At 43.1% G+C, this 144,179-nt stretch overlaps 3 protein-coding genes across 3 annotated transcripts in view; 1 reads left to right on the forward strand and 2 right to left on the reverse strand.

The window, feature by feature from the left end:
• Positions 1-17,373: 17,373 nt before the first annotated feature.
• Positions 17,374-113,047, reverse strand: SENP7 (SUMO specific peptidase 7; the record flags this gene model as incomplete). The annotated part of the gene is made up of 23 exons (XM_082248099.1): positions 17,374-17,660; positions 24,157-24,307; positions 27,684-27,752; positions 28,032-28,069; positions 31,916-31,956; positions 36,421-36,611; positions 44,706-44,798; positions 49,856-49,981; positions 55,572-55,688; positions 63,645-63,769; positions 67,149-67,369; positions 72,390-72,569; positions 76,811-76,844; positions 79,530-79,655; positions 87,463-87,587; positions 88,877-89,225; positions 91,874-92,001; positions 94,374-94,462; positions 96,250-96,420; positions 96,815-96,900; positions 100,785-100,892; positions 111,552-111,640; positions 113,029-113,047. 23 exons carry the CDS (start codon positions 113,045-113,047, stop codon positions 17,529-17,531), a joined length of 2,808 nt encoding a protein of 935 aa, XP_082104225.1. The 3' UTR covers positions 17,374-17,528.
• A 9,924-nt stretch (positions 113,048-122,971) lies between these two features.
• On the forward strand, positions 122,972-125,991 carry LOC309547388 (putative protein ARB2BP). Its single transcript, XM_082247231.1, has 2 exons — positions 122,972-122,987; positions 124,867-125,991. The coding sequence occupies exon 2, from the start codon at positions 124,870-124,872 to the stop codon at positions 125,944-125,946; it is 1,077 nt and encodes a 358-aa protein (XP_082103357.1). The 5' UTR covers positions 122,972-122,987; positions 124,867-124,869; the 3' UTR covers positions 125,947-125,991.
• A 7,175-nt stretch (positions 125,992-133,166) lies between these two features.
• Positions 133,167-144,179, reverse strand: part of TXNL4B (thioredoxin like 4B) — an 11,819-nt gene continuing 806 nt past the window's right edge. Inside the window, exons 2-4 of the mRNA XM_082244354.1 lie at positions 141,127-141,292; positions 140,152-140,303; positions 133,167-133,334 (exon numbers count right to left, since the gene is read on the reverse strand). Of these exons, the coding sequence (XP_082100480.1) occupies positions 133,169-133,334; positions 140,152-140,303; positions 141,127-141,258 (450 nt within the window). The 5' untranslated portion in view covers positions 141,259-141,292 and the 3' untranslated portion in view covers positions 133,167-133,168. The remainder of the gene's footprint in view (positions 133,335-140,151; positions 140,304-141,126; positions 141,293-144,179) is intronic.

Here is a 144,179-nt window from a genome sequence, read left to right on the forward strand (position 1 = left end):
CCTATACTGGCCGACACTTACTTCTGTATCCTGTGAATGCCTAATGTACCTCCAGCCACCAAATACTATGTTCTTAGCTGTCAAGTAAACCCACGTGGGCTAATTTTTGGGGCCAATACTGGCCGACACTTACTTCTGTATCCTGTGAATGCCTACTGTACCTTCAGCCACAGAATACAATGTTCTTAGCTATCAGGTAAACCCATGTGGGCTAATTTATGGGGCCTATACTGGCCGACACTTCCTTCTGTATCCTGTGAATGCCTAATGTACCTCCAGCCACCAAATACTACGTTCTTAGCTGTCAAGTAAACCCATGTGGGCTAATTTTTGGGGCCTATACTGGCCGACACTTACTTCTGTATCCTGTGAATGCCTAATGTACCTTCAGCCACAGAATACTACGTTCTTAGCTTTCAGGTAAACCCATGTGGGCCAATTTTTGGGGCCAATACTGGCCGAAACTTAATTCTGTATCCTGTGAATGCCTAATGTACCTTCAGCCACAGAATACAACATTCTTAGCTGTCAGGTAAACCCACGAGGGCTAATTTTTGGGGCCAATACTGGCCGACACTTACTTCTGTATCCTGTGAATGCCTAATGTACCTTCAGTCACAGAATACAACGTTCTTAGCTGTCAGGTAAACGCATGTGAGCTAATTTTTGGGGCCTGAAATGGCCGACACTTACTAATTTATCCTGTGAATTCCTAATTTTTCAGACTATAATTGAAAATCAATGGGTCTGTAAAGGTTCCGCCAAATTGTGGAATGGATGCGGACCCATTTTACAGATGTGTGAATGGAACCTATATGTTATTGACATGTATTTACCGGCTGCTGTCAGTTCTGGCTGATTTATGAAAAATAAAAACTGAAAATTGTTATCAAATACTTACCGTAATTTTCCTTTCCTGATGGACTCCATGGCAGCATACGTTTGGGTAGGCCCCGCCTCCTCTCCTACCCTATAGGACCCCACTCCCATAAATCTTTGCTCCCTTTCAGCATCAGTGTTCTGTAACTAGCCTACTCAGGAATGGGGAGGGGACTCCTGCTGCCATGGAGTACATTCAGGAAAGGAAAATTACGGTAAGTATTTGGTAACAATTTTCCATTTTCCTGACAGACTCCATGGGAAGATGCTGAACAAAAAGCTTTAATTGGTGCCGTCAACTGACAGCACTTGAACACCGAAATTAACAGAGGATAGTGCAGCTGGTTCAACACAATAATGAGAAAGGAATGTGTTGATAGACGACCAGGAAGCTGCCCTGCAAATCACATCAGGAGCGACATGCCTAGAGACTGCCCATGACGTGGAAATGCTTTGAGTCTAATGCACCGTAACCGCCTCTGGAGGAGCCAAGCCCTTCGCTCTATAGGCCCATTGAATGGCCTGGACAATCCAAGCAGCTACCGCTCTGGAAGAAGCACGCATTCCTCTTTTCTTCCCTTGAAGAAGGACGAAGAGAAAATCCGACTGACAGAAGGACGATGTGGTCGTCAGATATCGTTTTAAGGTGTTGCCGACATCCAGGGGATGGACCGGAGACCCTTCATCAGTCCTGAAGGTGGGAAAGACTATATCTGTATTTTCGTGGAAGACGGAGGTCACCTTGGGATTTGACCCCAGCATAGGAATTAGAACCACTCTGTCATGGAAGAAGGTTAAGGAGGGCTCTTTCGATCCAAGGTTATGAATCTGGGAGACTCTCTTAGAGGAGGCAATAGCTACCAAAAATGCTGTCTTTAGAGTAAGCTCTTTGACTGAAAGAGAAGCCATATCCACAGATGAGAAGAAGTCCAAGACTAGAGGGAGCTCCCATTTGGGGAATCATGGTCTCCTCTGGGGCCGAAGCCTAACTGCGCCCTTGAAGAATTGCTGGACTAGCTGATGTTTTGCCCATGATACTCCCGTAAATGCCGAGATGACCGAGAATTGTACCCGGAGCGAGCTGACCGACAGGGAGTGATCTAGGCCGGACTGCAAGAAACTCAGTACCTCCTGAACCGTAGGTGCATTCACTGAGCCGGATCCAGGAGCTTGAAGACTTACAAATTTTGACCAAAACCTTTCATAGACCCTATTGGTGCTATTTCTTCTGGCAATTATAAGTGTAGGTATTACTTCCACTGGGCATCCGAGGGCCTCCAACCTCCCCCTCTCAAGAACCAAGCCTTGAGGTGCAGACGTGCAGGACATGGATGCAGTGTAGGGCCTTGAGACAGCAGGTCCGGCCTGAGGGGCAGAGAGATTGGATCCTGGAAGCTGAGGAGAGACAACAGGGGAGACCAGGGTCTGTTGGACCAAAAAGGAATTACTGCCAGGATTTCCACCGCCTCCATCCTCAGTCTCCGTAGGAACTGGAGGATTATTGGTACTGGCGGGAAAGCGTAAGCTGTTTGGAATTTCCAGCTGTGTGTAAGGGCATCTATTCCAAACGCCTGAGGATCCCGAAACCTCGCATAATATTTCTGGAGTTTCTTGTTGCAGGGGGCCGCGAAGAGGTCTACCTCCGGATACAACCCCAGGGACAGGATCCAGTCGAACACTTCTTGATGGAGAGACCACTCGTTGTCGAGCTTGTACCTGGAGAGGAAATCCGCTTCCCCATTCAGTATTCCTGGAAAAAAAGCTGCCGAGAGATTGGCCAGGTGTTCCTGAGCCCAGGACATGATCGGCTCCGTCTCTTGGAGCAGTGACAGGCTGCGGGTCTCACCCTGTCTCTTCACATACGCCACCGCTGTTGTATTGTACAATCTGAGCATTACTGAGGCTCCTTGGATCAGGTGGTGGAAGGCTTGAAGGACTCTGAAGGCAGCCCTCAGCTCCAGGATATTGGACACTACTCCGTGTGCAGGAAATTCTCATCTGCCTTGTGCCACTTCTGACAGGCAGTGGGCTCCCCAACCGGTACTGATGGCGTCCGAGGTTACCATGATCCACGTGACTGGAGTTATGGAATGGCAATTCACGAGATTCTCCCGTCGTAGCCACCAGGGAAGGCACCTCTTCATGGATGAGGTTAGACAGGTGTTTTGGGACATGCTCTCTGATGTCCACTGTTGGAGAAAACCCCTCTGGAAAGGCCTCAACTTCCACAAGGCCCATTTTACCATGGGGGCCGTGGCCACCAGGGTCCCTACTATCCTCAAACACTGCCGAGCAGTGAGACGGGAGGAAGCAAGAGCGAGAGCCACTCTGTCTTGAATCACCGGAATTTTTTCCTCGGGCAGAGAGATGGTACATTTCACTGTGTCGAAAAGTGCCCCTAGGAACACAAGCGATTGTGTGGGTACCAGGTGACTCTTCTCGAAGTATCCACCCGAAATATTGGAGAGTTAAGATCACTTGCTGTAGATGTACAAGTAGTTGAGACCTGTCTTGAGACAGGAGGAGCAGGTTGTCTAGATAGTGGTGCAACCTGATGCCTCTGATCTTGATAAGGGCTACTACTGCCAATAAGGTTTTGGAAAACGTGCGAGGCGATGTTGAAAGCCCAAGGGGAGACAGGTGAACTGCATATGAGCACGTCCGATGGCAAAGCGGAGAAACCGCTGAAATTCATTCGCTACTGGAACGTGAAAATAAGCGTCCTTCGGATCTATGGACGCTAGCCAGTCTCCTGGTTGGACTGACTGCTGGATCGTGATCAAGGACTCCATCTTGAACTTTTCCCGGCGGATAGACTTGTTGAGGTATGTAAGGTCTATCATGGGTCTCCAGGTGCCATTTTTCTTTTGAACGAAGAAGAGGGGTGAATAGACTCCCTGACCTCTTTCCGCTTCTGGAACTGGAACTACAGCCTCCTGAACCACCAGGGTGTCTAGATAAGAGAGAAGAATCTTCTTTTTCTCTATTGAAGGGGGAAGAGACGTGGCGATGAACCTGGGCCTGGGAGTGCTGTAGAAAACCCAGGAGTGCCCTTGAGACACTAAGCTGAGGACCCAGGGATCTTGAATCGAGGCCACCTAAATATCCTGAAAATGGAGCAACCGGGCTCCTACTGGGGATGCCTGGGCGGGCCCAATCTCAAAAAGATTTGGTGGCCTCCCGGTCTCCAGACGAAGTCCCTTTGGAGCCCTTCTGGAAGGCGGATTGCCTTGACTTTCATCCTCTCCCGAAGCTCTTGCCTGGTCTGTAACTACGCACCTCCCTGGCGCGGCTTGTGTTCTGCTTCCTTGGAAAGGTGCGTTTCTGAGCACCTGTGCTTCTGTCCTGGGGGAGGAAACCAGACCTACCACCCGTGGCCCGAGTTATGGCTGCATCCAACTTGTTCCCAAAGAGGGAAGAATCCTCAAAGGAATCAGGCACCATGCCTGTTTAGACGCAACATCAGCCACCCAAGGCCTGAGCCAGAGGGCGCGTTTAGCAGTAACGGAGGATAACATGACCCGTGCCAATAGGCAGATGGTGTCTATAGACGCCTCCCCCATGAACCCCGCAGCCATCCTTAGCTCTTGAATCAGAGAGCTCCGTGCTGTTCCTTCTGAGACTCCTTTAAGAGTTTCATCAAGGCCATTGATCCAAACCTCCATGGCTTCTGACACTGTGGCCAGGGCTAAAGCTGGTTTGCAGGCCATGCCTGCTGTAAGATACGCCGCTTAAGGTCGGCATCAATTCTCCTCTCCAGAGGATCCTTGAAAGACACCGTATCTTCCATTGGAAGAGTAACGTGTTTCAAATGCCGCATTACCGCAGCGTTCACCAGGGGTGGAGACTCCAAGTGCTTCACTTCCTCCTGTTTGAACGAGTAAAGCTTTGCCATTTTTGTGATCATAGAGTTTTTTCTCTCGACCTTACTCAATTCCTCAGAGATTATATCTCCCAGCTCCCCTAGGAACGGAAAATTCAAGCGTTCCTTACATAATTGCTTGAAGAACTTCTTCTGCTTTGGGGGGGAGACTGCAGGATCCTCCCAATCAAGAGCTTCCCTTACCGCCCTTACCAATGGGGAGACAAGATTGAATTCAAACCCCAGACAGGACTCATCCGTATCAGACTCCGAAGGGAGGATGGAAGGGTGGCTGGGCTGGGAGGATTCAAAAGGGTCTTGACCCAGAGTGTCTCTTTCTGGCGAGCGAGACGGCCCTGCTGAAGTACTTGGGTGGTGGAGCTCGGTGAGAGAGTCCTTGAGGACTCTGCGCACTACGTCCTCTATGTGCTGGTCCGAATTTTCTCTTTCGCCTGTAGCTTGGGCATAGCATCGGTTACAGAGGGACGCACCGTCCGGAACCGGAATACCACAACCCCAGCACTTCTTTCCATGTGGACACTCTGAGCGGCCATGATGCTTAGTAGAGGAAGACTGGCCCTCACGTCCCTGACTATGGGGGGATCTGCGCCTGGACCTGGATGAGGAGTGCCGGTGTTGCAACTTTGAACGCCTGTCTTCACTGCGTGCATTGAGCTGCTGATCAGACCTGGAAGAGCTGGAGACAGACAGACAAGGCATAGAAAGAGACAATGGCGAAATATAGATCAAAAAGCCTCCCATCCCCCTCTCCGCCCAGCACATACCTGGTATGAGCAGGCTGCCCACTAGGGGGCGGAGACGACTCCATACTTTGGCAAAACAAAGGCAAGTCTCTTTCCTGACTGTATTAAAAAGGAAAAGTAATATTATAGCATAATACTGCCCACCAGTCCTGACAGGGGGGGGGGGGGCAGAGGGTAACAGGCATCCAGGACCCCTTACCTTAGTGCACAAACCGTGAGTCTGGGAGAGGCTATCTTCACCCCGACCTTCCCAACAGCTCCAGGCATTCTGGCTATTTAAATATGCCGCCCTGCGGCCGCTACGACGCATCGCGCATGCGCGAGTGACGTCACACGTCACTCCCGTGCACATGCCCCGAGTCTGATGCTCAGCGCATACTGTGCGGCCGGACCGGGAGCAGGAGACGCCATAGAGGTAAGGCAAAGACCGGAAGGAGTATAAAATCCACGTAGGGGGCACCCGAACTGAATTACAAACTCCCTGAGCACATCGGCAGATACCAGGAAGTAGATACAAGGGAAAAACTATTTAGACACATAAACTGACAACATTCAATAATGTAAAGGAAAAAACAGGTCCCATAACAGGGCTTACCACCCTGCCCGGAGCAGTGACGGGTCCAGGAGGCGCAACACCGGGCTATCTTCGGGCAATAGTAGGCCACCCGCTGCAGCTGGGCTCTCTCGGCCAGACCACAAAGCTCCTACAGAGGGTCTCTTCGATTGCCCCCTCCATACCCTGCTAAGAGCGGAGGCTCCATGCTGACCCAATCCTGCTTCCAGTATATAGGACCGCATCACCATATGCATGAGGAGGACAAAAAAGGAACACTGATGCTGAAAGGGAGCAAAGATTTATGGGAGTGGGGTCCTATAGGGTAGGAGGGGAGGCCTACCCGAACGTATGCTGCCATGGAGTCTGTCAGGAAAAAAACTTTTTTGCTGTAAAAAAAAAAAAAAAAAAAATGTTCCAATTGCAATAAATGGATTTTTGTAAAATCTTACCGTAAAATCCTTTTCTCTTAGCTCATCGACAGACGTAGTCCTCGGTGATACACCACCTTCGGGTTATGTTACCTCCGCAGGAGCAGGACTAGACAGGAAATTAAAAAGCTCTGGCCACACCCTAGGGGCAGTCCCAGAGGGTATATCCTCTCTCTCTCTGCCTCAGCAAATCAGTTATGTGAAAAAGCAGTGCTTAGAGAATTTAACCCAACCCAACTCCAAAACAGAGGGGCGGGGACTACGTCTGTCGATGAGCTAAGAGAAAAGGATTTTACGGTAAGATTTTACAAAAATCCATTTTTCTCTAGCGCTCATCGACAGACGTAGTCCTCGGTGATACACCACCTTCGGGACGTCCCAGAGCAGTATCACGACTGAGGGGTGGGAAAATGGAAATCAAATCCCAATCTAGAAGGCCCAACCGGTGCCAACTAGAAGTTTACAATGCTCATCCTTAATGATGAGACTCAACAAAAAAATTTTTCAAACAGAAAAAAACCCTCGAGGTAGACCACCGGTCTCCTCAAATTGCAGCCTGCAAAACCTTGCGGCCAAATGAGGCATCCGCCGATGCCGTCACATCAATTTTATAGAATTTAGTAAAGGTATGTACCGACGACCAAGTGGCCGCCTTACATACCTGGACCACTGACGCCTGATGGCGAAAGGCCCAGGAAGTACTGAGCGCTCGAGTGGAGTGCGCCCTAACAGGGAACGGAGGACTCTGACCCTTAATAGAATAAGCCTGTACCACCGTTTGTCTAATCCATTTGGCAATGGTCGCGGCATTTAGAAAAAAATTTCTTGCCAGGACCTAAGATCCCAGCAAGGTATCTAGGTCCTTACTCCTAACTAGACAGAAAATAACTGATTTGCTGAGGCAGAGAGAGAGAGGATATACCCTCTGGGACTGCCCCTAGGGTGTGGCCAGAGCTTTTTAATTTCCTGTCTAGTCCTGCTCCTGCGGAGGTAACATAACCCGAAGGTGGTGTATCACCGAGGACTACGTCTGTCGATGAGCGCTAGAGAAACTTCTGTTATGACATTGCCCATGTGCTGGGACTATTTGTGCACAGCTAGTATGTCTTTTGTGGCTGCAAATATGACCTAAAGGTTTTTAAAGTTTGCCTCCCAGTAAAGTCAATGGGGTCCGCCGCAAACTTGCGGTTCGCAGACTTTTGAGAAAATTTGCGGCTGACGTTCGCGAACCGCCCTGGCCGATGTTCGTCCATCACTACCTATCATCACATTGGGGTGTTGGTGAAAGGCCCGCCAGCCTACCTTGTACTGTTAGCAGTAGAAAAGCAACTGAGACCAGGACAATCATAGCACCAGATCCATATCCAGCCATAGCAATCTGATATTCTGTCACTTAAGACATACTGCACCATTAACAAATGAGGGTTGCGGTCAGGCTGCATCAATATTTCTTACCCCTTGGCTTGCTTCTACTCTACCATGCATTGAACTGAGCTGAACCTGTTGTCATCCTACTTCTCACAGGGTTGAAGCACTATCTTAAGTGCATCGCTGCTCATTCAATGGGCCCCAAAAGTAAGCTGGCAGAAAATTAACTGTAAAGACTGCCCCTATTATTCACCTTACAGGTTTCCCTTATACACCACTATTTTGTTCATATTGTTCAAACTTTACCACACTTACCCAGTCAGTTTTAGCCTAGCACCATCACCATTAGTGCACATCAGCAGCATAACCTTTCTATTGGTAGATCAATTCTCACCACTGCTCGTTGTTGCATTTAAATAGCATTGCTACTGTTTATGCTGGTCTGGGCAGACCATGCCTTATATTTAGCCCCCATGATTAGCCATCTTCTATGCTGAACTGTGCTACAATACTTGCCAACTTACTTGAATTTGCTTGGATTTTAGAGATTATTGGGTAATAATGCATTGAGTCTACCTTTGCTAACTGGTTTGGTTTCTGACTTAATATTGCACTGAAACTATAGTGTTTCATGGTGTTTGCTTGCCCTTAAGCCCCGTACACACGCACCAAGTGTTGGCCGTAAATTTTCGGCCAACATCCGATCGGCCGATTGTCAGCTTGTTAGTATGATGCTTCCGACAACCGACTGCGACTTTTCGGCTGAACAAAATCTGGTGTGCATGCTATAAAATTTTTGTTGGCCGTCACCAGAATGGCCGATTGTTCGTCAGTCAGTACAGATTTCGGCCAACAAAAGTCAGATGAGCAAGACTGGGCATGCTAAGAGAAGAAAAAACACAAAAAGTAAACCAGAACATGACATCACTTCTGCAGTTGGTTGTTGTTGGCCGACAAAATTCGTGTGCAGTCTAGAGCACATTTCAACCAACACAACAACACTGGACAAAAGACGGCCGATCGGTCGGCCAACAATCGGTGCGTGTGTACGAGGCTTTACACTCAATCTGGTTGATCAAAGAGGCTAAGGCCCTTGGAAAGGTCCAGGCAAAGAACTGAGGACCCATTTTAACCAGCAGCTTCTACAGGGGTAAGCACTACATTACTATTCTGTAACACCACATACAGCTAAAAGGAATCTTCCTAACGTAATTTATTGGACATGTGTTTTTCCTATATCACACTCAAAGTTACATTAAAAGGACCCTCTCTCCCTTCATCCCGATTGTAGCATTTTTTAAAAATGTTTTTTTTGCTTTGTTAAATGCTCTTCATCTCAGTGCTTATTTCCCCATGCGCTTTTCGGTGAATGAAAGTACCCTGGTTGGGTTCCAGGTATGTGGACAGTACAGTACTGATAGTATATCATAGTTCTGGTGCAGATGGTGCAGCAATCAGAATGTCCAGAATAGTTCCTGTTTTAAAAGAAGTAACCACAGATACCAATACCAATGGGCCCTTCACACAATTACACCAAATAATTGGGCCTTCTCCAACTAAAGACTAAAAACTGGGGACACTTCACTGAACACCAATGTAATAGCACACTCCTGCTCCTGAACACCACTAAAATTAAAGAATTTTTGCTAACCTACATTAACCACTTCAGTCCTGGAAGGTTTACCCCCCTTCACGACCAGGACATTTTTTGTGATATGGCACTGCGTTACTTGAACTGACAATTGCGCGGTCGTGCGACACTGTACACAAATAAAATCAATGTCCTTTTTTCCCACAAATAGAATTTTCTTTTGGTGGTATTTGATCAATTTTGCAGTTTTTATTATTTTTTTTTATAAACAAAAAAGACTGACAGTTTTGAAAAAAAAAAAAAAAATTTTTACTTACTGCTATAAAACATATCCAATAAAAAAAACTGTAAAAAATCTAATTTCTTCTTCAGTTTAGGCCAATATGAATTCTGCTACATGTTTTTGGTAAAAAAAAATCCTAATAAGCGTATATGGATTGGTTTGCACAAAAGTTATTGCGTCTTCAAACTATGGAATATTTTTATGGAATTTCTATATGTTTTTTGGCGGCGATCAGCGACTTTTAGCTGGACTGCGACATTGCGGCAGACAAAACGGACACTAAGTGACAATTTTTTGGGGACCAGTGACACCAACACAGTGATCAGTGCTAAATAATATACACTGTACCTTTACTCAGGGACAATCAAAGGGTTAAATGTGTCCCTAGGGACTGCTTTCTAACTAAGGGGGAGGTGCTTGTACTGTAAGAAAACAGGGATTAGCAGAAAAAAAAGACCTCTGTCTTCTTCTGTCACAGAACGGCGATCTGCCTTGTTTACATAGGCAGAATGCCCTTTTGTCTGCTTCGGGAATTGTCGGCGGGTCCGCCGGACCTGCTAATTGGCTCCCGCTGTGTCCAATCACAGCGTGCACGCCCCTGACCAGGAAGAGCAAAATCACATACAGGTACGTGATTTCGCACAGAGAGGCAGCCCAGCTGCAGTAAGTGTACATGGGGCAGTACAGAAGCAGCAGGGAAATCAATACTGGTCACAAATGTAACAAGGCAATTTACAGCAACCACCAATGTAACAGGATAATTCACAATGACCAACACTGTAATGGGGAAATATACCCTGACCACTAATGTAACATGGGATTACTCTTGACCACCAATTGAATGGGGCGTTTACACTGATCACCAAGGTAGCAGACCCCCAATGTAATTAAAGAGGAGTTCCACCCAAAAATGGAACTTCCGCTTTAGGTAGTCCTAACCCCCTGACATGCCACATTTGGCATGTCATTTTTTTTTGGGGGGGGAGCGAGCACCTAGTTTTGACAGGTACCCGCTCCCACTTCCGCTCGGAGCGCCCTGAGTGGAAGTTCTCTCCCCCTCCCTCCCTGCAATCTTCTGGGACATGTCAGAGGTCCCAGAAGATAGCCGGCCAATCAATATGCGCAGCGCAACTCGCACATGCGCAGTGAAGCTGCAAACTGTCACAGCCGGGTGCCCACACCGGTGATGCCGGCGCCGCCGGGACCAGAGGGAGAGGATGGAGGATTCGGGCGGCCGCATCGCTGGACCGTGGGACAGGTGAGTGTGTGTTTATTAAAAGTCAGCAGCTACACTTTTTGTAGCTGTTTGACTTTTAATAAAGATAGAAAAGGCTGGAACTCCGCTTTAAGATATTATACACTAACCTCCATTAGGATGGGGGCATTGGTGGACTGTTATCATGTGTCTGAGTGGCTTTGAACCTGGATCTTTTTGGTTCAGTTGCTGCAGCTCTATTCATTCTGCCACAGAAAGATCTGAGTCTCTGCAGCATGTACTCTTCTTAGTTCTTCACCCCTTTGGACTCTTTAGCTCCACCTGCCTTCCAGCTGCAGTCAATCTACAATCAGCTCAGCCTTTAAATAGCAGGACTTCCTGTGCTCTGTGCCTGTTTGTGTGTATTTGTGCCCCAGGTGGCTGCCTTCCTGTGTGAACTGCTGAATGGCTGGTTTTGAACTTCTGCCTGATTTATCGACTATTCTTCCGCCCGATGATTCTGCTTTCCTCTGCTAGACCGTGTATGACCTCTGCCTGCCCTTGACATTTCTTCCGGTTCCAGATTTTGTGCCTCTGCCAGAATTGTTGCTGACCCAGTCTGCCTGACTATGCTTATGCCTCAGCCCCATTTCTGAGTCTACCATACAACAGGTACCTTACAACTGTGTAAATACTCCGGTTTCATTGGTGGGCACTGTAAATGCCTCTGTTACATTGGTGGACAGTGTGCATACTCTCTCTGTTATAGGGCAAACTACAGTGTCAGGAAACTTTTATTAGGGAAGGAGTCTAAATTTGTTTGAATTTAAGGGGAGCTTTGCATGAGGGAGGGGGAATGACAGGGTCTGAATATGAGGGGGCTTAACATTACAGGGGTTAGTAATGACTGAATATAGGGGAGGCCTCACAATTAGATGGTATAATGGTGGCTTAATTATTTAAATGTTTAAAAAAAAAATTCCTTGAAGTAAGGCTTCTTTCCAACTGCAAAGGTTAAATGCTCATTTTGTCTGGGGGTAATAGAATAAGCAGCTATGCAAACATTTCTCTCACTCCCCCTGGCAACTGATGGGGGCCAGAACTGAAGAGAGTATTGTTGCACTATGGGTTATTCATTTTTCCTTTCCAGTTGGAAGATTCCCCTCTATTTCTGTTCTTGTGACAACCCAAAATTTGGGATTTTCTTTCACACTCAGTGACAACGATTAACAGTGCAAAACAAGAGGGTGAAATTGTGACACAAGCAGCAATAAAAACCTGACCATAGTCTATTTCCTTTCCACTCTACACACTAGGCGCTAAAAAATTTCTGTAAACACTCAATATGAGCGTGTTTTCCCTTTTGTGTGCCGGCTATTAGCTGGTTGTTAAGGACTGGGACAGCAAGCCGGCTGCCATGTCCTTAACAACTAATGACTCATCAGCAGAGTCCCCACTGACAGCTGAATGTAAACAAAAAAATTGCTGGCGTGGGTGTCCCCCCCTAATCCATACCAGGCCCTTCTGGTCTAATATAAATTTTAAAAGAAACCCCATGCCAAAATTTAAAAAATTATCTGAGAGGGTACCCCTCTAAATCCATACCAGACCCTGGTAGGCCAGAAAAGGTGGGGGGGGGGAACAAACAAGCATCCCCCGAACCATACCAGGCCACATGCCCTCACCATTGGGGGGGGGGGGTGCTTTGGGGTAGGGGGCCCCAAAGCACTTTGTACCCATGTTGATGAGGAAAAGGGCCTCTTTCCCACAATTTTGGCTCAGCCCACCCATGTTTAGGAGTATGGGGTACATAGTAACCCTACTCCTTCACCAAAAAAAATTGTAAAAACACAACCATTTTTTTAAAATTCTTTATTAAAAAAAAGTCTCTGGTTTAGGTCCAACATCAATCACAAACGCCGACCTGAGAAAAAAGGGAGGTCCTCACCCGACTATGGCTTCTGCCGAATGACCGCTCTGCCGCCTCCCGCTGCTAAATAACCTAAGGGATGGGGCTACCTGATAACGTCATCGGGTGACCGTTCCCCCTTGTGACAAACCCAGCATACACAGGTTGATGATGACAGAAGGGGGTGGTGGTTTTAAATTGTGGCTTGGGGTTCCCCTTAAAATCAGTACCAGATCCCAAGGGCCTTGTATTGATTGGGCGGGACCCCCATGCTGGGTTTTTTTTTCCAAAATATTTTATTGCTGGCCATTGTTTTGTTTACATTCAGCTGTCAGCAGGGGACCCCGTTGACAGCTGATAAGTCATCTGTTGTCAAGGACGAGGTGGCCAGCTCGCTCCTTAACCACTTATACTCTGCTTGTTAAGGACACCGGTGGGCCACCCGCTAGAAAAGAGCTTCTAGGAGTTGTCAGATTTTTATTTCTTTTTCTTGCTGGCAAATTGCTCCCCAAAACACACACAAAAAAAAACAAAAAAAAAAAAACCTTCTGCTCCTAGAAGCTGAAGCTCTAAAAAAAAAAAACTTCTAGCCTAAAATAGTGTGCATGGACACATAGGATAACATAAATTGTTTCTAGAGGCATAAAGCTAGGAGCATTTTTTAAGCTAGTGTGCATGGAGCCTCAAAAGCTGTTGCTAGGAGCGTTTTTTTTTTTTTTTTTTTAAACTAGTGAGCATGGAGTGTTAGTTATACTTATTCCAGTATTAAGTAAATATTTGTATCAATAGTAACAAATGCATACAATTATAAATGCATAAGAAACTAAAAAATAGCCCCCAAAAAATAATGAAAATTTGTCCCAAGAAAAGAGAACATTGTGAAAACAATCCTGGTGAACACCGTAAAAGTTTCTGCAGATATTGATTCAGAGAGTGCTCGTTTAAATACCTCTCATAGGCACCTTGAGCTGCAAACATTCTCACAGAAAGTAAATATACTTAGCGGTCTGAAGAGTGAGTGATCTGGCAATGCAAAGTGTGATCTTCTGACCAGTTTTGCTGGTAAGACCCTTTACATCAGAGGTGTCCTTCAGTATGAATTATTGTGGTTGACCTGGAAACTGTGCAGACTACGTGCAAAGCCTTCTGCACTACACTGGCAGGCGGGACATATAATGTATATCTTTGTTCTCGATGAACATCATCATATTCAAAATAATCAAGTTGCAACATTAATTTTTGCTTGCAGGTGTCATGCACAGTATCAGGCAAGTCGTAAAAAATCATATGCATTACAGGCTCAGTTTTTAATCTTTAATAATATCTTTTGTATTTTGTAAATATTTGCAGCTCTCATAATCTAACATTTACAGTATGTCACTTTCACTAATAGGTTTAGCTCATTCATGAGATGAAAATGGGTTTGGGTTTTGAGCTGTAGTAGCCACACAAGGAGGTATTATGTACTTTTCAGTATTAATAATGTGCATATATATTTATATTTTTATACTCATCAGGTACAGTTTTATACTCTAAATTTGTTACTTCTGATGTGTTTGTTCAAATTCACTATACTTCTCTTTTTTTTTTTTTTTCCCCATTATAATCATATAATTATAGAAAGAAGGGGGAGGTATATGGCGCTGCCTGTGTGAATCACTTACTAGTAGTCAGCATAAACCTAGATAAAGTGGCATAGTGCAATATCCTTAAAAATATATATAAAAAACATAGCTCCTTGGAAAATTGATAAAATGTGAAGGGTGATAGTGATATGGGAATAAATAATGATGTGCAGTACAAATAAGGTGCTAAAAGTGCTCAGTTTTCAATCCTGTGTCAAGACCTAGTATCCACAGTAACCATACTTAATGCGATACTCTAAATCGCTGTGAAAAAAGGTGCGATTATATAATGAATTTAATATTCTCATGTGAAACAAACCTATGGCTTTGTGCAGTGATGCAATATAATATAAAGAATAAATGTAAATGGTGTTGCTAGATATACAAGTATAAGATAAAACAACAAAAAGGAAAACAATATAAAATACAAAAGTGTATAAGTGAAAATCCTCTATAGATCCTACTCCTAGGTTGGACTAAGTAAAAAATCTCTAAGAGATACACAGTATAAAATCAGCAGGGAACCACATATATAAAACCTAGAAATTAGAGTAGCAGAAATTTGTTTAGAAATATCCCAAAAATATTATATTAAAAATATATAGTCCAAAAGAAACAGTCCAATCAATTTCTTTCAAGTATATCACAAACATTTTTTTTCAGTTTCTCATAAGGTGCAATGATGATGTAATATCCAAAATGGACTTCAGTGCAAGATGATGTAATTTCCAAAAGGCCTTGATATAATATTGACTCTTATGCTTTTCGGATCCCCCTTGGTCTCCCTGGACGGTCCTACAAGCTCTGGGTGCTGTCCTCTGGATGTCCTAGCTATAACCTGCCCGAGTCCAGTCTCTCTGCACCTTACATGTATATTCCACGGGTATCTTGCAGCTATCTCCTCAGGTATTCCCTCCTTCCAGTGCCTAGATATGGCACTTTATCTAGGTTTATGCTGACTACTAGTAAGTGATTCACAGGCAGCGCCATATACCTCCCCCTTCTTTCTATACTCTTTACTATACATCTTAGGATTATAGTTATAGAGGTAGGCTGCAGCCGGTTACATTTTGGTTCTACTATATATATTATATATATATTATATATCCTAAGCGCAGATTTTTTTTACATACTCGTATAATTATGTTTGGCATACTGCATGGGTCTTAGACATTGGGTGCAACAGGATTAGTGAACGCAATGTTAAATAGTTTGGTTGAAAAAAAGTAAATCCATATCCAGCAGCTGTAAGACTTTTACAGGCTGCCGGCAGCATGGTGCACCTGTACCTTCTACCCACACCTAAACGCCAGACTCTCATGCATCGGGGCTAAACATCCAGTGTGCATGAGGCCTCGGTGATGTGTGTAGGAACAAGGGTTTTCTGGTTATTGTGCTCTCTTGCTGACACTTGTCAGGAATGTGAGTGCAACATACATGGATCGAATTCCAAACAAATTTTCTTTTAAAAAAAGCATAATTAAGAATTTTCACTTGCATTTTGCACCAATAAAGGTCCATGAAGACCAGGATGAGCAAGTTTGGGGTGGAGGAACTTGGCTGTTCTGCACAGTCTTGACCTCAACCTGATAGAACACCTTTGGGATGAATTGGAGCAGAGATTACGAGCCAGGCCAGGACTGATGGTCTGGGGAGGCATATCCATGAAGGGACGCACAGACCTCTACAGGCTAGACAATGACTGCCATTAGGTATCGATATGAAATCCTTGGATCCACGGTCAGACCCTACGCTGATGCAGTGGGTCCTAGTTTCCTCCTGGTGCACGACAATGTCCGGCCTCATGTGGCGACAGTAAGCAGCCAGTTCTTGGAGGATAAAGAAATTGATACCATTGAATGGCCTCATGCTCGCCTGACCTAAATCCAATAGAACACCTCTAGGACATGGTTTCGGTCCATCTGATTATTATTATACAGGATTTATATAGTGCCAACAGTTTGCGTAGCTGCCGCCAGGTTGCACCTCAGTCTGTTCAGGAGCTCAGTGATGCCCTGATCCAGATCTGGGAGGAAATACCCCAGGACACCATCAGTCGTCTCATTAAGAGCATGCCCCCTATGTTGTCAGGCATGCATACAAGCACGTGGGGGCCATACAAACTACTGGAGTACCATTTTTGAGTTGCTGCAATGAAATTTTAGCAAAATGGACTAGCCTTCTGCATAACTTTTTTACTTTGATTTTCGGGGTGTCTTTAAATTCAGCCCTCTGTAGGTTGATTGATTTTCATTAAACGATGTGGCATCCTTTCGTTCTTAACACATTACCCAGTCCATATCAGTATAGATATTTTTCCCCATTGAGATCTGATGTGCTTTAACAGTGTTCCTTTAATTTTTTTATTATATATATATATATATATATATATATATATATATATATATATATATATTTATAAAAACACACTTCTCCAGGTATCAGTTGGGGAAACCCTTTATAAGTTTACAATTGCAATATTAATAAAACATACAAAAAAGTAAAAATGTATTCAGCTTACTTACAAACTAAATATCAATATTTACATTACATTTTAATTAATTTAAATATCTAGTTTAGAGTATAAATAATGGCAACATGTTTCAGAACGTCTTTGACCTTGCTCACAAGGGTGCCGTTTGCTGCACACTATAAACAACCGCTTTGTTTATGCATCTCTAACTAGCAGAGCCTGTGTGCAGGCAACTCATTCAAGTCTGTTAGGAGGATGCAGCAGATGCATGGGCATAGCAGCCTGTCCTAATGTGACAGGCGTACAGATGCATGGCCCAAATGCAGACGGTGTGCGTTCAAGGACACTAACTAACATCTGCACGCCTGTCACATTAAGACAAGTGGCTGAGTCCATGCAGCCACCGAATCTTATTAGATTTGAACGGACTGCATGTAATCAGCATCTGCCAGCGGTTAGGGACATGTAAACAAGTGGCCCATTAACAGTATACAGCATCAACAGCTGTGTGAATGAGACTTAGTATAGCCTTCATTTAGAAGAAACAGTCATTTATTTAAGTGAAATAATAGAACAAGGCTGTATGGAAGCTTAATTAACTCTTCTTTGTTTGCTCTACATGTAGCCGAAGAATTAAGTCTCTGATCTCTTCTCGCTTTTTTCTCACTGCGCAGGAGGGAAACCAGTTCTCCAAATGCAACGGAGACTCAAAGTTTTCGATTGGTTTCTACAAGACAATTTTGGTGAAAATGATAGTTAGAAATGCAGCATATTTACACCTATAAACATTAGAAATCTAAGAGTAAAAAAAAAAAAAAAAAGCATGAAATAAGCTCAGTTAAATTCACGTGATCTTTGCTATGTATCAAAATATTTCTAAATCTTAACTCATCCATCCAGTCATTTCTCCTATATGCATAATGAAGAGGGGATAATAACAGCACTGTGCAACAGTGCTGTCCCTCCATCTTCCACTCTGTGCAGTAAAAGTGATGGCCAAAGCCGGATATTATAGTGGAACTAAAGTTAAAAAAATAATTATGAACAGGCAGGCTCTTTATTCCAGAAGAGAAATGCAATGTCTCTTCTGCAATTAAATAAACTTACATTTTTGTTCGTAAACTTCCACAGAATCTACACTTAGCTGTGCATGTGGAGCGCAGTTTACATTTCGGACATAGTGCCAATGTGCTGGGAGGTGTGACATCATCCCATGCCATGAAGAAGCCAGGAAGAGGAGACGACGGGGGACCTTGTGGGTGTTGGTTAGTTGGTGCAGAACTAAGTATGCTTGCTCACTAGACCTGATACACTAAATGCCAAGGTGAGTGCCTGTGCAGCATACAGTGCCTGAAGCAACATTATAGGCCATCCCCATGGCATGGGGTCCAGGAAGGGCTCCCAAGATTTTAATGAGTTTGCACCTTTGAGGATGCACTGCCTTCATTGTAAGAGAATACAGAAAACTAGTTAAATGCTAAGTTCACCTTTAGTAACCTGCTCCACCTGTATTTAGGGTGTCACAATTTAAAAATCGTGCAGCTGTTCGGGGCTCCGTCCACACATCTGCATCATTTTACTTTCACAGGAATCTGTGAAAGAATGAACTGCAAGTCCTGTCTGAAACTGCATCACACAGCTTGTAATTCTTAATGAACAGTGAGGATTCTGGTAAGCGCTCTCATAGTTCACTAATACTTCAAACAGAAACCTTGTATACAGGTACGAGCAGACAGCTGCAGACAGGGGGGTAGATTTACTAAAACCGGCGCACTCAGAATTTGGTGCAGCTGTGCATGGTAGCCAATCAGCTTCTAACCTCAGCTTGTTTAATTAAGCTTTGGCAATAAAACCTGGAAGCAATTTCGTTTTTATGCGAAAGTGAGCCTGATTTTGCGCACTCCAGCTTTAATAAACCCCAGTGTCTGCAGGTGCCTGACATTGCACATGAGACCTGCTGATCAAGTGCAATGCTCTGCAGGCTCCTGAGAAAAAAAAATAAACCAAATACAATACAAATTGTGCATGGATCTATTTATTTTTTGAAGGTAAACTTATCCTTTCTCTGTAAGGGAGAAGCAGCTCATCACTTCAAAAGACTAAGGATTCATTGAGTAGGGTAGGGTTATAGCAGAGGCATCAAAGGGGCATGTCCTCAAAAGCTTTGCCAGTGTTCAACCACCTGAAGATACCAGTCTATAACCCAGGGCCGACGAATACGCAAAAAGAATATTCTCCTGCGCTCAAAAAAAAAAAAACGCTGTCAGGCTGCACTTGGCCACAGATCATCAATAACTCGAATCCTGGAAGGACTGTGCAGCCCCCCCCCTCCCAAGGGCTGGGGAACTCTAGAGAATGCACTACAAAAACAAGAACAGAGGGCACACCTGCCTTGTGCATTACCTTAATAACAAGTTTTATTAGAATAGTTGAATATATACTCATGAAAATAGCAAATAGTCAAGCTCATCAGTATCCAACAGTCGAACACATGGTCCACTAGCCAATTCACAACCATAAGAAAACTATAGCGATGGCTGAAGCATTTCGAGGGGAGATCCCCCTTCCACAGGGCTCTGATAAAATGTGTTATGGTAATGTGCAAAGTGGGTGCACCCTCTGTCCTTGTAGTCCTATGAATACTCAGTCTGTGTACTGTACGAATGAAATACACAACATTCTGAATGAATACCTACTTAATGACAGCTGTAGTCATGTTGGATAGTTTAAGCATCTCCACATTATTACTGGAATACTTTCTGAATTTGTTTTTAAATTATAATGTGAATTTAAAAGGTAAACGCTGATGTGAAATGGATACAAAAATAACTGGATTTTTGACTTACCGTAAAAAATGTTTCTCTTAGGTTGATTGACTGATGCAGTCTTCTGATGCATATCAGTAGGGTAATACCAACCCCTACAGGAGTAGAATTTCTGGCTAGGCCTATGGGCAGTCCCTGGGGGTATACCCTCTCTTCCTGCATAGGATGTCAGTTTTGTATCAAAGCAGTGTCAGAGAAAAACACAGCAACCCACTCAAAAAATAGAGGGGTGGGTACTGTGTCAGTCAATGAACCTAAGAGAAAAGGATTTTAGAGTAAGTCAAAAATCCAGTCTTCTCGATCGTTCATTGATGGACCCAGTCCTCTGAGGCATATCAGTAGGAACGTCCCAAGCAGTACCAAAATGAGGGGTGGGAACCAGAACAAAGAGAAAACAGTCCCCCAAGGCCAACCAGGCAACACAGGACACCTCAGAACAACCAGATGAGGTCCACCTGAAAACAAACACAAAAATACACCCTCAAGGAAGGCCAAGAGGCCCCCTAAACCGCAGCCTGCAAAACCTTGCGGCCAAAGGAGGCATGCGCAGATGCCATCACATCCACCTTATAAAATTTGGTAAAGGTGTGAACAGATGACCAGGTTGCTGCCCTGCACACCCGAAGCACAGACACCTGATGGCAAAAAGCTCAGGAAGCACCTGAGTAAAGTGCGCCTTGACAGGGAAGGGTGGAACCTGACCCCTAATGGAATAAGCCTGCACCACTGTCTGTCTGATCCATCTGAAAATAGTCGCAGCAGACGCAGGCAGCCCCTTCTTTGGGCCATCCGTGAGCACAAAGAGCGAGCCAGACAGTGTTAATTTCGTTGACTAAATTAACACAATTTTAGCTAAAATACGACTAAAATACGACTAAAACTAAAATGGCATTTTAGTCATAAGACGGGGCATCTGCGATAAGCCTGACCAGGTCGGCGTACCAGGCGCGACAAGGCCAGCCCGGAGCCACAAGAATGACCGGAATCCCTTCCGCCTCTATCCTGCGAAGACCAGTATATAGGGAGAAAAGGTTTCCCCGACTGAAGCATCAGGGACCGAAGCCACCAGACCAGGGACTCTCTGGTCCTGTGGCTTAACCGAATCCGAGAATTCGGGTGTTTGTTCCACTTGCGGAGAATTTCCCTTTGAAGACCCTCGTGTGGAACTGAGCAAAAGGGATCTCCTCGAAGGACACCATCGGTCCCAGTACTCTCCTACAGGTCCGAAGGGACGGCCGGTCGTTTGACATCCCGGACTCCCTGAGCCAAGTCCTGTTTAAGGCGTAGCCAGAAGTTTTCTGCCTAGTGTCCTACTCCTGTAGGGGGTGGTATTACCCTACTGATATGCATCAGAGGACTGCGTCCGTCAAAGAACGATAGAGAAAAATTGATTGACAAAGCAAGAAAAGAGGAAACGCGAATGAAAAAGGAGATTAGAGAAGTATGGATATGTAACATCCCTATGAAGGGAACAGTTAAAAAAAATCATTCGGCATAAAAAGTGAAAGGAGTAGGTTTTTTTTTTTTTTTTTTTTTTTTCTTAGGCTCGGGTCACACTATTGCGATGCGGGAAGGCTGCGAATTCGCAGCCTTTTCCCGCATCGCACACGCACCCCCGGCAGTTCACACTGCCATATGCGATACGCTGGGGGTGTCAATGTAATCTTAACGACACCCCCAGTTTGATCGCATATCGCAGTGCGATCGTGCAGTTCGCACAGGATGGGATCGCACAAGTGTGAACCGCTGTGCGATCCGATCCTGATGCGGCTGCAAAAATGCCTCCTGTGCGTGTTTGCACCGGGTGCGATGCGAATTTAGCCATACAAACTGTATGGCTAAACTCGCACCGCACAGCTGATCGCATGTAATGTCGGAGCAGTGCGCTCCGACATTACATGCGAACCCGGCACTCGCATTAGTGTGAACCGGGTCTTAATGCATTCTGTGCATTAAGATAAAAAACCTTCTGTGTGCAGCAGGCACCCCTTATACATACCCTGAGCCCCATCTCTGTCCAGCAATGTCCATGAGTCCCTCGGCCATCCAGGACTCTCCCCCCTGATTGGCTGAGAAACAGTAGTGGCGCCATTGGCTCCTGCGGCTGTCAATCAAAGTCAGATAGCCACTCAGGAGAGCGATGGATGGGGCCGAATGGCAGCTGTGTGTCTGAATAGACACATGGAGCTGCAGCTTGGCTCAGGTGCCCCCATAGGAATCTGCTTGCTGTGTGGGTACTCAAAAGGAGGGAGGGGCTAGGAGCAGCAAAGGAGGGCCGGAGAAGATGAGGATCTGGGCTGCCCTGTGTAAAACCACTGCACAGAACAGGCAAATATAACATATTTGTTATTTTTAACAAAAGAAAAATGACTTTACAATCACTTGAATCTTCTGGGTCACGAGTGGAAGATTTTTCCTTCTTCCACAGAGGAGAAAAGCAATGCAACTATCTGTATCAGCCAGACAGAAGTTGGGGCTTAGAGCGAGGGAGTGGAGAACTCAGCAGGAACCAGACTGCAGCATTCTTGGAAATGTCAAGAGATGTTTCATTTGTAATGCAGAGGTGGTCTTTGCTATGGTAGTAAGAGGCTCCTGAAATGGAGGTGTACATGGCTGCTTACACCAGACACTTTACTAAAATCAGCACATGTACCAACCAGTGTTGGGGTAGTTACTCAAAAAATGTAACTAGTTACTAGTTAGTTCTGTAAATTGTAACGAGATTACTTTACTAGTTACTGCATTTGAAAAGTAACTTCACTACTTATTATTTTACTTTCCCCTCTCTCAACCACTTGCCTACTGTGCACTTAAACACCCTTCCCATCCAGGCCAATTTTCAGCTTTCAGCGCTGTCACACTTTGACTGACAATTGCGCGGTCATGCTACACTGTACCCATTTGAAATTTTTATAATTTTTTTCACACAAATAGAGCTTTCTTTTGGTGGTATTTAATCATCTCTGGGTTTTTTATTTTTTACAAAAAAAAGAATAAAGACAGAAAATTTTGAAAAAAAAAAAAGTTTTTCTTATTTTCTGTGAGTAAATTTTGAAAATAAATTTTTCTCCTTCACTGAAGGGCGCTGAGAGGCGGCACTGATAGGCTGCACTGATGGGCACTGATAGGCTGCACTGATGGGCACTGATGAGGAGGTACTAATATGCCGCACTGAGAGGCGGCACTGCTGGGCACTGAGAGGCGGCACTGCTGGGCACTGAGAGGCGGCACTGGCGGGCGCTGAGAGGCGGCACTGATGGGCACTGGCGGATGGCACTGATGGACACTGACGGGTGGCACTGATGAGCACTGATGGGCAGCACCATCAGTGCCCACAATCAGTGCCCATAGTGCTGCCAGTCAGTGCTTATCAGTGCCTAGATGAGCAGGCACTGACTGGCAGCACTATGGGCACTGATTGTGGGCATTGATGGGGGACACTGATGGCGGGCACTGTGGGCACTGATGGGGGGGCACTGTGTATGTTTTTTACCTTTTAGTAATCAGGGCACTGGTGATCAGTGCCCTGATTACATGTCTCTTTGTCCCTGGCGCTGTGCAGCTCTCCCTCCTTCCTCACACTGCAGGCTCCGTGTGAGGAAGGAGCGCCGGCGATGAGAGATGATCTCATATGTTTACATATGAGATCATCTCTCATTGGATGATCCGATCACGTGGTGAATGGCCGCTGTGATTGGCCATTCACCACGATCTGTGATCGGCCGTGTCCAAGGGACACGGCCGACACAGATTCTCCCCGCTGCGCGCTCGCGGGAGCGCGCGGGGGGCGTGTCACTGGGAGGCCGTTTAAAAACGGCCTCCCGAAAATTCGAGTCCGCGCTGCAGCCGTATATAGGCTGTAGCGCGGATGGGAACTAGTTAATTGACCGTGTAGAAGAAGATACATGACACTCTTTCTGCATAGAGTTTATTGTATAAACACAGGCTTTGGGAAACATGAGAACAAAACCTGAAAAAAAGAGAATAAAATATAAAGTGCAACAAAGTCATAAACTTCATCCCTCTCTATTCTTCGAAATAACGATTGTATCGCGTGGCTTGGGTAACGCAGGAAAGCGCTTTCCTATAGCCTAGTAAAGTAGTGTAGTTACCAATATTAGTATTGTAACTAGTTACATTACTTAGTTACCAAAAAAAGTAATGTAGTTACTGAAATCAGTTACTTTGTAACTAGTTACCCCCAACACTGGTACCAACCTAGCATTGTAGAAACCTGGGTTGAAATAACAAGCACTTTCAGACAGGAAGAGGAGCACAATAATGAAAGAGAAACACATAAAAAAGAAGATCCCAAGGAGTAGGTAAAAGGTTGGCAAAATGGGGACAAGAAAAGGGACAGAGACAGATCTACATAGCTGTGACTCATTTTAAACCCACCTGAGAGAAGCTCTCTACATATTGCAAGAGGTACAAGCCACAGTCTGTGCTGTTATTCTGCTTTGGTACTTTAGGATAAAGTTCTCTCATAGAGGACCTGCTGAATTCCCTTTCCAATTTGTTTTTCACTTGACACTCCACCTTCAAATATCTATCCAAAAGGAAAAAATAAATGTATGAAGGCCATGAACAATAGTGTCATAAAAGCATACCATAGTATTTACCTATTCTTCTTGCATCTTAAAGAATAACCACTTTTGTCGAGGGGAAAAAAAAAAACAATCCTGTCTGGGTGGTTAATGTACATAGCAGGGATTTCAACAAACTTTGCCTAGCCCTACCTTTTTCAGCTCTGAAGAAAAAGCTGTTTTTCTGCAGAGTGAATCTGAATAGGAGTGACTTTTTCATTATTGTTCAGCTGATGCACTTGCAGTGTTCTAGTGGAGAAAATGCAGGGTTTGAATCCTTTTAGAAATGATTAACCTATGTTGCAGAGGATGCCTAAATTCTGATTTGTATCTGGGCCCTGGTTCACATCTACATAGTTTCCCTACAGTCACTTTGGCTCAGGGACAGAGGCCCATTCATTTGATGGGGCTGATGTACTCACTAACAATGCAGGGAAAATGTTCCTACACCTTTTCAGAAAATGCGGCTGCGGGGAAACGCATAATGCGGTGAAGTTCTTATTGTGGCAAATTGCGCTGCGGTTTCCAATGCATGGCGATACGTTTTTTCTGTGGCTGCGGGAAGGTGTCATTACACGTCTTCCTGCAGCCCAAACTAATGTGAACCTAGCCTTAGCTGCAGACTTCTGGAAAAATCAGTGAGCCCATATCATCAGCAAGAAATTACATTTTTGGGGGTGATCCGTACACCAATGGAGTACAGAAGACCTCCAGGTTGCCATATTACACTGAGTTTTTCTAAAAGTTACAGTGCTGTAAGTGAAAAGGAAAGGTAATTTTGAATAACATTCAACTACAATATGGCTTGTGAAGAAATTGTACATAGTAGATTATATTTTTTGTTAGTTATTTCTTTTCACAAAAGTGATTTCCTAAAGTAAATTATTTTTATCATAAAATAATTATCTACAGTATCTCCCAAAAGTGAGTACACGCCTCACATTTTTGTAAATAGTTTATTCTATCCTTTCATGTGACAACACTGAAGAAATGACACTTTGCTACAATGTAAAGTAGTGAGCGTACAGCTTGTATAACAGTGTAAATTCGCTGTCCCCTCAAAATAACTCAACACGCAGCCATTAATGTCTAAACCACTGGCAACAAAAGTGAGTACACCCCTAAGTGAAAATGTCATTATTTTGTTTGCCCACCAATATTTTCCAGCACTGCCTTAACCCTCTTGGGCATGGAGTTCACCATAGCTCCAAAGTCATCCTGGAAGAGGTTCCAGTGGCAGCCATCAAGGAGCTGGTGGATGTTGGAGACCTTGCGCTCCTCCACCTTCTGTTTGAGGATGCTCAATAGGGTTTAGGTCTGGAGACACGTTTGGACAGTCCAACATTACCCTCAGCTTCTTTAGCAAGACAGTGGTCATCTTGGAGGTGTGTTTGGGGCCATTCTCTTGGAATACTACCCTGCGGCCCAGTCTCCAAAGGGAAGGGATCATGCTCGGCTTCAGTATGCCACAGTACATGTTGGCATTCATGGTTCCCTCAATGAACTGTAGCTCCCCAGTGCTGGCAGCACTTATGCAGCCCCAGATTATGACACTCCCACCACCATGCTTGACTGTAGGCAAGACGCCCTTGTTTTTGTACTCCTCACCTGGTTGCCGCCACACACTTGACACCATCTGAACCAAATACGTTTATCTTGGTCTCATCAGACCACAGGACATGGTTCCAGTAATCCATGTCCTTAGTCTTCAGCAAACTGTTTGAGGGGCTTTCTTATACATCATCTTTAGAAGAGGCTTCCTTCTGGGACGACAGCTATGCAGACCAATTGATGCAGTGTGCAGCGTATGGTCTGAGCACTGACAGGCTGAAATCCCCCCCCCCCCCAACCATTCAACCTCTGCCGCAATCAAGTGTCTATTTCCCAAAGACAACCTCTGGATATGACTCTGAGCACGTACACTCAACCTCTTTGGTCGACCATAGCGAGGCCAGTTCTGAGTGGACAAAAAAGAGGGACAGCTGTATAGTACAGGCTGTGAAAGATGGGCAGTAAATTTACCCACGCAGTGGGTACGTCTACGACAGTGATCCATTCATGTGGATAGTCACTTTGCTTAGTTATATTGACTCTATCCATTGTGGATGTAGCCATCTATTCGGTACCATTATATGATCTTTTGGGAGCATTTACCCATACTCATTACTGGGTTCCAGCATTTAGGATTGAAGTAACTGCACTTAACATATGACTGGATCCATACACCCTGCTGAGTTCCAGGTAGATAATGTAGTTCCAACACACTGGATCACTATCTGGTTTGCTTTTAATATCGTCCATTTGTAGGTTTTGTTTTTGTCTAATTGTGGGAAGGTGTAGTAATTTTTCAAATCAATTATACTCCATATATTTTTAGAAATTTTTCAATAAACCTTTTGTACATTATACTGCGTGAGTAAATTTAATGCCTATCTTTCACAGCCTGTACTATGCAGTAGTCCCCCCTTTTTTTTTTTTTTTTTTTTTGTCTGTAATCTGTTACACATAATTGGTGAGGGTGTACTTTACCCTCCTTTACTAGGTGATTTTTACCTAATTCACCCCCCCCCTTATTTTACCACTGTTCTGAGGGGAACCTTTTCTGTAAAACCGCTGTATGGTCTTGGCCACCATGCTGAAGCTCTGTTTCATGGTCTTGGCAATCTTCATGTAGAGCAACAATTCTTTTTTTTTTTTCTAGCTCCTCAGAGTTCTTTGCCATGTGATGCCATGTTGAACTTCCAGTGACCAGTATGAGAGAGTGATAGCGATAACCTCAAATTTAACACACTTGTTTACCATTCACACCAGAGACCTTGTAACACTAACGATTCACATGACACCGGGGAGGGAAAATGGCTAATTGGGCCCAGTTTTGGTCATTTTAACTTAGGGGTGTACTCACTTTTGTTGCCAGCCATTTAGACATTAATGGCTGTGTGAGTTATTTTGAGGGGACAGCAAAGTATAATTTCTGTTAGTGTTGTCACATGAAAAGATATAAAATATTAACAAAAATGTGAGGGGGTCTACTCACTTTTGTGAGATAGTGTCTATGTGTGTGTGTGTATATGTATGTATGTTTCTATTAGTTTCAGACAAAAACTAATGGTAAAATTGTTCATCTGCTTCTGCTTTTTTTTTTTTTTTTTTTTGTCTTTAGGCTGTTCAGATCTCTCTAGCTTCAGTGGAAGAGTACCTTGCTTTTCCACACAAAAATTGAAAAAAAAAGCTCCTAACTCTGTCACACAAACAGTATACCGGTAGTTAAAAATATAAATATACCAGTATCTCAAATCTGCTTCAAGTAATTAGATGGTAGGAAGTAAAGCCACTTACTCTCTTAAAACTTGTACAGTACTCCTCACAGATCCAGTTGTCAAAGAATCAAAGATCAGAATGCATGGCCTGCATGTGGTAGGAAAAAAATACATCTGTATATGCTATACAAGCACAAGATGAGAGTATTCTACAATGTATCACAAGAGAACACATTCTGAAAAAATGTAAAACGAATATACTAATGAACTATTGAAATTTAAAAATCTGAAGATCAGAGATAGGATCTAATACATATGATCAAGTTTAGATAATTGATACCAATTTTAATTCTCATAAAACAAACGGTTAAATAATGAAAAGCTGCCATGAGCTATGTATAATGAAAAAGCAAAAATAGATTTTTACCTTTTGCACACTTTGCCAATGTGACTTTCTTTTGGTTTCTACAAAAACAAACAAAACAAAAGGTAAAGCCACGCTAAAAGAGTGCTGACTTTTTTTTAAAGGAGTAAAACCCTGGTTATAATATCAGTTAGTACAGTAACTGCATTTATTAAAATTGCAAAATATTTATATTTTATAACTTATTGTAATCTACTTTATTTAGATTACATATTAGGGTTTCTACTAGTCTATTACAATAAGGCTCAACTAATCCTCCATCACATATTCAACTCACTCAGCCCCTTGTCTGCCTGACATGCTTATTATAAGTCATGTCCAATGAAGCTTGTAAATAGTTGGACCAACCAGTGGGTTCAATTCAGACAATTTTTTTTGGAGACTAGCATGCATCTCAGGATGTGCCTGGCCTAAACTTTTTTTTTTTCTTACAGGTGGACAGCATGTAGGGGGACACTGAACATCTAAGCCATTAGTAGTGTGGGGACTAAAATTGTCTCTCAATGAATACAGTGGAGATCATATTGTCATGGGTTTACAATGGCGTCTTCGATGCTTAACCCACTAGTGCCTCTGGAGGACTTTTTTTTTTTTTCAGGGGACAGCGATTTACCCATGTATCAAGGAGTCTCTGTAGTCTCTTCTGTGCCCCATCCCAGAGGAAGCAACAAGAGAAACACATCGAGAGAGGCCTTGTGCATAGTGTATATACAGCTGTTCACAATCATTTTTAAATTTAAATGTGTGGCTAGAAGATGTTTAATTGTGGATGGGACAATAGAGGGAGCTAGAGTGGAATGTATACAGTACAAAATGTTTTTATACAGATACAACATTTTATAATTCAGTTTATTTTGGATTGATAAAATTGTGATTTTTCTATGAGTCTGTACAATATCTTTGACAACACCAGTAAAGTCCCTAAATGTTTCCTTTTTTTTGAAAAATAATTTTTTACACCTCAAGCAGCAAATTATGAAATATCAGCATGCAATAAAACTACAATCATGGAAGCCCTATCAGTCTGTTACATACAGTCATAGTTGGTCAGGCAAAAAAAAAAAAAAAAGATATATTGTGGGAGATTAGCTCACAGGGATCACCTTTTCCAGGAAAGTAAGGCCAGCATGCAGGTCATTTCTTTAAAGTCTGGTGGATTGCCAGCTTTATTTAGCAAAGGTTTGCAAATATGCAAAAACAACAAAACCGTAAAATAAATCCTTGCCGTCCGGTGTTCCGTGAGAATTACCTACCCGTGAGAAAAACCTACCCCTCGTCACTTCCGGTTCACGGCACTGTATGGAATGCAGCTGTTACATTAAAACAACTGTGCTGCAATACGAATCATCTCCGCTCCTGTGCCTGTCACGTCCCTGCTCTCGGCAAGTAAATATAAAAGCGGCGGCGGCTGTATGAAAAGATAAATCACGGAGACGCCAGCCGCTTTTATATTTACTTGCCGAGAGCAGGGAAGTGATAGCCACAGGAGCGGAGATGATTCGTATTGCAACCCCGCTGTTTTATTTAACCGCCGCGTGGGTAGGTTTTTATCACGGTACACCGTGCTATTTCCATACTAGTGCGCATGCGCACTAGTCTGCTCCTCTGTCGTCCCTTTAGGTATCCGGCCCTGTGAGCATGCGCACTGCTGCGCTGCTCAGCTGTTCCTGGCCGGAAGTGACGAGGGGTAGGTAATTCTCACGGGGTAGGTAATTCTCACGCTACACCGGCACTAAAATAAACAGCAGTTTATCACTATACAGTGTGGGGCTGGTCCCCATCACCCACAAAAACACATGGTAAAGCAAACCTTTTATTTTAAAGTCCAAACAGAGCTCCTCTCTCAGATTCCCTTCCGAGTCTCAGACCAGAGCATTCCTGTGCTCTCTTCCTGTTCATTTAAAGTCCACCTGAGCATTGACTCAGGTAACTTACAATCTCTGTACCAGAACCTAGCCTGTCACAGAGGCTGGAAAAACCCGGGCCAAATTCAGGTTCAGTTTCTCACTACAAAACGTATGCGAGGTGAAATATAGCAATTATCTACTACCTCACCTTGCATACCGTCACAATATATAATCTCTGCATATATATATATATATATATATATATATATAATAATGGAGTTCAAACAAAGGACAAAAATAAAAATATTTAAAAAAAAACTTGCATCCTCAGAACCCCAAGTGCTCATTCACATTTGTGCAGGTGTTAACAAATACGTTTTTATAAATTTAGGTACGCAGCAATAGGGCAGCTCATTCATTTTGAAGGGGTTGCCCCCACACCTCAAATCATGTACAAAAAGCATACACATTGCATGATGTGTGTTGTGGTGTATTATAGCACAATCACATTAGCTTCTACTGTATATGTGTGCTGGGGTGCTATTCTAAAAGAAAAGCAATGTACTTAAAGCCCCTGCGTTACAGCAACACAAATGTACGAAGCCAGCCGAAGTGGAACTCCAGGATGAAATTTTTTTTTTTTCACTTTTGATTGGGTCACCTAAGCCACTTGTAATGCTGGATATACTATATCTTGATGCCTGCAGGGATGCTAAAAATCTTAGCTATATTCATGCTAGACACTGCTGTCATCAAAGTATTCTGTGATTGTTTAAGGGGAGGTCCTTTCATTCATCTGCCCCTGCTCTATCCTTGTCCAATCACAGACTGTCTTGAAAGTTTTTTTGCTGGAATTCCCTTTTAAGAAAAAAAAATGCATAAAGCAAGGCTAATTTTGCAACAGGGAAACTGGCTAATCGGGCAATCTGATACTCAATGGATCAATGAAAACTGTTATTTTGTAGATTTATTTTATTACAAGCTACAGCACACTGTGAAATATAATTTTAAATATCAATGGCAATAAAGGTTTAACTAGCTCTATACTGTTAAAATCCATACATATCAGAAAATTATATTAAAACTATAAAATGTACAAAAACTAGTCTGTCTATTGCCCTGACAAATTCTAGAGCAGCAGAATAAACAGTGTAGCACACTATACAATTGTATTATATTCGACTTTTAATTGATATGAATATCGGCACCTTTAGCACATGAAAAGCTCAAGAAAAATGCATCCCTTTAAATTCTATGTATGTCTTCACACACCCGCTTCCGTTGTGGTGCTAAAATCTTGCTTGCTGTGTTTTTGGTCAGTAAAAAAAAAACCTCCCCATTTAACTACATTGAAAATGCAGCAATAATGCACCTGTGTTACGTTTGTTTTTTTTTTGAGTCACATGACCTATGAAAAACACATCATAGGCACAGTAAAATTGCGGCAAGATCAAAATCTCGGTAAAAGCCGCGTTTTTTTAGCATCATTATCAGCACCTTGTTTCTTTATTGGCAAAATGCAGAAAACGCCCTTTTCGGTCGCTGAAAATTTTGGTGCATCTCTACTGTACATCCCCCCCTACTAACAGTGGTGGTGTGTTAGGACAAATGGCAACTACAAACAAACGGTGTTGATCTCTTACTGCCTGTTGATAGCAAATGTAGATCACTGTTTAGTGTTTCTAAATAAGTCGTACTCTACAACTGTGTACCTGCATACAAGCAAGGTGGATGGAAGAATCCTAGGAACTAGGATTAACAATTGACTTCTGTCAAACAGGGAGGGCCATACACAGATCAAAATTTGTCCGGTCCCTGCGGAACCAGCTGAATTTCCATCCATCTGTGCCCAGGTTCAGTTCACACCACAGCAGTCTACAGTCATATACAGTACAATAAATTAGATCATATGTATATTGAATGTTAACAGGAATTAAAGTAAATATTTATGTAAAACTATCACATTTATACAGCATACACATAAATTACAAAGACTGTATGTATATTTTTTTACAAATAAACAAAAGCACTGCCACTTACTGGATATTTATGATTGGAGCCGAGTCCAGAACTACAAGAACCTGAAACCAAAATGTATAAGTTAAAAACAAAGACTCAACAAGTAGAGTCAAATTATATTGAAAATACTGTAAATGTAACAAGACTTTTAGCTCCTTAACCGCTTGCCGCCCGCCCGCCGTCATATGACGGCGGAGCGGTGCGACCATTATCCTGGGCCGCCGTCATATGACGGCGGCACTTTAAGCAGGGCAGGCGCGCGATCGCGTGCGCGCCGCCCTGCACTGCCGGTGTCGGGGTGTCCCCGGGACACCCCCCGTCACCGGCAGGGGGGAAACAGCCAATGGGCGTGGCTGTTTCCCACGTGATCGGCTGTGTTCCAATGACACAGCCGATCACAATGAAGGCGCCCACAAGATGACCACGCATGCGCGATCGGGAGCGCGCAGCGTGGTCATGTCGGTGGCACTGTGTTCCGTAGGAACACAGCTGTCACCGGCGGTAGTAAACAGTCACTGACAGTGACTGTTTACTATGTGATCGGCTGTGAATCCATTCACAGCCGATCACAAAATGTAAACAAAGAGCAGTAACTCACTGTTACTAGCTCTTCTCCCCTCATACAGTTTCCAGTATGAGGGGAGCAGAGCTAGAAATAGTGAGTTATTGCTCTGTACACATGTCACAAAGTAAAAATCACACTAATAAAGGTCCCCACACAGTCCTCAGCCCCCCCCCAATGTCACCTGTCACCCAACAGTCACCTCATCAGTGCCCAGAAATTGACACCCATAACGTTCACATGTGAGCGTAGCGATCGCAGGCAGAATCACTGCGATTCTACCCGCGATCCGGAAATCATTGCAAATCGCGGGACGCCTGTGCGTTGCCCCTGATTTGCAATAGCACCCCAAATGCTGTGCGATGTTGCCGCCATTTCCGCCTGCCGAATCGCGGTAACATCGCGCAAACATCGCATGACGCCCAAAAAAGGTACAAGAGTTTCTTTGGAGCGTCATGCGTTGTTTGCGCGATGTTACCGCGATTCGGCAGGCGGAAATCGCAGCAACATCGCACAGCGTTTGGGGTGCTATTGCAAATCACGGGCAACGCACAGGCGTCCAGCGATTTGCAATGATTTCTGGATCACGGGCAGAATCGCAGTGATTCTGCCCGCGATCGCTACGCTCACATGTGAACATAGCCTAAAGTTCACCGGTCACCAGAGACTACCATCAGTACCGCCGTGCACCATCGCCCGTCACCTGTCACCCATCAGTGACCATCGCCCGTCACCTGTCACCCCATCAATCACCGTCACCTGTCACCCCATCAGTCATCGTCACTTGACACCCCATCAATCATCGTCACATGTCACCCCGTCAGTGATTGTCATCTGTCACCCCATCAATCATCGTCACCTGTCACCCCATCAATCATCGTCACCTGTCACCTCATCAATCATCGTCACCTGTCACCTCATCAATCATCGTCACCTGTCACCCCATCAGTCATCGTCACCTGTCACCCCGTCAGTCATCGTCACCTGTTTGCCATATACATGCAATCACTTACTGACCGCCTAACGACTATATGCGTCGGCCATTAAAAGCTAAATACTGGGGTTATGGCAGCAGATAGCCCCCATAACCCCGGTATTTTTTGAAACGGGGGGCGGTCGGCTTTCAGAAAAGGGTGGTCCCAAAGGCGGATTCGCCGCGGAATTACCCTTACGGTGCAGGGGAAGAGGTGCCCCCTCCTGCCACGTCCCAGACGTTTTCCCAGCTTACCGGACCCGCCGGCAGCGGGGAAAACTATCCGGTCCCGGATCCTCAGAGACAGGAAGTCGAGTGAGGGCAAAATGGCCCTCATTCAACTCTATGGTCTTGGAGGACCGGAGCTACGTCAAAAGACGTTGCCTAGCAACCGGTTTAAAGGGCCGCTTTTTTTTTTTGCTTTTTTTTTTTCCTCTTTCAACAATTTTTTTTTTTTTTTTCTTTTTTAGTGTAGTTGTGAGGTGTGGGGTCTTTTTGACCCCAGATCTCACAATAAAGAGGACCTGTCATGCCTATTTCTATTACAAGGGATGTTTACATTCCTTGTAATAGGAATAAAAATGATCAAAACTTTTTTTTTTTAAACTGTGTAAAAATAAAAAAATAATAAATAAAATAAATAGGAAAAAAAAAAAAAAATTAAAGTGCCCTGTCCCCGTTAGCTCGCGCGCAGAAGCAAACGCATACGCAAGTCCCGCCCACATATGTAAACGGTGTTCAAACCATACATGTGAGGTATCGCCGCGATCGTTAGAGCGAGTGCAATAATTTGAGCCCTAGACCTCCTCTGTAACTCTAAGCTAGTAACCTGCAGAAATTTTTAAAATGTTGCCTATGGGGATTTTTAAGTACCAATGTTTGGCACCATTCTGTGAGCATGCGCAATTTTGAAGCATGACATGTTGGGTATCTAATTACTCGGCGTAACATTATCTTTCACATTATGGAAAAAAATTGGGCTAAATTTACTGTTTTCTTATTTTTTAGTTCAAAAAAGTGAATTTTTTTCAAAAAAATCACATTTGGAAGACTGCTGCGCAAATATGGTGTGATAAAAAATATTGCAACGATCTCCATTTTATTCTCTAGGGTTTCTGCTAAAAAAAAATATATAATGTTTGGGGGTTCAAAGTAGTTTTCTAGCAAAAAAAATGATTTTAGCTTGTAAACACCAAGTGTCAAAAATAGGCCCAGTCTTAAAGTGGATAAATGGACAACTTTGTGTAAAGCGCTACTTGGATGTGAGGCCTATGTATGTGGCCAGGCTGTGAAAAAGTGTTACACATGTGGTATCGCCATACTCAGGAGGAATAGCAGAATGTATTTTGGGGTGCAAGTTTTGCTATGTACATGCGATGTGTTAGAAATATTGCATAAATGGACAGCTTTGTGTAAAAAAAATGTGTTTTCATTTTCTTTCCACATTTTCCAAAAACTTGTGGAAAAAAATGACATATTCAAAAGACTCATTATGCCTCAAAAATTATACGTTGGGCTGTTTGCTTTCCAAAATTGGGTCATTTTATGGGGGTTTCCATTGTCCTGGTGCTCCAGGGCCTTAAAAAGTGCGATAGGTTGTCAGGAAATGATATGTGTAATTTGTGCTCCTAGAATGCCGGACGCTGCTACTTGGATGTTAGGCCTCTGTATGTGGCCAGGCTGTGAAAAAGTCTCACACATGTGGTATCGCCATACTCAGGAGGAGTAGTAGAATGTGTTTTGGGGTGTAGTTGCAAGTATACATGTGCTGTGTGAGAGAAATAACCTGTTAATACGGCAATTTGTAAAAAAAAAAAAAAATAAAAAAAATAAATCTTCATTTTGCAAAGCATTGTGGGAAAAAATTACAACTTCAAAAAACTCATCATGCCCCTTATTAAATGCCTTGGAATGTCTACTTTCCAAAAAGGGGTCATTTGGGGGGTATTTGTACTTTCCTGACCTTTTAGTGTCTCAAGAAATGAGATAGGCCTTCAGTACATCAGGTGTGATCAAGTGTGATCAATTTTCAATGATTCGCACCATAGCTTGTGGACTCTATAACTTTCACAAAGACCAAATAATATACACTTATTTGGGTTTTTTTTACCAAAGATAAGTAGCAGTATAAATTTTGGCCAAAATTTGTGAAGAAAAATTACTAATTTGCAAAATTTTATGACAGAAACAAAGAAAAATGCGTTTTTTCACGATATTTTCAGTCTTTTTTTATTTATAGCACAAAAAATAAAAAACCCAGTATTGATCAAATACCATCAAAAGAAAGCTCTATTTGTGTGAAAAAAGGACACAATTTTTGTATGGGTACAGTGTTGCATGACTGAGTAATTCTCAGTCAAAGTGTGAGAGCGCTGAAAGCTGAAAATCGTTCTGGGCAGGAAGGGGGTGAAAGTGCACTGTAGGCAAGTGGTTAAATATTCACATACCATCATCCAATTTGCACAGAAAGTATTTTGTGGTGCCAATTCAAAATATGCAAGCTACAGTTCTGGAATTCGGTTTAGGCTAAAGGTCCTGGAAGGGAGACTGCTGATCAAAATCTGCAATCTACAATGTATTAAAACCCTATCATTTTTAATTTGTGAATGCACAGCAGTCTAGAGATGTAACATTAAGTAACTGAAGGGTAAAGAGCAGCATGAGATGAGATCATAATATTCTGGGACCCACAGACCACTGTGAGGTATGTCGACTTGGGCCTCTTTCAGACGGAGCGGAATCCATCAAGCGGACCCGCCTGCTCAGTGGGGGATCTCTCTGCTGATGACAGGTCCTTGTTTTCTCTGCTATGTAGAGCGGACGCAGACCCACGCACAGCACATTGTTTTCTATGGGTCATCCGATCTGCCGGATGGGTGGGATTGGATGCTGGAGGGTGGCTGCGGACATCTACCACTCCATAGAGAACAATGAGTGGTCTGATTGCTCCACTGGTGTGAAAGGGGCCTAATGAGAGAAAAACATAATCACCTTCAGATCCACTGTTGCTGTCTTCTATAGCTTCCTCTGTCTTTGACAAGTGGTCATTGAAGACAATAACGGAACCAGTGCTAGAACGGTCTTTTGTTTTTGAATAAGGGACCACAACCTGTTCTTTCTTGTCCTCATACACAGCTTTTTCCAGCCAGGGGAAACAGATCACTGCAAGATACCAATGGGAGCTATAGGAAAAAGAAAACGTGTGTTGTTAGATTGTTTGTTTGTTTATGGAAATAGTATCAATGTAAAAAAAAAAAGGGTGTATGTTAATACACAGGAGGAGGACAAATCCATATTCAGGAAATAAATCTAAACATTATGAAATCAAGTAAAAGAGAACAAACTGGCCATAAAATATCAACATTTTGCAATTAGATATGATGGAGCAGACAGTTTAAGACAATATACAGTAGTAGTGATCTCGCTCTCTGCCAAGTATAAACTGTGGCAAATGACTGGAATGCCTGTTGTATATGGAAAAAAGACTCCTTTTAGTGGGTCCATGTCAGCTTTTCGGTTAGTGAAGCTGTAGACAGCAATACACTGTGGACTGGTTAGCTGTAAGGCCCTTGAACACAAGGTTAATAGGAATTAAACAGTACATGGCATGGGTAGGTGGGTAAGGGTTAGCAGTAAGGCAAACATTTTATTAAGGTTTCATTACCCTTTAAACTTATTAACTTACAGAGCTCAACAAAAGTGGTCTTCTGCTCCCCTTTTTGCTAGTCCCAACATACAATTATAGCAGTTGCAGGTGCCAGGCTCAAAATACCTGGCTAGCAATGTCAATGTTCTCCTTGCTTCATGGTAAGAACAGACTTTTTCACAACAGGTACAATCTGAGAAGCTGTAGAAGCTCCCAGGATTATTATTATGTTCCATAAAGTCTGACAAATGTCAAGAACTTTGTCATTACTGTTACTTCAGATCACACCAGCAATAAACAGTTTGCCTAAATATGAACTACCACCAAGAGAAGGGCAGATCCATGGCTGAATATCAAAGCTTGCTAATGTAAATAAGATGAGCATCTTCCAACACAGCTGAATCAGGTGACCATCTCATGTTTATAGCAGCAACACCCTTGCGATCCGATTCCAGGGCAGGACAAAAAAAGGGTCCTGCACGTTTTTGGTGTGGGTATAGTGCAAATTGAGCCATATAGAATGTTTGGCTCAATTTGCACTGCACTAAATTTGCATGTCATTTGTACAGGAATCTGGTGTGATTCCTGTACAAATGACATCCAATGTGGTAAGACCGCATGAGTGTGAACCTAGCTTAAAACATTCTTAGCTGGCTATTCAGTGAACACATTCAAATCATTAGATTAAAATAAAAAAAATGGGATTTTTGACTTCCCGTAAAATCCATTTCTCTGGTGTTCATTGACAGACACAGCGCCTCATCTTCTTGACTACGTGGGTTATACTGCCCCCTACAGGAGTAGGACACTAGGCTGAAAAGAACTTGACTACACCTATGGGGCAGTCCCAGGGTGTATACTCCCACTCACTGCTAAAAGGTACTCAGTTTTGTTACAAGCAGTGTCAGAAGAAAAAAAACAAACTCCATAGAGGGGTGGGTGCTGTGTCCGTCAATGAACATCAAATAAATGGATTTTACGGTAAGTCAAAAATCTAATTTTCCCTTTCATTCATGGACGGATCGTGCTCCTCATCTTCTTGACTATGCGGGACATCCCAAAGCAGTGTCAAACATAAGGGGTGGGAACAGCATAAAATACCTCCCAAGGCTAAAACATAGCCAACCAGGTAACATGGGGCTCAACCATAAAACAACTGGAGCTCACCTGAAAAAAATGAAAAACACCCTCAAAGATGACCAAGTCTGCTAAACAGCAGCTGGCAAAAAATTTTGCGGCCAAAAGGAAGCATCCGCAGATGCCAATACATCCACCTCTTAAAACTTTGAACTTGTGCACAGACGACCAGGTAGCCACCTTGCAAACCTGCATCACTGGCGCCTGATGACGGAAGGCCCAGGAGACATTAAGTGCCCGAGTAGAGTGCATCTTAACAGGGAAAGAAGGAACCTGACCCTTAATGGAATAAGCCTGAATTACTGTCTGTCTGATCCATCTGGAAATGGTCGCAGCAGAGGCAGTCAACCCTTTGCGAGGTCCATCCGTGAGAACAAATAGTGAGTCTGACTTCCTAAAAGACTCCGTAACTGCCAGGTACACCCTGATTGCCCGAACCAAATTCATGGAATGCAAGGCAATTTTTTAGGATGCTGAGGCCAGGGACACAGGGTAAGCAACACAATGTCTTCATTCAAATGGAAATCGGAGATGACCTTTGGAAGGAACGACCGACATGGATGAAGAACCACCTTATCCCTGTAAACCAACAGGTAAGTTGAACGACACGACAGCACAGCCAGCTCAGACACCTTGCGCACAGAAGTAATAGCCACAAAAAAGGCCACCTTCTGGGACAACGTAAGTAGGGGAACCTCCCGAATATTTTCAAAAGGAGGCTTCTGGAGAACTGACAACACCAAATTGAGATCCCACGGCGGCTATGGAGATCTCACTGGAGGAGCCAAATGTCAGACTCCCTGGATAAAGGTACGCACCAAGGAATGTGTGGCCAAAGGGCGTTGAAAGAACTGCCAAGGCCAAAACCTGGCCCTTGATGGTACTTAAGGCCAGGCGCTGCTCAACCCCCCTCCCCCGTTGGAGGATAGCCAAGATCCGATCCACCGAAAAGGATCGAGGGTAAACCCTTAAGACACTCACACCACGTAATGTACATCTTCCAAATGCGAGGGTAAATCTTCCTAGGAGGAATCACAGATTCAGACAAACCTCTATCCATCAGCACCTGGAAGCAGGATGGAAAATTGGCCCTTGGGACAGCAGATCTTCCCTGAGAGGAAGTCTCCAAGGAGCATCGGTGACCAGCCGTGCCAGATCAGTGTACCAAGACCAGCGAGGACAGTCTAAAACCACTAAAATGACTGGAATCCCTTCTGCCTCAATCCTGCGCGGAGTCTCAGCAGAAGTTTGAGAGGAGGAAAGGCGTAAATAAGATGATACCGACTCCAAGGAGCCACTAAGGCGTCTGTGGCGTCGGCTAGAGGATTCCGAGACCGTGCCACAAACCTCTGTACTTTTCTGTTGAGACAAGTGGACAACAGATCCACCTCTAGAGTACCCCACCTGGCACACAGCTGATGAAACATTTCAGGATGAAGTGACCATTTCCCCTGGGCCAACGCCTGTCAACTGAGGTAATCCGCTAGCAAATTTTCCACCCCTGGAATGTGCAAAGCAGAGAGGGCTGGAACGAATCGTTCTGCCCCCCCTTAGAATACCGGCTACCTCACTTCTTGTGCCCCCTTGATAAGTGACATTAGCCACAGCCGTGGCATTGTCCAATTTAATTCATACTGGACACCCCTTAAAACAAATCGTCCAATGATCCAGATAAGGCCTGATCGCTCAGAGTTTCAGTACATTGATCGATTGCCTGGACTCTTCCTGAGTCCAGACCCCCTGAGCACAATCCGTGCTGAGGATGCCTCCCCACCCGAACAGGCTGGCATCCGTGGTGACGACTGTCCAGTACAGGGGAAGAAAAGATTTTCCCTGACAAAGTTCTAGAGAACGAAGCCACCAAACCCAGGATCCTCTCGTACTCCGGCTCAACAGGATCAGATTGTCTAGAGACGAGGATTCTTGTTCCATTTTACCAGGATCTTTTTTCAGAGATCTCATGTGGATTTGCGCAAACGTAACCGCCTTGAAGGTAAATATCATCAGGCCCAGCACTCGAATGCAAAACCAAAGAGATGACCGCCTGCTGAACAGCAAAAGCTGAATTGCCTACTGCAATTTCTGGAGTTTTTCCAGAGGAAGAAACACCATGCCTGAGGTAGAGTCCAGAGTCATACCCAGATAGTCCAGACTGGTGGACAGAACCAGAGCAGACTTCTGAAGATTCGGAATCCAACTGAACGCAGAGTTCGCAGAGTAATCTCCAAGTTGTCCAGAAGAGCAGTCGAAGACTCTGCACGCAAAAGCAGATCGTCCAGGTACCCCAGCACGATCCTCCGCTGACCCAACAATGCCAGCATTGGGGCTTTTTGTGAATAACCGAGGAGCGCAGGCGAAACCAAACGGTAACGCCGCAAGCTGATAATGCTTCTTGCCCATGGCAAAGCGAAGGAAGCGCTGGTGGCCGGATCATATTGGTGTAGGGATGCCACTACAGTGCAAATCGACTCCATTTGGAACTTCTGTACCCGCACAAAGCAGTTTAGCGCCTTGAGGTCCAGAATTGGACATACGTTGCCTTCCTTCCTGAGAACTGTAAACAGGTTTGAGTTAAAACCTTGAAAACGTTCCGATGTTGGAAGCGGAACAATCACCCCTTGAAGTAACAAGTCTTGCACTGCCACAAAGTGATCCCCTAAACGATCTTCCTCAGGCTCCTTACCTTTGGGAGCCTGAGGAAGAAGAGTACTCTTTTCCCCCTATGAGGCCTTTGAAGAGGTCATCCAAGGAAGCTCCAAACAAGCGATCTCCCACAAATGGAAGATTGGATAAGGCTTTGGTCCGCAGACCAGCATTTCAGCCAGATAATGCACCGCAGGACCACTGCTGAGACAGACAGCCTAGAATTTAAGGGAGCCGCATCCAAAGAGGCGTCACAGACAAACAGTAGCCCTTAGACCAACTGACCTGCCAGCTCCGCAAAGGCAGGGGGGAGCTGTTCCCCTTCCAGATACCGACATAGAAGTTTTGCCCACTCAGTCATAGCTTGCGACACCAGGGCATAAGTAAATACCGATTGTGTGCAAAATATATCAGCGCTGCTCTAAATTGGAATCAATAGGTGCAATTTTGTGATGTGGCGTGACCGCACTACACTCACTAAAATATTAAATAAATAAAACTGTACAAATGTTACAATAAATAATTACCCATGACACAATTCATAAATAATAAATAAGCTGTGCAAATAATGCAATAATAAATACGTGGTACCTATGATATGATTCTATGTGATATATCTACAGTATTACAATATAAATTACTATTACCATAAATAAATTAAAGCATTAACATTACAAATAGATTATAGTGGCAGTACGGAAAAAAAATTTTGGGGATCTCTCATGCAGTGAATTGATCAATAAAGTGACAAGTGCTGGTGAAAAAAACGAAACTAAGCTCCTCCTAATTTAACACAGTCCTCTGAATCAACAGTCTCTCTAACTCCAACCAAAAAAGTGATCTGAAGAGGACGCAGTGTGGGTGTGGAAACCAGTCAAGCAGAGAGTCGAGCGTCTGACATCATTTCCGGTCTGTGTAGTTGGAACGCAGGAGTGTCATAGCGTCCACCACAGCAAGAAAATAGCTGTTTTTACATGGAGAAACTGTGAGTGTAATACTTTTATTTAATAAAAAGCTTTTTAAAAACATATTACACTATGGGAGTTTGCTTTATTTATATGGCGACTGGTATGTGGTGATGAGGAGGACAGAGTCCAGGAAGTATTAGAGTCTGGAATAAACCCATCTCCAGAGGAGATGTCTGCCTAGAGTGGAAATCTGTAAGGTGTATATCCTACCCACTTCTGGTAAGCAGGGAGGAGAGAGGGGAGCACGGCTCACAGCACTGAGCACAGTGTGAACTCACGAGTGCCATTCCTTTTGCACAGAGGACACAGATCACTTTTTTGGTTGGAGTTAGAGACTGTTGATTCAGAGGACTGTGTTACATTAGGAGGAGGAGCTTAGTTTCATTTTTTTTCACCAGCACTTGTCACTTTTTTGATCAATTCACTGCATGAGAGATCCCAAAAATTTTTATTTTTTTTTCATACTGCCACTATAATCTATTTGTAATGTTAATGCATTTATTTATGGTAATAGTCAATTTAATTATAATACTGTAGATATATCACATATAATCATATCATAGGTACCACTCAATATTTGCACAGCTTATTTATTATTTATGAATTGTTTCATGGGTAATATTTATTCATTGTGACATTTGCACAGTTTTATTTATTTAATATTTTAGTGAGTGTAGTGCGGTCACGCCACATCACATAATTGCACCTATTGATTCCAATTTAGAGCAGCGCTGATATATTTTGCACACAATCACTTTTAAGGGAACATTCCCCTTTTTTATCAGCAGCAGCTTAACAAGTAATTTCACCATTTCATTGCACTGATCTAATATTCCTAAGCGCAGGTTCCCCTGTTTTTTCTATAAGTAAATACCGGCCTAAGTGCCGAACCAGCCACAGTGAACATGTAGCGGGTCAAGGCCTCAGATCTCCTATCAGCTGGATATGTAAAGACTGGGGGTACTTCAATTGGAATTACAGTGGCTTTATTCAACCTGGAAACAGGGAGGTCAACTACAGGAGGAACCGTCCATTTTTTTTTTTTTTTTTAAAGACGGAATCCTCATAAGGGATAAGGGTACCCCATTGCAAAAGTGCGTTTTGGGCACCCCCACTGTTTTATGACAATAGGAAGCAGGAAAGGGGAACACCTTTGTTGCCTTGGAGGACCTGTGGGTGCGCCAAAGATGACCGGCGCCTCTGATGCTGTGTTAGTCGCATCCTCCATCTTTAAGGTTTCCCGCACTGATACAATCAGCGCATACACTAACGCCTTTTTATGTGCGGCTAGAGGAGCAGAGGAACCATCCTCACTATCTGAGCATGCAGGGTGCGTGGACACAGACCCAAAAGGGTAACTCACAACCGCGGTGGCTGAATCAGTTTCAGGATCCGATGAGACAGAGGAAGCAGGTGAAGGCGGGGATGCTTTTTGCTAGCCCGTTGTCCCAGGACCAAATCTACCTTGGACACCAAGGACTCTAGGACCACTGTCAGAGCAGTCAGTTGTTGGGACCCAGAGGGCCCGGCAGCCTCAGAGGGGATCAGGTGGTGCAATATGCTCCAGGGACTCCATTAATATAGAGGGGACCCACACAAAAGTGTATCACACTGCAAGGGACACCCCACCACGCTGGTGGAACCACAAGGCCCCACACCGAGCACTACTGCCGCTACAGCTGAGAGAGGGAGAGAGAACCCACACAAAAAAACTCATCACCAGCGATCAGGTACTTGCAGCACCGAACTGCACACCATGCGGCGATCAGGAAGAGAAACATCCAGGGGTCAGCACTAGGGGCTGAGGAGGGGCTCCCACTGTCGATCACCACCCATCCGGCTTCAAAAACATGGCTGCCGCTATTTTCAATGGTAAACAAGAAAAATGGCAGCCGAGGCTACACAAACACAGCTGATCTGTAGCATAAAATGCTACAAGAAAATGGCGGCCCCGGGGGGACCCCAGGAGCTCAAACTATCCCAACAGGAAGGGGGCTCTGGCAGGCACCCCCATCAGCACCAGATCCCTCCCAAAGTTTGGTTGTCCAGTCGCCAGTGGCACGCTCCCCCCCAACCCCATTGCCAGCTCAACACCCCAGACCGATCTAAAAGGGTATGTCCACCCCATGAGGGGGGGTGGGGGGAGTAGGGAAGCCCAGGGGTCCGACCATCCCGGGGGGTGGGGAAGGAAGGGAGCCCAGGGGTCCGACCATCCCAGGGAGGGGCCCATGTCCTCCCCAAAACCCTCCAGGGGTAGAGGGGGGGGAGAGATACTTACCAGGATAAGGGTGGGCACCGCTCCGGACAGACCACTGCTCCATCATAATGTGGGTGCTGGCGGCCAGGAGGAACACTGACTCAAGGCGAAGCTATGTCGTATGCGCCCTCACGAGACGTTTTAACTCGCAGGCTAGTCCCCTTCCAGTTGGGCTATGCCGCTGCCAACCTAGCGCGGAGCTGTGGTCAGCATGCGCTCGCTGGCCAGACTGGAGAGACCCTCTGGATCTAGATAAACCAGTCTGTCGCCCAGTCCAGCAATTGATTGTAGATTTCCATCAGGAACAAAATAGTACTCCTGTAGGGGGCAGTATAACCCACGTAGTCAAGAAAATGAGGAGCTGTGTCCGTCAATGAATGAAAGAGAAAAAAAAAATTCCTGACTTCTATTATTCCATTGCAGAGATACCTTTTATGAATGACATCTTGGCGAGGTGAAATACATGAATCCTTTTTACCAATTATTGTGGAAAAAAAAACACATGGATCTCACTTTGTGGCAATTGATACTACTTCGTATAACAATCTAATAACTGTGCAATGTGTACTGTGCTGGTGATGAGAACAAAACCCAATCAAATGCTTTTTGCCTCCAAAACACTTACTTTTCATTAACTGGTACAAAGATAAAATCCTTTGTAAAAAGATCAACATGACGAGTCCAATTTTTCACACTTTGATGCCTTCTCTCTGCCGTTCTGAAAAACAAGTATCTTTTTCAAATCCTACATTCAGCTCATTCATAACACATAAAAATGTCACTTATCAATGTACTGCAATTTGATATTGTTCAGCAACAAACTTTTAAAGCAGAATTAAACTCCTATTTAAAAACAAATGCTGACAGCTAGAGTTTTTAGGACAGAAGAGACGCTATTGGTCTCTTCTATCATAAATGTTGCCTGTCAGCTGTATTGTACACTGAGCTCAACATGCACAGCTCAGTGTACATATGGGGCCCTACTCTGTGCCGTGATGACGCGACTCTCCTGAACAAACACTGGAGAGACGTCATCACAGCCCGGTCATTCAAGCGGCTGAACAGACGGAAACAGAAGGGAGACCAGGAGAAGATGGCAGTGCCCCTGGCCAATAGCAGCACTGACAGCACAGTCCTGGAGAGCATTATTTATTCTATGCGCTGCATACTAGCACATTATAACATAAACCCACTGGTGGCCCCTTAAAAAAAAAAAAAAAAAGAAAAGCGGAGCGAGAATTTAATTCTGCTTTAGAAGGGGGGCCACATACAACTAATACCTACATGTAGCATCACAGTATGGGCACTGCTTGAAACATACAGTATAAAGCTGTGTTTGAGGCTGTATCTGATCAGAAAAGGTTTGCATATCATCATCAGCATTAAAACGCACCCTCACAGCTGTTTGTTCTGGTTGACTTCATCATGATTATTGCAGAGCCGTAAGATTTTCATTTTGTACCCTCTGTTATACATGTTGACTTTAGGGTTGAATATATATTAATATAAACAAAACTTTAGAAAGTGACAAAGACAGTCACTCACAGTGATTGAATACAAATGCACATGAACATTATTAACAAAGCAGTAAATACACTGCAATGGAAAACCATAAAGGGGAAAAAAACTGGATTTTTGACTTACCGTAAAATCCTTTTCTCTGAAGTTCATTAACAGACGCAGCTCCATATTCTTCTTTACCATTGGTTATGCTGCCCCCTACAGGAGTAGGACCCTAGGCAGGAAAAAACTTTACCACACCGATGGGGCAGTCCCTGACAGCATACACCCACTCACACTGCTATAGGATTCAGTTTTGCTGCAAGCAGTGTCAGAAGTAAAAAACCCCAACACACGCAGAAATAGGGGGGCGGGTGCTGCGTCTGTCAATGAACTTCAGAGAAAATAATTTTACGGTAAGTCAAAAATCAAGGTAAGTTTTCTCCATCATTTATTGACAGACGCAGCTCCATATTCTTCTTAACCACTGGGACGTCCCAAAGCAGTATTTGCATGAGGGGTGGGAAAACAACGCAGAGAAAGAACGTAATTCCCCAAAGGCAAAACTTAGCCAACCCGGTAACATGGAGCTCAACCAGGAACAACTGGAGCTCACCTAGAAACAACATACACCCTCAGAAACAAAATTGCTCTTTTAAACAGCAGCCTGCAAAACTTTGCGGCCAAAAGAAGCATCCGAGAATGCCAACACATCTACTTTGTAGAATTTAGTGAACATATGCACAGATGACCAAGTTGCCCCCTTGCAGCCTTGTATTACTGACGCCTGATGGCGAAAGGCCCAAGAGGCACTCAGAGCCCTAGCAGAATGCGCCTTCACAGGGAAAGGTGGAACCTGACCCTTAAGTGTATACGCCTGTACCACCGTCTGCCTGATCCATCTGGATATGGTCGCAGCCGACGCAGCCAATCCCTTCCGAGGTCCTTTCCATGAGGACAAAAGGAGTGTCTGATTTCCTGAAAGACTCTGTAACCGCCAGGCAAACCTTAATTGCCCGAGCCACAGCCAAAGAATTTAAAGGCATTTTCCTTGGGATGCTTGGGCTTAGCACAGGAGTGAAGGCAGCACAATGTCTTCATTCAATGGAAATCAGAAACCACCTTAGGAAGAAACGACTGATTAGGTCAAAGTACCACTTAATCTCTGTGGACCACAAGAGAAGGATACCAATGTCAATCGGGTGGGGGCCACTCTGGACAGACTACCTCTCCACTCGGGGTGGGGGTGCTGACTGCCAAGTTTCACTCACAGGCCAGCCCCTGTCCAATGGGGCTCTGTCATAGCGAGGTCTAGTGTGGGGCTATAACCTGCACACGCTCGCTGGCCAGACTGGGAGACCTTAAGGATCTAGGATATCCAGTCCGGCTGTTGATTGCAGTTCTCTCAACATAACTAGCTAAAAAATTAAAATTTTAACAAAAGTTCACTTTAAAATAAAAAAAAAAACAAGCTAAGACCAAAGTCCCAGCTGGGAACTAGGTCCTAAACTAGGCAGAAACAAACTGAATCCTATAGCAGAGGGAGTGGGTGTATGCCTTCAGGGACTGTCCCATAGGCGTGGTAACGTTTTTTTACTGCCTAGTGTCCTACTCCTGTAGGGGGCAGCATAACCAATGGTTAAGAAGAATATGGAGATGCGTCTGTCAATGAACGATGGAGAAAAAAGGATTCTCAGTGCCGGTTCACACTGCTGCGGCGATCGCATGTAATGTCGGAGCGCACTGCTCCTTCATTACATGCGATCGGCTGTGCGGTGCGAGTTTAGCCATACACTTTGTATGGCTAAATTCGCACCGCACCCGCAGCAAAGACGCACAGGACCCTTTTTTGCAGCCGCATCAGGATCGGATCGCACAGCAGTTCACACTTCTGCGATCCGATCCTGTGCGAACTTCAAGATCGCACTGCGATATGCAATCAAACTAGGGGTGTCGTTAAGATTACATTGACACCCCCAGCGTATCGCATATGGCAGTGTGAACTGCCAGGGGTGCGTTTGCGATGCGGGAACAGGCTGCGAATTCGTAGCCTTCCCGCATCGCATAAGTGTGAACCGGAAATCAAGAGAGGGTCACTAAAAAAGCACGGTTCCAAGGATAAACATATATTGGAATAAAACACGTGAGAATAAACAAACAAAAAAAAAATATGGGCAAAGATATTGTCCTCAGCACAGCCCATAGTGCACATAATCGGGCAAAAGACCCATAAACATCAAATGTGTAATAATATTCATGGTAAGAGTCAATAAGGTTAGAGTTATTGGTAGATTCTATTACTCAATTTCTCAGACGAGGAATAATGAAATCCATATGTACCAAAGATTGGTAAACTTTTCCCACTTATCAAGCTCTCTAGCTTGCATCTCCTGCATGAGTATGGTGTGAGTAACTTCGCTCAACCAAGAAAAGGGTGGGGTGGAGGAACTTTTCCAGTGTCTGGATAATAATTGTCTGGCTGCGGAGAGGAAAAATCTTAGTAAGCTAAATGTTTTGGCTTTAACCATGCCCAGGTGGATAGATAACCGGGCTATGGGGGGGAGGGGGGCATCATAGATCTCTGTGTAGATCTAGAAGATCTGCGACCAGAAAGGACGGATAAGGTCACACTCCCACCAGATGTGCAAATGTGTTTCTCTCCTCGTGTGGTAGCGCCAGCATGTGTCCGCCGATGTTGGAAAGATCCAGTTGATTGTAACTGGTTCGGGGTACCATCTGGATAATAGTTTGGAATTCTATTGCATATAGCATAATCTGAGATAGAATATTGGAGGGGAGGGAATGGAATGGGTAATTAAGGGTATAGTGGAATCGGCATATTGGATAGAATATTATATAATAAGTAATATAATCCATAACATACTATAAACGTTACTTTGGGAGGGGCCAATAGGCATATTGGGTAGATAATATAGAATAAATAATCCATAGTAGAATATAAATAATACTTTTAGAAAAGCCGATAACCCAGCGGTGTTAATGAAATAAATCAGGAACAGGGGGAAAAAGAACGGGACTTTGTATGAGGTATGTGGAGTCGGTTGGCATATAAAATAGTAAGGTCACTTAATACAAATAAAAGGTTTAATAATGAATAAATATCGTCATAGTATAACATTACAATAAATGCATAATACATACATATGACAATTAAGTCAATAGGCAAGAAAAAACATCTTAAGCATGTATAAAGTCCAAATATAAAATAACGAATAAAGGATGCATTAATAATGGGCTCAACGCGTATCATGGACCGTTTCCACTTCATCAGGAGCACATACTTTCCAAACACTACTCAAGGGTAGGATCAATGTAAAGGACAATTATGTGAACATAGACCATACATGTTGACTTTACAGTGTACTGAGATCTCTGTACTGATGCCTTGTGGTAAATAGAGGAAAACAAATAAAAAAAGGCAGACCCTCACTCGCTCTGGCAAGTTTACCTCCCTGGACACCTTCCCCCTGCCAGATTCGCACCAATAACCACCCCCCTTTATTTTTTTCTGCGGTGTACTTTTTAATATTTCCATCTGGCCTAGGTGAGAATGATGTATCAAATTCTCACAGCCTCCAAGGATGTCTACATCACATATCCCAGAAAGATGCAAGAGTAGAACAATGGACAGTAGGAAAAGCTGGCGTGCCTCACTGTGGGCTGGCTTCCTGAACCCAGAAAAGGCAACCCGCCTACAATGATGAAGGTGGTTTATGATGGTGGTGCGGGACCCTGTCACACCTGAACAGGGGACTGCAGCAGGACAATGCTGGATCTGCTGGGCAGTAGAGTAACTAATCGAGAACAGCTATGCAAAGAACTTGCAGCACCACTCAAAGCACTACAAAGCCTCCCCCTGGTGTCCAAAGAACAAAATGGGTGCGGGCGTTGAAAACTAGCTCATTCAGGCTAGCAGAAGCAAATTAGGAGACAGAAGGTGGAAACCCCACACAGCGGAGCCCAGCCACTACACAGAAAGGTAAAAATATGGCTTCAGAGTAAGCTCATCCTGATTACATTCCTCAGAAATATTTCGCCCCACCAACAGGGCTTTATCATAGAAGGACAGCGTTGAATTGCTAGCAAAAGGAGGTGTAAAAAAAAAAAAAAAAAAGCAGGGTGGAATAAAGCTACTGTATGTCTGTTGTTAAGACTTAAAACCTGATCTGTGATTTGCCGCATATGATCCCAAACTTTGCAATACGATCAAGTGTAAAACAATGAATAAAAAAATAAAATAAGAACTGTACTTACGATAATTTGTCTGGGTTGTTATCGCTTGAACTGTTTTCTTTTCTTGTTAAACACTTAAAGAAAAAGCTACTAAATATATGACATCTGTTTGCAAAAGGTTTTGGAAATATCTCCAACATGAGGTATCTGGGGGGAGTGAAAATATGCATTGCAAATAAGTCAGCAATCCTCTCACATTAATAGCACATGCTATTACAATGTTGTCAATCTGTAATAAATACATTTTTTTCTACTTATTATCAGTGTAGCGAAGACAAATAACAAATCAACAAAAATGAAATCTACAAGAAATAAAACAGGTAAAATAAGATCTGCTGGTAAAAAAAAAAATCAGGTAAATTAAACAAAGCTTTTCGAGTGGGTCATTTCCTTAAGGACTATCAGTGCCTAATTTAGGCATTTGTGCCAGTGTCAGTAACATAACCGACACATGTGGCAAATTCGAGTAGTTCTTACTTCTGCCAGCAACAGGTTGTTAAAGAATTTCCGCCAGTTCTAATTTTAGGAAACTGGGGGTATACAAGACCAGCTCTGAGCTGGTGTACAAAGGTACCGTATCTCAATGCTCACGTCTGTGCTGGGAATCGGTTATAAATGTGCTCCATCCCGCACCCCATTGAACTGTTGGCCAGGAGATTCCCCATCCAAAAGCTAAATATAAACAAAGAGGCTGAGGATAGTGGTGATGTCATTACCCAAATATCTTAAAGTGTATGGGCGCTAGGGATCTCCTTACTTGTTAGTGACACCTAAATGCATACATTAATCTCATATAAACAAAAAATATAAAAATATAACGTGTTGCAATAGTCCATAAACAAAACTGTCCATCTTTTTAGTCCATTATGAAGCCATCCACTGTGTGACGACTGGTAAATCCCCACCTCCAAATAGTGCTCAAATCTCAAACTCATGCAGACAACCATGCCTTGGACTTGTGTCCTGTGATCTACAGCACACTTAGCCATCCACTGCCACTCACCACATAGAGGGAAGGATAGGAGATCTGGAGCAAGTGATTGTTTTGCTATGCGCAAGCTTACCCACAAAACATTGGGTCCCAAAATCTGGTGAGTGGCAATTATAGTCTAAGCATGGTGTAGATCACAGAACACACAAGTCCACGGTACGATTGTCTGCATGAAGTTGAGCACTATTTGGAGGTAGCGATTTACCAGTGGTCACACGGTGGATGGCTTCATATTGTTCTAAAAAGATGGACAATTTCATTTATGGAATATTGCAACACGTTATTTTTTTTGCAATATTTTTTGTTTATATGAGATTAATGTGTTAATTTAAGTGTCACTAACAAAAAAAGGAGATACCTTGTGCCCATACACGAAGATTTTTTTTTTTTTATTATTGCAATCGGTGAATTCCACTCATTTTTTTATTAGCAGCAGGGATATCACGGTTATATTTAGTAGGCTTGAGGACACTGTGACGCAGTGGTTTTTGTTTCAACGTTACCCAAATATGGCACTGGCCATATCTGGGATAGGACTTGTCACTAGGTGGGTGGAGCCTGATGGGGAACTGAGAGACTTGTTCCCCATCAGGCCCATATTACTTCTTATTGGCAGCGCACAGCACTGGAGGGATTGGAAAGCCTGAATTGCAGCTATGAATCTGGCCACTGTTGTGCATTGTCAACAGTAAATTAAACCTAATCAGGAACTATTTCCGCATCAGGCTCTGCTCACCCCTAGTACAATCATGCACCTGTCAGTGTGATGGGTGCAGTGCACTAACCTCAGTGTGGACACTGACAGATTAATTTACCTTTCTCTGACAGGTTCGAAAATCAGGTGCAAGCATCAACACTTTCAGTGTCTACTATACATTTAAATAATTCTCTTATGCTTACTTTAAATATAAAATTTGTCTTTGACTAGATAATATGCATCAGTGAAGCTTTTAGTTTTTCTCTGTGCATTATCCAGCAAGCATTAGCTTTACAAGGAACAGCTGCCATGCCAGCAATAATCTCACAGACTCAGAAGTAAACACCATTATCCATTTAGTTAAGTCATGAGAGAGATGTGAGGGTTTGCCATTGCGGTCCTCCAGAAACTGTTAACTTTGTCTTGGAACTAACATATACCAAACGTTTGGGAAAGGTCAAGAATGCCTCATCTCTTCTTGAAATAAGAGTCTACAGAAGCCAAGCAACTAGCTTTTTCAAATGGAAAGGCCTGCTTGCAGCCTGTACTTCTCATGTCAAGTTTAGTTTAATCTGAGTTCACTTTAATCCACTGCAGACACAATTCATACAGCCATTACATTGTCACCCAGAATGTACTTGGTGATGCTTGTGATAAGTAACATTCTTTTTCTCTGCTTGCCTAATGTACCATTAGTCAAATTCAAGCTTCTAAGCCAGGTTTGAATCTGTCGCATTATATGAGAGATGGGGTGGGGTGCATTGGTGCACTACTGCAATGCCTAGATAAAAAACTAAAGCCCCTTTCACATGGGCACTGTCGGCAGAAAAAACAGGCAATTAAGGCACATTTTTTACTCACTTCAGCTGCCTGTCAAGTAGGGATAGGCCGATATATCGGGGGCCGATATGCACTTTCCCCAATATATTGGTATCGGCCCCGGAACTGGCCGATATTGCCGATATTTTTGTGACATCATTCAGCCTTCTTAGGCCGCTTCCCTCACCTTAGACAGCCTCGTCTGGAGTCGGGACTAATCTCGTGGGTGTATCACAGCCATACACCCACCCACAGCAGCCCAGTACCAGCCAGCCACAGGCACTGTACTGGCGACCCAGCCAGCCACCCACAGGCCCTGCACCAGCCAGCCGCCCACAGGCCCTGCACCAGCCAGCCGCCCACAGGCCCTGTACCAGCCAGCCACCCACAGCCCCTGTGCCAGCCAGCCAGCCACCCACAGACAGGGTGCCAGACAGCCAGCCTGCCACAGGCCCTGTACCAGCCAGGCACCCACAGCCCCTGTGCCAGCCAGCCACCCACCACAGGGTGCCAGCCAGCCACCACAGGGTGCCAGCCAGCCACCCACCACAGGGTGCCAGCCAGCCATTAAGCATTAAACAAAAATTAACATGTTCAGTACCAGATTTGTATCAAAAATTGTGTTTATTTTTCAAAACTTTAAATGTACAAAATATCGTCCCATATCGGCCGATACCAATATGTTGTGACCAAAATATCGGTATTGGTATCGGCACTGAAAAAAACATATTGGTCTATCCCTACTGTCAAGACCAGGCCAGCCACATGCACACTGCTTCAAAAAGAATTTGACATGTCATGGTTAGCAAGTGATACTGCTTATCACCACGTCCTGTAAAGGGAATGGGGCACTACAATCACAATGTGATTGCTTCAGATGGACATGGTTGCAGTATGGTAAGAAAGGATTTCAGTGTGACATCCCTCTTCAAACAGGCGCAAGGGAGGTGGCATATCTTCTCTCAATCGCCTGCCAACTGCAGATCAGTCACTGCTGACCAAGTGGTCCACTGCAGATTGTCAGTGAGCAGCTAGGTCCAAGTGAAAGAAGCCTAAATGTATGGTTGGCTCTTCGAGCATGCAGCTCAAGATTTGATTTACATTTTTGAAAGAGTGTACAATAGTTACATTAAAGTTAACACCATCAAGTTTAGTGTGTGTGTGTGTGTGTGTGTGTGTGTGTGTGTGACATCTTATCGAGTCCTACCGGCCAAACTGAGCAAATCAGGGGAGAATGGCCTTAGTAAGTGAGGTGACCAAGAACCAGATGGTGATTCTGACTGCGCTCCAGAGATCCTGTGTGGAGATAGGACAAAGTTTCAGAAGGACAACCACCACTGCAGCCCCCCTCCTGATCTGGACATTATGGCGTAGTGGCTAGACAGAAGCCTTTCTCAGTGCAAAACACATTAAAACACACTTGGAGTTTGCAAAAAAGCACCTGAAGGTCTCTCAGACTGTGAGGAACAAGATTCTTTGGTCTGATGAAACCAAGATTCAGACAATTCTAAATGCTATGTCTGGAGGAACCCAGGTACTGTTCATCACCTTCCCAATACTATCCTAACAGTGACGCATAGTGGTGAAAGCATCATGCTGGGAGGGTGTTTTTCAGCAGCAGGGACTGGGAGACTGGTCAGGATTGAGGAAAAGCTGAATGGAGCAAAGTACAGAGTAGGGATCGATCCATTATCGAGGGCCGATATATCAAAATCGGACACCAAGGTGGCTGATATTACTGATACTTCGGAAAGTGCTTGTACCGGAGTGATGCCTGCAGCTAGAGGCATCACCCCGGTACCGAGTCCATAGCCGATGGTCGGCTGTCTTGTAATGACAACCGATGCGGCTGAGAAGCCGCTCGGCTGTCATTACAATGAGCGAGAGGGAACATCGACCCCCCCCCCCCCTCCGACCACCTTCTGCGGCTCGCCCGGGTCTTCCGTCCCCCCCTGGGAGACCCAGGCAACCAGCCTGTACGGCCGCCGACAAACCCGATCAAAGCTGCATTCGGCTCTGATCGGATCTCCATGCAAAAACCCAGAAGTGATGTCATGACATCACTTCCGGGTACTCGCTCCAGATTAAAAAAAAAAAATGAAAGCATTCACAAAAGCCAAACTTGGCGTTTTGAATGCTTTTAAGTGCAGAGGAGGGGTTTGGGGATCCCTCCACAAGAGTACGTGTCAAGTAAAAAAAAAAAAAAAAATGTACGAAAATATTGGCCAATACCGATACGCGATGACCAAAATATCGGTATCGGCAATGAAAAAACAATATCGGTTGATCCCTAGTACAGAGATATCATCATTAATGAAAACCTATTCCACAGTACTCAGGACCTCAGACTAGGCCAAAGGTTCACCTTCCAACAGGACAACCATCCTAAGCACACAACCAAGACAACACAGGGGTGGCTAAGGCTGGCCATACATATACACACTGCCGGGCCATTGTATTCTCCCATTGGGGAAACCGTCCCCACCAGGAGAAGACCATGATTATAACTAGTGGCTATAGCCGCAGCTTGCTATAATCACAAGCCAATCCGCTAGGTTGGTTGTACCCAAGTTGATAGATCAATCTACTTGGAACCTTCAGCTGTCTCATTAATGGTTCCCGATGAACCGGCCAAGATTTGAATCATGTATGGCCGGCCTCAAGAACAACTGAGTCCTGACTGAACACTGACAGTCCTCATCCAACTTCAATGAGCTTGAGAGGATTTGCAAAGAATGACAGAAAATCCCCCAATTCAGGTGTGCAAAGCTTGTTGCATCATACCCAAAAAACCTCAAGGCTGTAATTGCTGCAAAAAGTGCTTCAACAATGTACTGAGTAAAGGGTCTGAATACTTAAGTACATGTGATGTTTCAGTTTTTTCTTTTTAATAAATTAACAGACATTTCGAACATTCTGTTTTCACTTTTTCATTATGGGGTACTGAGTGTAGATTAATGAGAAAAAGAATGAATTAACCACTGTAGTATCGGGCTGCAACATAAAAAGTGAAGGTGGTCTGAATACTTTGTGAATGCACTGTATATAGAAGTCTTACCATTAAGTTTAACCCTCCAGGCTATGATCAAAGTTAGAATGATAGAGCAGGACATTTTCTCAGGGAATAGAATGGGAAATTAAGCTCAGATATTTGCTAAAAGGGCCTGAAAACAGTACTTTTTAGGCCAACATTAACAGCAACAGTACAGGAAAGACAAAAAGATACTCACTTCAGATAAAAATCAATGATGACATCATTGAGAAACTCTCCATGCTCCAAACACTCCAAATCTTCATTACTAACAGCAAGGCCTCCTTTTGTTGGGGGAGGAGGATAAACCAGTAATCTGAAAAATAAAGCTCTTTACTAAGTCACATGCATTTGCATTCACAAATGTTTAGGTTTTATTCCCCTGTATTGTCTTTAATCAGCAACATCTTCCTTCACCTCCCAACACAAGTATGTATTTTCCTATCGACCAGAAGCTGATCTGCCAGTGTCACCTGTAAAACATTTTCTACATTTTCCAGCCAAGAATGCACTAGAGGGGGTTCATGAAACGTACATCAACACCACAGATATCCATTTACATGTCACAGGCTCCCTGGTAGTTTCTCCACAGATGTACGAGGATTTCTATTTTTTTTTAAAGGTAAATTAAAAGCAGAACTTCACCAAAAAAGGGACGTTCCCCTTCTTTTCCCCTTCTCCTCCGCACCTCCTCTGTCATATTTTGAATACATTTTTTTTTTTCTTGGGGGGGGGGGGGGGGGCGGGAACCATGTTTTGAACGGTACCCCCTCTCACTTCTGCTCCGACCATCTAGGCGATTGCAGCAGAAGTTGCCCTCCACTCCATCCCCACAGTTTATGTGAGCATAGGATGTACAATGAAGGCACTTCAGACTCTTTTACTATTTATTCTGTTTGCGTCTCCTGTTGTATGTTATGCTTTTAGCATTATTAGAAAGGTAATGTTTTACATGCAGAGGAGGAGCATGGATTGCTCAAAAGTTCCATATTGCTGGACTCATGTAGATGTGTGCCCTAATTTACTGATATCAAATATTACCGATCACTTAACCTCGGGAACTTATATGCTTAGAATATATATTTTAACCGGTTAACTTGCATATATGGCAGCAAGGCAGATTTCCTGCACTTCCGGATCTGGGGCGCACATGCTTACCGCCAGTGACCTGCACCTCTGTTTATACACAATAGGAGCTGATCTGCGGGTACCGCTGGACTCGATGTCCGTTGGAACCTGCTGATCATTAGGCAGAGAGCCAGTACAGCGATCTACCTATGTAAACAAGGCAGGTCGCCATTCTGTCAGTAGGGAAGGCATTGATCTTGTGTTCCTGCAAAGCAAGAACATGAATCAATGCCTTCCCCTAGTAAAAGCACCTCCTACACAGTACACAAGCACTGGCTAGGAACATAGTTAACCCTTTAATCTCCCCTGATGTGAACCCCTTCCCAGCCAGTATCATCAGTACAGTGAAAGTGATATTTTTTAGCACTGGTCACTGTATTAGTTTCACTGGTCCCCAAAAAGTGTCTGTTAGTGTCAGATTTGTCCTCCACAATATCGCAGTCCCGCTATAAGACGCTGATCGCTGCCATTAATAGTAAAAAAAAAAAAAAAAATCCATAAAAATTTCCCATAGTTTGTAGACGCTATAACTTTTGCGCAAACCAAATAATATATGCCTATTGGGATTTTATTTACCAAAAATATGTAGCAGAATACATATTGACCTAAATGGATGAAGAAATTTGTTTTTTTTTTTGGTTTTTTTATTGGATATGTTTTATAGCAGAAAGTTAAAAAAAAAATGGGATTTTTGATTTACCATAAAATGAATTTCTCTGATGTTCATGGACACAGACACAGCTCCTGATACTCATACTGCCCCCTACAGGAGTAGGACAGTAGGCAGAAAAGAATTTTGGCTACACCAATGGGCAGTCCTAGGGGGTATACAGTAAACCCCCCTCCATTGCGGGGGTTACGTTCCGGACCCAGCCGCGAAAAGTGAAATTCCGCGAAATAGAAAAACCCTATTAAAATGCATTGTAGGCATGATTTTTTACTGTCACTGTACATGTAAAAGCATTTTAAGGTCTTTAAACACACTTTTAAAACAATAGAAACTCATTTAAACACATAAAAGATACTAAGAGACAGAGCAAGAGCTATGGAAAACACAAAAATATTTCATTTTTAATGATTTATATAGTAAAATAACATTACAAAAAAAAACGCGAATTACCGGGGCCGCAAAAAGTGAACCGCGATGTAGCGGGGGATTACTGTACTCCCTCTCTCTGCTATAGCCACTCAGTTTTGTTACAAGCAGTGTCAGGAGAATTAGAACTCCAGAGAGAAGTAGGTGCTGTGTCCGTCAATGAACATCAGAGAAATGGATTTTACGATAAGTCAAAAATACCGTTTTATCTCTTTCATTGACGGATACAGCTCCTGATCTTCATATCCATTGGGGAGTCCCAAAGCAGTGTTAAACATGAGGGGTGGGAAAAACAAAAAAATTCCCAAGGATAAACATTAGCCAACCAGGCAACAGAAGCTCAACCAAACAATTGCAGCCCACCTGAAAAAAAATCCACACTCTCAAAGAGGATCAGGTCCTCCTAACAGCAGCCTGCAAAACCTTGCGGCCAAAAGAAGCATCCACAGGAGGCAACACATCCACTTTGTAAAACTTTATGAAAGTGTGCACCAACGACCAGGTGGCCGCCTCGCAAACCCTGCGTCACCAACGCCTGATGACGGAAAGCCCAGGAGGCACCAAGCGCCCTAGTAGAATGCCCATTGACAGAGAAAGGAGTAACCGGACCCTTGATGGAATAGGCCTGAACCACCGTCTGTCTGATCCATCTGGAAATGGTCACAAAGGAAGTTGACAACCCTTTTCAAGGTTCATCCGTCTGACTTCCGGAAAGACTCTGTAGCTGCTAGTTATACCCGAATTGCCCGGACCACATATAAGGCAATTTCCTTCGACTGTTTAGGCCTGGGACACAGGAAGGCAACACAATGTATTCATTCAAATGAAAATGAAAGACATCCTTTGGAAGGATTGACGGACCGGAGCAAAGAACCACCTTATCCCTGTGAATTTACCAGGTAAGGTGAACAACAGGATAATGCCGTCAGTTCCGACAGCCTGCACGCAGAGGTGATGGCCACTAAAAAGGCCACCTCCTATGACAGCGTAAGCAGGGGAATCTTCCGAATATATTCAAAGGGAGGCTTCTGGAGAGATAAAGCACCAAATTAAGATCCCAAGGCGGCAACGGAGCCCGCACTGGAGGAACCAAAATATCGGACACCCTGTAGAAAGGTATGCACCAGGGAGTGTGTGGCCAAAGGTCATTGGAAGAAGATCGCCAAAGCAGACACCTGGCCCTTGATGGTACTCAAGGCCAATTTCTGTTCAACCCTCCCCCCCGTTGAAGGTCAAGATCTGAGCCACCGAGAAGGAGCGAGGAAGAACCCCAAGAGACCCACACCACGCAATATACATCTTCCACGTACGATGATAGATCTTCCTAGAGGTAGGTTTCCTAGCTTTCAACAGTGTAGGAATCACAAACTCAGATAAACCCCTATCCTTCAGCACCTGGTGTTCAACAGCCAAGCTGTCAATGCCAGCGACTGTAAAGCAGGATGGTGGATTGATCATTAGGACAGCAGATCCTCCGGGAGGAAGCTGTCAAGGAATGTCAGCGACCAGCTGCACCAAATCGGCTTACCAAGCCCGCGGAGGGCAGTCCAGAGCCACTAAGATGACCGGAATCCCTTCTGCCTCGATCCTGCATAGAAGTCTGGGCAGAAGCTTGACAGGAGGGAAGGCGTAAATCAGACGATACTGACCCCACTGGGCCACCAGCGCGTCTGTGGCGTCCGCCAGAGGATCCATTGACCAAGCCACAAACTTCTGCACCTTTCTGTTGAGCCAAGAAGCCAACAGATTCACCTTGGGGGGTTCCCCACGGGAGACACAGCTGATAAAACACCTCTGGATGAAGGGACCACTCCCTGTGGTCCAATGCTTGCCGACTGAGGTAAGCCACCCGCCAAGTGTCCACCTAGGGAATGTGTACGGCGGAGAGGGCTGGAACGAACCAGTCTGCCCACCTTAGAATGCTGGCTAGCTCCAGAGCCGCCAGGACACTTCTTGTGCCCCCCTTGGTGATTGACATAAGCCTCAGCCGTGGCATTGTCCAATTTGAATGCGCACTGTACAACCTTGAAGACGATCCATCCAATGATCCAGACAGTCTGATCGCTCGAAGTTCCCAGACATTGATCAGGAGTCTGGACTCTTCCAGCGTCCAGATCCCCTGAGCAGAATGCTTGCCGAGGATGCCTCCCCAGCCGGACAGGCTGGCATCTGTGGTGACCACTGTCTAATACAAGGGGAGGAAGGCTTTGCCCAGCCGAAGCGCCGGAGAATAAGCGCCGGAGAATAAAGACACCATATCAGGGACAAAAAAACTCATTGTCCAGAGACTGCAGAGTCTTGTCCCATTTGGTCAGAATTTCCCTTTTGTAGGGACCTCCTATGGAACTGTGCAAACAGAACCACCTTGAAGGTAGACACCATCAGGCCCAGCACCCGCATGCAAGTCTGGAGGGATGACCATTTGGACATCAGGAGGCGAATTGCAGCCTGCAATTTCCGGGGTTTGTTCAGAGTCAGGCCCAGATAATCCAGCTTTGTGGATGGAACCAGAGCAGACTTCTAAAAATTCAGAATCCAGCCGAACTCCCGCAGAGTTCACAGAAGGAGATCATCCAAGTAGCCCAGTACCGCGATCCCCTGTTGGCATAGCAAAGCTAGGACCGGGGCGAATACTTTTGTGAAGACCCGAGGAGCAGATGCGAAACCAAAGGGTAAAGCTACAAACTGATAATGCTCCTCTCCCAAAGTAAAGCAGAGAAAAACGCTGGTGACTGGCACATATTGGAATGTGAAGGTAGGCATCTTTTATCGATAGTGGCGATGAAATCCTCCTGACGCAGGGATGCCACCACTGTTCGAATGGAATCCATTCTGAACTTCTGTAACCGCACAAAGCAGTTTAGTGCCTTGAGGTCCAGGATTGAACACACTTTGCCTTCCTTCCAGGTTTGAGTAAAAACCCTGACAAGGTTTCGAGGTTGAAACCGGGACAATCGCCTCCTAAAGGAACAGGTTTTGTACCGCCCCGAACAGGCCCTGTAAGCGGTCTAGGGACAGGCGCAAGTTGGAAGGAAAAAACCTTGTCAGGGGACAAGAGTAAAACTCAATCTTGTAGCCGGACCGAATGACTTTGTGGACCCACTTGCCTTGTACCCCAGAAGTCCACGGGTCCAGGAACCAGCGAAGACATCCCCCCATCCCCGATAAGGGTGAGGGCGCACCTTAATGCAGAAGGAGCCTTGTCCACAGGTCTGGAGAAGCACGATCTTTGCTTGCCAGACCAGGTTCGTTTGGATGCTCCTGAAAGGCTTTGAGCTCTTGTCAGTCGACCCTGTGGGACGAAAAAACTTCTGAGGTGAGAAGGAAGGCCCATGTCTACAACAAGGTTCCTTGCCCTTAGTAGCCTGCGGAAGAAAAGTACTCTTTCCCCCTGTGAGACCTTTAATGATGTCATCCAGGGTAGCTCCAAACAGGCGATCTCCTTGAAAAGGAAGATCAGTCACGGCCTTTTTTGAAGACTGATCCGCAGACCAGCACTTGAGCCAAAACACACGCCGAAAGACCACTGCCAAAACAGAGAGGCGACCCATCAGGGGAGCCGCATCCAAAGAGGCATCACAGATAAACTGCAGCTCCTGGACCAGCCGGTCCACCAGCTCGGCAAAGGCAGGAGGGAGCTGTTCTCCCTCCAGGTCATGGTGTAGGAGCTTAGCCCACTCAGTCGGAGTTTGCGACACTAGGGCAATGGTGAATACTGGCCTCATTGCCGAACCGGCCAGAGTGTACATAGTGCAGGCCACAGCCTCCGCCTTCTGGTCAGCTGGATCCTTAAAAGGCCGGGGATTCAATCGGAATCTTGGTTGCATTGTTTAATCTGGAAACTGGAGAGTCCACCACCGGTGGTACAGTCCACTTCTTAAGAAGGGACTCCTCATAGGGGTAACACCTATTAAACTGCTTAGGGACCCCACGGGGACGCTTTGGTCATCCCCACTCTTTAGCGACAATTCTGTCAAAATAGGCAGGGAAAGGAAACACCTTTTGCTGCTTTGGATGGCTTGTGAGTGCCAAAGTACACCTGTGCCTTCGTCGCAGCGTCAGCTGCGTCCTCCATTTACAGGGTCTCACGCACAGATACAATCAGTGCATCCACCAGTGCCTTTTCCTGCGCGGCCGCAAACGTGCAGGAATCATCCTCACTATCAGAGGATTCTAGGAGGGTGGTTGCAGACCCAGCAGGGTGACCCACGTCCACAGCAGTCCAATCAGATTCAGGATCTGATGAGACAGATGAGGCAGGGAAGGCGGGCGGTGCACTCGGGACACAAGGGACGCCAGGACCGCCGTCAGTGCATGGATGAATGGTTGGGACCCAGAGGGCCCTGCAGCTTCAGAGGGGATCAGGTGGAGAAACGTGCTCCAAAGACTCCATGAGTCACCAGGGGGCCCCCACAAAGTGTAAAACGCTGCTAAGGGACAACCCCCACCTGCAGCACCACCCGGTCACCAGGCACAAAGCACCAAGCGATCCTCAGCAGAGAGGGAGAAGACCACACCAAATTCACCACCCACAGAAATAGGCACCTGCTGCCACCAGGGGAATCTGCACTACAGGTGCGGCGATCAGGAAGTAAAATGATCCAGGAGTCAGTACCAGGGGATGAGGTGGGGCTCGCAGCCCACAGGGCTCCACTGTCATTGCCGCCGCTATTTTCTTATAGCAACGAAATGCCGGCCTGCATGGCACCACAAAGATTACAGGGACCCAGGAGGAAGACCAGGCCTCAAAAGGCAGATCCAGGCAGGACAGGGGGCCCTGGCAGCAGCCCCCACCAGTTACAACCTCCTGCACAGCCGATCGTCTGGTCGCCGGCGGCGCACCCCCGGCGCCCATCGCCTATCCCAGGAAAGTGGCCAAACAACCCAACCAGCCCCAGCATGGAGGGGGGGGTGGGGGGGCCGGATGAGGGACTGGGCAAGGGGGGGTTGCCTGCGGGAAGGAGGGGAACCCGGGGGTCCGACCTTGAGCCAGCCCCCGTTCAGTGGGGCTGTCGTGGCCGACCTAGCGTGGAGCTAGATTATCCAGCCCGTCGCCCAATCCGGCAGTTGATTGTAGATCTCACAGGAAAAAATCCCGGAGGAAAAAAAATTTCTATCTACAAAATTTTGCCAGGACCAAAGATCTCAGCAAGCAAATAGGTCCTTACTCCTGACTAGGCAGGAAAAAATGGAGTGGCTATAGCAAAGAGAGGGAGTACACCCCCTGGGACTGCCCATGGGTGTAGCCAGATTTCTTTTCTGCCTAGTATCCTACTCCTGTAGGGGGCAGTATAACCCAATGGTTATGAATATCAGGAGCTGTGTCCTTCAATGACCGAAAGAGAAATATTTTTTTTTTTTTCAAAATTGTTGGTCTTTTTTTGTTTTTTTGTTTTTATAGTGCAAAAAATAAACACTGCAGAGGTGATCAAATACCACCAAAAGAAAGTTCTATTAGTGGGGAAAAAAAGGAAATAAATTTTATTTGTGTACAGCATTGCACGACCGCGTAATTGTCAGTTAAAGTACTGCAGTGCCATAAAGCAAAAATGGCCTGGTCATGAAGGGGGGGTTAAACATCTGGAGCTGAAGTGGTTAAAGGCAAAACTGTTTCTTTTTTTTTTTAGCTTGGAAAAAGAGAGGAATTAGAACTAGTGCTTTTGTTTATTAAAATTTAAAGTGTATTGTTTTTATTTATTTGTTCTTTAAATATGTTTGAAAAAAACGCTGCACAAATACCATGTGACATAAAAAATTGCAAAACCCACAGTTTTATTTTCTAGGGGCCCAGCTTGAAATAATTACAGATATCATACCCTATTTTTTATGTTTTTACACAAACATTTTTAATTTTTTTTTTTTTTTTTTAAATCCATCTCCAAAATAGATTTGGCAAACCTAAGCAGAGACATGTCATAAGCAGCTTTATAATTCAAAAGTGTCCAAACATTTGCCATAAGGAAAAAAGAAAAGGAGACAATTGTAGGCCCATTTGTATAAATACATAGGAACATTCTACAGCTAAGTACAAATTGTGCAAATACACACCTGATAGGAACTCCACTTCTTTGTGCTTCCCCCAATACGTTATGTTGCTCAGGTACCATAGAAAGTGAAAATTGACCATCACTCCATTTTTGCATAAGGCTATAAGTGGATTTTACTTTCTTAGCCTAAAACAGAAAAAAAAAAAAAAAAAACAGTGTTTCAATAAAGTGATTTTTGTGATGAGCAGAGCTTTTTTTTTTTTTTTTGAGCAGAGCTTTTTTTATTAACAGCAGTAATGCCCTCTCTTCATGTATGGACTGACTGCAGCTATCCTGTATAGGGCAGCAGTAGAAGCTAACAGCTCGCACATTTCATTTAATAATACCTTAATACATAATAGCCTGTTGCCCAACATGATGAAAGACTCTAAACAGTTTTCTCAGAAATGTCAGATTGTGATTGTGGTTTTAGATATAGTAGGATTTTGACTTTATAGGAAAGAGAAGGCAGTATTACTCCAACCAGTTCTTTTTCCTAAAGTGGTTGTAAACCCTTACATATATACCCATTGAAGGGACTGGCTTCAGGCGATACAAAGAGATTAAATAAATCCTCCTACATAAGTTGTACCTGTTTATCTGCAGTATTTTCTCTCCTCTAAATCTTTTCAAAGTGCTGAATATTTAAAGCTTGTGTGAGAGTTCAGAAAAAAGAAGGCGTTGAGCTGAAGTTACACTCTGCAGACCTTAGCAGAGGAGCTCTGAGAGCTGATTGGAGAGAAGGGACACACCCCCCTTCACACAGAGCTGAGGCTGTCAATTAGCTGGAGCCTCCTCCCCTGTCACCTTTTGTCTCTTGGCATCAGTAAAACTTGTCAGAAGTGATTCATGCAGAGGAATGAAGAAGCAAAACAGAAATTACACTTGTTGCTCTTAATTGAGACAAGTACACACTATAGAGGGATATGTTGTTCATATAGGTCTGAGGTTTACAACCACTTTAAAGTGAATCAGTAGCCATTTAAAACAATAAAAATAAGTGCTCCCAGTAACAAAGGTCCTGGTCCTTTTGCTTATGCCTCCATACTGCACTGTGTTGAAGAGAGAAGCTTAAAGTGGTTCTAAAGGATCAAGTTTTTTAACCTTCATGTTCCTCAGCACCTCCAATACTTACCTGAGCACCATCTTGATCTAGCGATGTGCACGAGTGCCTGGGCTCTCCGGGGGCTCTGATTCTCCTCATTGGCTGAGATAGCAGCTGGAAGCATTGGCTCCTGCTGCTGTCAATCAGTCACTGAGCCAATCAGGAGAGAGGAGGTGGGGCAGAGCCACAACTCTGTCTGAAAATGGACAAGCAGAGCCGCAGCTCAGGAGTGAGTCTGCTTGGATGCCCCTATTACAAGCTGCTTGCTCTGGGGGCACTCTGCAGGAGGGGGGCCAGGAGAGCCGGCGAGGGACCTGAGAAGAGGAGGATAGAGGCTGCTCTGTGCAAAAACACTGCACAGAACAGGTAAGTAAAACATGTTTGGATTTTGTTTTTTTAAAGAGACTTTAATGAATCTAGAGGGTGTCAAATGTCTGGTTCCCGATGCACTCTACAGTTCCTTTTGCCAACTCCGATGTCACTATTGTGTCTAGTAATGATTAAAAGAGCTCAGCAGGGAACACTGGTATCCGATACTCCCAGAATTGTCAGATGCAGAAGATTTTGTTTCAATACAGCAAAGTTTCGAAACAATTGTTTTCATTTTAGTTTTTTAAACTAGCAATAGAGTCACTTTAAGAGCCGGTTCACATAGGCGCGACCCGACTTTGCCGTGCGACCTGTGAAGTCGCGGTGCGCAGCTCGCACCGCGACCTCGGAGCGACATGCACGGACCTCATATCATTGAAGTCAATGCAGGTCGCCCCAAAGTAGTTAAGGACCCTTTTTCTAAGTTGGAGCGACTTGTGTCGCTCCTATTAGAACGGGTCCTGTGCTAATCTATGGCAGGCGACTTGTCAGGCGACCAGGTCGCCTGACAAGTCGCCCCAGTGTGAACCGGCTCTCTAGAGAACCAATCTTAAACTTTCCTCCTATGCATTCCTACTCCCCAACACTACACAAATAGGGCACTTTTGATCATTTACTTTTTTTTAACGAAAAGACTATGGACACACAGAGCTGGCTTGGGAGTGAACCTGCATGAGTGCAAGCCGCTTCCTATGGCAGAACTTGGCGGGGGGGAGGAGCCAGAAGCACTGGAGGAGAACCCGGAAGAGGAGGATTAACACTGTTCTGTGTAAAACCATCGCACATGAATGTTAGCCATTTTTAAAAAAACAATTACAAAGCCTTTACAAATCACATTAATCTGAGTAAACTGCAAGATACTTCTATTAGATTTCACAGATCATCCAACAGGCTACTTAAGAGTGCCACCAGGAGCTAAATAACTCCCTGCTTCCAACAATACTAAGCAAAGTCAAATCTTTAAGTTTTGAACCTGGCTGGTGTTTGTAAGAAACTTCTTAATATTTGCCTTTTTTTCTCTTCAGGCTCAGTAACAGTCTTTCTGTAACAGTCAGCAACTAGCTATTAGTGGAAATTTCAAAACCTAAAAAAATAAAATAAATAGGGGTGCACACCACACTACAGCCATTCTTCAGCAAAAAAACTGAGAAGACTGATGCCTGTTAGGCAAGGTTACATGAGATCCGATTACCTGAGGTGATTATGGTCTTATTAGTGCACTTGTGACAGAAACAATTGAGTACTGTCCATGATACTTTAATTATTATCATCCATGATTTTTATAGCACCAACAGATTATGCAGTGCTTTACAACACAAGGGAAGACAGTATAATTACAATACAGTTTAATACAGTAGGAATCGGAGGGCCTTGCTCATTAGAGCTCACAATCTAAGATTATTTGCCCTAACATACAATTTTTCAGGACAAGATTTTGGGGGTGTACCCCCTTCTTCACGTTCAAAGCAGTAATGTGTGCCCCTTGTAACATGTACATATCAGATGGGCTTTAAAGTGTATCTGAAACCAAAAACACTTAATATACTGCAGAGTATCAGTCTTTAGTTGTGATGGCTGCATTTGTGTTTTTTTTTTTTTCTGAGCATATTGTAAACAAATTTAAAGGGTCACTCCATTCAGATGCTGCATGCCAGTTTTCAGGGACTACAGTGAGAGATCTCTGCACTTCTGACTATCCAATATGGCCATTACTAGTGTTTCACCTCTCTGCTAAATGTTTTAATGCTTCGTTTCTTCTATTCAATCTGCACCCAAGTGCTTTTTTTCTCCTTTTATTTTCCCATTCTACAGAGTGATATAGTAAAAAAGAAAGAAAGTTTCCTCAAAAAGCCCAAACATTTAATACCAATAAAACATCAAGTGAAACATGAATAGAATTCCAAAAAAAGACATATCTGCACATATTTTCAAACAAAGCACCATTCTTTTCTGTAGGTTCTAGTATTCGGAAATGCCCCTTAGCATGATTATATAACTTTCCGTACATTGGGGTTCAATCTCAATAATATATTCCTTTCATTAGAAGCCTACCTCAGGTGGCTGAGATCCAGCAGAATAACAATTTAACTTGAAGGAACACTCTTCAGAGGGTAAGGACTCAAGCATGGAGTACATTTCTTCCCAGCTAAGCATTTCAGCAAGAGAGGGTGAACCATGTTTGCTGGCTTCCGCCATAACTTCACTCATCAGGGACTGCTCTTTGCTTGTAAAAGGTTCCGCTAACTCCAGAAATAGAAATTCATTTGATTTAGCTAACAGGAAAAGGAAAATACAGAAGATAAGGTTTAATTAGAGAAAAATAAACCCAATATGTTAATAATTTGTTTAACTGACCATATAGTAGCATAATTTTCCAATATTGCAATTTATAGTCATCACTTGGAAGTTATCAAAATTACAGAAGCCCTTTACCTTATCTGTAGAAGATCTGCTTTACAGTAAACCCCCCCTCCATCGTGGGGGTTACGTTCCGGACCCACCCATGAAAGTGATAATCCGCAAAATAGAAATACCCCATTTAAATACACTCTAGGCATGTTTTTATAAATTTCACTGTATTTTTAAAAGCATTTTAAGGTCTTTAAACACACTTTTAAAACAATAGAAACACATTTAAACACATAAAAGATACTGAGAGACAGAGCAAGAGCAATGGAAATCACAAAAATATTTAATTAACAATGATTTAATTAGTAAAATAATATTAATAGGTCTTACAGAAAAAAAAAAAAAAAAAATTGCAATATACTGGGACCGCAAAAACTGAACCGCGATATAACGGGGGTTTACGGTAATTCCAATTTTAGCTTGCAGAGGTTAAACTTGCATAATTATCCATTAAAATAAATATTTTACATTCTCCAGTTTATATGCTGTATTTAAACTATAGAGAAGGACAATTTTTCCTCTTTGGTCTCACTGCTTTTATCACCAGATAATTAGTGGATTATTCCCTCCCACAGTAATGCTGGCTTTTCATATTATAGACAAATATATTATCCTGTATGATATTTAAGCGGTCCCATTAGGCATGTTGGATACAGGACTTGCTGCGCTGTTCACATCCCTTCATTCTGCACATTAGTATAGAAGCACAGTGTTACTACATGCTTTGTGGGTTTTCTTTAACTGCACCCAGACATTGTAACTAAATCGCCTTGTGCTGATCCAAGCAAGTTTGTTTCCACCCTGAGATTGCTGTAAATAACCAGCATTGTAAGGCCTCGCACACCCTAGGTGTCAAGGGTGTTTGATGTTTTAGGGTTTTTTCTGCCCCTAAAAACACACTATGTTAGCCTACAGTGCATCCAGGAAGTATTTACAGCACTTTATTTTTTCCATGTTTTGTTATGTTACAGCCTTATTCCAAAATGGATTAAATTTATTGTTGTCCTCAAAATTCTACAAACAATACCCCATAATGTAAAAGAGATAAATAACCTTGCGCTTATGGCAAATGAGAATATAAATAAATATGAATATAAATATAATAGTGTGTAATTATAGCTTCTGCTGAAAAGATAAAGTGCTAGTGCCTTTAGAGTGATAAATAAACAAAGTTATTCAGCGCTGCTACCTATATAATAATTCCTCGAATAAATTAATATGATTCACAACAGTGCAAATAATATATGTGCAAATTCAGCAATAAAAATCCAATAATCAACAACATTGGTGACATCTGGAGCTACAGATGACGCCCTGGGAGGAGGGCGAAACGCGTCTAGCGATTGGCTGAGCGTACCCTGTCACGAACGACGTCACTTCCGGCAGGTGGAGCGCACGCTGCGAGAGCAGCTAACCACCGTGCCGAGCACTGCCAGCATATGTTACATGTTTGTAAGTAGGTTTCTTTTATCTAATAAACTGATTTTCATGATGTACTTCACCATGGATGGCTTCTTGTTTCTATGAGGGCACTCTGGATCCACGGGCTTTTATAAAGGTTCTCTCCTAACAATTGTTACTCAAAAGGCTGCATCCACAAGGATCTTTGGATATATACTAAGAGATTATCTATAACCAACTGCCTGATATATATCTACTTGTGGTAAGTAGGGAACCACAAGGGGGAGCACCAGCACTTTATCCAAGCAAGTGGAGCACAGCAGCACTTTTGTTATTTGCACTTAAGGACACTTTTTTCTATATTTATTCATTGAACTTATATTTTATTTTACCAGAGCACAAAAGACTTTGTTTTCGTTTGTCACCAATGTTGTTGATTATTGGATTTTTATTGCTGAATTTGCATATATATTATTTGCACAGTTGTGAATCATATTAATTTATTCAAGGAATTATTATATAGGTAGCAGCGCTGAATAACTTTGTTTATTTAATACCCCATAATGACAACATGAAAGAAGTTTGCTTGAAATCTTTGCAAATTAATTTAAAATAAAAACAAAAAAAAAAAAATCACATGCACATAAGTATTCACAGCCTTTGCCCGGACAATCAAAATTAAGTTTAGGCGCATCCTGTGGGAATGTTTTTCAGTGGCAGGAACTAGGAGACAAGTCAAGACTGAGGAAAAATGAAAGCAGCAATGTACAGAGACATTCTTGATAAAAACCTGATCCACAGTAGTCTGGACCTCAGACTGGTGCGAAGGTTCATCTTGCAACAGGACAACGATCCTAAGCAGACAGCCAAGATAAGAAAGGAGTGGCTATTGGAGAATTCTGTGAATGTCCTTGAGTGGCCCAGCCAGAGCCCAGACTTGAACCCGATTGAACATCTCTGGAAAGATCTAAAAATGACTGTGTACCGACGCTCCCCATCCAACCTGATGGAGCTTGAGAGGTCCTGCAAAAAAATAATGAGAGAAACTGCCCAAAAAATAGGTGTGCCAAGCTTGTACAATCATACTCAAAAAGACTCGAGGCTGTAATTGGTGCCAAAGGTAATGCAAAAAAGTACTTAGCAAAGGCTGCAAATATGTATGTACATGGGATTTTTAATAAATGTGCATAGAATTTCAACAAACTTCTTTCACGCTGTCATTATGAGGTATTGTTTGTAGAATTTTAGAAAATAATGAATTAAATCAATTTTGGAATAAGGCTGTAACATAACAAAATGTGGAAAAAGTGAAGCGTAGTGAATACTTTCCAGATGCATTGTATGTGTCTATGCACATATCGGCATTTACAGGCATTTAAAAGGGAAGAAAAAGAGTTGAAGTGTGCATGAGGCCTAAAGGCCCGTACACACGATAAGAAAATCTGTAGGGAAAATTCATCCGACGACTGGTCTGCCGATTTTCGGATTGTTAGTATGGTGCTTTCGACTGCCAACTCCGACTTTTCGGCTGACAAAATCCTGATGTGCAGGCTATATAATTTTTGTTGTCCGTAATACAACGTCCAATTTTCGTCTCATTAGTACAGATTTTGACGGAAAAAAAATCTTAAGAGCAAGACTAGGCATGCTCAGAGAGAAAGAACACATACAAAGCAATCCAACACATGACATTTCTTCTGAAGTAGAATTCTGTCGTACGGGAAAATTCGTATGAAAATAACCTCTTCACTTTCCACATCAGACTAGCATGCCACAAAAAACGTACGACATCGTTCGATAATCTGATCGTGTATACGGGGCTTAAGTCTTTATTTATGTACAGTTAATGAGTCAAGGTTTTTTTGAGTGACCTGTGTAAAGTACTATAGGAAATAGAGCTGGAGCCAGCTTATGTGTTACAAACACAACCTCCCGACAAAGGAATCTCATGTTTATCTATTACAAATTCAACGTCCAATAACTAAAATTATCCTCCATGAAACCAAAGTCTTTATTGTTCAACTGGTTATAACAAAGGGGGCAAAAGTCAGCCAACCTGTTTCAGGGCCACCTCATCAGGGCAGGGTGAAATGGCAGAATGTTAAAGGGTAACTCCACTTTTGTGGGGGAAAAAAAATTGCAAATAAATAAATAATATAGCGTATTCAGTTGCGACACAAATCATATAGTAATTGAGTATTATTAAAAATTACCTTTCCTTTTGAATCTGCAGCCATTGTAATTTTCTGAAAATGCAATGTAATATGGCTACCTGGAGGTGTTCTGTACACAGAATGTGTACTGACCACATCCAAGATACAAAATTTCCTGCTTGTGTGAATGGCTCACCAATTTTCCCAGAAGTCTGCCTAAGATACAAGTCAAATTTCTGGCATCCCCTGGAACACAAATGTAATTTTTGGTGAGATGCTTCCAATAGGAACATGTCAAAAGGAATGCAGGCCAAGCAGATTTCCTCATTAGTGCTCTGCAGCTTCCACCGCTGACCGATGATTATGAAACCACTCACATTAAACCAACTCAGCACAGAGGAACAAACAATTTCTTCAGAATAACAAAAGTTAGGAATCTGCAAAAGTTTGTTGCTTGAGGTCATTGTAGCCATATTAGTGCACTTGCGACAGAGACAATTGAGTACTGTCCGTGATACTTTTTTTATTTGCACTAACATACAATTTTTCAGGACAAGCTTTCGGGGTATGTCCTCTTCTTCAAGATCCAAGCAGTATCCTTGTAATGTACATAGATCATCCAGAGGGGAATTTTTCTTTCTCAACAAAAGTGGAGTTACGCTTTAAATGTACTTAAAAGTACTCCTAACCAAACAGATATAGAGGCGGAGGTTGTTCTAAACAGTCAGTGCTGGTGTTCACAGTAGAAGTAGTAATAGACTCCTTTGGACTCTCTTTGACCTATTGCACTTGGAATTCCTAACTTAGGTGAATGTCCTCTCCTGGAGGATCCCTGTCTTTGTGGTGAGCTGCCAAACTTAGGCCTATCAGACTCTAGTAATTACTTTGTACACAAGATAACCTGTGACAATCCATGTCCACAGCCCCTCAACCACTACCTCTTGGACAGGGAGTAAAAAGACATCTTTACATTATGAGGGAAAATTTCCTCTTAGACAATTGACAATGGAATAGCCTTCCATATTGGGAAGATTTCCCCTCACTTTTTGTTCTGGTGACAGCTGTACAATTTTGGATTTCAACGCTTTTTAACATTTTTAGACAATGTGACCAGGACAAATATAGAGGTGAATCTACCTAGCAGGGACATAGACAGCAATAAAAACCTAGCTCTAAATCGAACCCTTCAAAAACTGCAAAAAAAAAAAAAAAATGTTTTGAATATACATAAAATTGAATGTTGAAATATAACATGGTCTATGTAATACAGTAGGTATGATCTAGAAGTGAAAATATACTTTCATTATAAAAGCTGAATCAAAGTACTCACAGCCTTGGTTTTTAGCAGACAGTTCCATTCTTCTCTCTATGATGGGCACATAGTCAGGTGTCATCCACAGGATAATAACAGCACTACTTCTGACTAAATCACTTCCTTTAGTAAACCAGAATCCATACTTCTGCAGCTTTCTTGTCTCCAATGACAGACATGTTATTTTGTGCAAGGCCACTGCAGAACAAGAACATTGTATATGATTAAAAGGTATATACATAAAAATCACTTATTAACTTCCAGCAAACCGCTCATCCTGATACAAACAGCAAATGTAAACTGCGGTACACATTGCTTATCAAAGAATTTTGTGTGTTTGCCCTGAGATTCATTACACCAAAATGTATTTCAAAGTCAGTCAAGAAAAATAAACACAAATTATTAGATGCTATAAAAGGGATGATAATGCACCAGTAAAGCCAGGGCCGGCCCTACCATGGGTCCCACTGGGTCCATTGGACCCAGGCGGCACTTAGAGAGGGGCAGCAAATTGACTCCCAAGATTTTTTTTTCCAGCAGTTTGCGGCCCCTTATGGGTGGCATTTCCCCATTTCATACTGCTGCCTGTAGTGCAAACTGATGAGTATGAGGAGGCGGAGTGTCTCCTCTGAGGAACGTCCCTCGCGTGATCATGGTGTGCACCATGACATCTGACATCAGCGCACGCCATCTCATGCAAGGCAGGCTGGATCTTTTAGGGCGGTGGCCGCGGCAGACACAGGAGTGATGGGAGGACTGAGGACAGAGAGTGGGTGTTTAGTGGACTGGTCCAGTGGGGAGTTATGGAAGATAACAGTATATATAATATTTTCAAAATTTTATGTTTATATAAAATAATGGATGTGGGGGCCGTTTGATGGGCGTGATTTTTTTTTTTTGGGGGGGGGGGGCAGCATTTCATTCTTGGACCCAGGCAGCACAATGCCTTGGGCCAGCCCTGAGAAAAGCTAAACATATTGTTGTGTATTCATTCTAAATTATGACATCTACTTTAAAGGATAAGTTCACCTTTTGGTAACAGGTTACATCCATATTCAGGGTGTAACATGCTACAGATGCACCAGCCCCCACAACCCCATGATCCCCCATTTTGACAGCAAGAACAATATTGTACTTTTCAGCAATTTTATTACTATAATCAATCAGAAGGCAGCGCTAACAGGTATATATAAATAGTAAATCCGTGTATACTGCGATAAAAATTATATACAAAATAAAGTGCACAATGTGATCAAAAGTTACAAAATTCATAAATATTAAGGTGCATAAGTAAAGTGCAATCATATGTCCATCGTGCAATCATATACAATAGTGCAAAAAATAGATAAAGTGCAGTACAAAAGATGGTTCCCTTCAGTGGAACTAAAGTGCTGGAAGGTGCTTAAATAATCCACAAATGAGCCCGGGTGCTCTCAGGAAGAAAATCCCCCTATGGGGATGCACTCACCAAATCTAGAAAAAAGCAAGCCTTGAACAGACACAATGTCCCCTGGATGGATGGATGGATCCAGCACAACCTCTTAAAGAATGTCTTTCAAGTGACTCCTCCCCACTTTGTTCACGACCATATGTTAAAAAAGGGGAAGGAGCCAGACATAGTGAAGCCCGTAGGGAATTTTATTAAAAAGCAAAAGAAAACTACTCCCAAAGTAAAGTTGTATTCAGCATTGGTTACAATCACTTCAGAGTCATCCCACTTCCGCGTACGCTGCCGGCGTGCGTTCCACGGTGGTTTACAGGAAATTACGTTGTGTATTGCTCCGCTGCCCGGAAGTGCGTCAACGCGTTTCGCCTGCCTTTTTTGGGCGTTATCAAAGACCTTTACTTATGCACCTTAATATTTATGAATTTTGTAACTTTTGATCACATTGTGCACTTTATTTTGTATATAATTTACTATTTATATATACCTGTTAGCGCTGCCGTCTGATTGATTTTAGTTATTCTGGTGTTTTACCTAGTGAGTAGCAGCTTCAGGATACACAAAAAAAAGTATTTATAACATTTATTCTTATCGATTTTATATATTTTTTTTAGCGCGGGTTTTAATCTTTTAGTTTTACAAATGTTATTACTATAGCTTACCAAGCAGTTATGCCTATATTATGAGAGAAAGGTGTGGGAGAAAGCCTAGTAAACACGGGCCAAATGATGGACGGCATCAGCCGGTTTCTGTCGAAAAGGCATGACTGAAAAAGGTCTGCTGATCAGCTCCTGATCAGTGTTCTCAGCCAAAGACTGACAGTGCTGACCAGGGTGTTCTGAATGGGGGAGCCTGTCAGAACACAACAGAACAGCAGGGGAGACCAGTGTACTAACATCAGATGGTTAGTACAGCGACTCCTGAGCTGTCAGTTTTTCCGTTCACCCCTGCTGGGTTAAAAAAAAAAAAAAAAAATTACTAGAGTGTACTAGGCTTAAATGGGATTATGGAAAGAAACAGAGGCGTAACTAGAACCTTCAGGGCCCCGATGCAAGAAACCATGAAGGGCCCCCCAGACCCCTGGCCGGGGCCCTTCCCTTCAAGCCCGGGGCTCTTCCCACTAATCCTGGGGCTCTTTAATCTCATTGCATGGCCTTTTATTATGGTCCCGCATCAGGATCCTTTCACAAGTTCTGCAGTGGGCCCCCTTCCTGCAATCTTGGGGCCTCCCCACAGTGGTGAAATGCCAGGGCCCAGTCGCAAGTGTGACCTTTGAGATCCTAGAAGTTCACCCACTGGTTAGCTACCGGGCCCCCTGGAGCATGGGGCCCGGTAGCGATTGCAACCCCTGCAACCCCTGTAGTTACGCCCCTGGAAAGAAAGAAAAATCAAACAGAAACAGGTTGAGACTTTTATTATAAGGTTTTTTTTTCTATTTATAAGAGAAATCATGCTTTTTGTTGACCTTTCTGACAAATCTTGTGCGATTTTCAGTAAAGCCAAGGAGAGATCTGCTTCATGTGGGTTTTTTTCATCCACTCTTATTATCCTTCAATTACATTCTCTTCTTACTGCTCAAATATTTACTAAACAAGCAGTAATTATTACCCCCTTTTTTTAGGCTTTAATCAGCAAATTTAAAAGACACCGTTGTATCTGAAAGCACATGCTCCAGCACTGTCATTATTATCCTTTGTCACTAACTGGAACAATTATATGTATATCAGAAATAGGTACATTTACTGTATAAGTGTTTGTTACAGGACATTGACACATTAGTGAAGAGAAAATAAACTTGGTGACACTTTTAAAAATGAGTTGCAGCTTCCATATTGCATTTTTGACATGCCCCTTTAAAGTTGGTTGATACAGAGACAACAAGTCTCAGAAAACTTTAAATACAGATTTTTCTGTAGCATCTTTCATTCTTCCAAAACTGCATAGGGATTAGGAAGCAAACAGGATGAAAGAAGAGAGTCATCACCGGACTTGAGCAGGCTTTAATAAGAGTCCATGGCTATCAACACCACCATACTGGGTGCTGTAACAAGGGGCAGTATGTAGGTCAGGGATCCTACGGCCCTGCAGCTGTTGCAGAACTACACATCCCATGAGGCATTGTAAAACTCTGACATTCACAGACATGACTAGGCATGATGGGAATTGTAGTTCCTGAACAACTGGAGGGCCGTAGTTTGAAGACCCCTGATCTAGGTGGTCCTCATGCTCTACTCCACAGAAGCCATGGTTTTCCATGCATTACAGCAACGATGGCCTACAAGCCTAAAACAGTTGTATAAAGTTTGAAACAAATGGTTTTGTATTGGTGCTATAAACCATAGGGTGGGGATGTACAGTTGTCCAAAGGGCAAAAAGCACCAATATGCTTGGCCCTGCCCACTATACTAAAAGAATAAACCCCTTATTTTTTTAGATTTGTGATGAAAGTGAACAAGCGGTCTACTGGCAGCAAGCAGATTTTTTCCATTTAATTGTCCTGCTAAAATATTCTAAACCTTCTAAGTCTTACTTAGAGTCAGTAGTGCTGTCCACCCTTCACCACTGCAGCATTTTCTTACAGAAGCTGAACTTCTCTCAAGAAGAGAAGAGACAACAGCAACGTAATTATTAGATGCCTGGAAATTGTAGACATGTAGAAAGATTCCACTGCTCCAAGCCTATATTAGAATACCTTGACCTTGAGCCCAACTATGCTCTACAAACTCTGCAGGCGCACACAAATGTCAGATCTCGTCCATTTTTAAAAGATGGACAAAGCATACTGCAGACCTGCCTATAACAGTCAATGTCCTAGGCAGGGCTGCACTGTGCTTCATCCGGCCTGAATAAAGTTAGATGTGAGCTGACATTCTCAGGTGTATATCCTCCTGCTCTGCTAACTGGAAATTGTCTTTTCATGCACGAACACAGTAAATTCTATTTTGGCTGCAAACAATTTTCAGCTTTTTTAAGTAAAGATAAACTTAGTACTTGCCTTTTAAAGGAATTTCAATAGATGTTGCAGTAAACTGTAAAATTTAAAATAAGAAAAGAAACTTAAAGCACTGTTTCAAAGAAAAGAAAAAAAACGAAGAGCTTAGTATACAAAAACTTAAAGGGTCAGTCCATAAAAAAATGTTTGTTTTCCTTGGCATCTCTGCATATATATAGTTTTGAGCCTATGTTGTCACGAACAGCAACTAATGTACACTATCAAGATACAGCATGGTTCCTACTAGAAATGTACGATTAATTATTAAAAAAAATTGTGATCTTGATTCAACCCCCCTCACGATCTTAATACGGCATTTCCAAGATTCAGTGCAGAGCCGTTCTCTGCTCATAGCTGACAGCTGTCACAAATAAAAAAAAAAAAGGCAGCCAGTATTCCGTCAGAATCAGCGACCCATCAGATAATGTAACTGAAGTTACGCTCTGTCAGCTGCACATGCGTCCATTGCTAGCAGGTGTGCTAATCTAACAGAGCACCTGCAGTCAGAAGAAGGCAGCAGACATCTTACTACACCCAGCTACGTCTTAAATTTAGGAGTCATTTTAGCAATAAAGTGAGCGTATATAAATATAGTATATTAATATCTGTGATGCTGTTTGCATGTGTAATTCTGAAAGCCTAAAGGTTTAGCGTTGAGCAGAGCGGGGTGTACCAAACATGGCCTTCGCCTTCTGACTGCAGGCATCCAGCTTCTTTGAAAATGTAACATCAAAATAGCATCACACATGTCAACATACTATATTTATATCCGCTCACTTTATTGCTAAAAATGACTGTTAAATTCAATGCGTAGCTGGGTGTAGTAAGATGTCCGCCGCCACCTTCTTCTGACTGCAGCTGTTCTGTCAGATTAGCAAACCTGGTAGCGGTGGACGCATGCGCAGCTGACGGAAGGTCACTTCCATTACTCAGTCTGACGAGTCGCCAATTCTGACGGAACACCGGAAAAAAAATCACAACATTGCTCAGCGCTGAGATAAAAGAGAAACATTGTATCATTTTGGTTCTTTTAGATCAAAGGGATGAACTTCGGTCTGTAAGTGAGGGCAGTTTAACCACTTAAAGACTAAGCCTTTTTTCTGACATTTGTTGCCTACAAGATAAAATCAGTATTGTTTGCTAGAAAAATACTTAGAACCACCAAAGTGTGTGTGTGTGTGTGTGTGTGTGTGTGTGTGTGTGTATTTTAATGTCGCACTGTATTTATGTAGTGATCTTTCAAAAGCAATTTTTGTGGAAAAAATACACTTCGATGAATAAAAATAAAAAAAATAAAAACTAAAAACAGTAAAGTTAGCCCAATTTTTTTGTATAATGGGAAAAATTATGTTATGCCGGGAATCGTGATCTTTATTCTAAGCAAAAAAATTGTGATTCTCCTTTTTATCCAGAATCGTGCAGCTCTAGTTTCTAACCATGAGTTCACTATGACAGCCAATTGCACTTATCACATGAACTTACAATCAAATCTGCAGCTTCAGCTATTATTGGGTCTTGAACAGAAAGGAGCAAAGTGATTACAGAAGCTGGCAGGCTGCAGCGGACACTGTAGATAACTGTGCTAAAACGTAAAACTTTTTTTCATAATTAAAACTGTTATGTGTAAAATTACAAAAAATATATTGATTTTATAAACAGGTTTATCCATTTTCAGCTTATAATGAAAAAAACACGAGCGGGGAATTTAGTTAAAAAAATGTACCAAGGTGTACATTACACATTCTTAAAGTGACTTGGTTAATCAAAAAATATTTTAAAAAGGAAGCCATAAATCCAATGGTGGCCATACACCTTTCAATTTTATTATCCAATCAGGGTGCAATTCGATCAAAACAATTAAAGCTGCAAACAACCAACCATAAACCATTCGAATCGTGTGTGGGCAGGCTAAATGTACCAAGTTGATCGATCGATCAGTTTGGATACAACCAGCCTACCAGATACACTTGCAAATATCGCTAGCAATAATCACCATCTGCTCCCGGCAGGGGTAGCATCTCCCGCCCCGAGCAGACAATTTCCCAATTGCAGACAAGGATTCCCCTGTCAACACGGTTTGTGCTAATAGAGGAATCGTGCGAAATTCACACTGTCTATGGCCTGCCTAAGTCTCGATTTAGATTGGATTTAATCAAATTGAGTCAATCTCCTGGGGTGGAAAAATATCCATCAGAAGCATTGAGATACTTTGTTTATAAATATGATCATATTTCAATTGATCAGATTATAAGATTGCATGGTTGAAACAGAGGTGCAACTGATAAATTTTGATCATAAGTTACAATTGTATAATAAATATTAACCTAATCCACTTTTCTGTGTGTGTGGCATATCAACAGAATGGGTTGTCAATTATGGGAAATCTACCAAAGTTTGCAGAGAAACAAACATTTCTGGTAGTGTTGATTTCCTAAGTCCCCGCAGCTCTCACAGGTTCCTTCTGATGACCTTTGTCTACACTCTTTCTTGTACTGATGTGGAAGTCAGTAAAATAAACCAGTGAGAACCATAGAAGATCCAGGAGATCAACACCCCAAAAGAGTCAGTTTCCCTGCAGACTTCAGCAGAGGATTTCCCAGGATCAGAGGGATGTTTCATGACATGGGCAGCAGGAAAGAATAATAAACTCATTTAAATACAATATGAGTTCCTTTGAAAATGAATCATATAGTTAATGACAAAAATACAACCTTTACATTACCTTAGCCGGTTCAGTTGCCTTTCCTTTCTTTTTGCCATAGTAGATGTTGAGTAATTTTAACTGCAGAACAGGGCTATCTGACTCTTCTGGTGCACTAAAAGTATCTTCCAAAATACCAGAGTGATCCTGCAAGATGAAATCACTGATCAGAGAAAAGCTGGATACATGGAACCTACATACCTATATGTATTTATTCAGGTAATCTGGAAGAGACCCCCCCCCCCCCAATTACAGGGAAGTCGAAAAACATACTGATCTTGTTTTCTGTAAAATCGTACTTTTGGTAACAGTATGACCAAATCTGCTTCCCTTGGCTTGCATCTACCTCTGCTATCCCTGATTTGACCTAAACTGACCTTTAATTTGTCTGGTGTGTGCTTTGTCACATAACCTCTACTTAAAGTGACACTTAGGCCCCTTTGACACATACGGTCTGATCAGATCCACCTGTCAGTTTTTCAGGCGGACCTGATCGGATGCCCCATGCATCCCTATGGGGCAGCGGATGTCAGTGGAGACATCTCCACTGACACCCGCTGCCATCCGATCCGATCCTGTCCATCAAATCCGGACAGATGGAAACCCTATTTTCCATCTGTCTGGAGGATCGGATCGTTTGAGAAAGGACAGGCGGTCTGTTCTCATCCAATTTCCCCATAGAGGACAGTGGGGATCTGACAGCTCCGTCTCCGCACACAGCGCGGAGACGGAGCTGTCATTAGCCTGCTCAGCGGAGATCGGCGGAATGATCCCCCTGCTGAGCAGAACGGAGTCCGTCGGCGGAACAGACAGGTGTGAAAGGACCCTAAACAATACTCGTATTTTCCAAAAATAATACATTACGCATCCCCTACCTAATGGCCCTGTAATCCATTTTTATATCATTGTTTCTGTGTATTTCTGCCTCCTTGTAATGTCCTCGATGAGCTCCTGAACCTCTGCTTTTCACCGTCACTTTTTTGTTTGGAATGAGCTGCACATTAGCTGTGGTCATGAACACTGCTCTATGCACACTACAAATCCCATAGTCCATATTGGGATTAAGCAAGAGAAGATGCTATGTTCCTACATACAGTGGGACCATGGAGAATGAACATAGCCTTCCTCTAACAGGAAGCATGCAGAGAGTTAGAGAAGAGCAGTAAAAGGCTCTTTATGCATAAGAACATACAGTATACTTAAAGTGGTTGTAACCCTTAAAAGAAAAAAAAAAAAAAAACACAAATAAACATGCCACTGTCCCTTTAAGGCACAAGATATAGCCCAGTGTTTTTGCCACGTCAATTGTCCCCTTCTATGCTGTACAATACCTGGCTGCTCCTGCCTCTTCCTGTCTTCCCCTCTGTAAAATGACTACGTTTATCATGGCTGCTGATTGCTGCTATCGTGGTCAGTTTGCGTGCCTGCGTCATCCAGCTCTCTCCTCAGCATCTCTCCCTCTCTCCGACTCTTTCATAGTCTGTGTGAGCTGATCATCTCTCCACCCCTCCCCTCTCCTCCTGCCTAGATAGAGAAATGCTTTTCCCCTGAAACTACTCCTCCCCTCCTCTTTGTTAACCAGTTCTCCACCAGCCCAATTCTGACACTTCTCTCCTACATGTTAGGCCTCATGTACACAGAACGTGTATTTAACTGTTCTAGAAGCCAGCAGCATTTTTGCAGAAAAAATGCCTGACGATTGTAAAAGTGTCTAAGCTTTTAGGAGCTTTTTTTCAGGCGTCAAGCTCTTGAACACTGGTTAATTTAATTGGCTAAAATAAAAAATGTATTCTGGCCATTGAAATTATTGCTTAAATGCTAGCTTTTAGGCGCATTTAGCAGTGTTTAGCAGCATCAAGCATTTTTTCTGCCCAAACTCTGCTACTCCTGAACGCACTGGTCGTGGGTTTTTTTTCCTGCCTCTAAAGGCCCCTGACACTAAACGCTACTAAAAGCCTAGTGTGTGGACACATAGGCTAACATGGAGGAGGGTTTTGAGGCAGGACACCCCTAGGAGCAGCTGTAAAAATGTTCAGTGTGCATGAGGCCTTAAAATATCTGTATTTTTTTGCTAGAGAATTACCCCAAAACATTATAGATTTTTTTAGCAGAGTCTCTAGATAACAAAATGTAAAAGGAAAAGGTTTGGGACTTTAAATGAAGCACATGACACATGTATGAATTACAATTATATGCCATCCTAATATCTGTATTTATATGAAAGAATAAATGTGCCATAATGAATTTGACCACTTTACCAGCTATGTGTCATGTGCTTCATTAAAAGTACCAAACCTTTTCCTTATAAATTTCAGATTTAGGGATGGAGGTGTAAGACTATAGAATGTCATGGACCTCATTTAATGTCCCAAAACCCCCCTTATACCCACTAGAGTATAAAATGATGGGTGTTGCAATTTTTGTTGTCACACCGGGTTTGCAGAGTTTTTTTTTTTTTTTTTAAATACACTTTAATTAACACTATATAATGCCCAACCTTTTGTTAAAATATAAAAGATGTTGCTGGATAAATAGATACTGGACATGGCATGCTTTAAAATTGAGTACACTCATGGAAGGGCGCCAATTTACAGCACTTAACAATCTCTATTAACGATGCTTTAAAAATCTTTACAGGTTACCAGTTTAGAGTTACACAGGAGGTCTGGAGCTTAAATGATTGCTCTCACTGTAATGTTCATGGCAATACCTCAAATGTGTGGTGCGATCAAAGTTTACATACGGTATGCGTGCAGGACTTACATATGCGTAACCGACCGATCCTTCCAATCAACCAATGGATCTCCTTCCATCCATCAATCAAACAACCAACAGATCCATCAATCAACCAACAGACCCCGTCCTTACTTTGAGGCTTCCTGCAACTAACCGATCATTCCTGCAATCGATCCTTTGATCCTCCTTTTGATCAACTTTTGCTTCCTGTAAACTATCGAGCGGTCCTTCCAGTGATCCATCGAGCTGGCCTTCCAGCGATCCATCGAGCGGTCCTTCCAGCGATCCATCGAGCGGTCCTTTTATCCAATCCTTCCTTGTTTCGATCACTCGTTCCTATCTTTGATCCTTAATTTCATATTTTTGTGCTAGTAATATTTTGCAATGTTATTTATCCTTTTCCATATAGTAGAATACCTGGTTGATCCTGCCCATTGCTGTGTTCCTGTCAGTAAACTGACATTCCATCATCCTGCTCTCTCTGCAGCCTCTGTATCTTCCTCTCTTCCCTTCCTGTCATTCCAATCGTCTGTGTGAAGCCCCTCCTCTCCCCGCCCCTCCCAAAACTAAACCAAAGAGGATTGTGAGCCCCCCCCCCCCCCAACCTCAGTACCTCTGCTTGGGATGAAGACCCAAGAAAACCTTGTGACTGCACAGAAGCACTGCTGGGAAAAGGTATTTAGAGATTATATTGCTGAAAACCAATACACTGTCATTACTGCTACCCCAAAATAGACCCTGTCATGGGAGTTTATTGTGGAGACTTTACAATTACTTTAAATTGAATTTTCTTTTATAAACCAAGCAATCCAGAAAACACATGATCGGCCACTTAATTGCCCTTAAAAGCATTGCTGCTCTGACCCACAGGCGTAGGTCCTTGTCCATTCCTCCAGACAGTACTTAAACTCTTTTGTACACATGCACCCCTAACTCCATTGCAGCCACGCTGCATCCTGGGAAGAGTGAAGCCTCCTGCCTCCCTTGTGGAGCCCTGAGCCACAGTCCCTCCTAAACTAAAAGGGATTGTGCAGACTTCTGGAGATACCGGCAGTTCCATCATTTGATACACCTCCAGCCCTCCGGGTATCGCCCCCCCCCCCCCCCCATCCACGATGACTCAGTTTGAAAAACTTTGCATAGGGAAAGATCAGATCAAACATTCCATCTCTATAGTGTATCAGCTTCTCCAATCCAGAGACCCAGATACGAAACGCCCATTTGTGAGGGAATGGGAGAGAGACCTTCAACACAGTTTTCCAGATTCCCAATTGGACCAACTGCTTCAGCACCATGGACACGAGGATGCAGGAGAACGGTTAAAGCTTGTTAACACGCTAGTACAGGGTTCTCACACACCTTGCACAGATTTACCCTAACTCGTCAGATGAGTGTTGGAGGGCCTGTGGCCAGCGTGGCACTTATCTACATGTGTGGTGGGAATGTCCCCTGATACAGCCTTTCTGGCAGGACGTCCGCGCCAAGGTCAAGGTGGTACTTGATGTGGACATACCCGACTTGCCCATGCACTTTCTGCTTCATGTACCCTCCATTCCTCTCAGCCATTACAAAAAGTGTCCTGCCAAACCTTCCTAATCCAGCCTGCCGCTTGATTCCTATTTACTGGAAGGCTGCTTGGATAAAAATGGTTAACAACATCATGGATGCAGAGGAGCGGATGGCCAGGTGCAGGGGCCGCTAAAGTAAGTTATATGCCATATGGGCAAAATGGATACATTATGTGTTGAGGATTGGTGGGCCACCTTGACCTGCATGTGGTCGCTTTTTAGCTGCCGCTTCCTGATTTCACGGTGACTTCAGATTTGCCACTTACTAGAAACAACATGTAAAGCAAACGTGTGATATCACATGGCACCTGAGAGATACTAGTCTACTGCCCATAGCATTCATTGACACTCTTTGAGTGAGTACTGTCACCAATGTTTGGGTTTTCCCATAGGTTAAATGCTAGCTCTTAGCCTCAACGACCCTCTCTCTTTTTTCAAATAGCACAGATTGCTCCATTTTGTAATTGTTTCCCAAGGAGACATTGCCTTCCTTTTCCTTCCCTTGTTTCTTTTGAGTATTGTCTTACCCTCCATTTCCCCTCCTTCTTTCCCAGCCTTGATGCACCCCCTTCTCACTTACCACGCCTTACATCAGGGCTCGACAATAACCGGGTGCCAGGTCGCATTGGCGACTAGAAACTGAGTCCGGGCGCATAGGATTTCAGCCATCTGCTGTCAGGCATCGGGACACCGCTCTGTGATGCAGACTTGCAGAGATTTGAAATCCCCGCGGCTCCTATCTTTAATGCTCTGTGTCCTGACAAGGCATTTTAATTGGTCAGCACAGTCACATGGACGGCGTTGACCAATCAGAACCGGCTGCCTCTTCTCCACTTTCAGCACATCCATAGGATGCACTGCTCGACTTCTGCCACTGTCAGCCCTCCTCGGTCACCCCGCACACATCCATCTGACATCAGGTAAGAGTGCTGGGTCTGCGGCTAAGCGGTGTGTGAGGCGGGGAAATGGTGCACCAGGTCTTGGCTCTGAACAGAATCTCCTGGGTCAGCCGCTTCCGATCCCACTGCTCCAGCCTGCCTGTGTGTCACTGCTTCCTCAGCCCCTGAGGGAGGTGGGAATGCAGACTGAGCCCATCCTGCCATGGCTAAGGGAAGGGAATCACCTACAATTAGTTGGGGGGCACAGTTTACCTTTTATTGGCCAGGGGTGGGAGCCCCCCCCCCCCCATAGACACGTGTGGGGGGGAGCAGAGCAGGCCATTTTCTGAGTGTATAGGAGGATAGGAGGAAGGTGGGGGAGTGCCACACTTCTGGAGAATTCTTCTGTACACACCATAGAGCTGAGAGGACCTCACTGTACATATACACATCTGCCTGAGACTTTCACTCTCTCCCACCCTCTATCTCCCTCCCCCTCCCCTCTCTTTTCTTCTCTCTCTCTCACCCCCCCCCCCTTCCCCTCAACCTCACCCCCCCCCTCCTCTTTTTCTTTTCTCTTCTTTCCATTTCTTTCCCTTTTCTTTCTTTTTTTTTCTGGGCGCAGGGCTGCTTTTTTTTAAAAACTGGCTCCTAACTTTTTTAGCTGGCTCCTAGATTCAAAGAAAATTTGTCAACCCCTGCCTTACATTGCCACTACCCACCTGATTGGCGTGGTGGTTATCATTTGGAGAACTGTCCTAGCTAACTGTATGTTGTCATATAGGTGTAGAAGGATGGAATAATCTAGTATGTGTATTGAGCTCCTTTTTATTGCACTAAGGCATTTTGTTTTACCTTGTATTGTTGTTTATTTTGAAAAATGAAAATAAAGATTTAAAAAAAAAAAAAAGGGATCCTGCACAGCACCACAATCAGTCGGCTGCTCACAAATCAATGACTTAGCGTTGGAGGCTTGAGCGAGAAGTTTCCAAGCTCTAGAACCCGAACCAGAATTTTCTAAGCACTAAGAAAATAAACAAGCTAGTTTTCTCTCTATATGAAACATGCCCCACACCCTTTATGGGTGAGAAGAACCCTAGGCAACACATCTCATTTATGATCCTGCAAACTAGTCTCTTCTGCCAAACTACACTCTAATTGCCATTTTCACCATGGTATTGAAGTCACAGTTGTTATAAACTTTGTATGATATATATTTAAAATTTAGGAAAAATCCTCTTTACTAATGCGACTAGTACGACTAGTGCACATAAAGTCACATGACAAGTCGCAGCCCCTGATTTCAATGGCACCTGTTCCATCTATGTGACTAAATCGCAGCGACATTGAAAAGCTTACTTTACTACTTTGATGCGGCTTGAGTGCCAGAGAGTGTAAAGTCGCATCAAAATCGCACTGAAAATCATGCGGCTTTTGAGCTGCACTATATAGCCCTAAGCATCAAAATGTTACTGCCGTTGCTGTTCTAGTGTCACATCTGCAATTTATTAAAATACATAAGAAAAACAATCAAAACTATTAAGAAATCCAGCAAGCCATAAACAGATTGCAGATAGTATTAGTGCCGGTTCACATTGGTGCGATGCCGGAACCCTGCAAATCCACTGCAAGTTCCCGCATCGCACCTAACTCGCAGGCAGTTCACACTGCCATATGCGAACTGCTGGGGGGTGTCAATACAAAGTTAACAACACACCCAGATTAGTTTGCATATCGCAGTGCGAACTGTCAGTTCGGACAGGAATCGGATAGCATAGGTGTGAACACCCATGCGATCCAATTCTGGTGCGGACCAAAAAAAGGGTCCTGTGTGACTTTGGTCCAAATGCGATCCGAATTTAGCCATGAAATCTGCATGGCTGAATTCACATTGCACAGACATCGCATGTGATTTGCGCAGCAGTGCAGTGCTAATAACATGCAATGTCTGACATCGCATATGTGTGAACCAGCACTTAAAGACTGCATACACACTCCTGCCACAAACATTACTACCACTGTCATTTGAAAGCAATGACTATCATCTCAACACCCTTTCAGCAGTTCCAAGGGTAGCCACAGATCTCTATATATGAAGTAAATGCCAATGTGCTCACCCACTAAGAAATCCATATAAATCCATCTGGGTTGCCAAGGTTCGCCATCACTGCTTTAACATAATTAAAAATTTTGCAGCGCCAACGATAAATGAGCATAAAAGACTTATCTTAAAAGCAGTCCAAACTTAGAACACAGTTTATAACACAGTCAAATGGCAGCTTCATCCAGTGATCCAGACCTTAATCAATCCCTCAGTGGTATGTCATGTAAAGAGAACATAAAATACAACAAAGTGACACTCTGCTAGATAAGAGAGTAAAATGGGAAGGGAGGGGGTTCACCCGTGAAGGAGAGCGATAGAAAGTGACATTCCTCGTGTTACCCTATGTATAAAACACTCACCAAATGATGGTGGAGATTAGCATATAGGGGATTGGTAACACAGCCCTTCACATGTAGCAGAGTACACAGCCCAGCGTCAGTGGCAGACACCTGTGGAGATCAGACTGCTGGTTATTGCTCCCTCACCACAGCTCCAGCCATCCATCCAGGTAATGCAAGCGCTCGCAGGCAAAGAACAAGCCACGCCGCTGTTACACAGACATCAGAGGCACGACTAACCCGAAAGGCACGCCCAGATACACCCAACGCGTTTCCGACCAATAGTCGATCATTAAGGGGCTATAGAAGGACTGATATTAAATCACATACCATTGGCTCTGCATCTTTAGTAGGACATGGGTTCTTTCTCTGCTCTGAGGTTTTCTTCACAGTATGAGAACAGCCTGGTTTTGTTTCTCTCTGAGCAGTCTCGTCTTCATCACTAGACAGTACAACTTTAGAACAAAAAAAAAAAGGTGAATGATCAAATTCTGTTTTTTGAATAAGAAATCACTGTGAATATCAATCTGAGGCACGGTCAGTGTAAATCTCTATTAACTGCTTGCGGGCCGCCCACTGTACATATACTGCAGAAGGGTGGCTGCTCTGCACCAGATCACATAACTAGTATGTGATCTGTCACTTCCGGGTAGGGGGCACTTGCGCTGTCGCAGCTGAGCTGTGATTTGACACAGCACAAGCTGATCAGCGGGTCAATATATGTTTAACAGGACCCTCTGATCACTGGGCAGAGACACAGAATGGAGCTCTGCCTATGTAAATAAGGCAGAGTTCCGTTCTGACAGAGAGGAAGTGATGGATTTTATGTTTCTGCAAAGTAGGGAAAAAAATCCATCACTTTCCTTAGTAAAAGCAGCACACATAGTGAAAACAAACACTGGTTAGGCATACAGTTAACCTTTTGATCGCCCTAGATATTTAGCCCCTTCCTAGCCAGTGTCATTAGTACACTAACAGTGCATATTTTTAGCACTGATCACTGTATTAGTGTCACTGGTTCCCACAAAGTGTCAGTTAGTGTCAGACTGTCCACCGCAATATTGCAGTCCCGCTATAAGTCGCTGTTTACCGCCATTACTAGTATATAAAAAAATAAATAAAAATTCCAGTATATATGCACCATAGTTTGTAGACGCTATAACTTTTGCACAAACCAATCAATATACGCTTATTTTGTTTATAATGCGGAAATTGAAAATCTCAGTGGTGATCAAATACCACCAAAAGAAAGCGCTATTTGTTTAAAAAAAAAAAAAGTACATCCATTTTATTTGGGTACAGTGTTGCATGACCGTATTGTCAGTTACAGTAACGCAATGCCATATCGTGAAAAATGGCTCACAACCAACACAGATAATACTGCAGGTCACATCACAAAATTAACATTCCCATTTTCACAGCCAGGAGACTGTAATGACATCAGCTATCACTGGTTGTAACTTTGTAATTCTCTTTTACCAGAAGGTCTTTACATACTGTATACTTTAACTCATAAGTAAATGAGCTAAAGTATATAGTATATATAAAGGATAAAGTATACATAAAGACAACATTTTAATTTTTAGGTATTGGATGGAGGGAGGTAGGGTCAGTGTTCCTGCTAATGTGATTCACCATCTCTATCTGTCCTGGTGATGACCACTGTCAGAGACAAAAAGTGAGGGAAAATCCAACATTTTAGCGCTTTCACCAAAACAAGGTACACCATTTAAAAATAACTTACTTGCCAGAGTTTCCACACTGTCATTTGTAGAAAATAACATTTTACTTCTTGTTCTGCTGTAAGCACCAGACTGTGAATGGAATCCCAATGTATCTGAGGAACATCCATCGGAAGATTTTTTATTTTCTTCAGCTGTCTCTTTTATTTTCTGCCTAATAATGTTCTTTCTACCTGGTGAATCTAAAGTGCAGGTTAAAGTGCGGTCTGTAAACGGCTCAGTGGAAGAGCTGGATGGGTCAGTTGAAGAAGGAGAAAGTGACATTTTCTTGCTCTGGTGTTCGGCACGTTTGTAGCAATAGGTTATTTCACGTTTGGCTGGTGACACCTCATTACCCTTTAAAGCACTCTTCTGTAATTCAAATGGAAAAGCATACTATTTCAACAAGTTGTCTCATTTATTTGCACATGCACCAACAGTAGATAAAAAGTAAACTTATGAGCAGATAAGTTCCAACTGATAATATTAGTATTTGTCCCTTCAGTACCAGACTAGGTAATTCCAAAATGAACATGCAAATAGCAACCTACTGATGGTCACTACTGCATGCAGGTTCCCCAACTCCACCCATGTATCAATGTCCAGGTCTTCTGATGAACTTTGCAATGTGGGACGAAGCAGTGAGCATGCATACTCTACACTGCAAAGAACCTGAAGAAACACCATGTGCAATCCTGCTGATGATGGTGTGAAAGTAAAGGAAAGTGGTCTCTGCTAAAGGCTTATACTGTCAGCTAATTTGCTTCGCTGACAGTTTAGAAACTTTCACTTTGAGCAAGTTAAATAAAAGTTTAACTCCAGCAAGAATGTTTGGCTGTGGTGGGGTTGTTGTCACCAGGATAAAAAAAGCACAGACGGCAATACAGATATTCCAGACATTCCAACCTTTCCCCACTCTATGCAAAAAAAATATTTTTCTTGAAATTTTGAGTGACAGATTGTAAACCTCTAGGTTAAACTGCCGCTTACAGGAGAATTGGACACGCTCAAACAAAATAATAGTAGGCCAGTCAACCCCTCCTACTACCAGAATGCCTCCGTTTTGTAGCAAAGGAGCACCAAGACAAACAAAGCTCTTTAAATATGAATGAATCAAAAAATGATGTTTAAAGGTACCTCTTTACCAAAGAGGCAGATGCAGGACAGATGCTTTTTTGACACCGCATGGCGTGAAAGAGAGCACAACACTCCATTTAACAAATGACGTCAGCAAATCAGTCCCACAGCAATAATGCCTTCCATGGCAAAGCTATTGTTGTGTAAACAGGAAAAATCGGCATTCAACAACCAAAAATTTAAAAAGGAAAAAAAGGAAAAAAGGGAGCTCCCAATGCTTGGCCAGACTGGCCTACTAAGGGCCCTTTCACACGGGCGTTCCGCATGTCCGTAAATCATCCTATTTTTTTGCGGATGATATACGGACATAATGTATGTCAATGGCATTGCGGATGTCAGCGGATGACCATCCGCTGACATCCAATTTTCGTCCTTTCAGTTCTGTTCCGTTTTTTGGAACGGAACAGAACCCTATTTTTGTTCCGTTTCAAAAACGGAAAGGAAGGAAAATCGGATGTCAGCGGTGTCATCCGCTGACATCCGCAATCCCCATAGACTTACATTATGTCCGTATATCATCCGCAAACGGATGGGATGATATGCGGACATACGGACCGGATGACACAAGTGTCATCTGCTCCGTGAAAAAAAAAAAAAGTGCCGGAGCGGATCGCAATGCAGTGTGAAAGAGCCCTTAGTGAAGTTTTTTAATGAGAGGGCAGGTACAGCGACAATGTGAGCACCTCTGAACTCAGAAAGCACTCTGCAATGAACTTAACTAGAGCAGAGTTTGAGACGGGTCACTTCTAGGCTAGCCCCTGAACATCCAGTCCAGCGGGGTCAGGATGCAGTACAGTACAATAGCCAGGATGAAGACAATCTTGTTGGATAGCTGCAAATTGGAGGGGGAACCTCCAGTAGGAGTGTAAAGAAGAAAAAGGTTAAGAAGAAAACTGCTAAAAAAAAAATAACAGGTTAGCCTTTAAATCAGCATAGCTGAATAAAAGATGTCCATCCTCCTAGGGACAAACTGAGGCATGCTGATAGTTGGGGGGTTTCACCCTGGAATGGCTTACAGCTTGTCAGTGTCCAATCCTCCTACAGGCAGCAGAATAACCTAATGGTTTAACCACTTAGCGACCGCCCGCCACAGTTTTATTGCGGCAGGCAGCCGCTCCTGGGCAAAGCGACGTAATACTACGTCGCTCGCTCAGGAGACTCTAGGGGGTGAGCGCGCGCCGCCGGTGGCATGCTCCTGCTCCTGCTCCTGCTCGTCAGCCAGGGAGTCAGTGCGTGTGACCGGCGGCTCCGATGGCCGCCGGCCACTCCCGATCTCCCGCAGCCGAGAAAGACAGACGGCTGATGTAAACACAGCCGTCTGTCATTCTCCCTGAAGTAATCACAGAGGCTTTGTGATCCTGCTATATAGGATCTCATGTCTCTGTGATTACTTCAAAAGCCATGCCCCTTAACAGTTAGAATCACGCCCCTAGGGACACAGTTAACCCCTTCCCTGCCAGTGTCATTTTTACAGTAACAGTGCATATTATTAGCACTGATTACTGTAGTAATGTCACTGGTAACCTGAAAAGTGTAAAAAAATGTCAGTTAGGGGTCTGATTTGTCCGCCACAATGTCGCAGTCTCGCAAAAAAAAAAATTACATTAAAGTAAATTGAGTAAACTTTCCAATACTTTCTGTATCTTCAACATGAAATAAAAACTAGAATGTATGCAGTAATGCTAAAACAAAAATTCAGAACTTTTGATCTGCATAATTCAAATCAGCAATATAGAAAGCGCTAAAACCTTTGATCAAAAAAATAGTTAAGCAACTACCGTAGCATTTTAAAATGAAGGGTTTAGCTATGGTAGCCTACACAGTTCTCTCAATAAAGATTTTCTTTAGGACAGCATGAAGTGTATATGGGGGTTTACATATACCTGTTCTTGTACTTTTGAAGCACCTTGGCTTTCCTGGTCAAGGCTACTAGATTTTCTTGGAACAGAAGAAATAGATGTATTGCTGACATCACGACAGACTTTACTCGATGGGGACTCTTGTGATTGCTCTGTAAAGTGAAAATAATGCTAATCAGTCTCCTACCTACGTATTTCATAAAACAATTAGTATTTTGCTGCAAAATGTATTAAAGAAAAATAACAAAGCTATTTTCATATCAAATGGAACATGTAAAGTGGAACTCAACCCAAAAATGTTTTTTTTTTTCTCTTTTGCATTTTAATTGTTTTGGGGCAGGATTATTCTTTAACCTGTTTTTATTGTTATCTGTAACTGTCCTCCCTTCCCTGGTCTTGCTATGAAACAGCTTAAATGTCTGTGTGCTAAGGGGACAGTGACAGCACATAGGGTCTCATAGGGATCTGTCCATAGTGTAATCTTGTTTTAGGTTATAAAAATATCAGGCAAATGTGATGAAAAGCCATCATGTAATATAATCACGTCAGCTCGCTAGTTGTAGTTGCAGTACAATACAATACATTTACAATACAATCATTTCACAATAGAACAATGAATAGTAACTAAAGCAATATGTCTACAAATATGCAAGATTTGCTCATGTGAGAAAAAGAAAAGCAAACTTTTAAAAGGGGAAGCCCACCCTAACACTAAAATCACTACATCTACAGACATCCACGATCTAAGACTAACCTATCTAGCCCTGTAAAGAAGTAATAAGTAAACACCTTTTTTGAAGCCGATCTGGTCCGGTCTCCATTGGCATAAGCTCTGCAGAGGACACAGCGGACAACGGCTGGGAAATTAATTGGAAGGGATGTCCCCCAAAGACTTAATATGGGGATTCCGTTGTCAGCTGCCTCCTCTGCACTCGCCTCCACAGCTAAGCCACCACTGACGGCTCAGCGTGGGACTGGACCGGAGCAGCTTCAGAAAAGGTATGTTAAGTGATTTCTTCTTTGCAGGGCTAGCTAAGTTAGTCTTAAGCTAGCCATACACTTGCCGAAATATCGGCCAAACTCCTGTTTGAAAAACGAAAAATCGGCCGTGAGAGCAGACAATCGTGCCATCATGTAATGATCGAATTTCAAATGATAAATTGTTCAATGGGCATAAATGAATATGTTTTCCATTCAGTTAGTCACATATGCCTAGTGCAAACAGGTCAGCCGAGAAACACATTAACCTTTCAATTTATCGTTCGTTTATCGTTCGGTCAGCGGATTTTCAAAACTGTTCCTTCCAATTTTTAGACTCTGAAAAATTAAAAACAATTTTCTATTTGTGCCCATTAACTGGACGAAAAACGAACGATCTGACCAAATGACAGATTTTTGAACGATCTTTTGGCTAGTGTATGGCCAGCATTAGATCGTGCATGCCTGTAAATGTAGCCATTTTAGTGTTAGGGTGGACTTAATACAGGTACCACAAAGTGTTTGCTATTGCATTAGTGATGTTAGCGAGAAAACCCTCCTCCTATGTACCCCTCTGAATCCGGATTTACTTTGTCACCAATACCTGATATCCCCAATATTCATGTACTTGCCCAATGAGAGTGATTTGTTTACCAATAAAGGCACTCTCATTGTACATGGCAGTTGAGAGTGAATGGTGGCTTAATTCTGACGTAGGCCTAGTTCTAACAAAGGAAATAGTAGTTATTTTTTTGGCCTACTCTTAGACAGGTCTTTGTGGGAATCTTGAATAAAAGTGGTGTAAATCTTGGATGAAGACATTGCTAAATAGACCCCCCTATGCCAACCTCTATACTTTAAATTAGATAGATAGATAGATAGATAGATAGATAGATAGATAGATAGATAGATAGATAGATAGATAGATAGATAGATAGATAGATAGATAGATAGATAGATAGATATTGGTGAGTACGATAGATAGATAGATAGATAGATAGATAGATAGATAGATAGATAGATAGATAGATAGATAGATAGATAGATAGATAGATAGATAGATATTGGTGAGTACGATAGATAGATAGATAGATAGATAGATAGATAGATAGATAGATAGATAGATAGATAGATAGAGGAGCTCCAGGATCCTTCAGAATATGTAAAAGTCAGCAGCTACAAATACTGTAGCCGCTGACTTTTAATATTAGGAAACTTACCTGTCCTGGAATCCAACAGTGTCCTCACCCGAGCCGATTTTTCTTGTAAGCTTGTGGCTTTACAGCCGCCTCTCTACTAGGCTGCACTTTGTGAAAGGCCCGGAAGCTGGGGGAACCCAGGTACCAAAACCCCCCCCCCCCCACGAAACGTGCCAAAAGAGGCAACGGCGGGGGGGGGGGGAATAAGCAAACAAGCGGAGCTTCCTCTTTTGGGTGGAGCTCAGCTTTAAGGACCTATAAAGCTTTTATTTGGTTGACTGTCAAAGGAAAGACATAGATTAATGTTCTTACAGCATGCGGCATTATGGAAGTGGTTAAAAACCAACCTTTACAATCCGTTGGATTATGTGCTTCATATTTAGTTCCAATTTCTCTTTCTCGGTACTGCTCTCTGAAATCACTAATACATGGTGGCCTAAAAATCAAAGTGAACAATTAGTGTGATTTCACTTAAATTAAAATTTAACCATTAGAAGACCACTCCCCAGTTTGAGCTGTGATAAAGTTTTGTTTTTTTTTTTAATTTGAATGCAGATCAACCCCCACTTTTAGTTAGTTAGCCCCTTTGCACTACCTAAAGCTATAACATCCCCCACAGATACACAGACAGTAGACCTTACACAACATTATAAATATTTTACAGATTTTTATTTATTTGATATAGACAACACCACTAATCCACATGAGTACATGCTCTCACAAGTACACACATTCAAACAGCACCATTTATGAAACGGCCATCATTCACTCTCATTCTGTGTGTACATAGCCTGTCAGAACCATTGTTGTGTATGCGGGCAGCCCTATATCAAACATAAGTAAAAAATATTTTATGCTCTTACTAAACATATACTATAAGGCTTGGGAAGCCTTATACTTGGGAAGACAGTGCTTGGAAAGTCTTATATGGAGAGAAGGAATGAAAGCTAAGTGGAAAACATACTTTTTGGGTGATGGGCCAGTTAATAATGAAACAGTAGGCAGAGCTTTAGAAAGTCTAAAAAACAAAAAGCATGAACTGACACGATAAACTTGTGCTTAAAGGTATAGTTCGTCTTAACCAAAACATCTACCTATGCAGGTATGGACCACCTGTAGATAAAAACAAACTGAGCAGCTTTGTTCAAAAATGAATAATGGCATCATCGGGGGCCACGCCCACAATGGCTATATAACAAGCTGCAGAGACCGGAGACAGGCATAATCACCGGAGACATCGTCGGAGGAGGACCGGAGGAAGAAGTAGAGAAGAGCCGAGGGCAAAAGAGCAGAAGAGCGGACAGCAAAAGAGCAGCGAGCGGACAGCAAAAGAGCAGAAGACCAGGAGAGGGAGAAGACCAGAGCAGAGAAGAACAGATGAAGATTTTTAATAAACTTTCCAAAACGTCTCCTGTCGTTATTTACATACACTGCCTTTTATGGGGTGAATGGGTAGGGGTACAGTGTACCCCATACCCATTCACATAGGGAGGGGGTCCAGGATCTGGGGGGCCCCCTAGTTAAAGGGGGCTTCCAGATTCCGATGAGCCCCCTGCCCGCAGACCCCCACCCCCACAACCACCGGCCAGGGTTGTGGGGATGAGGCCCTTGTCCTCATCAACATGGGGGCAAGGTGCTTTGGGGTGGGGGGGTGCAGAGCTCGTCCCCTCCCCCTTCCTGCCCTAACGGGCTGCATGCTCGGATAAGGGTCTGGTATGGATTTTGGGGGGGACCCCACGCCGTTTTTTCAGCGTGGGGCTACCCTCAAATTCCATACCAGACCCGAAGGGCCTGGTTTGGAACCTGGGGGGGACCCCCGTGCTGTTTTTTTCCCATTTTTGGCGTGGAGTTCCCCCTCAAGATTCTCACAGCGCAAGTCGCGCCGCAAGTCGGATCATCCTGATCTGACTTGCGGTGCGACTTCCATTCAAATCAATAGGCTCCCATAGGGAACCATTGATTTTGAATGGAGGCAGAAAAAACGCTGCTAAAAGCAACGTGGCCAAACGTGCAATAACGCAAATGGAAAAAGCTACTGAAAGCACGTTTAACAGCTGCTTTTTCCCAGCGTCAGAACTAGCTTTGCAGCACGTTTTTTTCTAACGTCCCGTGTACATGGAGCCTTAGCCAAAACTACTTTATATGACTAAACACACTTTTACATGTTGAGCTAAATGCCATTCACACGAGGTTTCTCCCTAGTTCTATATTTTTATACTATACCTGGACAAGCACATATTTGTTGTAGATGAGGGGTTTATATAGGAAGCTGATGAAACAGGATTAATCTGAAATTTTCCAACATTACAAGAAACTGAATCAGAAATATTTTTATGTGCAGCCTGTTTCCCTTCACCACTTCTTAGGATATCCATCAGGATAATTTTTGGTTGCCTGTTTTTTTGTAAATATAACAGATATATAAACAGGTTTATTTTATTTTTCATTGTGTAGATATAGAGAAGTCTATACTAGCTTTGTCTGATGAGAAAGGCCTTGCATTGAGACAGAGCAGGAATGCCAAAAGGTTCTGCATGCATGTGTGTGTGTGCCCTCTAGATATACACAGATGTTTGCAGGCATAAAATAAACATACACATTCAGATTACATAATATAATACAACAGACTACAAGTACATTATAAGGACTGTGGACCCTACTTTATGGTACGTCTGTCAAGAATATTTGATTTTGAATTTTTTGGAGAGATTTGTAAGAAATTACAATGCAAGAATTCCAATAAACATAAATGTTCTGAAAGATTTTGTTACTAAAAATGTATTTATACCTGTCAAACCTCAAAGTATTCTTAAAATATGCATGGGAGCTCTTATTTCTTGGTACATTATATTCTTCATATGACGAACGACATGCCTGTAAAACAAACATACATACATGCATACTTAAATAACAAAAAACTGCTGTTGTATCAACATCAACTGAAAGTCCAACAGAAAGTCCAACTTTAACCAACCTAATCTTCTCTTAACCTGTTGCAGCCCACACAACACATACACTAAATTACACTATATTACCAAAAGTATTGGAACGCCTGGCTTTACACACAAATTAACTTTAATGGCATCCCAGTCTTAGTCCGTAGGGTTCAGTATTGAGTTGGCCCACCCTTTGCCGCTATTATAGCTTCAATTCTTCTGGGAAGGCTGTCCATAAGGTTTAGGAGTGTGTCTATAGAAATGTTTGACCATTCTTCCAGAAGCACATTTGTGAGGTCAGGCACTGATGTTGGACGAAAAGGCCTGGCTCACAGTCGCAAGTCCCTCCACCCCCAAACTCGCTCATCCATGTCTTTATGGACCTTGCTTTGTGCACTGGTGCGCAGTCATGTTGGAACAAGAAGGGGCCATCCTCAAACTGTTCCCACAAAGCTGGGAGCATGAAATCGTCCAAAATGTCTTGGTATGCTGACTCCTTAAGAGTTCCCTTCACAAAAACTAAGCACTCCTGAAAAACAACTCCACACCATAACCCCCCCCCCCCCCTCCACCAAATGATTTGAACCAGTGCACAAAGCAAGGTCCATAAAGACATGGATGAGCAAGTTTGGGGCAGAGGAACTTAACTGGCCTGCACAGAGTCCTGACCTCAACCCAATAGAACACCACCTTTGTGATGAATTAGAGTGGAGACTGCAAGCCAGGCCTTCTTGTCCAACATCAATGCCTGACCTCACAAATGTGCTTCTGGAAGAATGGTCAAACATTCCCATAGGCTGCGAAGGGTGGACAAACTCAATATTGAACCCTATGGACTAAGACTGGGATGCCATTAAAGTTCATGTGCATGTAAACAGGTGTCCTAATATATTTGGTAATATAGTGTATGTACGGTGTCAACATGGTGCCCGCACATATGCGTCACTGGGAGGCTGATGACGCCAGTGAGGAGGGCTGGGGGCTGAGCCACACTGTGTGTGCTTTATAATGAAAATATATAAATACTCAAGCTATGTGCAAAATATAGAAGAGGGGGTGCATGACAGGACAGAGGGGACCCGGGATTGTGAGGGTCCAACCGTCCCACGGAGGGGCCCGCGTCCACCCCAAAATTCGCCAGGGGGAAAGGGGGGGGGGGACAACATTTACTCACCATACCAGAAACACAGGCAGGCACCATCTCCTTACAGGACCCCTCTCCGCCGAAGTGGTGGGGGGGGGGGGGGGGGGGCTGTCAGCCAAATAGGAATGCTGCGACTCAAACCTAGACCAGGCCGTATGCAACCTGAAAATTTAACTCGCGGGGCCAGTCCCCGCCCAGTGGGACAATGTTGCGGCCGTCCCCGCGCGGAGCTAAGATCTGCCCATGCTCGCTGGCCAGCTGGGGTGACCACTGGATCTATACATCCAGCCCATTGCCCAGATCCGGCATAGTTGCTTGTAGATCTCACAGGAAAAAAATCCGGAGAAAAAGCTAACTAAAATAATTATCTAGAAAAAAAGTTGCCATTACCAGAGATCCCAGTAAGGAACTAGGTCCTTACTCCTAACTAGGCAGATTAAAACCTGACATCCTATGCAGGAAGAGAGAGTGTATACCCCCTGGGACTTCCAATAGGCGTAGCCAGAACTTTTTTTCTACCTAGTGTCCTACTCCTGTAGGGGGCAGTATAACCCTACTGATATGCATCAGGAACTGCGTCCATCAATGAACGATGGAGAAATATAGTGTATCCAATGTCCTATAGCTGCTGCTCATCAAGTGCTAAACCACTTATACCAAAATCACAAATATTATAACAGCGCATACAGTGTATAACACATTCTATATCAAAGCAAAAAAATATATATATAAGTATATGCAACACAACAAATTAGTCCAACAAAAATTGTGAAAAATATTCCAAACTCAAAAGTGATCCATTTTATAAGCATCCATCCTCCAATAAAGTGCTCGATGCTCAAAAGTTCATAATAAAAAAGTGCTAAAGTGCTCCAAGTAGAGATGACATAAAGTGTGGCACACACCCTTCTTGTACCCCTATTCATCAGAAGAAATGGACCCTCGTCTTTTTAGTCTGGGGGTCAAACTGCCTTATATCTGTTGGGGGGTATCACAGATCTTCTATTTTCTTTTTATACTTCCAACTAGCTGGTTCTAAACAAAACTCGCATATCCACCAGGCTCAATAAAAAGGAGAGAATTTTCATAGTGTAGTATTTCAAATTTTAATTTACCGCAACATATAAAATAACACTTACAGAGGCTCAGACAAAATCATGCTTTGCATAGTAATAGGGCTCTTCTGGGTTTGCCGTGACTCGGCGTGTGTTCCCTGGATGGCGGTGACACGGTAAACCCAGAACAGCCCTGTTACTATGCAAAGCGTGATTTTATCTTTATCTATATAGAACCAGGAAGTTGGGAGTATAGAAAGAAAAGAGAATGTGGTAAACCCCCCGCAGGATATAGTTTGACCCTCAGACTGAAAAGCTAAGTAAAGTAGGGGTACAAGAGGGGTGATGTCTACCTGGAGCACTTTAGCACTTTTATTATGAACTTTGAGAACTAAGCACTTTATTGGAGGATGGATGTTTATAAAATAGATTACTTTTGAGTTTGGAATATTTTTCACAATATGTTGGACTCATTTGTTGTATTATACATATATTTATATATTTTTTGGGTTTTACATAGTAAGTGTTATACACTGTATGCGCTGTGATAATGTTTGTGTGCTGTATGCACACACAAATCGGGGTTTGAGAGCAAGCACATGCGGGTGCTGCTGGGGGGGGGGGGGGGGGGGAGCCAGGAGAGAAAGCGAGGGACCAAAGAAGAGGGGGGTCGGAGCTGCTCTGTGCAAAAACATTGCACAGAGCAGGCAAGTATGACACGTTTGTTATTTTTAAAAAAATAAAATGTTTTTCTTTATTATCACTTTAATATTGAGGTATTAATGGTTTTTCAGAGGAGATTTGCTCTGATCATGCGCATATTGCAGTATTAATATTGGTATTTGGAGATCTTAAAGATAACTAGTTAACCTCATTATGAAAAAGGTCAGATAAAAAGTTCTATTCTCATACATTATATACAATGTATTTGGAGATATGTAAATATTTGTTGTCAAGTATATAGGGGGATTTCTTCCTTTTCGATCTGACATATTTAGAAGTTCTGACTAGCTTATGACAGGTGCAAATGACATATTTTGTCACACTGTATGGACTTAACTGCCACTTCTGGGCTTGTTTTAAGGCCCCTTTCACACATGGGAGTCCGTCAGCGGACTCTGTTTTTCTCAGCGGGGGATTGATCCGCCGATACCCCGCTGAGCAGGCGGATAGCAGCTCCGTCTCCGCTCTGTGTGTGGAGACAGAGCTGTCAGGTCCCCGCTGTTCTCTATGGGGGAATCGGATGAGAATGGACCGCCTGTCCGTACTCATCCGATCCGATCGACGGATGGAAAAATAGGGATTTTCATCCGTCCAGATTTGACGGACCGCATGTCAGCGGACATGTCTCCGCTGACATCTGATGCCCCATAGAGATGTATGTGGCATCCATTCAGATCCACCTGAATACCTGACAGGCGGATCTAATGGTCTGCTAGTGTGAAAGGGGCCTAACTTTTTGCAAATCATTAAAATGTACTACTAAAGTAAAACTGTAAGCAGAATATCTAATACCTCTACTAATTTTACTGATCAATAAGTACACAATATCATCAAGCTTTATAACAAGAGTTCAGTTATTGTCAGCAAAATATTCTACATGATATTTCCACCATGCATTACCCTTCGGACAGTAACATTTCTGAGGTCATCATCTTGCAGTCTCGATAATGGAGAGGATAGTGGAATGTCCTCACACCAATCTTCAGGCTTTTTCTTTGGAATCTTAAACTATCATAAAAATAAAATAATATATAGGTAAAACTTAAAATAATTTCAACAAAATACAGTAGAAAATTGTAGAAAATGTGCGTTAATGTAGGATTACTAAAGGCAATCTGTTAGAACTGAAATATGGAAGCTGCCTGCAAGTGCCCCCAATTTTTTTAAATGTACACAGCTGAGTAGTCACTGATTCAAAAAAAGCATGCAGTCAGTGAAGCTGGAATTCCTCACTTACTTAAAGGGATTGTAAATGCAGAAGGCATTCTATGCATTAAAATAAAATAAAAAACTTCTGTGTGCAGCAGCCTCCTTCAGCCCTTCCAATACTTACCTGAGCCTATCTTTACCCAGCAATGTTGCAGGATTGTCTAGGCTGCCAGGGACTCCCTTCCTCATTGGCTGAGACAGCAGCGCCGAGCGATTAGCTCCCACTGTTCTCAATCAAAAATCATTCAACCAATCAGGAAAGCGGGGGGCGGGGCCAGCTTGCGGCTCTGTCTCTGCTTGCTGTGGGGGCACTCAACAAGAGAGAGGGGCCAGGAGAGCCGAAGAGGAGAAGACAAGGATCTGGCTGCTCTGTGCAAAACCAAATGCATAGAGCAGGTAAGTATAACATGTTAGTTAATTAAAGAAAAAAAAAAAAAACACAAGACTTTACAATTACTTTAAAACAGAACTAAAATCCCACTGAAACTCACTGTGAGCAGGCAGGCTTTTTATTGCAGAAGAAACATGCAGTGTCTCTTTTGCTAAACTATACCTACCTGCCTGCTCACAGCAATCCCTGGCATGTACGCAGAGTTGTGCAAGCTATACAGACAAGGGATCCAAGCAGATTAAATTACACTCTACAGAGTCAACCCATGCTGGCAAATTAAGAGGCCCGAAAACAGGCACACATGGGAAGATGCTGACACTGGAGAGAACGCTGGAAAGGTATTAGGTGTTTACTTCTGCTTTAAGAATTGTAAATTTGTTCCTTAAGCTAGCCATACACTTAAAACTCAGGTCGATTTAGAGGAATAAGGTGAAACTATCGAGGGTGTCCTTTGTGCTAGACAGAAGTCGATTACTTAGGTAACTTTTGTCGAAACGGCCAGGACAATAATTGTTGGAGGAACAGTGACTGCAGCCAATCAGCTGCAGGCACTGCTCAGGTATTCTGACAGCCAGTACAATACAACAGCCTGAAATAATAGATTGATGGTGCATGAACCGTAGGCAAATGATGCTTTTGTAATTTGAATATTTTATTGAAACTATTGGAAATCCCAATGGGAAATCTGTGTGATTTAAGGACCGAGCCAGAGTCAACTAGACTACACACAACGCTATCTATTATTGGTGATCATGTAAATTTTTATGACCGTTGCGGCTTTGTGTTTCATGAGCCTGCATACAGCTGGAGGGGGGACCCTGTGCCTTTTCATGAGAGAGGATGACCGTACCTGCACTTTGATCATTTGGCTGTACATGACCTTTGTAATGAGGGTCATTTACTTTTGGTAAGAGGCAGTGTGATCTGTTTGTTTGGTGGCAGTTCTCTGGGCCTGCGGTTCTATACACCTCTGTTTGGAGTGGACACATATGGACTGTTGGTTCCCACTGTGATATATGGACTCTTTATGATTTCTATGTTCATATTAGCGCCACATTACTATTATAATTTTTTTTGTATATTGTGAAAGATGATGTCACGCCGAGTAAATAGATACCCAACATGTTACGGTTTAAAAATGCGCACACCCACGGAATGGCGACAAACTACGGTTAATTAAAATCTCCATAGGCGACGATTTAAAAATTTTTAATGGTTACCAGTTTAGAGTTAGAGTTTAGCTCTTTTTTTCTTTATTATAGCTCTTGCTCTGGCGATCGCGGCGATACCTCACATGTGTGGTTTGAACAGCGATTTAATTTTCGGGCGCGACTTCTGTATACATTTTCGTTCATGCAAGAGCTCACGGCGACGGGGGCAGCTAAAAAATGTTTTTTTTTTCCTTTTTTATTTATTTATTTTTTTTTAATTTTAGCACAGGTTTTCTTAAAAAAAAAAAAAAATCTGATCACTTTTATTGCTGGTCACAAGCAATGTAAACATCCCTTGTGACAGCAAGAGGTAGTGACAGGTACTCTTTATGGAAGGATCGGGGGTCTAAAAGACTGTAGACCCTTCCACTGCACTTCCATGTATTCAAAAATGCAGAAAACAACATTTTTGAATACATTCACTTTTTAAATCCGACACCTTTAGCAGCTGAGTAACCCTGATGTGACGTCATGGACGCCGCCTCCGGGTTACGTCATCGGAGACCCGATCCAAGCCGCATCCGGCTTTGATCGGGACTCCATCCAGCCGGTGGACACGCGGGCTGGTTGCTCGGGTCTCCCGGTGGGACGGGAGACCCGGGCAGAGCCGCGGGAGGGGGGGGGGGCGTCCCCTCCCAATCACTGGGTTAACGATCAAGCGGCTCCCGAGCCGCATCGATCATTACCGCCGGAAAGCCGACCGCCAGCTCTAAAAAACGTTACAACCACTTAAGGTCAGACGACCTAGGTCTATGTGGCTGGTCGGTAAGTGATTAAAGTGGTATTAAACACAAAAACAAACATTTATTATATTGCATATACAGTGGGTACGGAAAGTATTCAGACCCACTTAAATTTTTCACTCTTTGTTATATTGCAGCCATTTGCTAAAATCATTTCGGTTCATTCTTCTTCCTCATGAATGTACACATAGCACCCCATACTGACAGAAAAACACAGAATTGTTGACATTGTTGCAGATTTATTAAAAAAGAAAAACTGAAATATCACATGGTCCTAAGTATTCAGACCCTTTGCTCAGTATTTAGTAGAAGCCCCCTTTTGATCTAATACAGCCAGGAGTCTTTTTGGGAAAGATGCAACAAGTCTTTCACACCTGGATTTGGGGATCCTCTGCCATTCCTCCTTGCAGATCCTCTCCAGTTCTGTCAGGTTGGATGGTAAACGTTGGTGGACAGCCATTTTTAGGTCTCTCCAGAGATGCTCAATTGGGTTTAAGTCAGGGCTCTGGCTGGGCCATTCAAGAACAGTCACGGAGTTGTTGTGAAGCCACTCCTTCGTTATTTTAGCTGTGTGCTTAGGGTCATTGTCTTGTTGGAAGGTAAACCTTCGGCCCAGTCTGAGGTCCAGAGCACTCTGGAGAAGGTTTTTGTCCAGGATATCCCTGTACTTGGCCGCATTCATCTTTCCCTCGATTGCAACCAGTCGTCCTGTCCCTGCAGCTGAAAAACACCCCCACAGCATGATGCTGCCACCACCATGCTTCACTGTTGGGACTGTATTGGACAGGTGATGAGCAGTGCCTGGTTTTCTCCACACCTACCGCTTAGAATTAAGGCCAAAAAGTTCTATTTTGGTCTCATCAGACCAGAGAATCTTATTTCTCACCATCTTGGAGTCCTTCAGGTGTTTTTTTTAGCAAACTCCATGCGGGCTTTCATGTGTCTTACACTGAGGAGAGGCTTCCGTCGGGCCACTCTGCCATAAAGCCCCGACTGGTGGAGGGCTGCAGTGATGGTTGACTTTCTACAACTTTCTCCCATCTCCTGACTGCATCTCTGGAGCTCAGCCACAGTGATCTTTGGGTTCTTCTTTACCTCTCTCACCAAGGCTCTTCTCCCCCATTAGCTCAGTTTGGCCGGACGGCCAGCTCTAGGAAGGGTTCTGGTCGTCCCAAACGTCTTCCATTTGAGGATTATGGAGGCCACTGTGCTCTTAGGAACCTTAAGTGCAGCAGAAATCTTTTTGTAACCTTGGCCAGATCTGTGCCTTGCCACAATTCTGTCTCTGAGCTCTTCAGGCAGTTCCTTTGACCTCATGATTCTCATTTGCTCTGACATGCATTGTGATCTGGAAGGTCTTATATAGACAGGTGTGTGGCTTTCCTAATCAAGTCCAATCAGTATAATCAAATACAGCTGGACTCAAATGAAGGTGTAGAACCATCTCAAGGATGATCAGAAGAAATGGAAAGCACCTGAGTTAAATATACGAGTGTCACAGCAAAGGGTCTGAATACTTAGGACCATGTGATATTTCAGTTTTTCTTTTTTAATAAATCTGCAACAATGTCAACAATTCTGTGTTTTTCTGTCAGTATGGGGTGCTATGTGTACATTCATGAGGAAGAAGAATGAACTTAAACGATTTTAGCAAATGGCTGCAATATAACAAAGAGTGAAAAATTTAAGGGGGTCTGAATACTTTCCGTACCCACTGTATATCAATTCTTAGATGTGATGGCTGCATTCATTTTCTTTTTTAGGCTTTCTTTTCTTATATTTTCATCTGGTGATCTGACCAGTAAGTCTGTTTTAAAAAAAAAACAAAGCTCTCCAACAGAATGTATCAGTTACAGATGAGAAAAACAATTTAACACTGACAGGGATACTTACAATAATCAGCTTTTATTTATGTAAAGCCACTATCCTAATAGAAAAAAAAAACGGTTTGCTGCTTATAAGCATTACCTGGAGTTTGGCTTTAATTTGTTAATGTATTAAAAGAGGAGCTCCAGGCTCCTTCAGAAAAAAATAAAAAGTCAGCAGTTACAAATACTGTAGCTGCTGACTTTTAATACAAGGACACTATCCAGGGATCTCTTGATGTTGGCACCCCTAGTTGATTCATCAATGGGTTTCTGGTGCAGGCGCTAGCATCTGTAGTAAGGGAAACAGGAAGTGAAGCCTTGCGACTTCACAGCCATTTTCTTACTGCACATGCGTGTGTCATGCTGCGCTTTCTGAATGGTCCCGCCATCTTTTGAGACCTGCGTATGTCCCAGAAGGCAGAGGGGGGCCTGGAAATGTCGTAGATCTCCGATCCGCAATCTTACCCGAAGTGGGAGCGGGTACCTGTCAAAACCAAAAAAGTGCCAAAATGTGGCAATGAAGGGAGGAGGGTGCAAACTAGTGGAGCTTCCCCTTTTTGAGTGGAGCACCGCTTTAAATCTGCTAATACAACTAACACTCCCCTGCCTCCAGAATGACAATGCTGCTGTCCGAAGGTGCCCCTGTGCTCCTTCATCCAGAGTGGAGGTACTCCAATACAGAAGATGTGTTACTGGCCAAATCACCAAGTGAAAACGGAAGGAAAAAGCCTAAGAAAAGAATACAAATACAGCTACCACATCAAATAACTAGTAAGCTTCAATATATAATTCATTTTTGATTTTGGGTTAATTGGAGATAGAATTATTGCTTGGCGCTTAGTGAGAAGAAGAACACTTGGACTTCCACCTACTATTTCTAACTATTTAAAGCTGGAAAATAATCTCACGTTTCTCACAAATATAAATGGTGAGGATTGCGAACTTTGGAATTCAAAAGGATTTATAAAAAGATAGACAAATTCAAACCTAACTTTAAATTTTTCTCTGAACTATCATTAGAATTTGATCTACCATCTTTTCATGAACCCTTTTAGAAGCAATTGATGTTTATAAAAAAAATGCTTTAATGCAAAGAAAAACCTTTTTCAGCTCTCCATCAATAGAGCTATTGAGCCTACTTAACATCCGATTTGTATAAACCTTTGCAATTTCGCACATCAAAATCTCAGAGAACTTCTTCCATAAACTGCCACAAAGACTTTCAGGAGAAAAATCTAAAAGAAAAAAAATCTTGGAAGGATATCTCAGGACTCATCATCTTATTATCAGTAAAAACTGGAGGGAAACCCACTTTAAGCTTATGCACAAAGCCTTTATACCTTTTCTATTTAACAAGCCAGATCTCTATCTCTTCATGCCCTGGTGTGGATTTTTTTCAACCCGCGCTCTACCACTTCTGGGAATATCCAAAGATATCAATATTTTGGGACCAAGTCTTAAACTGTATCTATAGGATCACTTTAACACATATGGATAAAAATCTGCTGCTATGCTTATTTGGTCATATGCCTGAGAGCCTTAACAAAGCAGATAAATCTCTCATTTCCCAATGATCATGGATAGGTCCATTCTTAGCCCAAAAGGCTATCCTAAAATAGAGGACAGTTTCCACTCGGCCAAAAATATCCTTAGTGAAAAAAAAAAAAAAAGACCTGAAAGCATTAAAGTATATTGAGAAACTAGACACTCCATTCTTTAGCCCAACAGCACATTTTTTAAAAGATGGTAACTCTTCATGACTTATTACTTGGTGGAGAAACCCTTGTTGGCATGCACAGAGGTAAGATGTTTCTTGTAGTTGGTGACCAGGTTTGCACACATCTCAGGAGGGATTTTGGTCCACTCTTCTTTATAGATCTCCTCTAAATCCCTAAGTTTTCTTGGCTGTCTCTTGGCAACTCAAAGTTTCAGCTCCCTCCATGAGATTTCTATAGGATTAAGGTCTGGAGACAGACTAGGCCACTTAATGTGCTTCTTCTTGACCCCTTCCTTTGTTGCCTTGGCAGTATGTTTTGGGTCATTGTCATGCTGGAATACCAGTCTACCACCCATCTTCAGTGTACTGTTTTAGGGAAGAAGGTTCTCATCCAAGATTTTACAATACATGGCCCCATCTAGTGTGGCAAAGTCAGTCAGTACCCTTAGCAGAGAAACGGCTCCAAAAGCATAATATTTCCACCTCCATGCTGGACTATAGGGATGGTGTTCTTAGGGTCATAGTCAGCATTTTTCTTCCTCCAAACACGGCGAGTCCATCTCCTCAAGAAGGCACACGTACAGTCATGCCAATGAACATCTAAATGATTAATAGAAGGATTGGAAGAAAGTGCTGTGGTTAGAGGAAACAAAAATTGAGCTCTTTGGCTTTAACTCGACTCCATGTTTGGAGAAAGAAAAATGCTGACTATGACCCTAAGAACAAACATCCCTACAGTCAAGCATGGAGGTGGAAACATGCCGTTTCTCTGCTAAAGGTACAGGCCGACTTTGCCGCATTGAGGGGCCAATAGACGGGGCCATGTATTGTAAAATCTTGGAGGAGAACCTTCTTCCCTCAGCCAAAACACTGAAGATGGGTAGTGGACAGGTCTTTCAGCATGAAATTGACCCAAAAAATACCGTCAAGGCAGCAAAGGAGGGGTTTAAGAAGAAGCACATTAAGGTCATTAAGTGGCCTAGTCAATCTCCAGACCTTAATCCTATGGAAAATTTATGGAGGGAGCTGAAACTTCGAGCTGCCAAGAGACAGCCAAGAAACCTTAAGGATTTAGAGGAGATCTGTAAAGAAGAGTGGACCAAAATCCCTCCTGAGATGTGTGCAAAACTGGTCAGAAACTACAAGAAACATCTTACCTCTGTGCATGTCAACAAGGGTTTCCCTACCAAGTACTAACACATGAAGAGTTGCCATCTTTTAAAAAAGCATGCAGTTGGGCCAAAGGATTGAGTCACTGCGTGTAAAACTGGTCACCAACTACAAAAAAACATCTTGCCTCTGGGCTTGCATTTTTAGCCCTGATGAAGGGGATGATGTGAAGCCCCCAAAATACATTGGCTTGTGCACTCAATATATGTTTGGAATAAAAGCACATTTTGGACATTGGTATGGTGCTTCGATCTTCAGATTCAAGGATACAGTAGCCTGGAAGGAGGGATTTGTTCACCCATGCCTTTTGTGTGGATGGAGGAATAGGTTATATTTCTTTTATTCAGCCATCAGGCAGAACAAAATAAATCTATTATTGTATGACCAGCTTTACTAAGTAATTATTATATAGGAGGTTAGGTTCAGAGACTGCACCTTTAAAAATGTAGTCAACAGCTCTCATATTTATAGCTAGACATATTTCCTTTGTACATCCTAAAATGATCTGGCACCTTTCTTTTCCAGGATAGGCAGAACCATAGTGATTTGCATGTCTTTATTTTTAGGGGGGTGTATTTATCAGTCTTTTTGCCCAAGATTCACATATATCTTTTACCTAAGATACCATTAGGAATATGTGTAAATCTTGGGTAAAAACATTAAAGGCCAACAGCAGCTAAACAATAGTATTGAGAAGTTTAAAGGGTAACTAAGGAAAGGTTTTTTTTTTGGATAGAGTATAAAGGAGGGTTATAACCCCCATCACTTTCTTTTTTTTTTTTTTTTTTTATCACTGGTGTTCCTTAGGGAAGATTTTGCTTGATCTCCTCTCCCATTGCCAAACAGGAAGAGAGAGGAAATCCCACCAAAGTGAGGGAATCCCAGTGGGTCACCAGAACTAGTGTCCCCATTGGAAGAGTTCCCCTCTACTGTTGTTGTTTGTGGTGTCAACCCAAAATTTGGGATTTTCTTTTACTGTTACTTTTACTGATAATGGTAAATAGGACAAATAAAGAGATGCTATAGGGCTACAATTTTTCATAAAGGTTTGCAGTATTTTCTCGAGCTTCATACAGCTCTGCGTTTTTGCAAATTAGGGGCTATCAGATACATAATACAATTCAACTTCAACTAAGCTAGAAAGAAATTAAGGAGCAGTTCAAGGAAGATACAATAAGGCCTCATTCACACCATGGTGCAGAGACATCCGTTTTTCTGCTCGCGTTCCGCAAGAGCACAAAAAAAAAAGAAAAAAAAAATAGTTCTGCACAGGAAGAAAACTGACAAGACATCTACATTGATGTGAACAGGGCATATAACTGACACGCATGAAAACTGATGTTAACGTGCATAAAAAACGCAATGAATTGCATGAAAACTGATGTGAAACAGATGACTCTGCAAGTGAGATCTGAGCATTGTTTCCCATCGATTACCACCAGTTTTCATACATGTTTGGAGTGAACGAGCTCTAAATAAGAGTTCTATACCAATATATTTCTTCAAAAGTCATGCAAACATTTTTCAAAGCAATGCAATTACCTGAAAGCTGGTCATTATACTGAGTGACAGTTGAAAGCTTGCTGTCTAAGTAACAGTTGTTAGTTGGGAGTGGGGATTTAGGTGGACTTACAGAAGTACATTTATGGATGGGTGTTTCCATTGTGGTAATGCTTACTAGTAGACCAACTAATAAAAAAAGGAGCAGGCTGGTCTCGGACAGCAGGCCACCTTGTGCTAGAAAGTCAAATAAAGCAGCAGTTCTAGACAGGCATTTATTTTACAGACCGTGTTCTGATGCATTTTTTTCCCTTCCTTTTTCTTCATCTCATTTTGGGACATGTGTGTTCTGGAGTGTTTTTTTTATGCTTCTTGCTGCTTTCCATACAAAAAAAAATGCAGCATGTCTACTAGACTTTTGTTGACTACATGAGAACGCACTGCAATGGTGTGAACTAAGGCCATTGGAATACATATAGGTGTACGTTTATAAAACTGAAAAGTTTTCTCTTAGTTCAGTTCTCAGAAGAAAATTATCTCTTCTGGCACCCTGTTTATGAAGCAGAGATCTTCAGTTCTCACAGGGAAAACAGAGAAGTTTTTCCTCTGAAAACGTCCGAGATCAGTGTAAAAGTGGGCTACCTGTAATCTCATGAGACATAGCGAGATTACAGTACGAAAAAAATCACTGAAACACTCTGGTGCCCGTTTATTCATCAGTGGTAAATTACCACTGCTGAGTACACGGGCATTCTCAGGAGACCCCTCACCTCATTATAGATATATACACACACACACATTATATATGTGAATATATACCTAAATATGGCAGGGGGACAGGTTTACTGTCTTGGGGGGGGGGGGGGGGGTCTTATTGAGGAAAATAAGTCAGTAATCTTCTTTCTTCGCCTCAGTTATTTGGGGATTTCATCTTCTCTCCCTAATTCTCCACCTCTGGGCTGGTGAATCTGGGAGTGTGAATTTTGGCACAGATCGCCAGTGAAGTGCAGAGATCGCAGCTTCATAAACTGGCTGTTTCTGTGTCAGTTGATGACAGATTCTCTGTGTGTGGTGATGATCAGCGGAGATCATGTTCTCCCCCGATCATCTCTGTTTCATAAACCAATAATGATCCAAGATGAGCTGTGATCCTCAGGATCGATGCTCATCTCGGTTTCATAAACAGACACCTAAAACACTATGCGTGCATTTTTGATGCAGATTCAAAATTCACTGGACTGCATCTTGTGTAAACCAAGTCTTTTGAGAGGTTAAAATGTAGCTCCACCTTTGTTTGAAATTATTACAATCACATGTCTGTTACAGAAATCTTCCTACACTTTAGGGTTAATTAAAAAAATAATTTGTAATTCAATCGGCAGCTATGATTTTCTAAAAGTGGAAAAAACTTTTAAACATGGCTTCCCAGTAGGATGCAGTTCTATATACTCTATGATTACAGGACTCCCTCCAGAAATGTCATTTCCTGGTTATGAAATTGGCAGGAAAAGGTTCCCACTCAGAAAGTAGATAAAGGAAGTTAATAAGTCAGTATACAGGACTGCCCATTATAATTTACTAACTATATATATATATATATATATATATATATATATATATATAGATAGCGCAATGGGTTTTTTTTCAGCAGGTGTATCAAACTGTACACTGTACAGATGTTCGGATGAAGTGCACTTTAAAAATACCCAGCCATAAAGAAAATACTAGCAAGGAGGCCAAGCATTATCTAAAGCTCTTCAAAGGCCAATTCAATATACAGTAATTTTATTTTAAGCAGAGATCATTAGTGTAAAATCTTGCATGTCAAAGGTGTAAATCCTTATCTGTAGTTACATACCCCAGGTGTCTTTCTACTTGACTGGGTTCCTGGTGAGGATTCTTTTTTCTGCTGATCCATTAGAACACCTTTGCTTCTCAAAAGTGATTCTGCAGAACATAAAAAAAGATAATCACTTTTGTTTTAATGAACTCTTGGAATTCAGCAACTTTGTAAAAAAGAGAAGGCACGTTATGAGTTAAGTCCAAGGAAACACCTTTCTCTTTAATTCAAATCCAACAGGCTTATTGTGGAATAGAAGGATAGCTTCCGGGGCTCCGACGTGACCTCTGGATGCCCTGGTCTTACCTCCTTTAAGTGTAGAGTCGGTGCAGCTACTATGCCTGCCTTCCCCTCCTCCTGCCCAATCACAGAAGCCTTTGTATTATGAGAACTCATTCCCATAATGCAAAGGCTTCTGTAAATGGGCATCGGAGGGGAGAGCATAGCTGCTCTGTGCGCTTTTCTCCTCTTTCACCATCCTGAGTGTCTGGAGTGCTGAACCAAAAACCTGTCATATATAAATAAGAGATAAGTCCAGGAGGTGGCAGGTACCTGGTTGGACCTAACACATAGTATGTCTGCACTGTTTACAAAGTTGCTAAATTCCTGGAATTCATCATGAAGTTACCATGAACTACAGTATTAACTCCCTTCACAAAAACGTCTACTACAGCTTTACCGGTGGCCGCTCATTTATAAAATATGCATACTTGCATTGTGTCAAGCCGTAAGTATGCAATACAGATCAAACCTGGAGTTCAGCTTTAACAATTACCCACTTTATCCACAAAAAAAAAGCATGCTTTAGAAGTACTTAAAGTTAGACTACCTGCACTTTATTCACACATGCTGCTTCCTGATAATGCCAAAGCTAACATTTTGGGCTTGTTCACACCAGCCTACACAGTAAAATGCATCAACACTTGTGCCTGTCATATGGAGGTGGTGCTTTGCATTGTTACAACGTGAAGCAATCTTTACCCTTTTTCTTTCCTTCTTTTCAAGGAATTATGAAAAACTAACCTTGCAGTGGGGGGTCCCCTGGCTCTAGTGCTCGCCTCCATTCTAGCTTCTTGGCAGTCCTTCCCCATATTCACATACAATGCATGGCTATTGACATCATTTTCACCCTGAGTATCTTCTAGAAGAGGTATTGGGGGACTAATTGTGCAGATGGAGGAAGCCTACCAGAGCAAGAAGGTAAGCATTGGGTCTCTTTTTTACTTGCTGGGTGATAAAAATAGACAGTCGAGCTGCGGTTTTACCATCCCCTGACTGCACACCTTAAAAAGGTCGAACAAAAAAAAGGGAACAAAGTAAAAATTGCGAACAGGGGGGATTTTTAATGCAGAAGAGACAGACTATGTCTCTTCTGCAACAAGTAAATTGGATGGGGCCCACTCTGCTGGAACGTATTAACTATATTGATTCATTTTACAAACGTGTAAAAAAAAAAACATAGCATGCAGAACAGGAATGCAGGTAGCATACCTACCTGCATCCACGTTGTGCATGTTATGTGTTTTTACATGTCTGTAATATGGATCAATAAAGTTATTACGTTCCAGCAGAGTGGGCCCCATCCAAATGTATTGTTACTGTTTCAGGAGGCGAGCACCTTTGCAGTGGATATCATATGTGGACCGGGCCTGCATCCACCTCAAGCAGTGTCTCTCTCAGTTTATGTCTCTTCTGCATTAAAGTTTTTTTACCTGCCTGCCGGTCCGTCCTGTGCACGCACAGGAGCAACATCATCTTGGCCCAGCCAATGAAATTGGTCAGAGATTTATACCTGGGCACAGACCAGCCGGCAGGAAGCTCCGGTACATTCCAGCTCTGGAGAGAAGGGGAGTATAGTTCCACTCTAGGAAGGAGGGTGTACACATGCTGTGACAAAATTTATACCACAGGTCGTACTTGGCGGGCAGTACCAACGCCAATTGCGCTCTAGTGCTGTAGGAGTTCAGGGGTTAAAACTGGTCATTAAGAGGTGACATATCACCTCCCAGCCACCTGTGAAATGCCCCCTGAAAAGTGTTCTACTGCAAATCCCCTATGTCTATACTTTTCTTTCCCTAGAGCAGTGGCCTCCAAGCTGCAGCCCTTTGCTTGCTTTTTTTCCAGTCCTTGGGGCATTATTTCCCCCACTGTCAGCAACAGTGGGGCATGGTCTCTGCCACTGACAATGGTGCACTAGTCATTTTACTGACACCAACTAATGCACACAATTCCTTCCATGGATACCAATAATGGGGTACTATTCCTCCTATTAATACCAACAACTAGACACTATTACTCCCACTGACACCAATGATTGGGCCCCATTTCTCCCATTGATAGCAACAACCGGGCACTATTCCTCCCACTGACACCAACGATGGAGCACTATTCCTCCCACTGACACCAACAATGGGGCACTATTCCTCCCACTGACACCAACAATGGGGCACTATTCCTCCCACTGACACCAATGATGGAGCACTATTCCTCCCACTGACACCAATGATGGAGCACAATTCCTCCCACTGACACCAACAATGGGGCACTATTCCCCCCACTGACACCAACAATGGGGCACTATTCCTCCCACTGACACCAACAATGGGGCACTATTCCCCCCACTGACACCAACAATGGGGCACTATTCCTCCCACTGACACCAACAATTCTAATTTATTTAGAAAGTTTGGAGACCCCTGTCCTAACGCATTAGACCGTTGCAGTCCAGAAGGAGTGGACACTGCAAGGGTGGTCTTTAAGCCTCATCCACAGTGACCATTTGCTCAGCTCCTCTGAATGCCTAGCAGAAGAAAAGCTGCTTACAAAGCTTCATATTGCATACATGAATGCATTCTATTGGCTAGAATATGAATTGATTCTGGCCATTAGAATGCATCAACACACTAGTGTGCCTAAACTTGTCTATGCACATTCCACGTTTTTCTACCCAAACGTTCCTCTCCTGAATATGCTGATGTTTTTTTTTTTTTCAGTCTGTACATGCTCCTTTTCTAATATGCCTGTAAACGCCTTTATGTTCAAGGACACACAGGCTTACATAGCGGTGCTTTAACAGGCTGAAAAAAACACCAGACATCTGTAAAAGCAGAGTTTTTTAAAGTGTTACTAAATCCAGAACCTGCATTCACTATATCTGGTCCCCCACAGTACAGTACACAGAACATGGAAATGCAATTATTTTAGTAAATATAAACTGCTAAATACCTTTCCTTGTTAGCAGCTTCTAGCAGTCTTATGACTTCTATTAGTGTCTGGTTAAAGCTTGCAGGAGGAATTTTCATTCTCCTCTGGCTGTCCTATGAGGCTGCATGACCCCTGACCCTCTGTCTGGAAAGCGCTGATTGGCCCTGTGCTGATCACATGCACCTGTCCAAGAAAAGAAAATAAACCTCTCTAGCAACACACACCAAACTGAGCATGTGCAGAGTGCCCCCAAGAAGAGATGGGCTCAGGCACATTTGGGATCCTAGTCCCAACCCACCTGCCCAATCCCACCAGGAAGCCAGCACTGCTAATCACAGGCAGTGAGACATTTCTCGGTCTGTGCAGCTGCGGACTGGAAAATGTCTCACTGCCTGTGATTAGCGGTGTGCAGTGTCGCCTTCCTGGCAGGAGTGTTCAAGTGGGTTGGGACTAGAATCCCAAACACGCCTGAGCCCATCTCTAACCCTAAGTAGGGATGGGTTCAGGCGTGTTTGGATCATAGTCCCAACCCACCTAAGCAATCCCGCCAGGAAGCTCTCACTGCACACCGCCATTCATAGGCAGTGAGGCATTTCTCGGTCTGCAGCTGCACATATGCACGCTGCCTATGATTGGCAGTGTGCAGTGACAGCTTCCTGGCGGGATTGCTTAGGTGGGTTGGGACTACGATCCGAACATGCCTGAGCCCATCCCTACCGCCAAGTCTCTGTACTATCCGGAGATGGATTGGGGACAGTGGAAGAAGGGGGGGGGGGGGGCAGAGAAGACAGGATCAAACAGCCTTGCAGAGAATTAACCCCTTAGGTTCCACAGTGCGTAAAACTAGCATGCTTTCCTGCATATTTATTTTTTATTTTATTTCAGGTACTTATATAGCGCTGTCAATTTACGCAGCGCTTTACATATACATTGTACATTCACATCAGTCCCTGCCCTCAAGGAGCTTACAATCTAAGGTCCCTAACCTCACATACATACACAGTAGGGCCATTTTTTTTTTTTTTTATACAGGATCCAATTAACCTACCACTGATTTTACTGTTGCGGGTTTAGTAGTAGAGATGGGCTCAGGTGTGTTTGGGATCCCACCTGATCCTGCACACAGCTAATTGGCTGGCGGGATCGGGCAGATCCTAACTCGCCCAAGCCTATTCCTGTTTAGTAACACTTTAAGCCTACTGTGCATTAAACCAAAGCTTTATTGAAATCTAACAAGGTGACACCCCATTCATAGTCTATGCATGTTATGACATACCGCGATGAGTTGCGCCATGTAAAAATACATACTTTTACGCAAAGCACCACAAACCACCTCAGTGCAATGTTGTTCTGCAAAGAGGGCACATGGAGAGCAATTGTTTTCTAGCACTGGTCTATGCAGATCTACATATATATGGACTGAAAATGCCCTCATGAAGAACTGTCATTTGGCCAATAAAGAGGGCACATGGAGAGCAATTGTTTTCTAGCACTGTTCTATGCAGATATACATATATATGGACTGAAAATGCCCTCATGAGGAACTGTCATTTGGCCAATAGACACAACTAGGGAGAGCTGCAGTGGTGTAAGTATCAGCACCCACCTACATCTAGACGTGCATTTATTTATAGAGCAGAGCCTTAGATGTCCCCCCAATGGCCGATCAGGCAATACACACACAACACGGAAGCACAGATGAGATGAACGCTCCCACCTTGCAAATGTCGACCAATGACGTCACTGTCTTCCACTCTCTACAACAGTTACTTCCGCATATCCATGGCTCTGTCCCAGATTGTTATGGACGTCTGATAATTAGCATATAACAAACTTTATGAGCCCCCCTTCACAAATCTCCCCGCTCCTCCTTCTTCTTCCAGCACCCAGCTCTGCATCCCCAGTACTCGGATGTGACGTCTGCCACAGTGCATAACACGATCACGTGAGCTGGGCTGCTGTCACGTGATTCCTGTACAGCTCCCCAGAGAGAGAAGTGAGTGGTGTGTGTTTGTATGAACACCGCACAGATATATCATATGGCTCTCATTCTGGAAATGCTAAATGTCTGGCTTCACTTACCTGGGACAAGCATGCATGGCAGTGAATAATGCTAGAGAATCAGCATTGCATCCAGACAACTAGCATGTTCAGGTCAGCAATGGTAGACCTCCTCTCATGACAGGAGAGCAGCAGAAATATGGTGGAGGGTTGAGCTCAGTGGCTTTGTTTTTTAGGCTGGGTTCACACATATGCAATGCGGGAATCAGTGCGTTTCTAGTGCGAGTTATTGCATCTCCCCTGCAGGCAGTTTACACTGTCCTCTGCGAGCTGCTGCGGGTGTCAATACAAACTTAAAGCGGAGTTCCACTATTTTTTTTATAAAAATACCCTTGGGACAGTCCGGGCTAGTGCATTACACAATGGCTAGCCTCTGATCTGTCCCGAGTTGCACTTACCTTTTAGAAGAAATACTTACCTTGAAAATGTCTTCTCCAGCGCTGCCATCTCAGGTGTGGGCAGCTTGAAGCCAGCGCGATCCTCTTCTGTGTCCTCTTCCGTCCTCTTCGGTCCCACAATGCACTGCACCGGCCCCGCCGTCACTTCCGGTGCGCGCAGCGTCATCCCTGCACAGCTTCTGGGCATGCCCAGAAGCTGTTTAGCAAGGTATGACGGCGCCTGCACCGGAACTGACGTCGGGGCTGGTGCAGGCGCATTGATTCCTGGGAGAGATGACGTTCAGCTCCCAGGAATCATTGCAAGCCAGGAAGTGGCGAATCGCCGCGGCTGCCGAGGGGAGGAAGAGGAAGTAAGGTGAGTATATTTTCTTCTAAACAAGGTAAAAAAAAAAACAAAATGGTGATTATCCATTTGTTTTTCAGGTGACCCGGAGCAAGAAGATGGAGGTAAGTATAATTTTAGGGTGGAACTCCGCTTTAATGACACCCCCGAGAACAGATTGCAGTGCGAGCTGTGAATTTGGGGAGGAATCGGATGGCCTGGGCGTGACCACCCATGCTATTCGATTCCAGCACAAGGAAAAAAAAGATTCTTGCACCTTTTTTGTGGGAATCCAATGCAAGTGAATTTGTATTGCACATATATCACATGTGATCTACACAGCAATGCAGTGCGAATTACATGCAATGTCTGATATCGCATATGTGTGGGCTCAGGCTCATTCACATGGACAGCCCAGGTGGTACAGGACCCAGATTTCTGTAATGAGTAGGGATAAGTGTATGGTTGCCACCTCATGCCTTAAAAACTGAGCACATATGAATTACACGGGTTCTGGGGCTAATTGAATGTAGATAGGGCACTAAGTAAATGTATTAACCACCATAATCAGCCACAGAACCTGTGTAATTAAAGAGGTTGTAAACCTGAAAAAAAAAATGTTCTTCTTTTTGCAACCTGTAAGAGAAACACATAATGAGCTAGTATGCACCGCATACTAGCTCATTATGAAATACCTTAGAACGAGCCCCCGCCGTGCTGCCAGCTTACCTCTATGACGGGCGACATGTCCAGTCGGCCATCTTCCGGGATCGCGGGAGCCGACGGTCACGGCACGGGGCTCTGAAGGAACGGCACCAGCGGCCGTTCCTTCAGAGCGCATGCGCCAGTGATGTCACTGGCTGCATGTAAGGTAAATATCTCCTAAACGGTACATGTTTAGGAGATATTTACAGTACCCATAGGTAACCCTTATCATAGGCTTACCTATAGGTAAAAGTGTCAGTGGAGGGTTTACTTCCTCTTTAATGTGTTTGGTTTTAAAGAGATGAGGTGGCAACCCTAGACAGGTGATTGTGGTCAGCTGCAGATAGGAGTGCTGTACATAGCAGGCCGACAGAAGGGGGGATTTACTAAAATTGGGGAGTGAAAAATTTGGTGCAGATCTGCGTAGAAACAATCAGCTTCCAGGTTGTTTTTTTGTCAAAACCTAAAGGGCCTAATGCACACTGGATGTTTTTACAGCTGCTGTTTTCAACTTCAGGCGTTTTTTTCTGCAGCCGGTAAACTCCCCAGCATGTTATTTTATATGTCTAGTGATGGGCTCAGGCATCTTTGGGATCGTAGTCTTAACCCACCTGTGCAATCCCGCCAGGAAGCCAACACTGCAAGGCATTTCTTAGTCCGCAGCTGCACAAACCAGGAAATGCCTCACTGCCTGTGATTGGCTGTGTGCAGTGTTGGCTTCCTGGCGGGATGGCACAGGTGGGTTGTTACTAAAATCCCAAACACGCCTGAGCCCATCACTATATGTGTCCATAGGCTGTTATCCGCATTTTCTGGCTGGAATAAAAACCCCAAAACGACTGTGAACGAAGAAGAGCTGTAAAAAACGCTTTAACAGCTATTCAGCGTTTATTAGCGTTTTTAAGCCATAAGCTTTTGTGGGAATATAGTTTTGGTAAGAAACACTAATGCAAAACTGGCATCTTTAATGTGGCATTCTATGTCCAGTGTGCATGAGGCCTGAGGCTCTATTCACATGTGAGCGTACTGGAATCATGGCAAAACACAGGACGTGTTTGTGATGCCATTATTTTATAATGGCACCCCAAACGCGGTTCGATTCTGCTGCGATTGTCGAAAGCGATGAAAAACTGTGGCAAAAATTGCACCGGCAAACGCTCCTGGTTCTGTGCAGAAATTTGGTACATAAGCTTCTTTGGAATAAGAATTTCTCAAATAAATGGTACCACTCCTAAAAAACTTGCCACAAAAAAGCTAAAAAAAAAAAGCGCAGTGCAGCAGTTGTTGCTGCACTAGGCTTAGGCTGTGAATGGAGCCTAATGGGCCGTACACACTATACGATTTTCTTTAGATTTTTACCTTTAGATTTACCAAAAACATATAATATGAGGTTAAATCTAAACCCTTTAATTTGTATGCAATCAGGCAGGCCCTTCCCCTACATAGTTGAAGGTAAAGCCCCGTACACACGTACCGAATGTCGGCCGAACGATCGGCCGTCTTTTGTCCGGTGCTGTCCTGTCGGCTGAAAAGTGCTAAAGACTGCACACGAATTTTGTCGGCCAACAACAGCCGACTGCAGAAGTGATGTCATGTGATGGTTAACTTTCCGTGTCTTTTTTTTTTCTCAGTCTTGCTAATCTGCTGTTTGTCGGCCGAATTCTGTACTGACTTGCGAACAATCGGCCGTTCTGGTGACGGCCAACAAAAATTTTAAAGGCTGCACACCCGATTCTGTTCGGCCGAAAAGTCGCAGTTGGTTGTCGGAAGCATCATACTAACAAGCCGACAATCGGACGTCGGCCGAATATTTACGTCCGACAATCGTTACGTGTGTACGGGCCTTTAATCTACAGGAAATCTAACCACAAAAGTTGTATAGTGTGTATCCAGCTTTAGGGCCCTTTCACACTGCTCTGTAGCAAACAAAAAAAAAAAAAGATTTTGCTGTGTTTTAGATGTTTCCTGTGCGCTTCTGGTGCGTTTTTGGGTTGCCTGCACCTGTGAAAAATTGACATGTGACTCAAATTTGCACAAAAAAATGCAAATCGCGGTGCGTGTTTACTGCAATTTCCATTTATTTCAATGGGAAGCTGCATTTTTTTGGTTTGGTTTTCAAAAGCACACCAAAGATGCAGCATGCAGGACTTTTTAAAGCACACTGCACCTGTAATGCAGTGGTGTAAAAAGTCCCTTCGGATTTAAAGGGAAAACTTTTCTTACGTTTTTCTTGCACGGTTAAAAACCCAGGAAAAACATATCTGCGTGAAAGGGCCCTGACTGAACAAGCTGAAGTGAGAAGCGGATTGGTTACTATGCACAACTGCATCAGATTCTGAGTGCTCCAGTTTTACTAAATCGCCCTCTGTCTGTAGCTGATCACATAGAAACAGATGAGTGACTCTGTTTATGTCCAGGGCTGTTCATATGTCTCTAAACGCGGGTTTTGGTGAGAGGCTGCATCCAGAAGAGAGTAAGGGTTTATTCACACCAGAAACACCATGTTTACTGTGCATTTTTGCATGCGCTGTGACATGCATTTGATGCACATTTTTTACTCGCATTTGCATGCAGTTTTTCCTAAGCTTGCATTTCTTTTGAGGTCACTTCCATCGTTAGGCTTTTATCTACACTGAGACAAAACCAGAAAAAAATCCCAGCTCAACTCACCAACCAGTCTGCTTAGCAACTGAATTAACCTGTCTAACAGTATGCGTCAAAAACAGGGGTTTAGTTAGCACACATTTGCAAAAGCATGCATAAGCTGCAGGGCCACTTTACAGCACCCTGTATTACCTGCAGTACTAACTCCTGTAATCTGCAGGGCCACTTCACAGCACCCTGTATTACCTGCAGTCCTAACTCCTGTAATCTGCAGGGCCACTTTACAGCACCCTGTATTACCTGCAGTCCTAACTCCTGTAAGCTGCAGGGCCACTTCACAGCACCCTGTATTACCTGCAGTCCTAACTCCTGTAAGCTGCAGGGCCACTTTACAGCACCCTGTATTACCTGCAGTCCGAACTCCTGTAAGCTGCAGGGCCACTTTACAGCACCCTGTATTACCTGCAGTCCTAACTCTTGTAAGCTGCAGGGCCACTTTACAGCACCCTGTATTACCTGCAGTCCGAACTCCTGCAAATCTATAAGAGTCTCCACAGTGGAAGCACATGCACTCTAATGGATAGATATCTACACTACATATCTAATGAATAGATTATCTACACCGCACTGTGTTGCAGTGCAGAAAAATGTATCTTGCTGTACTAATTTTCACTGCAATGCAATATTGTGAATTATACCCATATAATTACCTGGAGTTTGGACTGGTTATGCAGTTGGAGTGCAGTCAGAAATGCATCCCATTGCATCTGGTGTGAATGGGCCCTAAAATCACCCCAGCACAGTATGAACTGCTTTCCCAGTAACTCCTGGGGCGCTGTTGGATTTCCCATGAAGAGAAGCTCGATAGAGGCTGTTCTACATAGTTGTGGACAGGAGTATGCAGGACCTAAAGTATTATTAAACCCAAAAACAAAACTGTATTATATTGCAACTTGGATGTGGTGGCTGCATTCATTTTTATTTTTATTTTTTTGTATTTTTATTTGGTGATCCAGCCAGTAAGTCTGTTAATTTTAATTTCCTTTAACAGTCCAAAAGTGACAGAGGGTTGAGACAAACCATTTAGCACTGACGAGGGTGCTTAGGCTTCAAGTATACTACAGCTCCTAAAGTTGAGTTCAGGAGCTTTTGGCATTTTTTTTTTTGCCAAACTTCCTAAACTCAACTCCATAAAAGCCTATGTGTTTTTCACCAGAGTTTAGGAGTTGCTGCGGTTAGGTGAGCTTCAACCTCCCTTTACCGCCCTCTCCTGAACGCAGAAGAATTGCGTTCAGGATAGGAAGGTTTTGACTGCCAGCCAGCTGTCAAAGTAGGCTGTGTGTACATGATTCATGTAAAACCTTTAACCCTAAAGAAAAAAAAACTGTTGCTGTAACTGCTTAGAAAGCATTAGCCAGAGTTCAGCTTGAAATCATCAGTCAAGCCTATGTAAATCTGTTAGTCCATCTAACACTACCCAATCCCCAGAGTGACAATGCTGCTGTCCAAATGTATCTCAATTGCTCCTCCATCCAGAGAGGAGACACCCTAAGACAGGAAGTCTGTTATAATAAATTAAAAAAAAAAAGGAAAACTAGTGCAGACACCACATAAGGCTGCGTGTTTTTATACCCTAATGCATTCCCTGCACTTACCTGAGCCTGTCAAGGATCCAATGCTATACCCGGATGTAGTCTGCTTTACCCTCTCTTTTCACATGGACTTGGGCAGCAGCAGGAGACATTGGCTCCTGTCCTGCTGCTGTCAATCAAATGCTGTGGGGGGGGGGGGCATGCTGTGTGTGTCTATACACAGCAGGAGCCTGGAGCGCTGGCAGGGGACCCTAGAAGAGGAGGTTTGGGGCAGGTAAGTATGACATGTTTGTTATTTAAAAAAAAAAAAAAAAGACTCTAGACTTTACAATCCCTTTAAAGTAGCATTCCAGTCAAATTCTTACCTATTCTGAGGATGCTCCTGTCTGGCCACACAATCAGCTCTCAGCACCAGCTTCAGTATAGAGGAGGGACAGCTGACAGCGGATTCCCCATAGCCTATAAGTGACATCTTTGCTCAGCCTCTACAGCTATTGATGATCTCTCCCCTTCACTAAACCTGCTGCTGGAGAGATCATGTGACCAGATCAGAGCATCCTCAGAATAGGTAAGTGCAGACATCTTTGCTTTACAGGATAGTTAGAATAGGCTATAAATGGGAATTGGAGAAGGTTTATGTATACTGTAGTTAGGATTTGACTTAAATGCTTCTTTAAAGTATAATACAGTGAAGTGAATAGCCTCAGATGATGCACAGAGCAAACAAATCCTCCTAATATGTTTTTACATTTATATCTGCTGTCTTTTCCTTTCTGCACTCTTTGAAAAGTGCAGATCGTGTTGGCAATCCTTCTTCCTGTTTCAGCAATGGGTGTGGAGTCTGGGCTTACACTATGTTTGATCTGGTTGGAGAAAAGGCACACCCCCCTCTACATAGGCAGAGGAACGAAGGAACATGCAGAGCTGTAGTCTGAATAGACTAAAGCCCCGTACACACGTACCGATGGTCGGCATACAAATGTTCCTCTTTTCTCCCCGGGATGTCGGTGTCTGCTGAAAAGTGCAAAGACAGCACAAGGACAGCACAAGAATTTTGTCCGCCGACTGCAGAAGTGATGTCATGTAATGGTTAACTTTCCCTGTGTTTTCTATTTTCTGAGCATGCCCAGTCTTGCAAATCTGCGGTCTGTCGGCCGAATTGTGTACTGACAGGCGAACAATCGTCCGTTCTGGTGTCGGCATACAAATATTTTCATGTTTGCACGAAAGACTTTTGTCCGCGGATTGTGCGCAGACATCTGTCGGAGGCACCATACTAACACGCGTACAATCGGCAGATCCTTCGTCCACCGACGTTTGTATGCCGACGATCGGTACGTGTGTACGGGCCTTAACTCTCTACTAATCCACCTCTAAGCTCCCTCCCCAACACAAATTTTCAGCTGCTGTTCTCTTGTGTGTGGGAGAACTTGTCAAATGTGACTGCTGATAACAGAGGAACAGAGCAGCAGAAAGACACAGCACTTAGCGCTTTGGAGAGAGATAAGTAAACACTACAGATATATGTGCTTAAGTCAAATTTCATGAAAAGGCTTCATGTAGACTGGCCTATATTAACCATGGCTACGGGAAAACACAAAATGTGGCAAAATTGTGGCATGCTTTTACTACGTTTTGCAGCTTCCCACTGCCGGTGATCAAAACGTCCCTATCTTGAGCGCAATTCTTCAGCATTCAGAAGAGGGAGGTTGAAACTCACTTAAATGTGGCAGCTCCTAAACTCTTCTAAAAGCCTGTGTATATTGACAGGCTTTTATGGAGTTTAGTTTAGTAACATTGGCAAAAAAATGCCAAAAGCTCCCAAACTAAAGCTTAGGAGCTGCTAGTGTACATGAAGCCTAAATCTGCAGATTTGTATTTCTAACTTTGAATGCAGTACACTTGCTCTTGGTCATTGACTCAAAAAGTTATGAAATCAAATCAGGGTGACAGGCAATGGCTGTCGACTCATTGCTCAGGGCGTAGGACCTTTAAGAAGAACAGAGACTGCCCTAGCTGACCTCTGTTTAAAATGTCTGTCTTGCCTGATCCAGAGGGTTTACTTTTTTAAGTCACTTAATTGAAAACAAAAAGTCCTAAAACGTCTTTTAAGGTCAGTGATTCTGAATTTAATAAAGGCATTGAACCGGCTTAATAAAATTAGAAGAAAGCAGCAGCAGCCTATGTTTTTCTTTAGTACAGGTTTCTTATTTTGGTTTTTGTAGTTTGTGCAAAGAGCAAAAGACATAAAGCACTCCCCATAGCATCAGAAAGGAGTGATTTGACTTCAGACCTCAGTCCAAAGTCGTCCACCAGTTTTTCTTTTCCAATCATTTTAATTGTTTTTTGTAAACAAAAGTGCACAAACAGATTACAACGTACATAGATTTATACACATCTTAGCATGTCCACAATATTATCTGAACTATTGTTGTTTCTTTTTGAAGGAAATGGAAGGATTGATGAAATTTAAAGAAAGCGTAGAAATCCCACAGCATTTTGAGGACCTACAGTATTATTTCAATGAGCAAGGAGAGTTGAGACATATGGTTACCAATAAACCTTTTCTTTATAACTATTACAAAAATGAATATGATCGGAACCACAGAAGGTATAAAATTATTGGGGCTATGATTACACTTCATGTTTATGAGCTACTGGAAAAAGACTGCAATCTTCAAAGAATTACCATCCCAATTGATGCTACTGAAGATGAGCCAAGGTCTTTCTTCTTCATGAGTAAAGAATTGTCAAGTATGCAGACAAACCTGTTTGTTCTGCTTCAGGACAATGGGGTGATTAGAGCTGGTCAGTGGGGACAAAAGGCAATATTCCATCACTCCCTACATAAAGGGACCCAGATCCCATATATTAAGACTGCCTTAAGGGACAATGGGTCTGTGATTGTCCTAAATCCTAATGACAATTTTGTGGAGATGAAAGAGGAACCACATACCCTGGTCAAAACAGAAGAGGAGTCCTGTCCTATAGATCCCAGGGAAAAAGTTAGGCTCACTACACCTCAACAAAAATTGATTGTTCCTAAAAGGTGTTGCAGCTCACCAGAAGAGCACACCGGCTATGTTTGGGACCACTTCATTTCAAAAAGTGCTGCAAGAAACATATCATTTATCGCACAAGGCTATGGGGGCTTAGTCTTTATGGATTTAGTTTGTAAGAAAAGTAAGGATGTAATGAGCAAAGTAAGTGCTGTAGCATTTATAGACTCAAAACACCATGCTCCGCATCAGGCAAGAACTAACCCAGAAATCCAGGCTTGGATACACTCACATTGTAGGAGCTGGGTATTGAGTGCAAAACCTTTAGACAGACCTACTGGGTCCTTAAGGAAATTAGACTGCCCAAAAGTGTCTGCAGGTACTGAAAACCGTGACCTGGCGCCCTCTGTTGCTTTCCAGTCTATTTTTCGATTTCTCAACAGATCCTCAAAGAGTCGCAGAAGTTCAATTCCACCTGCACATACAATGATAACTAGAAGTTCTACCAGGAGTAGAAAATCTAACTAGGATGCTGTATCTATGGACAGCAAATGAACTAAGAGAATACCATCTTGTAGGGCTTGTTGTGGTGTTTCTTAATGTAGAGCTATCGGACAGAACCACAGAGAATAATTTTCATTTGTAGGAGTTGGATATTAAAGACTTTTGTGCCCACCATGTAACACTTTATTGTATGATGTAATGGGAAGGCACTCATGAACACTACTAAATGTAAAATATAGGCAAGTCTTTTTTTTTTCTTAGCATGTTGAAGTCTGTAATATGTTATGCAATTGGAAAAAAAATATAAAAAAAATGCATGTTATAAAAAAGCAATAAAATGAATTCCTCTCCACGTTTGTCAATTTTTTTTTATATCTCATTGTGTGTGTATATACAGTATCTCACAAAAGTGAGTACACCCCTCACATTTTTGTGAATATTTTATTTTATCTTTTCATGTGACAACACTGAAGAAATTACACTTTGCTACAATGTAAAATAGTGAGTGTTCAGCTTGTATAACAGTGTAAATTTGCTGCCCCCCTCAAAATAACTCAACACACAGCCATTAATGTCAACTTCTGGCAACAGCAGTGAGTAGACCCCTAAATGAAAATGTCCAAATTGGGCACAATTAACAATTTTCCCTCCCTGGTGTCATGTGACTCTTTAGTGTTACAAGGTCTCAGGTGTGTTAAATTTGGTGTTATCGCACTCTCTCATACTGGTCACTGGAAGTTCAACACGGCACCTCATGGCAAAGAACTCTCTGAGGATCTGAAAAAAAGAATTGTTGCTCTACATAAAGATGGCCTAGGCTATAGGAAGATTACCAAGACCCTGAAACTGAGCTGCAGCATGGTGGTCAAGACCTTACAGTGGTTTAACAGGACAGGTTCCCTTCAGAACAGACCATGGTCGCCCAAAGAAGTTGAGTGTACATGCTCTGCATCATGAAAAGCACAGTGCACCAGTGGCGGATCTGCCAATTCTGGTGTTGTCTTTGGGAAATAAACTTATGAGTGCTGCCAGCTTTGCTGCAGAGGTTGAAGAGGTGGGGGGGGGGGGTCATCCTGTCAGTGCTCAGACCATACGCTACACACTGCATCAAATTGGTCTGCATTGCTGTTGTCCCAGAAGGAAGCCTCTTCTAAAGATAATGCACAAAAATGCCCGCAAACAGTTTGCTGAAGACAAGCAGACTAAGGACATGGATTACTGGAACCATGTCCTGTGGTCTGATGAAACCAAGATAAACTCCTTTGGTTCAGATAGTGTCAAGCATGTGTGGTGGCAACCAGGTGAGGAGTTCAAAGATAAGTGTGTCTTGCCTACAGTCAAGCATAGTGGTGGGGCTGCATGAGTGCTGCCGGCACTGGGGAGCTACAGTTCATTGAGGGAATCATGAACACCAACATGTACTGTGACATACTGAAGCAGAGCACAATCCCCTTCCTTCAGAGACTGGGCTGCAGGGCAGTATTCCAACATGATAACGACCCCGAACATACTTCCAAGATGACCACTGCCTTGCTAAAGAAGCTGAGGTTAAAGGTGATGGACTGGCCAAGCATGTTTCCAGACCTAAACCCTATTGAGCATCTGTGGGGCATCCTCAAACGGAAGGTGGAGGAGCGCAAGGTCTCTAACATCCACCAGCTCCGTGATGTCGTCATGGAGGAGTGGAAGAGGACTCAAGTGGCAACCTGTGAAGCTCTGGTGAACTCCATGCCCAAGAAGATTAAGGCAGTGCTGGAACATAATGGTGGTCACACAAAATAGTGCCACTTTGGGCCCAATTTGGACATTTTCACTTAGAGGTGTACTCACTTTTGCTGCCAGCAGTTTAGACATTAATGGCTGTGTGTTGAGTTATTTTGAGGGGACAGCAAATTTACCCTGTTATACAATCTGTACCCTCACTACTTTACATTGTAGCAAAGTGACATTTCTTCAGTGTTATCACATGAAAAGATATAATAAAATATTTACAAAAATGTGAGGGGTGTACTCACTTTCCTAAGATACTGTGTGTGTGCGTGCGTGCGTGCGTGCGTATATACAGTCAGGTCTGATTTGAATGTAAATACCCTCAAATTAAAGCTGAAAGTCTACAGTTAAAGCACATCCTGTTTGTTTCATTTCAAATCCATTGTGGTGGTGTATAGAGCCAAAAAGATTAGAATTGTGTTGAGTCCCAATATTTATGGACCTGACTGTATATATATATATATATATATATATATATATATACACACACACACACACACACTGCTCAAAAAAATTAAAGGAACACTTTTTATTCAAAGTATAGCATCAATACAAAAAATCTCCAGGAATATTGATCTGGTTAGTTAAGTAGCAAAGGGGGTTGTTAATCAGTTTCAGCTGCTTTGGAGTTCATGAAATTAACAGGTACGCTAAATGGGCAACAATGAGACGACCTCCAAAAACAGGAATGGTTTTACAGGTGGAGGCTAATTACATTTTTCCCTACTCCTCTTTTCTGACTGTGTTTTACTAGTTGTGCATTTTGCTGGAGTCAGGGTCACTACTGGTAGCATGAGGCGATACCTGGAACCTATAGAGGGGTGCACAGGTAGTTCAACTCCTCCAGGATGGCATCTCAATGCATGCCATTTCCAGAAGGAGGAGCAAGGAGGAGATTCCAGGAGACAGGCAATTAGTCTAGGAGAGCTGGACAGGGCCATAGAAGGTCCTGAACCCATCAGCAGGACCGGTATCTGCTCCTTTATGCAAGGAGGAACAGGCTGTGCACTGCAGGAGCCCTACAAAATGACCTCCAGCAGGCCTCTGGTGTGAATGTCTGACCAAACAATCAGCAACCGACTTCATTAGGGCGGGCTGAGAGCCAGACATCCTCTAGTGGGCCCTGTGCTCACTGCCTGGCACTGTGGAGCTCGATTGGCATTTGCCATTGAACACCAGAATTGGCAAATCCGCCACTGGCGCCCTGTGCTTTTCATAGATGCAAGCAGGTTCGCCCTGAGCACGAGACAGATGTGAATGGGTCTAGAGAAGCCGTGGAGAACATTAGGCTGCCTGTAACATTGTTCAACATGACGTGTTTGGTGATGGGCCAGTTATGGTGTGGGGAGGCATATCCTTGGAGGGACGCACAGACTTCTACAGGCTAGATAATGACACCCTGGCTGCTATTAGGTATGCAGATGAAATCCTTGGACTCATTGTCTGACCCTATGCTGGAGTAGTGGGTCCTGGGTTTCTCCTGATGCATCACAATGCCCAGCCTCATGTGGAGAGATTATATAGCCATTTCCTACAGGATGAAGGAATTGATACCATTGATTGACTCCCATGCTCGCCTGACCTAAATCCAATAGAACACTTCTGGGACATTATGTTTCGGTCCATCCGACGCCACCAGGTTGCACCTCAGTCTGTTCAGGAGCTCAGTGATGCCCTTGTCCAGATGTGGTTGGAAATACACCAGGACACCATCCGTCATCTCATTAGGAGCATCTCCCAACATTGTCAGAGATGCATACAAGCATGCGGGGGCCATACAAACTACTAAGTATCATTTCGAGTTGCTGCAATGAAATTTCAGCAAATTGGACTAGCCTGTTGCATCATTTTTTCACTTTGATTTTCAGGGTGTCTTTGAATTCTGCCCTCTGCAGGTTGATCATTTTCATTTCCAATAAAAGATGTGGCATCCCTTCCTTCGTAACACATTACCCAGTCAATATCAGTATAGATATACAGCATGATATTTTTCCCCATTGAGATCGGATGTGTTTTCAAAGTGTTCCTTTCATTTTTTTGAGCGGTGTATTTAGTGTTTTTCTCCCACAGCTTGACATTGTGGTTAATTCTATTATATTATCCATGGGGGAAGCGTATCACCAACATTTGTCTTTCTATTATTAGCTGTTGGGTTAAAAAGACATTCTGGCAGATATACAGTATCGCTTCAAATCCATATAAATAAAGATACAAAGCCAGTGTGGCATTCATTTTGCCAGCAAAAAGGTTATCCTGAAACATCATTGTGGGTTGAGTTAGCTTTCAGATAAGGCAAATAGCAGTAAACTCAGGTTATTGCAGTATGCATATAAGCATTGATCTATGCCGTTTATTATAGAAAAAAGGCTGTTAGTAGTGCTTATAATAGAGCCTCTGAAGTCTGAATATATTGTTATGACAGCAGCATTATGTGTCATGTTTCTGAAATGGACCAAGGTTGATTTCATAAACAATTTAGTATTTGCATGTTTAGAAAGTAGGAAACGGGTTTATGGGAAAAAATATGTGAGCTTGAGCCGGCCGCTCTTGCCCCCCACTGCTCCAGTGAGTGCGGGGGGGGGGGGGGGCCTGACAGTCACCAGCACTCTGCTCATAGACCCTCCCAGAACTGAGCGAACTGTGGGGTTAGATCGCTCGGTTCTTATTGTTAGAGACGCCAGGGGTCAGATGCAGCATCGGACCGATGCTGCATCCACCTAGGTAAGTATGAATCTTAAAAAAAACAAAAACCGATACTTCTCATTTAAACATAAACGTAAACTATAATTTCAGGATTTACATATACCCTGATGCTTCTATGTCCCTGCTACAGAACAATTCTTAGATACTGTATATATTAACCACTTGCCGACTGCTCACAGTAATCCTACTGCGGCAGAGCGGCTCCCCTGGGTCCAGCGACGTATACCTACGTCGCTGGACTCCCAGTGGTCTCGGCGGCGCACATGCGCCGCCGGAGGCTCGCTTCCGCTGTGTTTAAACACAGCGGGAGTCGGGCTGGATGAGGAGAGGCGGTGATCGCCGCCTCCCTTCCCCGATCGTTGGGGAAAGTGTTAGAAGACCTGCCTGCTTATGTAAACAAAGCTGGCAGGTCTTCTCAGTGACAGACAGGGAGAGATCACAGGAAGCAGCATAGCTGAACCTGCGATCCCTGTCTGTGTCACAGAACCCCCCCCCCCCCACACACACACGTCAGTAAGCAGGAGGCATACATTTAACCCTTTGATCACCCATAGGGTTAACCCCTTCCCTGCCAGTGTCATTATTACAGTAACAGCCATATTTATAGCACTGATTACTTTAGTAATGTCACTGGTCCCCCCAAAAGTGTCAAAAATGTCAGTTAGGGGTCCGATCTGTCTGCCGCAGTCCCGCACAAAAATCGCAGATCTCCGCCATTACTAGTAAAAAAAAAAAAAAAACAATAAAAATGACATAAATCGTTCCCATAATTGGTAAACGCGATAACTTTTGCGCAAACCAATCAAAATACGCTTATTGTGATTTTTTTTTTTACCAGAAATATGTAGCAGAAAACAAATTGGCCTAAAATGTTAAAAAAATTTGATTTTTCAATTTTATTTTTTGGGAATGTTATATAGCAGAATGTGAAAAATATTGTTTTTTTTTTTTTCAAAATTGTCGCTTTTTGTTTTATAGCGCAAAAATTAAAAATCCCACAGGTGATCAAATACCACCAAAAGAAAGCTCTATTTGTGGGAAATAAAGGACGTAAATTTTGTTTGGATACAGCGTTGCAGGTCCCCGCAATTGTCCGTTAAAATAACGCAGTGCTGAATAGCAAAATAGGCAAGGGGGTCAAATCTTCCAGTCTTAAAGTGGTTAAGGAAAGCCTGTAAATCCCTTTCTGATAAGGACCTAAAGGCCAATAGCCATCCTGCTAGAGGGTTTTCACCCTTGGGGTTATTGGGTATTTTTCCAGAGAAAAAGAGCTATGGGAATGCTAACTCTCACTTTTGTAATGCCTGTTTCTGAAAAGTTTTACATAAGCACCTCCTAAAAGCCTTTGAAAGTTTGCTGAATCCTGCTGGCAGCTGGTTTAAAGTGATAGTCAGCATTTGCATTACAATCTAATCCCTAAACTGGAGCTGAAGGTTACTTTAAAGGCTTCAGTAAAGCTACTGAAAGCTTTGTAAATGTTTTATGTAAAGCCTAGTACACATCGGCTGGTTCAATATACACCAGCCAACTGTTCGGACAGTTTCTGTTGAAGGGGCATGATCGAAAATGCTCTGCTGATCGGCTTCCAATCAGCGTCCTTCTGACAGAACACAATAGCTTAGGGGAGATTTCTGTGCTAACATTAAAGTTGTTAGTACATTGGCTCCTCCAGAGCTTTCCGTTTTTTTCATTTAGCCTGCTGCGTTGAGAAAAGAAAAACTACTAGTGAGTACCAGGCTTAAATTTACTTTTATTTGGTACGCTATTTTGATAACACCATTTTTTATAATAAGTGGACAAATAGACAAAAGGTGAAAACAAAGATAATAAAAATAAAAGTGAAGTCCCAATTCACATTGGTGTAATGTGGGAAACCCTGCGAATCAGTGCCGGTTCCCGCATCGCACCAGAAACGCACAGTGGTTTACACTGAGATCTGTGAATCGCTGGGTCTGTCAATGTAAAGTTATTCATACCCCCAGACTGGTTCGCAGATCGCAGTGTGAACTGTGAAATGGTGCAGGAATCGGATCACATAGATGTAAACACCCATGCAATCCGATTCCAGTGCAAACCAAAAAGGGTCCTGCACCATTTTGGTGCGAATGCGATGCAATTTCAGCCATACATTTTGTATGGCTGAAATCGCATCGCACAGACATCCCAGGTAATCTGCACAGCAATGCGGTGTGAATCACATGCGATGTCTGGCATCACACAAGTGTAAACTGGCACTAATACTAGGATTGTGTCATACCAATATAGTATAGTACACCACCATCTTCATGTAGATGAGGCTCCTAAAAGCTGTAAAGTTTGCTTGAAAACAAACCTTACAGCTTGGATTTAAATCACTGTCATGGCTGTCTTAGTGATCACATTATCAGGAACCTCACTGATTGGTTACGGATTGTTAGTAGGGGCCAGAGGTATCATTTGATGGCTATCAGTAGCTAATAGCTGAAAAGGTAGAATAGTATACCTCAGCACAAGGCAAAAAGTTGTTCAATTTAAATAATGACAATTTGTTTTTAGGTAAATTTAGAAAATGAATACTTTATTTTCATAAATATAACAATTGCAAACGTATTTACAGACAAAAAAAAAAAAAACAGTGCTTTAGATTAGCAATCTGTTTAACTGATATGTGAAAAGTGGGAAAAAATATATTTTTTTGGAATATTGGAAAACCATTTCTGTTAGTACATGTTTGTAGCAGGGATCCTCTCTTTTGAGAGTATTTATAACTGACTTAGAACAAAGAAAAACCAATTTAAACTCCTTGATAGAGAAGATCATATTTTGGAATGTTCTTGGGGTCAATAGGACTCCGCACAATTAGCTTTCCACGCATTGCTCCCCTGTAGATCACTTCAATAAGGTCAATAAAGTCTTGCTTTGTCTTGAAACTTCCCACAAACTTTGTATGATCAGGGGATCTGCAAAGAAAATAAAAGTGGAGATCAAGAACAAAGGGATATTACCTAAAACAAGCCAGAGGAAAGTAACATTATAAATTAGTATTATACTGAAAGTGTGGTGAATACTAGGAACAGTCTTAAAGCCAAGTAGTAGTAGTGAGTCAGTCAACAGTAAGTAAAAATGTAAATGTGCTTTGAAGAAATATAGTTCTACCCTTAAAAAATGTAAACAAAAATGCCTCGTTTCCACTAAGCGGTACGGTTCGGTATGCAATTTTTGCCATTTCCATTGTCAAAAGTTGTGAATGGTACCCTAATTCTGAACCGTACCGTACCACTTTTTTGGGACCCTTTTGTTGGGGTACCAAGCACATTAGTACTGTACCAACAGGGTGGAGCTACACCGTTGAGGTACTGTTGGTGGTGGAAACGCAAGCCTGATCAAGGTGCACCGTACTAAACTGTACCGAACCGCTCAGTGGAAATGTGGCATAAGTATATTCACACCCTCAGCACTGCTGTGACAGGGACAGTCGTCCATCTCTTTATAGTTAGAACCCGTTAGGATTTTGTTTTGCCCTATTGGAGAGATTTCCCTTCACTTTCCGACCTGGTGACAAACAAGAAGTGAAAGAAAGAGGGACATTCTCTCTTAAACAGTTGGCACTCTTTTACAGATCTGCATCCTTGATTCCTGTACTGGAATTAGCTGGAATTCCCATCATTTTCTTTCCCACTGGCAACGATCACCAGAACAGAGAGGGTGAATATCTCATTCAGAGACACAGAATGCAATAAAAACTTGCCAGGGGTTTCAACACCTCCCCCCTTCATCCAAAACTAAGAATTCAAGTTGTGGATTTAGTTATTTTTTTTAAAGATGCTGTTTATTTTCATGTAAGGATTACAATACAGTAGAACATTAACAGTTAACATGTTCTGTGTGATAAAGATTGCATGAATATCACATCATTAAAGGATCTAGTTATATTTTAACATATATGGGCATATTTTTAACCACTTGCATACTAGGCAATTTTACCCCCTTCCTGTCCAGACCAGTTTTTAGCTCTCAGTGCTGTTGCACTTTGAATGACGATTGTGCGGTCATGCAACACTGTACCCATAAGAAAGTTTTATCATTTTCAAATAATTTCTTTTGGTGGTATTTAATCACCACTGGGTTTTTTTTTTGCTAAACTAACAAAAAAGACAGAAATGTTAAAAAAAAAAAAAAAAAAAAAAAACAGTGCCCTGATTATCTGTTTAAAAGATCGCTCTGACAGGAAAGTTGATTATCGGATTTCCTTTCCTCACACACTGACGGCACTGGGGAAAGGAAATGCCAATAACCGGCTTTGTTTACATGGGATCACAGCTGGACACAGCAGATCACATGGTAAAGGGCCAACGTCATTAGCTCTTTACTCTGATTGGGGATGCGTTGTGTCCGAGGGACATGGCTCACTACCCCCCAGGGGCGTGCACGAACAGCATGACTGTGAGGACGTCATATGACATCCACCCAGAAATAGGAGAGTCCTGTCTGGCCATCAATCTACTATAGGCTGGGCGGGAACTGGTTAAAACATGGAATCTAACATATACTGCAGATACATTTTCTAGGTACGTGTTCTAAATGACAGTGATTGGTTCAAAATTAGTGAATGTTTGGTGAAACTCACATGCACTTTAAAGTGTGTGTGTGTATAAAATATATATATATATATATATATATATATATATATATCCTTCTTTTAGTTTTAGATAGATGAGAAGTGTTAAACCCCATTCTGTTATTTTCTTTGCCGTCTGTGTACAATTTGGGAGAAATCCCTTCACTTCCTGTCCTGGAAACAAAATGGGAAGTTAGAGGAAAGCTCCTAAAATGCAGGGAATTCCCCTGCTAGGCAGTTATCACCAATGCAGGAATCCATATTGGAAGATTTACCCTCACCTCCTGTCCTGATGACAACTCAAACATTTTGGATTTCCCTAGTGTTCTCTAGGTCTAGGACATTGGTCACCAGTACAAATATTGACTTCTTTATTACAGGCCTTCATTTAACGCTGACAATTTATGCATTGCTTTACATACTGTACATTCCCATCAGTGGCTGCCCTCAAGGAGCTTACAACCTAAGGTCCGATCTCACATACTGCTACAGTGCAAGACCCTGCCACCATGTAAATATAGCTTAAAATGTCATAGGGTTCACAGAGACACTGCCCGAACAAACACTTGAGAAGTTACTGTTGACAGTGTTGATGTCAAGGACATTATCGAGATGTGTAATACTTGGCTAAAAATGACGGTTAAAGCAGCCTTTTTCAACCAGGTATCCCAGGCACCCTGGGGTGTCTTGAGGTTTCTTCAGGGGTGCCTTGGCAAAATGTCTAAAAGTTGAACTCCAAAATTGTATACAAGGAGGCTTGTGGATAAAGCTGCCTTTTAGTTACACAAAGCCACAGATTTTCATTGTACACCATTACAAACGTCTTGAGGGCACCTTAGATGAGTGATGGGGAACAATTCAGGGAGAAGAGAAACATTGGAATACTAGTCAGAACCAGTTTTTACAAGTGTATTTGCTATGGAAGAATAAAAACTGGGTGTCCTACTTGATTGGATTTTCCTGTGTTATACAAAGGTAGTCTAGTAGTTTTTACATTTTAGAATGGGGTGCCTCAAGACTGTCCATAATTTTTAAAGGGTGCCTCAAGACTGTCCATAATTTTTAAAGGGTGCCTCGAGACTGTCCATAATTTTTAAAGGGTGCCTCGAGACTGTCCATAGTTTTTAAAGGGTGCCTCCAAACTGTCCATAGTTTTTAAAGGGTGCCTCGAGACTGTCCATTTTTAAAGGGTGCCTCGAGACTGTCCATAATTTATAAAGGGTGCCTCAAGACTGTCCATAGTTTTTAAAGGGTGCCTCAAGACTGTCCATAGTTTTTAAAGGGTGCCTCGAGATTGTCCATCATTTTTAAAGGGTGCCCCGAGACTGTCCATCATTTTTAAAGGGTGCCTTGTTGAGAAACACTGTGTTAAAGTATAGATCAAGACAAAGCTTTTCTTTTTAGTTTTGGATAGAGTGGAGAGGGATCAGAACACCTGTCAGTTTTTATTGCTGTCTGTGTCCCTGTTAGGAACAGACTCTTAATTTGCAGAGATTTTCTCTTACTTCCTGTTTTGGCTATGGGACAGGAAGTGAAGGTAGATCTTCCCAATAAACACAGATGGCAAAAAATAAACTGACATAAGTTATACCCTCTTACTCTATCCATAAAAAAAAAAAAAAAAATACTTTACAGGTAAACAGAATGAGGGGTTGCTGATCTCTGAGGGTTTATTTGCCAAGAGTAACCACAAAAGGGTTGGTAACCCTGAAAAACATACTGAGGTGATACAAGTAAGGGTACTTTTATATGAGGCGCAGTTTTAGAATTAGGCTCCCTACAACCTCAGGACAGTAGTTTTAGGAGAGGTGTCAGAAAAGTCAAGGTACACCTGGAAAGTAGGAGTGAGCCCAGGAACCCAGAGGGGAGAAGACTGGCTAAAGAGACCAGTGGGAAGAAGTACACACGCTGTATGTACACACGCTGTATATATACACACACAAGCCAATTTAGACAGAAGTCAATTAATCTACTAGCATGTCTTTTGAATATGGGAGGAAACTGGTTCACCTAGAGGAAACCCAAGCAAGCCCAGGTAGAGCATGCTAACTGTATACAGATTGTGGGGTTTATTTACTAAAAGCAAATCCACTGTGCACTAGAGAGTGCAGTTATGGTAGATCGGGGGGGGGGGGGGTCTGAAATGAGGGGAGGCTCTGCTGATTTCTATCAACAAATCATGTACAAGCAAAAATGCTCTTTTTTTTTTCCTTGCATAAAGTGGCGACTGGTGCTCAACATTTTTGGGGGTGCGCAAACAGAAAAACAAGTGAACACTGTTAAAGACATTGCTGCCACTGTATAAGGTCACAGTAAGTCAGTACCCACACCTTCCTGGCACTAAGACAGCACAGAATAAAATAAAGGTTTATATAGATCTTTGTGTGTGCGTAGAGGTGCGTTTTTTTTTTTTGTAGCATTAGGCAGGTGCATTGTTCCCAATGCAGAGTCTATCATATCCCATGTAGACTACATGACATGGAAATCTCTATATGAAGTATCATGAAACGCATCATCCAGATCTATCATATATGTTATTAATGTGTATTTTCTGCATTTTTCACTTTAGCATTAGAAGTAGAAGTGGATAAGGATGTAATACCTTTTGCCAATGCTCCACAATGCATACAACTTGCATTTGGATGCATTGCCAGTGACTTTTATGGGCATTTCAACCCATTAAAACACAAAAAAAAAAAAACACAACTTATTAAAATTACATTTCAGTGCTGAGATGGGATACATTTCTTTAGTCCCAACTACACCATATACTATATCTATAACTATATAGATAAAAAAAGGGGGGGGAGGGGCTGTGAAGACATTCCGTGCTGTGCATATAATAAGACAAGAACTACTAATCCCTTACTCACCTGCTATAAAGCACCCCAAGCAGGCATACACTATCCAGAGATTATCATAACCCATACAGTCTATTCTGCCCATGCAGAGTACATGACTAAGGGTCCTTTCACACGGGCGCTCTGTATGTCCATTTTTCATCCCATTTTTTTGCGGATGAAAAATCGTACATAATGCATGTCAATGGGATTGTGGATGTCAGCAGATCATCCGCTGACATCCGATTTGCGTCCTTTCCTATCAGTTCTGTTTATTGGAACGGAACAGAACCATATTTTTCTTCCGTTTAAAAAAACAGAACGGACACAAAAACGGATGTCAGCGGTCATCCGCTGACATCCGCAATCCCATTGACATACATTATCTCCATTTATCATCCGCAAACGGATGGGATGATAAACAGACACACGGACCGGATGACACAAGTGTCATCCATGTCCGTTAAAAAAAAAATAAAAAGTGCCGGAGCGAATCAAAAAACGGTCCGCTCCGAGTGAAAGGACCCTTAAGCTGGATACACACTATACAACTTTCGTTGTTTGATTTCCTTTAGATTTACCTTCAACTATGTAGTACAAGGGCCTGCCTGATTGCATACAAATCGAATGTGTTTAGATTTGACCTCAGATTATATGATTTTGGTAAATTCAAAGGAAAAAAAATCTAAAGACAATTGTATAGTGTGTATGGCCCTATACTCTAGAGATGAGGGTACATTAAACACCCCATGCAGAGTGTATCATACTCCATGCAGACTACACGACATGGTATAATGTTTTCCTGATATCATTAAGCACCCCATTAATAGTATCTCTTATTTCATGTAGACTACATAACATGGTACAGTATACTGTGTGTATGGATATCATCAAGCACCCCATGCATAGTCTAACATACTCCATGCAGAGTACATGACATGGCATACTGTGTGTGGGACATCATCAAGCTCCCCATGCATAGTCTGATATACTCCATGCAGAGTACATGACACGGTATACTATGTATGGGACATCATCAAGCACCCCATGCATAGTCTAACATACTCCATGCAGGGTACATGACATGGTAAACAGTGTAGTATGGGACATCATCAAGCACCCCATGTATAGTCTAACATACTCCATGCAGAGAGAGTACATTACATAGTATACTGTGTGTGGGACATCATCAAGCTCCCCATGCATAGTCTATCATACTTCATGCAGGGTACATGACATGATATACAGTGTAGTATGGGACATCATCAAGCACCCCATGCATAATCTAACATACTCCATGTAGAGAGAGTACATTACATAGTATACTGTGTGTGGGACATCATCAAGCTCCCCATGCATAGTCTATCATGCTCCATGCAGGGTAGATGACATGGTATACAGTGTATGGGACATCATCATGCACAGTCTATCATACTCCATGCAGGGTAGATGACATGGTATACAGTGTGTGGTGTATCCTGAGCCCCCATTCATAGTACGCACAGTGCAGTGTGGTCTCCTGTATGGAGGGAGCACTTACCTCTAATATAGGTGATGCCATCCCCTCCTATGCAGTGTGTGATCAGAGTGCTGGGCTGGCTCTCTTCTGCGGCGGCGGGAAGGTGACCGGGCGGTGACGGTGAGTGACTGATGCACGCACCGGCACCGCCCCCATTGCGACGTCAGCAGGGTCAGGAATCGGATGTCCTGAATGATGATTGGTCCAGGCTGGAGACTGGACCAATCACAGCCAGGATATCACGAAAGTGGGAATGTCCTAGTGCAATGACCTGCGCCCAGGTGACGCCCCAGAAGGCAGCCAATCGGGTCAAAACCCCCCCCCCCCCATAGCCTCCACTAAGTCCGGCGACCTGGAATTTTTTTTTACCTTTTTTTTTTTCTTTTTTTAATCTTTTTTTTCTTTCCTTTTTTTTTGGGGGGGTGGGGGGGGGGGGGCGGCGCCCCTGCGCCCCCTATGCACAGGCCGCCACTGCTTGCATGTTCCCCACAGATCTACAGCGACTGCACTTGTAGTGCACAGTGGACTTGCCTTTAGTAAATAAACCCCAGTGTCTTGTCAACAGTGCTGCAGGCCAGAAGTGCTAACCACGAAACCACTGTGCTACCCAGAACACTTAGCTATCTATCCAAACCTTGAAAGAAAAAATTAATGCTTTTAAAAAACACTTTACATGTCTACAAACAGCTGTCTGCGTTCACCTTATAGCCAGACAGTGCTTTATAACAATCAACGAGTAAGCACCAAGTCTTCAATAAATCAATAAACAATAAATTAAAAAAAATAATAATAAATCTTACCCATAGTCTACTTTCATGTGTTGTCCATTAAAGAAAAAGACAGTAGACGGGATATAACTGATATCAAAATACTGGCGGTAGACAGGCACTTTATCCACATCAACAAGATAAATAGTTGCCATTTTACTTAGGTCATGTGATGTCTTGGAAAGCTGATAAGACATAAATATAAGAGAGTTTATTGCACACCATAATACTATATACGCACTAACTAATTTTCAAGTTCCACAAGTCTTCTCAAGTCGAATGCTTAACAGAGGGATAAAAGCCTAAAAAAAAATAAAACAAATGCAGTCAGAACATCTAATGATTGGTGGGCTGTAATATATGACATTTTTGGGTTTAAAGGATAAGTTTACCGCTGTAAAAAAAATGAATGCACATATTTTTTGCAGGTAAAATAATGTACATTCATTTTTTTTTTTTTTTTTTTAATTAATAGCCTGTAAAGCAATGCACCAGCAGATCATGTGTGCAATGCAAGGCTCCTGAAGACTGTCAGTTTAGCTGTCTGCTCATACTTCATACAGGAAGGCAGTTACCAAATGACAGGAAGCATCAATGAACTACCTAGAGCGCTCAACAGCTCCCTGAGAACTACAAGCTGACAGATGCTAAAGTTGTTAGTACTTGTGGTTCTCCCATTCACAGAACTCTGTGAATGAATGAATCAATGAATGACACGGCTAGGTGGGTGGAACCAAGCACGGCCACATTATTAAAATACATTCTGACAGCAGGTGTGGGTAGAAGATCCCCTGCTCAGTGTCACAACGGGGGATGAGGTTGCTGCAACAGTTAACATGTTACACCCTGAATATAGATGTAACATAAGGTTAACTTATCCTTTAATACCGCTGCACATCATATACAACAGCAATCATTCATATTACACAGCAAGCATTCAAAACTAAAGTACAGAAGCAATATCAAATGTTTCTTACTAACATTATATTAAAAGCCACAGAAACCTACTATGTCATCAAGCTGTAAGCAGACAAAATCATCATCTCTTCCAAATCGGAGAACCAAGACCAACTCTGCTGTGGTTTTAATTGCCTGATCCACATCTTTCTTTGTGCTCAGTTTTGGTAGAAGAAAACTCATGGTACCTCTGTTATTGATATCCAAAAAACTAAGCCTAGAAAAGAAGGGAAAACATGTTAAAGTAGAACTATAGGCAAAACGTTGTCAGATTTTCTTTTGCCATCTGTGTACCATTGGGGAGATTTTCCTACACTTCCTGTTCCATAGCCAAACAGGAAGTCAAAGGAAATCCCTGCATGTTAAGGAAATTCCTTGGGGACCAACAGGTCACCAGAACTAATGTCCCCATTGGAAGATTTCCCCTCTATTACTTTACTTGGGATAACCCAAAATTTGGGATTTTCTTTTACTTTCAATGAAAATAATACACAGGACAAATAGAGGATGAATCTTCAAAACAAGAGCACAGACAGCAATAAAAACCTGACAAGTATTCCAATCCTTCTCCACTCTATCCAAAACTAAAAACTAAAAAAAAGTTTTTCTTTAGTTATAGTGTAAATGACACAAATTTCTTGGGTATTACATACTAGCTTGATTCATATAGCTTCTCAAATTCCCCCATAAAAGATAAAGTTTTCCATTTTTCTTGTGGGTAGACATGTTAAGATTAAAAAAAAAAAAAAAAAAACAAAAACCTAAGACCCTGGGCCATGAAACTGGATAATGAAAGCGTAGCCTCAGCCTCTCGGTTTTTCTGCAGAGACACAGTTGCTGCCCAATCAGGGGCCAGCTAGTACAGTAAGCAAAATAAAGAATAAAAGGTGGAACTAGACAAGGTAATCCGATCATTAGAAAACAATCAGATCCTCGGGGAAGAATCTTTCTTCTATACTTATAATGCAGAACTTTACCCATGACAACTTAATAAAAAATAATGTTCTTTAGCAAAGAACATACATTCTAGTCACCAATTTCAAGCAAAGTGGGAAATGGGGCTCACAGGGTGCAAAGAAAAGGAAAACACTATATTACCAAACGTATTGGGACCCCCTGCCTTTACACGCACATGAACTTTAATGACATCGCAGTCTTAGTCTGTAGGGTTCAATATTGAGTTGACCCACCCTGTGCAGCTATAAGAGCTACAACTCTTCTGGGAAGGCTGTCCACAAGGTTTAGGATTGTGTCTATGGGAATGTTTGACCATTCTTCCAGAAGCGCATTTGTGAGGTCAGGCACTGATATTGGAGAAAAGGCCTGGCTCGCAGTCTCCCCTCTAAGGCCCCTTTCACACATGGGAGTCCATCGGCGGACTCTGTTTTTCTCAGGGTGGGATAAATCCGCAGATCCCCCGCTTAGCAGGCGGATGGCAGCTCTGTCTCTGCGCTGTGTGCGGAGACAGAGCTGTCAGGTCCCCGCTGTTCTCTATGGGGGAATCGGATGAGAATGTACCACCTGTCCATTCTTATCCGATCCGCTGGACGGATGGAAAATAGGGTTTCTGTCCGTCCAGATTTGACGGACCGGATCGGATGTCAGCGGATGACATCCGATGCCCCATAGAGATGCATGGGGCATCCGTTCAAATCCACCTGAAAAACTGACAGGCGGATCTGAACGGTCTGCTAGTGTGAAAGGGGCCTAATTCATCCCAAAGGTGTTCTATGGGGTTGAGGTCAGGACTCTGTGCAGGCCAGTCAAGTTCCCCCACCCTAAACTCACTCATCCGTGTCTTTATGGACCTTGCTTTGTGCACTGGTCCAAATCCTTTGGTGGAAGGACGATTAAAGTGTGGGTTTTTTTTTCAGGGGTTGGGCTTGGTCCCTTAGTTCAGTGGTCCTCAACCCCGGTCCTCAGGGCCCACTAACAGGCCAGAGTTTAAGTATTACCTTGGGGAGATGCAGAGTAGAGTACTGCAATCACTGAACAGCAAATGATATCACCTGGGATGTATTTCAGTTATCTTTCAAATCTGGCCTGTTAGTGGGCCCTGTAGGCCAGGGTTGAGGACCACTGCGGCTTAGTTCCAGTGAAGGGTTAGGATGAGTAAAAACATGTATTTTTATTAAAACAATCCAAGGCATACAGTGGACAGGGAATATCCAATGAGTGATGGCTAAGCCGTCAGATGGGATGCATAGAGCGGGGCTCCAGGGGGGATCATTGTGGTTAATATAAAATAGATGAAGGGAACTAAGGTGGCATTCCTGCAGACAATGAAGGAGCCAACCGGAAACACCAACATGGATTAAAGTTAAAGAGTGGCCATTTTCATCCACACTGGTGTCTCTGGTTGGCTCCTTCATTGTCTGCAGGAACCCCACCTTGATTCCCTTCATCCATTTAGCTGGACCACGACGTTCCCCCCCTGGAGCCTCGCTCTATGCATCCCATCTAACAGTTCAACCATCAATCACTGGATATTCCCTGTCCACTGTATGCCTTGGATTGTTTTAATAAAAAGACATGATTTTACTCATTCTAAACCTTCACTGGAACAAAGGGGCAAAGCCCAACCCCTGAAAAAACAAGCCCACACGTTAATCGCCCTTCATTTACTCATTCAAGATTGTTTTTTTTTACTCTGCTATGGTACAGTCCTTTTTCACATTTGTGTTCCTCCTCTTCTCTCATCGGTCTATGAGTTTGGAATAGCAGCAACCTATGCAGACTGTATTCTCCCCAGCTAGGAGGTGGTTTAAGCGCCTGGACATTTGTGTTGTTTTATTACCCATATGAATGTACCTATTGTGTGATTGTGTCACATTTACCTGAAAATAAAAAAAAAATGAATTTGCATGATTAAAAAAAAAAAAACTGTTAACTGATTTTTTGACCTCAGTGTGTCTATGTATGTGTGTGTATACCAGCTATATAAATGAAATAAATTGTGGGCACTAAGTATCCTTTACAAACTTTGGACATTTTGACTTAGGGGTGTACTCACTTTTGTTGCCAGTGGTTTAGATATTAATGGCTGTGTGCAGTTATTTTGAGGGGACAGCAAATTTGCACTGTTAGGCCCCTTTCACGCATGG

The sequence above is a fragment of the Pelophylax lessonae genome, assembly GCF_965119305.1.
Source record: "Pelophylax lessonae genome assembly, chromosome: 2".
Lineage (NCBI taxonomy): Eukaryota > Metazoa > Chordata > Amphibia > Anura > Ranidae > Pelophylax > Pelophylax lessonae.

Coding starts and splice junctions, on each gene's coding strand:
- LOC309547388 (XM_082247231.1), top strand. CDS start 124,870: ATGGAAGGATTGATGAAATTTAAAGAAAGCGTAGAAATCCCACAGCAT.